Source organism: Diceros bicornis, chromosome 8 (genome assembly GCF_020826845.1).
Source record: "Diceros bicornis minor isolate mBicDic1 chromosome 8, mDicBic1.mat.cur, whole genome shotgun sequence".
Taxonomy (NCBI): Eukaryota; Metazoa; Chordata; class Mammalia; order Perissodactyla; family Rhinocerotidae; genus Diceros; species Diceros bicornis.
In genome coordinates this window covers 77,507,516-77,651,694 of record NC_080747.1, presented here as the reverse complement: position 1 = coordinate 77,651,694, position 144,179 = coordinate 77,507,516, and the positions used below count along the sequence as shown (strand labels likewise).

At 36.5% G+C, this 144,179-nt stretch overlaps 2 protein-coding genes across 5 annotated transcripts; one reads left to right on the top strand and one right to left on the bottom strand.

The window, feature by feature from the left end:
- Positions 1–10,395: 10,395 nt before the first annotated feature.
- On the top strand, positions 10,396–31,314 carry HPGDS (hematopoietic prostaglandin D synthase). The gene is made up of 5 exons (XM_058547519.1): positions 10,396–10,537; positions 16,656–16,748; positions 20,464–20,573; positions 27,304–27,402; positions 30,872–31,314. Exons 1-5 carry the CDS (start codon positions 10,405–10,407, stop codon positions 31,034–31,036), a joined length of 600 nt encoding a protein of 199 aa, XP_058403502.1. The 5' UTR covers positions 10,396–10,404; the 3' UTR covers positions 31,037–31,314.
- A 4,519-nt stretch (positions 31,315–35,833) lies between these two features.
- SMARCAD1 (SWI/SNF-related, matrix-associated actin-dependent regulator of chromatin, subfamily a, containing DEAD/H box 1) lies at positions 35,834–113,259 on the bottom strand. Of its 4 annotated transcripts, none has more exons than XM_058547514.1 (24): positions 113,156–113,259; positions 112,296–112,534; positions 97,755–97,932; positions 90,396–90,567; positions 87,227–87,293; positions 81,290–81,408; positions 73,075–73,176; positions 71,740–71,821; positions 69,846–70,237; positions 60,532–60,731; positions 54,367–54,457; positions 50,770–50,869; positions 50,023–50,082; positions 49,850–49,925; positions 48,640–48,775; positions 47,982–48,119; positions 46,623–46,718; positions 46,408–46,525; positions 46,068–46,189; positions 44,821–45,009; positions 44,103–44,221; positions 43,051–43,233; positions 41,989–42,098; positions 35,834–37,191 (listed from the first exon to the last, which is right to left on the bottom strand). In XM_058547514.1, the coding sequence occupies exons 2-24, from the start codon at positions 112,483–112,485 to the stop codon at positions 37,130–37,132; spliced, it is 3,102 nt and encodes a 1,033-aa protein (XP_058403497.1). In that variant the 5' UTR covers positions 112,486–112,534; positions 113,156–113,259; the 3' UTR covers positions 35,834–37,129. The 4 variants fall into 4 exon arrangements, with proteins under 4 accessions (XP_058403497.1, XP_058403499.1, XP_058403501.1 ...); XM_058547516.1 differs by having other exon boundaries at positions 81,290–81,393; XM_058547518.1 differs by having other exon boundaries at positions 81,290–81,390.
- Positions 113,260–144,179: the final 30,920 nt, after the last annotated feature.

Here is a 144,179-nt window from a genome sequence, read left to right as displayed (position 1 = left end):
TATCTCTTTCTTCTGTCATTTGTGACAGGCACCAACACAGAGTTTTTCTCTCTGGAGGTCATCATGTTCCTGGGGAACTCGGAGAACAAAGTTATCCTTATCATAGCTGGGAGATATACGTAAGCAAGAGTCATAGAACTACCAGATCATGTGTTTTGAAGAGTGAGAGGTGCTTAATCATCTAGGCTACGTGCAGGCCAGAGTGCATTCTCAGAGACTAGTGAGTCAGGATCACAGTTGCAATATTGCCTCCTTTGCCTGAGATGGCTTCCCTCACGCTAACCTAAGATCTAGCTGTTACAAATCCACGAGGGGTTTTCACCTGCTTTTCCTTCTCCACATTCGGATCGTTGGCTCTGTGTTCATTTCCTTAGGAGAGGATGAAGCAGGGTGAAAAATGCAAGTGCCAGGCAACTGCTTCTCTTCCTAACTTTTAGTTGCAAAGCCTAACTGCAGAGAGAGCCCGAATTCATCAGCATGGTCTCTCGGAGGGAATGATCCTCCCTCCAGAATTGCTAACAATGTTAATAGTCGCTAACACTCAGGTCTCTAGCGATGCATTAGGCACATTTTTGTATTCATTTAATGCTCTCAAAACCCTATGAGGGAGTTATTAGTAATATCATTAGAATGCTCCATAAGGGTGAGGATTTTTGTCTGGTTTTGTTTACTGCTTTAGGTAAACAGAGAGGCACAGAGAGGTTAATGATGTGCCCAAAGTCCCACAGCTGGTAGTAGACTAAGGGATTTTGCAGTGTCCCCACTTGGGCTGGGGAGAGAAGAGAGAGGAAGGGGAATCTGTGGTTCTGGGGACCAGAGGGACACTAGGACCCTATTGTGCTGCCAGGGAGGTGGCAAGACCACATCTAAGAAATGGTGGTGTTGGGTGTGGGCAGATGGAACCCCAGGCGGCATTGTCAGTGACTGAACTGCCACGTCTGGGCAGGAGAGTGGAGAACGAGTGCACTGCAGAAGCCGCAGAGAGCTGCCGCCACCAAGCCATGCACACAGGCAGGGGCAGCCTCCAGGACAGCCTGAGGAGATGGATGCCTGAGATCACACGGCCACTCCTCTGCTCATCAGTGATTTGTTGTTCTGTCTTCCTCCAGCCAAGCAGAATGGGCTGTAAAGCAGAAAATTGTTAGAGAAAATAAGGCAAGTGCTCTTTCTTGCATATCTGACTTTTTTTTTTCTGAAGCATTATGTAGGGAAAGAATATTACATGTGTCACCAGAAGGCCTAGGCTTTAATCCTACCTTGTCCCATCCCAAATTCCTTGCTAATTTCCCTGTATCTCAGTTTCTCATCTATAAAATGGGGATTAAAAACGATTGAGCAGAGGAAAAAAGATTTTTTTAAAATGTAAGTTAGAACTCAGTGAAAGATAATAAATACAATGTGTTAATTTTGTATGTCTCCCATTCCATTTGCACTTGATTTTGACTCACATATATCTTTTTGGTGGGTAAGGGGCTGTACGTGTGTCTTCTTAATTAATCTTTTTACAGACTAATATTTATATTTATCTTCCTTTCTTATGTTTACAGTAAGTGGAAGGAAACATATTTTTCAAAGTTTACAGCACTTAGAAATAGGAAATATCACATGATTGATAGGTTGCTGTTGCTGCCTATGAGTGTAATTTTCTGGAAGTTGAAGCCAGCTTGTCATTACCATGTTTCATGGATAGTCTGCAGGCCCACTAATGCACAGGCAGGTATTTTACTGGATCTTTTCACCGAGCCATCCTAATATTATAGCTGGAATTAATTCCTGCTCTAAGGAGTGAAAAAATAAATTTCTAAAACATTTAGGCATTTGTTACTAATCTGTATAAAGATTATCAACAAGATGTATCAGAACCTTCCACTCTGGTATACTTTAAACAATATGGCCCTTCTGAGAAAACAGTGTAGGTGAAGTACACAAGCAGGAATGAGTATTTAGAGAGTCCTTGTAAAAATGTGAATTGTGGAGAAATATAAATTGGGATCATCATTCATCAAATATATATTAGTGCCTATGACGTGCCCAGCACTCCTCTTGATACTGAGGACACAACAGTAAACTCAGCAATGAAGTCCCTGCCCTTATGGAGCGTCCATTTCACCGGGGGAGGCTGAGAACAAACCAGTAACATACACTCTGTTGTAGGACATTGAGGGGGAGAACACACAGCAGGTAAGGGATGAGACTGTTGGAACAGGGTTCCGGCGGGGAGATGGTCAGCCAGGGACTCTCCAAGGAGGCCTAAAGGAGTGAGGAGGCAGGCCATGTGCGCGTCTGTCAGGAGGGTTCCCTTGTGCTCGCGTTTTCTCAGTCTCCAGGAGCCTGTGGTGTAAGACTTTTAAAAGTAAACGAACATGTAGCAGTAGGCTCACGTCAGCGCCTATAACTTTGACTTTACCAACTGTATGCAAATATCTTAGGTTATTAATACACAGAGATCCTATACCATGCCAAGAACAACCAGAAGTCTTTGTAGGCTTCACTGTTTGGCAGAAATATTTCATCTAAGAAATGAAGGAACAGTCTTAGGTGGAAGTAAGTCCACTCTTCTCTCTCATTGGCTTGCGCCTGTCACTTATTCATCATATAAACCCAAGATGCAATCACACATGAGGGCATAGAAGATACCAGAGACTCCACAGAGACACAGCACAAGTAAGTGATGTGACTGAACTCTACAAAGATTAGAAATGAGAGAGTCTTCACTCTTCATTTTAGGGCTTAATTTTATTACCGTCATAGTCTGTGTGTGACTGAATGACTGTCTTGTGACCTATTTTCGCCATTTCACCCATCTGACTTTGTCTCATTTGGAGCCTCTCTATGGAAATAGAGAGAAATCCAATGTAATTTCTAAGAGAAATATAGGTACAGGAGATTTTATAAGATTTTAAGAGAATTTGAAAGATCCTTCAAGTAGATTTTAACATAGAAAACGCAGTCACTACCAGAGGAAAAATTCTGTCCTAATCAAGGCTTGTGACTACTTCCAGAATTTTCACAAGTGATGTTTTCAATGTGTGAAGCAGTAGAGAATTTCATTTCAAGGTTCTTCACTTTCCTTTTTTTTTTTTAAATTCAGAAATGTTATTTGTAATATTTTGTATCACTTTAAGGCTCATTTTGTTGACGTTTTTACATGTTTTGCCAAGAACTGCATTCTATTATAATTTAGTTTCAAAGATAGTTTAAGGGATTTACCCCAGTGAAGGAATTTGAACTCACAGCTCCCAAAGGATATTTCAATTCTTATTCTCTCTTTAGCTTTAATGTGAGGCAAATGATATTTAGTTGGCCTTTGATAGGAAAATGGAGATCCTGGCTTGCCAATTCAAAATTAAACATCCAGTGTTTGATTGAAATCAATAACTTACCGAGTTAACAAACATTCTTATATTTCTCCCTTGTCCTACAATTTAACTCCAGATTTGAACTAGAAATGCTCAGGAACACTGTGAATGAGGGAAATCAGCATTCTTTACCACCAACTGTTAGCAGTTAACACAGTGCTGTTATTTAACGTCAATATGTACAAGAAGTTCCTGTGTAGATAATAGTATCTCACGTGATTGCTATCTGAATCCACTTTTTGCATTTCAAAACACTACAGTCTATACAAGGGGAGTACAAACATGATGCTCTGTGCCACTATGTGAATAGGTTTATTACTGGTCAAGTTAAGATGGAGCAAAGAACTGCTGGCAAATTCACAAGTAATCTTTATTCTTCTACTTCAAACTTATAGGTTATTGCACCATTACTGGGCATATAAAAAACTGTATCTGGAATTCCCAAGTATGTTTGAAGTTCCTTTCATTTCACAGTAAGAGCTCATGTAGACCAACACTTTCATGAATAAAATATATTAAGATAAATAGCATTTAGGTTTGGGATTGAATTGTAAAATGGTTAATACTTAATTCCTTATTTGTAAGTTTTCTATCCATCAAAATTACTCCCAATATTCTATCCCTTTTTTAAGTTATCTGCTGAAATCTTTAAGGTGCATAACATAGTCATTGAATATTAGCCTCCTTTGCCAGAGAGTTGAATTTGGATTGTTGTCACCTTTCTGGTACAGACTAGAATTTTTGAGACTATGTTTTTCTGTGCTCTTACAGCAATATACAGAATAGAATGCTGGCTTAGTTTAAATTAAACGTGTATTTTATGAATGTTTGTACTTTATCAATGACTGCATTAAAATTGCCTCTGGGATTGAATTCTCCTGTATGTTGTTGTTGTTAATCGGCTGAAATGTATCAGTGTTATATATAGTAAAAAGAGCTACAAACTTAGAAGAAAGAAAGGAAGTACCCAAGACAGAAATTTTCAAAAACACTATATTTTCCATGGAAAAGATTTAATTTCTAAACAAGTTTAGCATACATTAAAAGCTAAATCTCCTTTTGCATTTAATGGCTACATTCATATGAGTTCGTATATGGAAGTTTCTATCCAGGGTATTTTTAGTCATCATTCATATATTCTTTGAGAAACTGTGTATCTTATTTTTCAAACAGGATTCTAAGTGAGCTTTTTATTTATCTGCTGAATCAGGGACTTGACATGGAGTGGAAGGAAGCCAGTGGTTAGTTTTAGGTGTGAAGGAGAGCTTTAAGCATAATCAACCTTTTTACTTCTTGTTTCTGTTTCATTTCAGGAAATATATGCAGCTTTCCCTATTTGGAATTCTTAACACAGAGTAGCAGTGGAAAGGCTGAGAAATGAAGCTAACAGAAAATAAGAGATCAGCTTGACATTGGAATTTTCCTAGGCCAGCCAAATCACATTTAGGTCTATAATCCACCTGGGTGTTACTTCTATGCATTATGTGAAGTTGGGGTCTAATTATGTATACTTTTCCCCTTTTGTCTCAGAACCGTTTTTGTCTAGTGCCTTTATGTCCCTGCTGTAAGGTCATGTCTGTCTTACATCTGAGGGTCTGTTTCAAGACTCTATGCACCTCTGTATGTCTAGCCCTGAACAAATATCACATTACCTTAATTACAAGGTTTTTTATACAAGTCTTGCTATCTGGTAGGTCAAGTCCTCTCCTTCTGCCCTCTTAATTTGTCTTGGCGATTTTGGTCATTTCCATTTGAAATTTAGGATCAGATTTATCCATAGACTCTTGGATTTTAAACACAGACAATCATTTTGATTGCAAATAAGGACAGTTTTGTCTCTTCCTTTCCACCCCTCACGTGTGTTATTTACTGTTGTCTTACATTACTGAATTAGCTAGGCCTTCTAGGACTATGTTGAATAGTAGAGGTAATGGTGGGGTTCCTCTTATTCCTGATACGAAAGAAAATGCTTCCATTGGCTCCCGATTATGTATGTTTGCTCTAAATTTTTTGTAGGGATTTATCAGGTTAAGGAAATTTTCTTCTATTCTCAGTTTGGTAAAAGTTTTTTTTAAAAGAGTTTTGATCACATGTAAGTGATTAATTTCATAAATGCTTTTTTAAAGCATTTATTTAGCATCTATTGAGAAGATAGTATGGTTTGTGATTTTTCCCTTTTAAATCTATTATTGTAGCATATTATACAGATGGATGTTTTGATGTTGAAACAGCTTGCATTCCTGGGACAAACACTATCTTGTCATTCCATTTATTTCCTTTTTATACACTATATGAATAGCTAATAAGTTATTTAGGATGTTTATATCTATGTTTATAGTGAGATTAGCCTATAATCTTCATCATTTAACATCTCTGACCTTTTTCCATTTTTCTATTACCTGAAACTATTTGTAAAAGATAAGGATTACCTTTCCCTTGAAGGTTAAGTAAAATTTACCTGTAAATCACCTGCGCTTGGTGTCTTTTTGGGTATAACTAATTACCAATTCAGTTTCTTTACTGGTTATTGTTAAATGCAGGCTCTCAGTTTCTTTTTGATTTGATGGTGTCAGTTTATATATTTCTCAAAATTTTTCCATTTTAGTGTTTAGTGACATAAAGTTTAGTGACATAGATTTAGTGACATAAAGTCATTTGTAGTGTTAGCTTATGATTTTTAAATATCTATTTTATCTGCTATTTGGAGCCCTTTTTATCTGTAATATTAAGGCTTTGTGACATTATAGTTTTTCCTCTTCATCAGTTCTACTAGAGGTTTGTAATTTGACCTCTTCTAAATTTTATAGGAAAACCTGCCGGGCCCTTGCTTCCAACAGTATATCGCTCCAGACTCCCATCCCGCGTGGAGGATTTTCTCCTCTTTCATTCTGAAGGCGCTCAGCTCCTGGCTGGCGGCGGGCTCCCTCAGAACCCGGGGTCCTGCTCCCTGCAGTGTGTGTCTGTTCGTTTTGGTCCAGGCAAAGTTTATCTTGCTTTGAATCCTAACTATATATTTTGTTTTCACATTTAATTTGCCTTATTTATGTGCCTGCAGCAGGAGGGTTTATCAAAGAACATGACCTTGAGGATTTGAGTCCCGGCAAATCACACAAAGCTGGACTCTCCCCCCCACCTCTCTCTGCCTTTTTAGTCTCTCTTTCTTTTCTTTCTGAACATATACTATGTGCCAAGCACGGTGTTGGTTCTTTGCACATAATATTTTCAATATCCTTTTACAGGTGAGGAAACTAAAGCTAGGAACAGGTGACTTGCCCAAGGCCCTTCAGATCATGAGCGGCAGGGACACTCCAAAACTGCACGTGCCCTTCCGCCGTGGGCCTGCTCCAGCCTTGAGCGTGTTCCTCACTGCGACCCTTTGTGGGATGGAGTATGTTTACCTTCATCCTTTGAGTCTATTACCCTGATGAAATAAAGGCTTTAACAAAGTGAGATTATTGTAACAGAGATATACAGCTGAATGCAAAAGAGGAAAAAAAGTTCTAGACAGTATCCTCTTATAATTTATTTATTTATTTTTTTGTTTATTGCAGTAACATTGGTTTATAACGTATAAATTTCAGGTGTACATCATTATACTTCTATTTCTGCATGGATTACATCATGTTCTCATGTTCACCACCCAAATACTGATTACAATCCATCACCACACACATGTGCCTAATCACCCCTTCACCCTCCTGCCTCCCCCCTTCCCCTCTGGTAACCACCAATCTAATCTCTAGACAGTATCCTCTTTACTTATATTTAGCATTTATAGTAAATTTCCTTATGTTGTCGTTGGCCATAGAAACATTTACGTGGAATTCCTTCTGTTAGTTTTTATGCAAAAGCTTTATAAAATATAGAGAGGATTTTCAATCGTTAAATGTTTCCAATTACATTTACCTTTACTTACTTTTCGTGACATAAAAACGTTCATGGATATCCTAAAAATAAAAGTCTTCAAGTTTGGGATTTTGTAGCTGTAGAAATCAAGAAACTAGACGTTTTGTGGGGCCGGCCTGGTGGCACAAGCGGTTAAGTGCGTGCGCTCCGCTGCGGCGCCCCGGGGTCCGCTGGTTCGGATCCCAGCCGCGCACCCACACACTGCTTGGCAAGCCATGCTGTGGTGGCGTCCCATATAAAGTGGAGGAAGATGGGCATGGAGGTTAGCCCAGGGCCAGTCTTCCTCAGCAAAAAAAGAGGAGGATTGGCAGATGTTAGCACAGGGATGATCTTCCTCACACACACAAAAAAGAAACTAGAGTTTTGCTCAGTGGAAAATGTAATATGTAAGTAACTCCAGGAATGTGACGTGCAAGTACAGCTTCGTTAATGAGTTATGAGAGTTGAAAGGATGTTCTAGAAGGAATGATAAGCATTTGTCAGATGTTCATGGAGTGGTGCCAAATCTTAGATTTAAAGATCTATTTGCAGAGAAACATAGATAGCTACCAACCTATGCTAAGAACTTTCAAATATCTTCTTTACTTGAGTGAAATACAATATAAAATAGCATGATTTTGCACATCAACAAGAACAGCAAACAACCCGTTTGTTTTCATGCAGAATTCAGGAGGTGATACACTGATATTTATGTGATATTTGACCAAGTGGGAAAAGATTATATGTTTTATTTTTAAAGTTGATCATTTGGACATATATGAATCTATATACACATATAATGTTTATAAGGAAAAGATATATAATTTCTTTGTTGCCATGGAAGCATTGACCTACAATGGCAAAAATCAATACAAGAAATTGTATAAAATACTTTTTAAATAAAAGAGGCAACTAAGAATGACACTTCCCACTCTGAAGGCTTTTTTGTTCTTTTGAGATTTAAAACGAATAGATTAAGGCATTGTAACAATATGTTTTTTATTTTCTAGGTAACAATGTTCCCTTTATTATGGTTACATAAAACGTTTTCCTTTTTCAGAAGGAAACTTATTACTTTACATTTTTTATTTACTGTTTCTGTGACCTCATGCCTTTCCTACTATTTATTTTTAAGCTCAACATTTCTTTTCCGCCCCCCCCCCCCGAAGTTGCAGTAGATAGTTGTATGTCATAGTTGCACAGCCTTCTAGTTGCTGTATGTGGGACGTGGCCTCAGCATGGCTGGAGAAGCCGTGCATCGGTGCGCGCCCTGGATCCAAACCCGGGCCACCAGCAGCGTAGCGCGCGCGCTTAACCGCTAAGCCACAGGGCCAGCCCTTGCTCAACATTTCTAAGAAACTTGGAAAACAGCCTCATTGTTCTCATGGGCACTGCATTTAGTCACCCAAATTTTAACCCCCTGTATGTATATTTCTCTTCTAAAGGAATTTGGGGCTGTAAATCTTGGAATTTTCATTAGTTTACTCTAGTGAATTTTTTTCTCTACAGAGAACATTCCCTCTCATATTGATATGTGTGGCATGTGCCACATTTCACTTGGGTAGGGACTGGACTGGCTAGTGGGAGTGGGACAGGACGGGAAACGATTAGGGTGACTCTGTTTCTAACAAAGGAGCACCACCGCCGCTCCACAACATCTGGACATGGAAAACCTGGGCCCAGAGAAATGGATTTGCTAGGAATCGCTGTCCCCATCATTTCCCAGATCCTGAGAGGGTCTATAAAGGCATGCAGACGGTTATTTCCTGTCATCCTTTCTGCAGACACTGTGAGCACATAAACTTGAGATATGATCTTGGCAATCTAGATTTTTGTGTTTGACCGTTTATGTGATGTGATTTCAAACGGAACTTTATTTTGAGGTTTGAGCCCAACTTTTCTTTTTATCTCATATTTCGTTAATATCTTTGAAAGACTTCCTCAGTAGAGAATAAGCTATTTAACCTTGCCACTTTAAATAAATAATTATTTATGATTTTTATTTATTTAATTACTCTAATTATTTTGGTGCGCTGTATTCACAGTGTTTATTCTTAACTATAGAACGAGTTCAAAGCTATTATTATTAATAGCTAATAATTATTAAGTGTTTAGCATTGTGCTAAATGGTTTACATGTATTACCTCATTAAATCCCCAAATCCATATTAGTGTCTCTATTTATAAAAAGAGAGATTTTGTTGACTAGCCCAAAGATACACAGCAACTAAGTGGAAGAACTGAATTTCAAGGGAAAATGTTTCTTTCTCAGTTGCCTGATTATTATAAAATTACAATACATTCTAATATTAATGCCTAAAAGCATTAACTGTTTATAAATGATGGAATTGAAATGATACAAATCAAGGAAAACTCACAAAATTAGAATGACCTCCATCTAACCAATATAGCTAGTATTAAACAAACTTTCTGAAACGTAAGAAAAGTTTGCTTTCTTTATTCCTTGCTGCTCTATAGAGGGAATGGAGAAATATGCTCACCATTGTCCCATCCCAACAGAAGTCCTCAAGATGGGGTATGCTTGTATGGTGCAAGCAACCCAATAAAACCCAGCAGCAGTAAGAGAGAAAAGAGAGCAATGTTTCCCTAAGCCTTTGATTCTTAGAGGGAAATGCCACGAGTGAGGGAAGAGAGGGGATGACAGGTTGGCACGGCTGGCTTGCATTCCTCTTGCATGTACCCTGCCCTTGCAATCCTTACTCAGCTGTCCTCACAACCTCAGCTGTGTCACCAAAGCAAACAACAAACCAAATGTCAAACACCACCCACTGCACGTGACTAAGGCAGGACGAAAACATCTTAAAATGGAAAGTTTTTGACCTTATCCTCTGAACACTGGTGTGTAGATAGCCTTCCACTCTGAAGTCTTTTTATAAATAAAATTTGAATTTGGTTGTTGAAATAACCAAATGTTCCAGCTAGTTCTTACAGGCAGAGTCATGATTTTATTTCTATTAAGTCTTTCACATATGTTATTAGGATAGTGATTTATAATTCTGGTTTTGAAACATCCTCTAATATCTCCAGTTATCTCAAAAGATGACATAAAGTTTTCAAAAAGTCCCCAAAGAAAAATGTCGAAACATCTCTAGAAAGCTGTTAAAATAATCCCTCCATTTTTCTCTTTGCAGAATCACACCATGCCAAATTACAAACTCATATATTTTAATATGAGGGGGAGAGCAGAAATTATTCGTTACATATTTGCATATTTAGACATAAAATATGAAGACCACAGAATAGAACAAGCTGATTGGCCTGAAATCAAGTCAAGTAAGTAGCACAAATAATAGTTCATGGAAATGTGGGGAAAATATGTTTCTAGAACCTTTTGTCTTTCCTCAGGGAAATGAAAAAATAAGTTTTTAAATCTCATGTAGCTTTACATTGAGAAGCAGCAGTTCAGGCAGTTAAAGAAATGCTATGTGACCCGGGAAATTTCCTATTCGAGGTGAAAACAAAAACCTCACAGATAGAGAATATAAAGATAAACTAATATGAAGCTTTGTCAGAGGAGCTAAAATGAAGGAATACTGAAGTCAATATTCTTGGCAATTGGAATTGGTGGGCTTGCCAGAGATATCTGAAGCGTTTTCACAATGGATCAGATATGCTGCTGTAACAGAAAACAAAACTCAAAATGACTTAATAAGGAAATGAATCACATCACCTAATTGAAAATTTTGAAGTAGGACAGCTTTCAAAGGATGGCTTTATCTATTTTCCTCCTCTGTGTTTGCTGCATTGTGAGGCCAGTAGCAATATGTTTGCTGCAATTCCAGCCTCACAGCCTTGAACAGCAACATCAAGAGGATAGAAAGAGAAAGAGAGAGTGCACTGCTTTCTTAAGTGTTCCCAGGAGAATGAAGGAAAACGTTCCCAGAAGACCTCAACAAACTTCTTGTGTCTCTTTGGCTCACATTGGGTCACATGGCCATTTCTGAACCAGTCATTGGCAAAGGGGATGAGAAGAGCCTTAGAACTATCTAATCCACCTCTGAAGTTGGGGATGCAATCAGTTTTCATGAGGCACGTGTCTTCATGAGAGAGGAGGGGATATGTGAACAAAACTGGGATCTGTTTGATCAGAGGAAAGAACAAATTGACAAATTGGGCAGATAATGCAATGAAAACGTGCTACTTACCACTCAGGACAATGGGGAAGAATCAGAAATATCATCACATTAAATAAACAACAGTATGTGGTTCTCAGTAAGTTGTAAGTCATCCTCGAGACGCTTGCCATGTTACCTAGAAATACGAACTAAATATTAATTATATGTCTAAAATTTCACATGTTTATGCCTGGATTATTACAAATTCACATGACACTGAAGTTGAAGAAAACAACTATCAAGTACTTGAAGACTATCTGGCCCCTAGTAGATACTCTACAGACTCTATTTCGTTTCATTCCTCTAGCATGCCTACATGGGATATGTTGTGGTTTCTATTCTATAGTTGGGATAACCTTGCACACAGAGTTGAGGTAATTTTTCCGGGTTCACAGCCCTAGCAAGGTAGAGCTGATTTTCAAACATAGGTCAATTTAATGATATGGCCCAAGTTATTTGCAAGTTATTATCTAGATAATGCCAACAACTGTAATACCACGATAATTGGTATATTGACAATAAATATTGCCACACGCCTTTTGGAAGCATGAGTTCCTTAAAAGTCATTGTCCCCATAACCACTCTTTTTCTTATCAGACAATCCTTCTCTGGTGGGATAGAATATCTTATTTCCTGTTCTCATAAAACTTTACTGTTAATATCCAAACGTTTCTTCTAATATCAAAATTTGTACATGGGATTTTTAATTCTGTGGACATAAAACAGGTAAAAATTAATTTTATCCACTAATTAAGTCAAGACGGATAGCAAGTTGTGGCGATGTTACATATTACAAATTCTGCCTTTCAATTTTTAGATACAAGTTCTTTGAGTGCCTCATACCCTATTCTACCTTGACTTTTCATTATGTTTTTGAAAATGGAATTGCTGCATTTTCTTAATATTTTCATGAATTCTTGGAGTTGAAAGGAATCTTAAAGTTCATGTTGGTTAGGATATAGTTTCAAATACTTTAATAGACAGCCAACACAAAAATAACTTCAAGAGGATAGAAATTTATTTCTTTTGCATAAAAGCCCACGCTGCTGTAATGGTTCTGCTCCATGAAGGTGTCAAAAATTAGGCTCCTTTTCTGTTGATCTGTCACCCCTGGTGGGTTGTCTTACTCACCCAGTCTAAGATAATTCATTCTCCTTCCACATTCCAGCTCACAGGAAGTGTGAAAGGGAAAGGGGCACACCCCTTCCTTTCAACAGCATGACCGAAGAGTTTCACACATGGCTTCTGCTTCCAACCCTTTGGTGAGAACTTAGTCACATTACTGCAAGGGAAGTAGGAAAATGCTGACTTTATTGTGGATAATCATTTGCCCAGCTAAAAATCCAGGATTTTATTACTTTGAGAAAAAAGGAAAGAATAGATGTTGAAAAACAGTTTCTATTACAAATTTTATGTGGTCTCATCTCCTATTCAATTTAGGAATGCTCTCTAGTGTTTGAAACCCCCTATGACATCACCTCTGCTGTAGCCTAGAATATCATTGGATATTTCTACTAAAAAGTTCTTCTTGGCCAAACTTGGTAGATTGTGCACGGGTGTTTACATTTTTTTCTCTCCTTTAATAACATTAAAAGACCTTTTTAAAAAAAAGACAAGGCCCCACAAGGACAAAGAAATCAAGCTTGAATATGATAGCACAAAATTATTGAAGCTAGAGAGTGGGTCAAAGAATGGTAAGGTGACTTAGTAGGCTAGTGATGCTCAAATATAAGCCTGGGGGAGGAGGAAACAAGCTGAATGACTCCAGAGATCTCCCCAAAGGCCCAGGAATTGGTAGCAACAGATAACTCGAAAAGCTGAGCTGATATAGGATGGACCAAAAGAATGTGAAGAAGCGATGTGACTACAAGATCCCTTCCCCTCCCTGGAAGAAGCATGGAGATTACTATCAAGAGAGGATGAACCAGAGGATTCTAGAACCCCAGGCATGTCTGAGGACACAGGCTATAGTAAAAATGGGATCCAATGGAAGCCTAGAAACTAAAGAGTGAGACCCACAGCCCCTTTCCCCTGCTCTACAATTGGAATGCTGCAACCAGGCTAATATCCTTCAGGCAGGAAATGGAAAGATCTCTCTCTGGGGAAGCTGACCAGTTCAAGAGAAATGTCTAGCAGATACTGGACAGATGGGGGTCCCTCAATGCAATGGCCCAGCCTAATCAGTTTGCAAGACCCTCCCATGCACACTGAGATTCCAGTTAGCTTTTATTTCTTTGCCCTTTAAAACAGGAATGGCAAGTCAAAAATTAATAAATATTTGCAAAAAGTTTTTAATATGAAAGGAACCTAAACAAAGAAGCCGGGGGGAAAAAACCTTTGAGGAAGTCAAGATGATGTAGCAAGAAAAAAACTTCAAAAATACAAAATCCTCAGAGAGAAAAGAGAAGATGATCTGTACATTCTAAACAAGAACAAGATGCTCTAAAGAGGAATGTTCAGAGACAAAAAATTCTTGAAAATTAAAATTTGATACAAACAAAACAAGTCAATAAAATGAGGAAAACAGGGAAATCCCCCAGAAAGTACAACAACAGGAAAAAGATATGAAAAATAAGAGAAAAAAGATAAGGAAAATTGAGAATCAATCAGTTTAGGTGGTTGAACATCTCAGTGAAATTCTAGGAAGAGAGAACAGACAATAGATGGGAGGAAAACTTTTAAAAGAATCTTCCTTACATAAAATTGGAATCTATCTCCTTATGGCTTTCATACGTTGGTATTGGACTTATCATTTTAATCCATGGAGAACAGATTATTCTTTCTTTCACATCCAATTATTTGAAGAAATTTAGTACCTTTAAGACATCATATAGAAAAAGCCAGTGCTGTGTAGCCAGTTCAATGAAAATGCTCAGAGTGAAGATAAAGGTCTCTACATAACTCATGCGTCTATTTAAATATAAATTTTGGAATTTCCTTGATTGTTTCCCTGATCAACGTTGTGAATTTCAGTCCAACCTTCCCACCCCGACTCTACTTCTTGGTTTAGATGCTGTTTCCCATGAGCTATCTGAGATCTACAATCACATCTAGGTCTGAGAGAAGATTCTCTTCACTTCCTTGAGTGTTCCATTTATATCTCCTGGTTTGGGTTTCCTCACCACCCAAGTAGGACAAGCTTCTGTTAGACTATGTCTGCCATTTAATGTGTGGTGCCTGTAGGGAAACACAATGTTCCAGGCATAAGAACAGCACAGAACAGAATGAGATCATTACTCCTAACACAGGTCTAGATTATTATTCAGAGACATTTTACCAAGATCACAGTAGTTATTTTGGTAGCCATGTCACTCTGAGGTGTTATATCCAAGCATCACTAAATTCCTTATAAACTTTTTGACAGGTGCTCCTGTTAAGTTACACCTTCAACAATGCTGAAATTATTGTTATTTTTGCCTAAAACCAAATGAAGGACTTAGCATTTGTTTTAAATGTCTTCTTTTTAGATGCAGCCCAATATTCCGCTGTTGGCAATTATCCCGAGCTTGGCTCAAATGCTTCCGGTAGCTGAAAGCTTACCATCTCACAAGAAAACACATTCCGTTGTCAATAGTTCCAATGCTAACAAAATTATCTCTCATCTTGAGTTAAAATCTGCCCTTTTGTTCTGTTACTTTTAGTTCTAGTTCTGCATTTTAGAGATAGTCAGAATAAATCAAATTTTTCTTCCACTTGATAGCTGTGCCATATTTGGAGATGGCTATCATGTTCCACTTGGTTTGTTTTGTCTCCTCCTGTGAAGAGTGCCAGGTTCTTCAGCCAACCGTCATGAAATGTGATGTTAGGCCTGTCTCTAACTTGGATACTATCCTCTGGGTTTGCTCTGATTTTTATTGTCTTTCTTAAAACATGGCTCTTAGAACTAGCAAAACAGCTGAGCAAAGATTCCAACTGACCTCAGTTTGAATCTCGCCTCTACCAGTGTGTGACCTGGACTATTTACATAAGCTCTCCTCACCTCATTTCCTCGCTTATAAAATGTGATAATAATTAATGCCTACTTCATAAGGTTGTTGTAAGTACCAGAAGACCTAGTGGGCGTGATAAATATTTAGTACAATGCCTAGCACAAAGGAAGCACCCCCCCCCCCGAATGTTAGGCATGTGAAGTCCCTCTCCATAACATACCTTGTTTCAAATGAGGCATCACAATTTGTGTCAGCTTCTTTGGGACTTGGTTTTGCTCGCTGCGGTCTCTCAGGCACTAGAACAGTACCTGGCACCCTCATCAGGTGAGTGCTCAGAGATGTTTTATTCCTGGTGTGAACTGCGGTCCGTCTTGTGCTTATTCAGTGTGTGCACAAAAGACACATGAAGGTTGATGCTAGAAGTTGTGTTAGCGTCATGGGATTCTGAGTGGAGCTTTATCCTTTTCCTTCTTTCCTAAATAATTCTATGTCCAAAACTAAGGCAGTGGTTGGGAAAATTGTGATCAATTCATATGGCAGAGTGTAGATAAGAGCCATTAAAAAGATGGTGTCTCATTGATTTAGAAAGATTTTAAAACAATATATCCAAATGACAAAGTGGTTTATAAACATTATGTACATTATGATTTTGTTTTTAAATATATATATGAGAAAGTAATTAAAATATTAAGTGGTTATAATTATGTGGTAGAATTATTTTTATTTATCTTCAACTTAAAATTTTTATATAAAAATGTGTATTACTTTCTGACTAAAATATAATAGGTTTAGATAAGAAAACAAAGTACAATTTACAGATAAAATATTAATACATCCGCTATGAGTCTGTCTTATGTTTGTACAAATATGCTTGCTGCCTCACTATATACTTCAAATTGTCACTCATCAAAATAAGAATTTGGCTAAATTCCTTACCATAACTCAATATGTAAATCAGACTCCCCATATTCCTCAGACTATGGTCTTAAACAATAATTAATGTGATCTCTGATTGAGGCCACAAAAATTAATGAAGCTTTAAAAGAAAGATTTTAAAAAGTTAAGTAGGAAGTATCTGAGATAACGCACAGCATCACTGTAAACCTGGGTTCGAGACCCGGTTCTGTTGCTAACTCTATAGCAGATCTTCTAATGACTCTTTTTTTTTTAAAACTTATAAAATGTAAAGTTTCCACTAGAGGGTACCTAATGTCTCTTTTAGAATAAGTATTCAAGAATTCCATTAACTTTAAAATTATGCTTTGTTTCCACAATTATCAGCAAACATGGAAGTATTATAACTTGATTTTGTTGTGGACGTTGATTCTTTGCTCATTTTATCTTAAGCTCTTCCATTCGGCAAAATCCCCATTTTGGAAGTTGATGGACTTAGCCTCCACCAGAGTCTCGCAATAGCAAGATACTTGACCAAAAACACAGGTAGTATGTTTATTGTGTTTAAGATCTTTGACTACTGAAAAAAAAATATATGATATATATCCAACATTCATTAAATAACTTTATTTATTTATTTGTTTTGTGAGCAAGACTAGCCCTGAGCTAACATCTGTTGCCAATCCTCCTCTTTTTGCTGAGGAAGATTGGCCCTGAGCTAACATCCGTGCTCATCTTCCTCCACTTTATACAGGACGCCGCCACAGCATGGCCTGATAAGTGGTGTGTCAGTGCACGCCCGGGATCCGAACCCTGGGCCACCGCAGCGGAGCGCACGCACTTAACCGCTATGCCACCGGGCTAGCCCCTACATAACTATTTTTTCTTTTTTTTTTTAAATTTTTTGTTTATTGCAGTAACATTGGTTTATAACATTGTAATAAATAACTATTTTTGAACACTATAGTGCAAAGAAGGATGAGATTAAATGCTAGAGAAATAAAATGTGCCATCTGTATCAGTTTAATTTTCAATGAGTTCCCTGTACAATTAATTTTATTTTATATTGCCTGCTGTCCCTCCTGCCCCATGTCTCCTTGCCCCAATCCCTAACTGAAAAAATTGGACAGATATGTCTGAACACAAACTTTGGCTAGCATGCATATCATAAGTTATCAGAGATTAACAGGAAATACACGTGGCATATGGAGGTTGAAATGAATCAGACTATTAAAATCATGTACTTGATGTCCTTCCTCCTAATCATGCTGAAAAAATAGAAGGGGAATCTTCTTTGCCTCCACCAAGGGCCATCTGAGGCTTCCTGTGGGTAGTTGGCTTCTGGGTTGCTTTGTTGGCACCTGCACGAACACGGTGAGATGAGGAGAAAGAAACTGTTGGTTCTTGTCTTGGCCTGATGCCCTTTCTCCCATCCTACGCTCCACTGTCTTCTCTCTCCCCTTATACCTCCCTAACACTCTTTTGAGTAAAAAGCTACGATTTGCTTCTTTTAAAGTCTCTTTCTTTCTAATCAATCTGGAGAACCGCTGTGCCCCTCTTCCAATCCCATCATCCTCCCTCTCCCCCGACAACCACTACGATCCAAGCCATAGATACATGGTTAGCTCACAAATAAAAAGGGCCACAATTACTAGACCTTCATTTTGGGACCAAAGTAACATGTGTATGTTAAAAATACAAAAATTTCTGTTGCACTAATACACATTGCAACAAGCAAAATTCTTTGGAAGTTTAGAAGAGACGGCAATTCTGAGGATGGGAATTTAACTTTGAAGTGAAAATAACATTTGAGTTGAGCCTTAAAGGATACCTAGAATTTCAAGAGGAATACCTGGACTTGGGTAGTGTTTCTCAAACTTTATGTGCATCAGGATGGCTTGGAGGCTCATTAAAACACACATTGCTCAGCCTGGACTCCAGAGACTGTGATTCAGTAGGCCCGGCGGGGGGCAATAATTTGCATTCTTAACGACTTCCAGATGATGCTGATGCAGCTGGTCCATGGACCTCACTTTGAGAATCTCTGGGCTAGAACATTCTAGGCAGAGAGAAAATGGCATGAGAAAAAGAAAAGAACTTCAAATTTGCAGGATGGAGAAGTAGAAAGAGAAATGGATAGAAAAATAGATCGAGATCCGATTAAAAAGATCAGAGTATGGATGTCATTCCTTAAGCAATTGTAGGGTGTTTTTTTTTAGCTGAGATATAATCGACATAAAACATTATATTAGTTTAAGGTGTACAATGTAATGACTTGATATATGTATATATTGCTAAATGATGACCATAATCAGTCTAGTTAATATCCATCACCACACATAGTTACAAATTTTTTTTTCTTGTGATAAGAATTTTTAAGATTTACTCTCTTAGCAACTTTCAAATATACACTACAGTGTTATTCACTATAGTCCCCATGCTGGACATTACATACTGAGGACTTATTTATCTTGTAACTGGAAGTTTGTATCTTTTAACTATTTTCACCTATTTTTAGCCATCTCCCACTCCCCACCTCTGGCAACCACCAATCTGTTCTCTGTATCTATGAGTTTCATTTTTTTTAGATTCCACATATAAGTGAGATCATACAGTGTTTGTCTTTGTCTTACTTCAGTTGTAGGTTTTCATCTAGAAAAGCCACATAACTACAGCTGTGAGCTTGGGCAGATTGTTCGGGCCATACTGAGTACTTGATTGGCATGACTGCAGTGATGCACATTTTGATGTCACTGAAATAGTTCAGACAGCAACGGAAAAGAAGGCGTGAGGAAAAAATGGGGGAGTTTGTGATGATAGAATCATCCTGGGGCTAGAAGACAGATATTGGCATGTGGAGAGCAGTCTGTTTGACCAGGAGAGTAAGGGCCAGGCAAGTGACAGCTTGGACATAGTTTGTCCTTTTCCTAGCTCCTACTCATTTTCTTCTCCTTCAAAAAAAAAAAAAAAAATGTTTCTTAACTTGCAATTCCCTTTTCAGTGTCTTCTCCAGTCAGCCATAAGTGCCGTGCAGGTAAGGAATTTCTCTCTTTTGTTCATGGCCGTAGCCCCAGTTGGGGCCGACCCACAGTTGGAGCCCAGTAATTATTTGTTGAATGAATGGAGAGGGAAGAGCTGGTTTGAGGTAGGATGTGATGACTCCATTTTGGGATTTGTTGAAGAAAGTTCAGGGGCCAAAAGGATACACAGAGAAATGTCCAAGAGGAGGCTGAGAATATGCGCCTGGAATTTAGGACTAAAAGTGTTGAATAAGGAGTCATCTGCATCAAACTGATAGCTGAAGCCTTGAGCGTGGAAGTCAAAGTAGGGATGACAATGAGTCAAGAGAACCTATGATACAATTTGGAGGAGTTTTCAAGGTCAGAAAGAAGAATCAACCTTTGAATATCACACACAAAAAACGTAGATAATTTACAGAAGAACTCTAAATCACTAAAACATTTTCTTTCATTTTTAACAGCTTTATTAGAGGTGATTTACATACAATTTACCCATTGTCAGTATACAGTTCCTTGATTTTTAGTAAATTTATACAATTGTACAAAAGCAATCTATTTTAGAATGCTTCCACGTTGAAGCATTTTAAATTGACACTGAAGGGAAAATATTTAGGAAGACCAATGATTTCTTTGCAGAATGATGATCAACGAATGGCAGGAGAGAAAAAAAACCAAACTCTATTATTTTAAACTTACAGTTTCCGGGAAGAAAACAAATGCTCCTGACAAAAATTATCTCCAAAAATAATAATAATCATAATTCTTTTTATAAAATGAGTGATAATGTATGTGGTACAGGTTATTTATTGTAATATTGCTTGTATTAGCAAAAGATCGGAAACAAACCTAATCAGTTGAGGCTAGTTAAGTAAATCATGGCAATTCTACTTAAATGAATCCCTTGTAGCTGAAAAAGAGCTAGGACACCCTTGAGGGCCTTGTAAGGAAAGATCTCTAGGATATATGGGGGAGGAGTGCATTGAGTGGGATATATACTCTTATTTTCATAAAGAAACAATGGAAGAATACAAAAGAACCAATAAAAGTGGTTATCAATATGGTGGGTAGGTAAGGGTGGATGGGGGCAGGGGTGGAAGTTCGTCTTCATTGGATACTGTTTAATTGTTTTGAATTTTTGAACCATATGAATATATTGCCTACTAAAAAAAATAAGCATTTTAACATAGTAAATTAAATCAAGCATATTCTTGGGCATAAAGTGGTCTCTCTCTGTTCCATAGATTTGGCTGGAAAAACAGAATTGGAACAATGTCAAGTTGATGCAATTGTGGACACATTGGATGATTTCATGTCACGTTTTCCTTGGGCAGAGAAAAGACAAGATGTGAAAGTAATGTGATCAGTTTGCTATTACTGCTATTAATCATATCCACTTGCCAGATGTTAGTTAGGTGCTTCAAAAAGTTCCTTTCTATCAAAGTTTTAAAATATCAAATTGTGTTAAAAAGTTTAAAACAAAGTACAGTGATTCCTTGCCCTACCTCTTCACGTTAACCTCTCCTCAGATGCAACCCTCTTTTTAACCCTTTTAGCTGTTTCTTTAGGATTTACACATCTCCATACTTCTATAGGATATGTAAATATGGCTTTCTTTGATTCACTAATTTTAGTTTCTATGGACTTTGTTTATAGGAATAAGAATTTATCTCTTACATAGTCGTCTTCTCTGCTTCCCTTTTCCCAAACTCCCAAAATAATGCTATTAAAGTTTTTTGGTTAAATCAATATTCAGTTGTCTCATTAGCACACCTATGCAAATGTATACGGAATTGTGCATTGTAGTACACTTTGACTATATTTCCTTTCTCACTTTTCCTCCTCAAAATTAATAATTGCCTTTTTTCATTTGCTGAATTCTTTTTACTTTTATTGTGGAACTTTCCCAGACTATCCAATAGCCTGCCGATACGATATTCCACAAAGTCAATGACATCAGATAATTTATTGTTTTCCTGGAGATTTCCACTCTCCTTTGTAGAGTTGTCTGGGTTTTATGCACAGCTGTCATCATCAGACTTCCCTTCACTGCCGTCCCAGGGATGTCTTTCTCTTGATTTAGTGTCTTGCTTCCTGGATGCCATCTTTTGTCTTTATTTACCCCTTTGTTTATTTGGTGCACATCCTCCAGTATTCCAGAAGTTAAGATGAAGGCCTGATGATGAGAGGTATGACATTGACAGACGGTATGGATCTGTCTGTGTGTGTGTCACCGCTTCAATCTGGTTTGGCTGACTTAGATCCCTGGAGCACAGTTGTCACCCTGGAATCTTTATCATCATCTTGGATGTTTCTTTTGATCCATTCTTGGGTTAATTCTCTGCTTTTCTGTCCTTGTTTTTGTGGAGCAATCCTCCAATAGCTTACTGAGCATAGGACAAAGTTTGGGGCCGTATTTGTCTAAAAATATTTTCATTTCATCTTTATAGTTGTTTCATAATTTGGCTGGGTATAGATTTCTATGTTGATAGTAATTATTCTTTAGTATTTGGAAAGCATTTATCTTTGGTCTTCTAGCTGTTGAGAAGTCTGAATCCAATCTAATTTCTGACCTTTCGGACATGACCTATTTCTGTCTCTCTGAAAGCTGGTAATACACTTGGCCCCCGATTTCTAAACTTTTACAGTGATTAGTCTTGGTATGACCCGCTTTTCATCCCTTGTGCTGTCTTCTTTTTGGGCCCTTTCAAATCTGGGACTTGTGTCCTTTAATTATAGGAAATTTCCTTTAATTATTTCACTGATAATTTCCTCCCCCTTTCTTTATTTGATCCATTATATTAGAATTCCTGTTATTCAGATGTTGGATCTTTTCTCTATTTCCCATCTCTTTGTTTCTTTGCATACTTTCAGAAGAATTCTTCAACTTTATCAACCCTTCTCTTGAGTTCTAAATTTCTGATACTATGTTTTTAAATTTATAAGGACTCTTTTCCTATGATTTTCTCTGTTTTTTAAAAAGCATTATTTTATATTTATTTAATGGATACAATATCATCTCCCTGACTGTTTCATGTTTGTTAAAAGTTGCTATTTTCCCTCTTTGTTTTGGTCTCTGTCTTTCTCTAGGATTCAGACCATCCTTTATAATCCATGATAAAGGGTAGGGAAGGTAAAAAGTTCACTCAAAGCTCTCAGCATGTGGATGGAGTTTGTTGATTTTGAGCATCACTAGGCCATTTTGGGGGGTATTTCTCAATATCACTATCATCAGTTATCTCGGTAGAAAAGACAGTCTCCTGCCCAGAGATAAGGGCCTGGCTGCCAGTGTTCTGGGAGGCAAGTAACAAAGAGAAAGCTAAGAGTCCAGAATTTAGCATCACTTAACCCCTTACTTTGGACACATTGTGTATGACAACTCCCGCCTCAGAAACCGTCTGTTTCTCCCTCTCCAGACTTCTGGGAAGGCGGGAAGGGGCAGGTGTCTAGCAGCGTATGAGGAGGAAGGGGATCCTATGATCCTTTCACAGCTTTCCACCAGTCCTTATTTGATCTCCCCTTACCTCCTGACCCCACTCTAGCTCCACCCTGCCATTTCCTGAGGCACATGAGGGTTTAGGGGGTAGATAGTGTTGGTTTTCAGCTTTCCCTTTGCGGGTACCATTCATCCATCTGCTTTACAGCTTCAAATTGTGTCTGCTCTTGTCTCTTCTCATGTTTTCTACCTCCTTGCGGGTTCTACCTTTTCAAAAATACGCACTTACTGTGGTTTGGGGATGAAAAAAATTATGTAGGTATGTCAAATCCATCATCTTTATTCAGAATTCTAAATAGACCTCCTTGGATCTTCTCCATTACAGGCCACTAGTGGTTTCCTTTAGGGCACTCATCACAATCTAAGTACATTTAAAATAAATGTACTTATTGTCTCCTCCAGTAGAATGTGTCATGAGGGCAGGAATCATGTCTGTTTTATTCACTGGTGTACCCCCTAGACCTACCACAGTGCCTTTGCTTAGCAGGCACTAAATACCTGTTGAATGAGTGATAGGGAGAACTAAATTCATCAAACACTCACCTGTGCGGGTGTTGCTCAAACCCCTTTCCATGTTTTATCTCAGTCCCTCCTCCCTATCCTTCCATGAGATAAGTGTTCTTTATTGTCATGCTCACTTTGCAGATGGAGAAACTGAGAAATAGAGTGGTTAGGGAGTTGCCTAAGTCACCCAACCATAGGGCCTGGCTGCAGAGACCAGAGCCCTATCACCCAGGCATACTTTCTCTTAAATGGGCGACTAATTCCCAAAGCAGCCCTTTAGGGAGGAACTGTTGTTACTCTCATTTTCCAGATAAAGAACTTGAGGTTCATGTAGTGTAAGTAACTTGCCTAAGATTAGCTAGGAAGTGGTACACAAAGAATTCAAATCCCAGTCACTCTGACTCAGACTCCATGTTCTGAAGGGCTAGGTGTAACGCCACAGTGCCAGCAGCTGTTCCAAACGGCTGTGCACAAATAGTTATGTACACGTTATAGTGAAGGCCTATATCCAAAAGCTGCAGCACAGAAGAATTGCAGTCTTATCAATTTGCTTAAGCATACTTGTTCTAATACTGTTTAATTAGGACCTTCAGATTTGAACAGAGATATTTGGAACATAAAAACATTCACATTTACTGATTCCTTGACATAAATGTAAAGTGTGTGAGCAGACGCACACACACACACAAGCACACACATATATATGACTAGCGGGGACAAAGTCTTAAATAAAAGCTCAGCTTTGGGGCCGGCCCCGTGGCTTAGCGGTTAAGTGCGCGCGTTCCGCTACTGGCGGCCCGGGTTCGGATCCCGGGCGCGCACCCACGCACCACTTCTCCGGCCATGCTGAGGCTGCGTCCCACGTACAGCAACTAGAAGGATGTGCAACTATGACATACAACTATCTACTGGGGCCTTGGGGAGAAAAAGGCGGAAAAAAGGAGGAGGATTGGCAATAGATGTTAGCTCAGAGCCGGTCTTCCTCAGCAAAAAGAGGAGGATTAGCATGGATGTTAGCTCAGGGCTGATCTTCCTCACACACACAAAAGAAAATCTCAGCTTTGACGATAGAAATACATGTGGGCTCTAGAGTCAGACTGCCAGCCCTGAACCCTGATTCTCTTCTTACTAGTTGTCACTTAACTCTCTGTCAGTAGTTCAAATTCTTTGTAAAGTAGAAATATCATAGAATGTACTTTGAAGTACGTTGGCAGGACTAAATGGTAGCATAAGCACATTTGGCTAGGTAGAAAGTGCTCAATAAATATTAGCCACTGTAATTAATACAATGTTGTTATATAGTTCAGTGCTCATTGTTTTTCCTTTTATTTGTCAGACATGGCATCTACACTTTATATATCCTTATAAATGCAGAGACAAGTAGATATATATCCCCAATTTAGAAACAGGTATCTAAAGCTTTTTGTTCCACATGCCAAAGACCCCACCGATTGGCAGTCTGTCAACTTTGCTCTTTCTCTATTTTGTATCCTTCTGTGGTTGAGGCTCCATAACAGAGGCTGCCTCCCAGAGGAAAATATTCTTAGAACATTCATGATAAAAGTAACACTACCTTTGTATTAGAGTAACAACGCTCTTACATAACACTTACTCAAAAAAAAAAATCCACAGGACATAATCCAAGTTCATAAATAAATCATATGAAGGGAGAACATGTTGCAGAAATACTGCAGATAGCTACAGACTATCTGATTAATAAGCAGGACCTGGCTAGTCTACAGTGAAAAATGCATAATTCCTTTCTATTTCATTACCTAGTCTCCCTGTAGTGGGTTGCATTGCTGCCACCTTGTGGTCACGTAAAATTTTCAAAAGCAGAATATTGATGCAGTAAAGATGGATGGATAGTGAAAATAGTTCTCTTAATATATGTGCTTTAACAATCCATCAAATACACATAAATATAAATTTTTCCATATTGATTGCTAAAAACTTCCATTTCTGATTTTTTAAAAATTCGATTTAAATTTAAAAGACAAAATACATCTCTGAACATTGGTCATCCTGATAATCCCTGAACTTACCATTAGTGTTCCTTTGGTTATTCGGTGTATCTGTTTCCGTTTCCTTCTCTGAAGAACATGGGGCAGGGGTAGAGGATGAGCAGGACGGGAGGAATGCAAGGGGCCCGTTTCCAGTACTAAATGGTTTTATAGTGTGGACTTAAAAATACTGCTTTGGAGAAATATACAATCCTCCCTAAGGCCTCTAGAAGCCAGCTGACAGAATATGACAGCAATGACTTCTCAGGGTGAAAAAACCTCCTGCCTTATAACTCTCTAGGGGACGAGGTAGGAAATTTCTGAGTCCACCAGGTATAAGGGTGGCTGTCCAAGATTTATCAGGAAACGCATTTTGAAAAGTACACATCTGGAAAAAAGGATATATAATAAATTTCATCTTCTTTATGTTATTTTGGTGAGTATTCTTTAAAATGACTCTTAAATACTAATGATTATGCTGGTTAGTACTTTACATTTCATGAGACTGAGATGAATCACCAAACACGTAGAGACCCTGGGCTAAAGGAGAAGTCAGTAGCACAGAGATCAGATTTTTATTTGGCATTGCATATACACAAGCGTTGGTGCAACTTCAGTTGTGGAAATACACGTGAAAAAAGTAACAAAACCACCCAGGTGAGCATATAGGAGTTTTTGGAAAGCTGTCCGGCAGTTACATCCTGTTCTGTTCAATTCCCTCCTGTTTCTAGCTATTCGTGGCCAGTCATGTTGGCCATGACCTTTCCAACCGATGCTGAGCAGAACTGAGCTGTGGGAAGTGCCACATGTCTCTGGGCTTACTGCCTCTCAGCTCACAAATTCTGTGTAAGGGGCAGAGGACTCACACTGTTTTGTTTAAAACTATGAACATATTAACCACAGAGAGAAAACCTGATGTAGAAAGGTGGTTTAGAACAGTGGAAAGAATATAAAGTCAAAATAATGCCAAGCTTTCCAAGCTTCAGTTTGTAAAATCTGGCAAACGTATGTAATTAAGTAATGATGCTTTTGTAAACTATACTCTACAAATGTAAGGCACTATATTACAGTAATCTATATTACCTAGCTAAGTCATAATAATAACAGGAAGTTAATCAGCAAATTGGTTATGTCATTATCCATTATCTGACTTACCTTAGTAAAGGCTGGATTTTATTATAGGTCATTTATGAATATTAATAAATGATATATAGAGATAGTTTACAATATTTTTGAGTTTGGCTTACATATCATATCCAAGATACAAACCAGCCAAAATTTTTATATATAAACAAATACTTCTTACCGAGAAAGAGAACATGAATAAATTATTTGGTCTTCAGAGATTCAAAGAATAACACAAAGACAATTTTTAAAAAATAGATATATCTGCTAATTTTTCTTCTCTAAAGATACTATTTGGTTTGTGATATTACCTTCAAATATATCAAAAGGGGGCACCTAGATGATGGGGTTTGTAGATGATATTCAAGGCAGACAAATCTCATACTAAGGCACAATGTTAAACCAAAGAGAGAAAATTCATAATGGCCTGAGAGCATGATAATTCATTATGGATTACTTCTGTTAAGTGCAAGTGTGAAATGAAAGACTGCCAAACTGGAGGAATCTAGCCTTACAAAATAAAATTAATTTCTTTACTTTCAGTGATATTATTAAACTTTAAAGGGAGTAGGGCTAAGAAAAAAAGGGGAGTTTTAGAAATGTAAAAACATAATGGAATCATTTTTATTAACAAAAATTAAGATAAAAATCACGAAAAGATTTTATGGGTGAAATATTTAGTCATTAAATACAAAAAAAGTATAAGAACTGGCAACAAAAGTATGTACTTTTTAACCCATGAGTAATCAAGGGATGACTAAAATCTATAGAGAATCAGACCTGAATATCTATAATGTCATACACTGAAACAAAAAAACAACCAACAACACCTAGATACTTCTCTTCCTTTCTGAACTCAAGTGGGAGAATAAAGATGGAAAAATCTACTTCCTTTTCAAATCATATTATTTATTTTTCTTCCTATTAACCTTAAAGTGATCTTTTTCTCCTTCTAGGAGAAGATGTTTAATGAGCTACTTACATACGATGCACCTCGTCTTATGCAAGATTTGGACACATATTTAGGGGAAAAAGAGTGGTTTATTGGTAACTCTGTGAGTATGTTTTACATCTTAAAAAATACAAGCAAATATATATATTTGTAAGTATATATAATAATAGTTATAAAATAAATAGTACATATGTTTTATATATATATATATGTATATATATGGATAAACCAAAAACTTATTGAGAAAAAAATGTTACCATAGGGAGGCAGTAGGTTAGGGAACAGAGATAAAAGCTAAACTTCTTTGAATAAACTTTCTTTGATGGACTTAACTTTGGAACCATGAACTAAAATATTTTATATAATTATATAACAAGAACAACAAACAGGTTTTAAAAGCTATCACTGCAAGGCAAAAGCAAAGTGAAACAAATGAGGCTGTGTTAAATGGACGCACAGAGTACCTAGAGAAAGGACCCATGTTCTCTATTAGCGAAGGACTGTTGTAAGAAATATCATTCGTGGGCCGGCCCCGTGGCTTAGCGGTTAAGTGCACATGCTCCGCTACCGGCGGCTCGGGTTGGGATCCCGGGCACGCACTGATGCACCGCTTCTCTGGCCATGCTGAGGCCACGTCCCACATACAGCAACTAGAAGGATGTGCAACTATGACATACAACTATCTACTGGGGCTTTGGGGCAGGGGGGAAGGGAGGAGGATTGGCAATAGATGTTAGCTCAGGGCCGGTCTTCCTCAGCAAAAAGAGGAGGATTAGCACGGATGTTAGCTCAGGGCTGATCTTCCTCACACACACACACAAAAAAGAACTATCATTCGTAAAACACAGTAACTTGACCGTATGTCTCATTATAGATATTCTCTTGGGACAAAAAATAAAAATCATACACCATCTTGAGTAACTATATTGTTGGTGGTACTGGGTACAGTGGTATTGTTTCTTCTGATACTATTGTCTATATTGTGGGGTCAAACAGTAAGAAATTATGTGGATGTCATTGAGAACCAGAATCTTCAGCGTGGGAGAAAGAAGATGGAGACGTAAGATCAATGAGATTAAGTAAACATCCTGTTCCTTAATGTGAACCAGAAGTAACAGTCGAAACTCAGGATGTTCTTTATCTTAGGATAAAGAAGAAAGCATTTTCTATTTCTTTTTCTTGAAACAATGACCAACCCAGTTGTCCTGGACACTCCTAGGACCCAGATTCTGGTCTCTGAATACCAAGATGAACCAGGGCTTCTTGGAGAAATGGCTCATTCTCCATTTGGAATGGGAAATGTAAATGAGCTGGGAATATGGTGTTGTAGCAGATGCAAATAAATTATCAAAGACAACTGGGGTTGTGCCAAAAGCACTCCCAAGTCAATGTGAAGAAGCTGCCACTGGCCAAAAATGGGACAACTCAAGCTTCAATAAGAATATTAACTGCAAGGGGTTGAAACAAATCAAAACGAATGAATCCACGAATTTACGACAATCACCACCACCACAACCAAACACACACACATACACAAACCCCAAAACCAAACAAAACTTCATTGGTTAGTTTTAGAAGATGCTGTGGAGCCAAACTATTATTCAGAAAACTGTTAAAAACAAACAAAATCGTTACGGGATTTGAATAAAGCATTTATCTTGCCTTTCCTATGCCAACTGTACCTCAAGATAAAAATTGATGGACAAAGTTTGTCTTCATGAGTATTCCAGTTAATAAGTAAGAGAGAGATTAAAATAAACTATCATCATTTTCCAACCCTTGATGAATTAACGGACCTAGGGATTGACTATTAGTAATTGTTAACATCACAAAAAGTGAGACGACCGGATTTTACAGACCTACTGATAGAGGAGCACACCACCATCTACCTATGAAGTAGTCTTGCCAAAAAAAATCACATGTAAATCTGATTTAGATGCTGTGGTAGGTTGGAGTCCCTGCCTTCTAGGAAACAAGACACAGATTGTTTTTTGTGAGGCTCTTGTGACTGATTCTATCGCTGTCTGACGAGTCCTCCTGGGGTGATACAGAAACAAACTTGCCACATCTTTATTCTCATCTTTCAACTTCACCACTCACCCCTTCATTTCTTCCCTTTGACTCCTCAATACCTTTCCCAAAACGTTCCTCTCCCTGCCCTATTGATTGAATAGTTTCTAACGACTTAAAATGTTTTTGTTTCTTCTGTTTTCTATTAAAATTCCTGTGTAAACTATCTCCTGACCCCATGTCTTAGCTCTTTCTCCTTCCTCACAGTGTCCCACACATCCTGGTGTTTGGTTTGTTCCTCAGACACAAGTCACACTCCCACCAAGAGCCTTTACACTTGCTGTTTCCTCTGCCTGGAATGCTTAATCCCCAGATCAATGCACAGCTGGATCCTTTTCATCACTCAAGCCGTGGCCTAAATGTCACCTCTTAAAGGTCTTCCCTCCCTGACCTCCTGAGAGTCTCTCTCATCACTTCACTCTTTCTTCATCATCACTCCTATCAGTTTACATGTTTGTCTTCCTGCTTCTAAAATCAAAGCTGCATCAGAGAAGGGGCTTGCGTCACAGCTTGCTCTCCAGTCAACCCCAGCACCCAGACCCGTACGCAGACACAATAGGGAGGAACCGTTGACTGAAATCTGAGCCCTCTGACAAATAGACTCTCCTGGTTGACAGGTGTGTAGTAAGCAAGTTCATAAAACACTAGCAATCAGCATCATTAAATTCCATACAAAAAGAAAACTAAGAATAGTCCACATTTAAACTTCACTCTGATATTCATATGGAGCCAAAGTAACATCATCCAGATTAGTTTCTAGTCACGAAGGAAAAAAAAAGCGTACAACAAAGAAACAAACAAGTGTACAAGGGTAGAACCAAGCTGTCATTACCTTAATATGGTGGTCAGTCTTAGGGCCCCACAATGGCCAGGCACCCATGTCTTCTGATGTGATGCAATATAGTGTGCCAGCCAAAAATAGTAACTCGAAACTATGAACTCTCTAGAGATAACTTGCACTCTATTCTTTTATATTCTATAGTATAAACGAACAAGTAAACAATGAAATAATTGCATAAATCCTGAAGACAGGACATTCTGCAGGACTAGTGTGGAATCTTCAATAATTCAGTGACATGAAAAAAAAGGGTACTGCTCTGAATTAAGAGAGTTAAATGACATAACCAGATGCAATGTATGGTCCTGGAATGGATTCTGCTTTGTCCTGTAGAGAACGTTTTTGGAACAGATGGAAAAATATTGATTATTAGATAAGATAATGTATTGTCACGGCGAGGTAGAGGTTGAATCAAGTTACAAGAGTATCTACTGTCAGATCTCATTTTAGCAAAAATACACACACACGCATAGAAAAATACCTTATCCACAGAGGTGTTATTATAATCTCTGGGTGTTGGGAGTACGGTTATGTATAATTTTCTTTCATATACACATTCTGCTTTTGTAGTAACAGATTATTTTGAATTAAAAAGAAACTAATTTTAGATTAAGAAGTTATACCTTTTATGCTCAAGTGGAAACTTTTGTTTCTTTTAAACTAGGTGAGTTGGGCAGATTTCTACTGGGAAATTTGCAGTACCACACTTTTGGTCTTTAAACCTGACTTGTTGGACACCCATCCCAGTCTGGTGATGTTACGGAAGAAAGTCCAAGCCATTCCTGCCATTGCTGACTGGATACAACGAAGACCCCAAACCAGACTCTAGGTGAGGCCTGCTGCCTCCAAACTTGGTTGTTCTTCACAGCATCGCTCCCATCAGATAAGAAGCTACATTGGCCTGCCACATAATCCACACACTCCCCTCCCCAGCTCCAAGACTTTCACTTTTGCCATATTCTGTTAAAAAGAATAAAAAAGGAAACAAAAAGAGCCGTATCCTTTTTTTCCAGAATAGCTTCAAAACATTTACAAGTGAGGAAAAAGCTTACAATGCAGGCAGGCCTTGCTTTGCACCGGTTCCAACATGCATGAATTTCAGTTACAATGGTTTAAATAATACATTTCTCCCCCAAAATGGTTGGGACTTCAGTTACCAGGCTATGTTAACTGTGAGTAATTGCGTAAAGTATAAACTTTGTTGCTAGCTCTTCAGTCCACAAATCACTATGTAAATAACAGATGCACATCATGACTGATGACCAATGACATCACTTCTTTCAAAGTCTGCAATGGGTCACCGCACGTCTGTTACTCATGCACAGACAGCAAAGTGTGTAGTTGCATTGCCTGCTTGTTTCTCGTGATAAACCCACTTGACATTTTACAAAAATGGATTATTGAAAAAGGGAACTCTGTAAACAAAGATGAAAATGCAAAAAAGAAATGAAAGATGATGCTGGAGTAACACAAATGGAAAGAGCTGACTGTGAGGATGCTGACTGCTGCAGTTCAAGAAGCTCTAGGTGTGCTGCCAGAGGAACTTGGTGAAAGCAAACATCTACATAAATGAGGAAAGTAGTTGGATGAAGAAGATGAGGATTCCCAGAGGAAGTGAGACTGGCAAAAAAACTTCACATTAAAAGAACAGAGATCAAAAGAATGCGAAGACAAGCCACAGACGGGAGGGAAATATTTGCAAAAGACCTATCTGATAAAAGACTATTATCTAAAATATACAAAGAACTCTTAAAACTCAATAATAAAATGAATAACCTGATTACAAAATGGACAAAAGACCTGACCAGACACTTCATCAAAGACATACAGATGGCCAATAAGCCTATGAAAAGATGCTCAACATCATGTCACTAGGGAATTGCAAATAAAAACAATGAGATACCATTACACACCTATTAGAATGGCAAACATTCAAAGCACTGACAAGACCAAGTGCTTTAAGGACGTGGAGCAAGAGAAACTTGTATTCATTGCTAGTAGGAATGCAAAACGGTACAGACACCTCGGAAGAGAGTTTGGCAGTTTCTTCCAAAACTAAACACACTCTTACCATAATATCTGGCAATCACACTCTTTGGTATTTACCCCAAAGGAGTTGAAAACTTATGTCCACACTGTGGCAGCTTCATTGATAATTGCCAAAACTTGGAAGCAACTAAGATGCCCTTCAGTAGGTGAGTGGGTAAGTAAACAGCAGTACATCCATACAAGGGAATATTATTCAGCACTAAAAAGAAATGAGCTGTCAAGCCATGAAAAGACACGGAGGAACCTTAAATGCATATTACTAAGTGAAAGAAGCCCATCTGAAAAGGCTACATACTGTGTGATTCCAGCTACATAACATTCTGGAAAAGGCAAAACTATAGACAGTAAAAAGATCAGTGGTTGCCAGGGGCTTAGGGGAAGGGAGGGATGAATAGGTGGAGTACAGATGAGTTTTAGGGCAGTAAAACTATTCTGTATACTGTAATTCATTTGTCAAACCCATAGAATATATAACACCAAGAGTGAACCCTAATGTGAACTATGAACTTTGGGTAATTATGATGTGTCAATGTACGTTTACTGATTGTAACAGATGTATCATTCTATGCCAGATGTTGATAGTGAGGGAGGTTGTACGTGTGGGGGCAGGGGTATATGGGAACACTTTGTACTTTCTGCTCAAATTTGCCGTGAATCTAAAACTCTAAAAAATAAAATCTGTTAAAAAAGAAAAAAAAGATGGGGCCGGCCCTGTGGCTTAAAGGTTAAGTGCGCGTGCTCCGCTACTGGTGGCCCGGCTTCGGATCCCGGGCGCGCACCGACGCACCGCTTCTCCGGCCATGCTGAGGCCCCGTCCCACATACAGCAACTAGAAGGATGTTAAACTATGACAAACAACTATCTACTGGGGCTTTGGGAAAAAAAAAAAGGAGGAGGATTGGCAATAGATGTTCGCTCAGAGCTGGTCTTCCTCAGCAAAAAGAGGAGGATTAGCATGGATGTTAGCTCAGGGCTGATCTTCCTCACACACAAAAAATAAATAAATAAAATAAAACTCTAAAAAATAAAATCTGTTAAAAAAGAAAAAAAGATGGAGCTGGCCCCGTGGCTTAGCAGTTAGGTGCACACGCTCTGCTGCTGGCGGCCTGGGTTCGGATCTGGGCGCACACCAATGCACTGCTTGTCCAGCCATGCTGAGGTGGCGTCCCCATACAGCAACTATAAGGATGTGCAACTATGACATACAACTATCTACTGGGGCTTCGGGGAGAAAAAGGGAAAAAAAAAAAAAAAAAGGAGGAGGATTGGCAATAGATGTTAGCTTAGGGCCAGTCTTCCTCAGCAAAGAGAGGAGGATTAGCATGGATGTTAGCTCAGGGCTGATCTTCCTCACACACACAAAAAAAGAACATGACATTGAAAAAGCAATAAAACGTTGGAAGCTTAGTCAAACTTAGGATTATGACGATTTGCCATGGTATTAAAAAATGCTCACCTGCAAGTTATACAACAAGAAGGTACTGTTCAAACTACTTTTGATAAATTTTTTACAAAAATAAAACTTTCTTAATACTTTTTTTCATTTACTTATACATTTATAACCAACGTTAATGTGTTGACAAAATTTTTAAAGGTCATGTAACAATCATTTTCCACAATGATTGTGATTATTTTGCACAACTTCAACTTGCAGTCAATTTTACGGTCCCACACTACCGTGAAAGCAAGCACTGTCTGTATAAACAAGCTATTTAAATAGAAATCTCCTGACTAACTATATACTTTGGTTACCCCCCAACCCATTTAAAATCATAATTACATTGGGGCCAGCCTGGTGGCTCAAGTGGTTAAGTGTGCACGCTCTGCTGCAGCGTCCCTGGGCACGGATGTTAGCCCAGGGCCAGTCTTCCTCAGCAAAAAAAAAAAAAAAAAAAACAAAAACAAAAAAACAAAAAAAGGGGGATTGGCAGATGTTAGCACAGGGCTGATCTCCTCTCACACACACACACAAAATCATATTATTGAAGCATCAAATTTTAGTTCAATTTACATGTTAATATTATTAATATTGGATCATCTAGTCTTAGTATGTCGTGTTATAAATGGAAAGAGACTAATGAAATAGATGGCCTTAAACTTGAAATTCCGGGCAGAGGAAGGACACAAAATGGGCAGCAAGTATGAGAGAGGAAGAAAGAAAAGGAAAAAGCAAAGCCCAGCTAAGGATGATCTTGTTTAAGAGGCTTTTTTCCTCCCAACAATGTTCTATTAAACGGGGAAAAAACGTTAAATACGTCACACATTATTAAGGATTGCACAGAAAAACAAAGTGATTTCCCGAGCACCTTGCTTCTTTGGATTCCACTTGATCGTTAGTGACTGTCAATACATGATAACAGGTTATACGTGAAATCACACTGCAAAGTGCTCTGCCACATCATCAAGGCAGTCTAAAGAAAAAAATCATCTTTCACAAAAGAAATTCAAATAATACTCTAGATATTGAAGGTAGTAACTTTTCTTCCCTCTTATGCATGTTCATTTTCCTCCATATAATTACATTTTGACAAGCTTTCCTGAAAATAGAATTTAGTAAAAGTGATAAATGCAATGCTTATCTAAAATTATGAATTGGTTCCATTTGTTTACAAATCATAATTCAAATATAAACTGCAACCACAGCAGGTTTCACAAGAAAATATTTTGCTTCAATCATATCATCATAATCTTTAGGTCACCTTTTTTCACTGAAGGACGACACATTTTATTATCCCATCATGTACCCAAGTTAAATGTCTCCTTGCTGAGCAAGTGAGCAAATGCATGAGAGAAGAGTGAATATGGATGAATCAGAGCAGAAATGGAATTGCATATTATATTCATAATCAGGAAAAAAAACCCCATACATTTTGGGAAGAGTTAAAAGATGTTACTCCAGTAACTGTGGCTTCATATGTTCTCTTTACTGATAATGGATTATGATGTTTATTGACAACAGTCCAATGAAGGGACTAATGAGAATACATCCTAAGTAATAAATTCCAGTTTATTGAGAAACAGACAAGCACATAATATGAACTCATTTGTGCTCAATATTATATTATAAGGGTAAAGGGAGAGAGGATTAGAAACTATTAAAAAGGGTGTGAAAATACAACTTAAAGATCACGAATATTTTTATTAAGCCCAAGACATAACAGAGGATTACAGGGAGAACCCAACTACAGTTCATTAAAGATAAAACTATGGATTTAACAACAAAAGAAATAACCTATCACTGAAGATACATTAATACAGAAAAGTTACGAGAAACCCATTATGAGATCTTAAAGGTAATATTCCCAACAATTTGACTGATTTGGGTACTGTGAAGCAGGAGGAGGCAGTAATAATATTTGAAGATTCCTTTTAGCCTCATTATCCTAAAATATACTGAATATGTTCCGTATACCTTCAAGATTGGGTAAATCCACCGAGTCATGAGTTTTCAGAGTCTAAAATATCTGAAGAATCACTTTAAGAGCTTCATTAGCCTTCTAACTCCAAAGGATTATATTACTTCAGCATCTCAGTGAGTCAGGATGCCCTGAAAATATAATCTCCAATAATTAACAAATCCTTGGTTTATAAATAAGTTTATTTATAATGATATTTACATAAAAAAACAAAACACATGAAACTCACAAGTTATACAAAGAAACCGATGTATAATAAAAACAGCAATATAGACTGACAGGCAAAAATTTAAAGAAAGATTTAATAAAGAGTTAAATATCAAGTAGACAACGTTACTTCTTCTAAGTTTCACTTTGTCACCCACACTGAATTGGAGTTGAACAATGGCTCTCTCTTCAGGAGGTCCTGTACTGGAAATTCTGGAAACTGGTAAACTATATTTTGGTAAGAGTTAAAGTTAATGACCTATTTCCATGCAGTACCTAATGCTGCCTTAATATGAAGTCACTTTCAGTCTGCTCTGAAGTGAAACAGCCTGTTACTATGTTCTGCCAGGCTAGAAAAATGTCACCAACATTTTGCTGACCTGTGGAGATGTGGCAGGAATCAACTACTATTCAGAGAGTTCAGAGAACTGCAGCAGAAGTGACTGGGCAACGGTTTCAAGAGAAGCAAAAGCCAGGAGAGGGAAATCAATGAAAACATGCACAAGAATAGGCAGAGTAATAATAAGCACAATTAGTGCAGTTGGGAAATGAACAGAAGGAATTAATCCATGGAGCAAGGTAAGGGCTTCTTTAGTTACTATTCACTGGAAAACAACTTAGTGCGTAGCCAAACAAATTTGTTTTAACAGAAGTACTTCAGAGGACCTGGGGGTGTTAGTATATGGAATGCCACCTTTAAATTCAGGTTGAGTTCTTGTTGACAGTGGTGAACATCTGCTTCAAATAGCAATAAAATGAACGCTATATCATCTATACAGCTGCATTGTTTAAACTAACATAATAAAAAAGAACTTCAAATAAGACCAGCAAAAACAAGACATAAGCATTGTCAAATAAGGCACATGTAAAAACCTACACACATTATCCAGTGAAAGACAATATATATATATATATTTGGAGGTAGAAATAATTACAAAAATACTGACATTTCTAAAGCATTAGCATATTTGTTACAAACAATCACCAACTAATTCCCATTCAGAAAACTGTTTTGTAAAATGATTATTCAACATCTTCAGGACTACACATTTGTGGCTTTTTTTGAAATTTTACATGTGAGCATCTGGAGAATTCAGTTAGTGGCAAAAAAGTTGTCCATACTATGAGAAATGTAATATGGAAATTATAAAAAGATATAAATGTTCATAAACCCCATGGTCATCATAATGTAAATGTCCTTGAGTGCACCAAGTTGACACTTTGTCAATCAGGAATTCACAATTCTTGCTTCACAGGCCCATGGACGTCTTTAGTAACGTGGCTATATCTGCCGGCACACTCCCTTCATCGCCTGCAGGTCAGAAAGTGGAGTCAAAAGTTTAATAAAATCATCTTATGAAATATATTCTTTCTGTCCAATTTTCTCTACCTTTGGTGACTTCCTAATTATCTTGCAAGGCTCAGTTTTCTTCAGTGCCACTCCCTGTTAAAATCCTTCCCAAACCCCTCCATACATCAGGGGTACTGCCTCTGTGTTCGTGGTCATATTACCAGCACCGCAATTGACAGGTTATGTTTCTGATTTGATACAGATAGTTTGGATCATATCCTATTCATACAGCACATAGTATTTACTCCTCAGGTTTGCTAAATACAAACATTTACGTAACAAACTGAACAGTGAAAACAAGGACAATAAAGCTCTCAAATCCCAACCAAACAGAAACCATTTCATCTACACCCTTATCTCCAGTCCAAAGACAAACTCACTGACTCAGACTTAACCACACATCTGAACAAAATTCTGAGTACAGGCTACCAGTTGAGGACTAAATGCCCACTGTAAATTACCCGTTCCTAATGTCTGCTCCATATTTCAATTAAAAGGGGCCCCAGTATCCAGACATTTATCCAGAAATTGTTCAGGAATTTCTAAGATGTGAAAACACCCTGTGTCAAGGTGGCATAGAACCTAGTCATCCTTGATTGATTCAGTTAATCACTCAGATTGTTTTTAGATGAACTGATTTATTAGTTTATAGTAACAATGGTATAGCTGGCAATTCATAAATATTTGTACATTCATAGCCATGAATAATTTTATAAATTAGATGTGGCTAAAAAGCAGCAAAACTAATTACTTTTCTCTCTCTCTCTGTCACACACACACACCCCCAGTTATAATCTAAAATTATGAGAGTACTTTTATCTACTCTTCTCCTATCAGTAAGAAAATATGTGTACAGGAACACAAACTGCTGCATGAACTCTCAGGGTACTCACTGACGCCCATGCCTCCAAGCTCGTCCACAGACTTGAATATAGCCCATGAAATCTAAAGTGACACTTGCCCTAAATTAACTGACACCACAAGTAAATAATCAGACAAATCCAGAACACAATAAGACAACAAGAATACACATCTACAAGACAACAAGACTCTCTAAAATCCAATATTACTAGGAATGCAGGGAGAGGAGAAAAGAAGGGAAAGGGTAAGAAGACTCTTCTAAATTTAAAGATACTAAAGATAAAATACAGTAAAATGCAATGTGTGAACTTAGATTGCATCCTGTTTTTTTTTAAAAAGAGCTATAAAAAATATTAAGGGGATAATTGGGAAAAATCCTAATATGGACAATATATGATAATATTTGGAAATTAGTGTTAATTTTCTTGGATGTAATAATGGTATTGTGGCAACTGAGAGGAATACGCTGAAATATTCAGAATGAAGTGTCATGTCTACAACTGACTTCGAAATGTTTCCTTGGGGAAAAAAAGGTGATGAAGCAAACCGTGAAATGTTCCAACTGTTAAATCATTATACTTTCATCCATAATATGCTTTCAACATTTCTGCATAAAAATTTCCACAATAAAAAAGTTTTAAAAGGTAGAACATTTATTAATATAATCACATTAAGGGAAATTAAAGAAAAACACACACACGCCCCCCCCCCCCAAACCCACACTCTTTATTCCAAAGCAGTGGTTTTCTGACTTAAGCATGTATCAGAAACACCGACCAGATGACTGAGTTTCTGACTGAGTAGGGATGGAGTTGGGCTTGGGAATTTGCATACCAAACTGGCAACATCCCAGGTGATGCTATTGCTGCTGGTCCAGGGACTGCACTTTGAGAACCACTAAGGCAAGTTCTAGAAACAAAAATCTGACAAGCATATCTGGGAGGAACTGTGGTCTTTAATCTTTCATAGGTCCATGGAAAGGGGGTCATACAGATTGTTAACATAAGGCGTATACAAGCTCAAGGGCAAATATATCTTTTGTTTACAGGGGAGAGGCACCTCACTGTGAGAGATGAAAGGAAGGGTATACATGACTCGCATCAGGTCAGTGTCAAATTATCTGAATGAAACCAGGGGCAAAGTTGAAGACAAAATCACTCTAGTTAAGAGATTAAATAAAAGACATTATTGTATCCTTAGTCTACCAAATAAAACACTTATTGGGAAAAACTGATATATAAATAGCCTTAACAAGACAAAGGAGGAAAACTTCCTGCAGAAGGAAGAGTAGTAACTGAGGGAAAACTCTTGATAACTACACGTTTTAAAGCAATAGCTGAAATAAGTTGCTATTTTAACAGATACTTGATGTGAAAATAACAGGTGAACTTTTTGAGACTAAACAAATTTATACAAATACTAATAATTTACATAAATTATGATCGGAAATGATTGAACATACACACCACCTCTGCTCTCCTCTGAAATAATAAAATACCATGGGAAAAAAAGTGGGGGGCATTAAAAAAAGAGAAAGAATAGAAGAAAAAGACAACAGTGGAGAGAGAGAGTTGTCAAGAAATTTTGGAAGATGAAAAGCAGATGGAACAATGGAAACTGACTTTAATAGAATAGACAAAGCAAAAACTTAAGTGCCTGCAGCTGAGAAATGCAAGAAGGCTACTTTACACTCAGAATCCCCTGCCCACTAAAGCTCAGGACATGGAGGTCATGGGTGCTGCTGAAAGGTGGGGGACACATGGAGCTAAAGACAGATTAAAGAGGTAGCACTCCTGAAGCCTGCCCAACAGAGCCAGCCACTGACCCCAGATGTACAAAGCTTTACTTTTTGGAAAATCTGAATCAGAGGAATGCTGGACATGGGGATAGCAGAGGACAGTGAAGCTGTTACGGAACAGGAAAATCACCTATTTGAATATGACAACTACCTCCTCTCCCTCGCTTCCCCTCAGCTCTGAAGGTGCCGCCAGTAGGCTTATACCACCTCTCCCACGAAACTCACTTCACAAGAGATGGCAGAATATCTTTCTGGGGAAAAACTAGCCCATGAGAAACGACCTACAGTTAAAGATAAAGACAGTTTGGAGTCTGATGATCAAACAGCTGAGTTGCCAAATTAACTAACTATGATGGTTCTATTTAAAGACACTGTTAGGATAAAATCTATGTATCTGGATATTTGCTAGCATTGCTAAAAGAGAATTTTAACCTATGTATTTAATTGCTTTACTAAATTCGAAAAGGTGCCCTAAACAAAGTAATCAGGAAAAAATGTTGCCTATTGGAATCTGCCCTGTGAGTTCACTCTATTGCTTTTGCAGAATAACCTGAAATTAGCAAGTTGCCATCTCCACACAAAGCCTAGTAATTACTGCTGTTTAAGTTATGATCAACCTACTCGTCCTCACCCTTAAAGCTCTAACTCAGTTGCTTCTTAGTTAAATTTTCTGTAATGCCCACTTCCCCAACCTGGGACAGCACCCCAAAATAAACACCATACGGAAGGACATGTACTAATTTTATCATCTCTCTCTCTCTCTCTGAAGAGAGATTAAAATGTATTGACCTCTTTATAGTACAGAGTGCCTAACACTGGCACACAGTAAATATTCAATGGAAGTTTACTGAATTGAAATGAACCATTAACAATATTAGGAATATCTTCATTTATCAGAATAATGATATAATTGCTTGTTTCCAATTAAATTTAACATTAAATAAGAAAAGCAAGATGCAGAAGATTGCATGCTGACTTGTATAAAAGGGAGAAGGAATATATATACTTATTTACTTCTATCTGCATAAAATAACTGGTCATGCACTAAAAAAAACCCTAATATATCACCTTTACGGGGAAGCTGGGTGACAGGATGGGAAGGAGGCTTTTGTCTGCCCTTTCGTATCATTTGAATTTTGAACTATGTAAATGAATTACTTTTTCAAATATATATATATAAATAAAAATTTTAAATATTAAACTTCAAAAATTATTCTTTTCAAAAGGTGGAGTGGAGAGTTTTCTTATTTGAGGGTTCTTTCTAGTACCCAACCACTTTAATCTGAGATTATTAAATTTTTGAAAAAATGCATTTTATTGTACTCTATTGTAATAAACATTTGCTAGTCAAAATGAAATTAATATAAATATTACATAAGTTAATATTATGCCATGTATTTTAAATCTTTGGATTCATAAATATTACGTATGTAGTAAGTAAATCATAAAATTGTGGATAAAATTACAAATCCAATTTTAATTTATTTCTAGGATGTTTTGGTGTCAGAGATAAGAAATGGAAGAGAGAGAATTTTCCAAAATCAATGCACTTATATCAATTCTGGCAAAATGATCTTGGTTACTGTAGGACTTCTGAAATGAGCAAGCTTATCTTCTGCCATGCCATTCCTAAACTGTACGCCAGTTAAGGATGCAGACCATCTTTGTTATCCCCTTGCTACTGCTCATTTGACAGCTTTTTAAAATTTTATTTTATTTTATTTATTTATTTGTTTGTTTGTTTGTTTATTTATTTATTTATTTTTTTGTGAGGGAGATCAGCCCTGAGCTAACATCCGTGCTAATCCTCCTCTTTTTGCTGAGGAAGGCCGGCTCTGAGCTAACTTCTATTGCCAATCCTCCTCCTTTTTTTTTTCTTCCCCAAAGCTCCAGTAGATAGTTCTATGTCATAGTTGCACATCCTTCTAGTTGCTGTATGTGGGTCGCGGCCTCAGCATGGCCAGAGAAGCGATGCCTCGGTGCGCGCCCTGGATCCGAACCCGGGCCGCCAGTAGCGGTGCGCGCGCACTTAACCACTAAGCCACCAGCCCGACAGCTTTTCATATAAATAAATACTGACGTTTCTGCTTACAACTTACCTTCATCTACTGTGGTCATATCTTGTTCTAGTTTCAATTTCTGCTGGTTAATTTTTAGCATGGATTCTTCGATCGTCCCTTGGCTTATTAATTTTATAACTAGTACCTCTCTAAAGAAAATACAAGATATGTCCATTGGTTACTTAATATAAAATTATTTGGATACATATAAACTATATAAATTTAATAAGAATAATTTGAAAATTGTTAACAAATACATCCATAAATTCTCCTTTTACTCAAACTACTTGGGATGGACATTTTCTGAGCACCCCACTTTTAAACATCCTTTCCTACTGATCTAAGAGAAGAGAGATATCTGTACTTTAAAAATTACTGGTAAAACTATATTACAACAAACAATTCTGGGTTCAGATAGGTATCCCATTTTAGAAAGGAACATGCTTTGCTTATCAGGTTCCAAGAAATGATCAGTACAAAAAGTAAGGAAGTACAGAAAAGTACAAAGATTACATGGGAGGTTTTAGTCCCACAATAGGTGCTGACAAATATTTGGTTCATAAATGAATAAATCAATGTCTTTTGGAAATACAGTAAAACACTCCACAAAGAAAACAATGATTGTCTGCAGTTTACATGTGAAAGTAGAGTTGAATTATAATAATTTTTACCTCTTTATGGTCCTGTTACCAATGTCAAAATTAACCTTTACCTAAAATATCTACAGTTCAAATAATCTGTTTTCTAAAGGGTAACAGGGTAGCAACAGCGTGTATATTACCAAGTCTATCTGGCTCTTAAATGGTCTAATAAGCAAGTCTTTTCAATTACTAATCTTTTTGAAAGGGGTGGACCATTGATAATACTTCATTTTCATTAGCTGCAGAACTATTTCAGGTGGGGGTAGGAGGTTATTTTGTTTTAATTCCTAGAAAATGAATAGGTTCATGGTGGAGCTCACATTCAACACTGCTGGTATAAAATACATCAGCAGCTATGTTTTGCTGAAAATATAAAAGGGCATCCAACAGACTATATTCTAATATTGTATACAAATTAAACTGGCATTTAATTAAAAATAAAGTAAGTGAAAACACTTACTTAGTCTGGCCTACTCTATGGCATCTATCTTCTGCTTGCTTGTCATTGTAAGGATTGCAGTCAATATCGTGAAGTATAACAACATTTGCTGAAGTCAAGTTTATTCCTAGGCCACCAGCTTTCGTTGACAGCAGAAACACAAAGATATCCATATCGGTATTAAACTCATCAATTAGATGGATCCTATAAAATAAATATATTAGGTTAAATCTCACTAAAAGGTATATGATTAAAACTGAAAACAATGACATCACATAAAAAACAAACTTGAAGATATATATACATGCTCTTGGCATTATAATGACTTTTCCTGAGGCTATTTTATTGAAAGATTTTCCCAATTCACTAACTTCTTTTCTATACCATTTATCTCCCTACTAATTCTTACTTTAATTCAACTATTCAAATTTGATTAATTCCTAAAGGACTATTTTGAGCTTTGTTTAATGACTTCTGGCTTATCTAAATTCTTCATATGGCTTTTCAATCTTTAACTTTCTCAGAGGTCTGTCAGCTGCTACTCGTAGACATTATACTGATGAGCTACGGATCTCGAGATCAAACCACATCAGTTAGCATGACTTTTATCCTTACTCTAATGCAGGAAAAAAGATAATAACCCAAAAGATATAATGCAGTTTAAACACATTAGAAAAAGCATTCCTTTTTCTTTTTTTAAGATAACCTTCTTAAACCTTTGGGAATTAAAAAAACAAATAACCAAACTTAGTCAATTATCCTTAAAACATGAAAAGCCCAAGATTTTAAAACAATGTTGGTTTAAAGATAAGGTGCTTTAGACTTTGAATGATTTTTAAATTGGAAAACACTAATAAGTACACAATTCTAATAGCTGTTTCAAAATATATTTGTATGCAACTCAGACCAACAAAATTAAAAGAAAATTTTCCTCATCTTAAGGTAATGATTTGAAGTAATCCAGCATAAGACTCAAAGCAATAGAATTCTATCAAACGCTCTAGACATTTAAAATTCTAACATTTATTCTTATTTGAGGGTAAGGTAGACAGATTTAAGTGAAGTATACCAACCTTTCAGAAATCTGAGTCTTTCCATCTAATCTGAGGTACCTATGCTGATGATGTTTTAAGAGGACCTCTAAAATATCCAGCATCATGGTAAATTGGCTAAATAATACAACTCTATCACCCTGTGAAAATACACACATGGATTAGACACATGTAAAAATAAAATTAGATATAAATATCTAATGACTAATTCTTTAATAAAAATCAAGTAATCATAGCTATGGTAAATTTCTTGTTTTAGATTATGTATAAATAAATTACCTTAACTTCTAAACTTCAGACCTAAAGTGTAACTCTCAGTTTTGACTTTTAAGGATAGTAAAGAGAATAGCTACAAAAGTACTATTTGGATTGTGATCTTACAGATTTAAGCTATTTCATATATAAACTGTAGGACTACTTAAATAACTATTTAACATAGTATCTTCAAAATACTAATTTTGAAGCAATCATAGGGATTATCACCTATGAAATAATGACAAGATTTCTTTTAAAAAGATGTATTCTACTAAATTTTTCTTTCTGAGGTTCAATGGACAAAAAAGTAATTAGGAAAACATATGCCCAAATACATCCAAAAAATGCTCAAAACACTAGTTTCTAGAAGAATGTAGAAAAGACACAGGCTAAAGCTTCAGGAAAGTCAAATCATGCCAGAATTGTTTTAAAGCAGTTTAACTAGGTGGGAAAATACAAAAGGAGTAGCATTCTTCTTTAATACCTTCTGCTTCAACTCAGACAAGATGCGTCCTAAAACTCGGAATTTTCCAGAATCTAAAATCAAGTCCATGTCTAACTGGAAGTTATTAATGTGTCGATACTGTTTACAAAGTACATGTAATTCAAAGTCTGTCATAACTTCCATATCTTCAAAGATCAGGTCAGGGTTAGCCTCACAATGTGTAGGTTCCTCAAAACAAAACAATATACATTTCAAAATAAAGATAATTTATAATATGATCAGAACAATCTAATAAAATTGTTCACATTTGATAAAATACATAATCCTAGAACATTTCAGAGCAACAGATTTAGCAAAGAAAATTAACATTCATTTTTTAGGTATAATAAAGGGGGGAAAGTTCTTATTGTTTTAGAGATAACATACTGAAATATTTACAGATGAAATAATGACTAGAATTTGGTTCAAAATCATCCCCGGGAGGGTTGTAGATGAATCAAGAGCAGTGTCACTGCAGATGAGAACCGTAGAAAATGAGTGAAGGTTATATGGCAGATGATTTCATTATACAACTCTCTCCACTTTTACATGTTTGAAATTTTCCATAAATTTAAAATAATATAAAAAAAATTTAAAAAGCAAATGGTTGCTTTCAACACAATGTATCTATAAGAAGAAATGAGGGTAGGTGCCACAGGAGAATGAGGCAAAAATAAAGAGTAATGGCTAAAACTGTAGACAAAATACAATAGAGAAGAAACCAAATGAAGAAAATAAGTAGAGAAAAATGACTCACTACCCAGGACATAAAATCTGAGAGATCTTTCTGGTAAAAAATAAATAAAATAAAGAAGTATGTTATAGAAGTCTAGATGAAGAGCTGGCAAACTTATCCTGAAAAGGGCCAGACAGTAAATATTTTAGGCTCTGTAGGCAAAACGATCTGTTTCAAAACTATTCAACTGTGTCCTTGTATTGAGAAAGCAGTCAGACAACACAGAAACAAAAGGGTGTGGCTGGGTTAGAATAAAACTTTATAAAAACGGCCAGTGCTGTATTTGGCTCTAAGGGCAGTCTGCTGACTCTTGATGTAGACTGTTAGGCTGTCTTGGCTCTTACGTCCCCCAAAGTATCTTGAACTTTGTGTTAAATTATTTTCCTTAAATATCTGGTTCAAGGGTTAATATGCTCACTAGGTTTGACGATCTGATTTTTAGTTCAACCATTTAACCTCATGTATAATAGTGTTAATAAAGCTCAACGTTAGCATAATATGAAATCCTTACCTTTAGCATAAGCTGAGACATTTCCTTGAGTTTTTCAGCTGTGTAATATTGGCGATGTAATAAAGGATGATTGGCCATTTTTCTCAATTGCATCATGACATTGCACATTTCTGTGTTTTTTTCTGTGATCCAAAGAGTACACATTAAAAAAATAAAACAAAAACCAAGCTGATAGCTGTTTGTTGAAATATATCTCAATGCAAACAAAAGTTTTAAAATCATTTCTTCAAATTCCAACTAATTTAAAAACATGAGCAAATCCTACTATCACATGACTAAACAAAATGCAGCCCCAGTACAGGACTATTTTTCACATAAAATTGTGAAAATCAGATTATACCCATGTTATTGATAGATTTTTTCAATCTGTTGAAGAGACCCAAATAGAGTTGCTCCTGCTTCTCTGACATTGCACACAACTCAATTTGATCTTTCTTGGGAGGTAGCTGCTTGAGAACCTGAGAAAGAAAAACAGTTTAAGCAGATCACGCAAATAAAGAGGACAACAGATTTTTAAAAAACAATCATAATAAAATATATGTAGATAAGAGTTACCTCTTCTTTTACTCTTCTGAGAATAAATGGTTTTATAATTTGTTTTGCATGTGCTATTCTCTCCTTTTCATATATACTTTGCTCATCTGCTGATTTCTAAGTAAAATAAGAACATATCCTTTTAAAAATTATTCATTTCAATGATCACAAGAACAAAGTTACACAACACGAAAATCTCCCTCACTACAATCTGAGTTATTTTCCCCAGAAACTCAATTCATCCTAGATGGAACTTCCTATTTGAATTCTGGACTATAATCTACTTCTTAAAGCTCCATGCATATTGTGAGGTTTTGTGGTATGTAATCGTGAACCCTGCTGAGGTAATGCAATTGAACTGTACTAGGCTGGTGTTCAGAAATCATTAACTGAGGTGTCATTACTGATTACCTAGATAACTTGCATGAAAACAAGCGTGTGTGTGTGTGGAAGGTGGAAGGAGGTGGGGGGAAAAAGTGGGGGTGGGGAGAGAGAGAGGTAGAAAACTTGTATTTATTTGTGGAAAATGGCCCCAAAAGAAAGCTAGAGCAGGTGATGCAAATCATGTGGTCTCAAAAATGAGGATAATTTCCTAGTCAAAACCTGTTAATTTTGGAGAATTAAAGAAATGGACTTCTAAGACGTGAAGGAGTTCTTCAATATCCTATGATCTGCTAGGCCATCCAGTGGGAGGAAATATGTTAGTGAAAGCTAAAAAGGCAGTTAATTTGCAGTGAAAGAGTATCACAGAAAATTCTTGCACAATATATGTGCCTTGGGAGAGAGTCTAGAATCTACATAAACATTGCTGTATTGGAAAATTTGGGAGTTCTTGAAGACTATACTATACTTTTTTAATCAATAGGGAGAAAATTAACCAGATTTTTATTCTAAATAGGATTTCTTTACTAGAACTTTTAAAAATTGTTACTTTCCTATTTATGGACTTCTATTTCAAAACATATTTCCCATTATAGAAATTTTCTGGATATTCTACCTTTGCTCAGTTCTACAGTTTACCTATTAAAAAAACGCTACTAATTTACTCGACTAATTTTAATAAAAAAGAAGACACAATGCTCAAACCTTCCCCACATATTATATATCTGAGCTCTCTACTAATTTAAAATTGTCACTCTTTAGAAAATTAGGATATTAAAAACCCAAGCTTTTAGACGTTAATTATTGAAGTCACCAATTTATTTTCCATTTTATTTTGGCTGACTTTCCAACTCACCCAAATAAAGGGATATCAACTACTTAAACTTATTTCACAGTGCACATGCATTATGAAAACAAGAAAACAGAGACAAAATAGAAAAATGGCCCAGGTGAAACACAAAATGTCCTATTTTGGAGAAAACATGAATTTATGCTTACTGTCTTAGAAGAAAACATTCTTCGTATTTCACTGGTGCTGCTACTAAACATGTGTGGCATAACAAAATTCAACAGTGACATAAGTTCTAAGAGATTATTCTGTACAGGTGTGCCTGTGAGCAGCAAACGATTATTTGCCTGTGAATGAAGGTAAAATTTAGATTAGTTTTTTTTTTAATAGCCACATTCTTTTGTCTACCCTCTTCAGTGGGGAAGAAAAAATTAAAACCATTATTAACAATGTAACATTCTGTGATGAAAGATTAGTAATTTAGAAAAATTATCTATTGTAGTTTAAGGTAGAATGTAAAACTAATGGTTTCATTTTATAAGGAGGTAACTTGTGTCCTCATATCTCTTTTATGAGTTAATGAAAGAAGAGAGATTACAGTTGATATTCATAAAGTTTATCATATAGAACAGGGGTTGGTAAATTGAGGCTCATGAGCCAAGAATGGTTTTTACATTTTTAAAGTGTTTAAAGAAAAAAGCAAAGAACAAGTAACAGAGGTTGAATGGCCCACAAAGCATGAAATATTTACTATCTGGTCCTTTGCAAAAAAACTTTGCTGACCCCTGATATAAAATACAATATACATTAAAATACATAATCTAAAATTTTATCATAATTGGAAAAATTCACAGAACACTCTCTTACATTAATTGTCATAAGGTGCTGGTAGCGGATGGAGCCCATATTCTTCAGCATATGGCCCTCATCAAAAATTGCATAATTAAGTTTCAGCCGTCGAAACAGACTACGGTCATCAGAACTGCTGATTGCACAATTATACCTGTCACCAAAGAAAAAGAAATCTCTCAAGTTATACTGCTAAGAGCCTGGACTCCAGTGAGATTTAATGTTTTGTAAAATTATTTTTATTTATACATTTCTAATAGCTAGTATCTAAAAGATACCACCAGACACAGTTGTTGCTCAAATAAATACTGATGTACTTGTATCCAATTATCATTGCTGTACACTGTAACCAAGGTATACAAGTTGCAATATGTAGTTGAAAGAAAATGTAAATGTTATACACACCTAAGAGGAGGTCAATTTGGGGACAATTTATATGTAATCTGCCATTGTTATACACTTTGCTCGTGAACTGTTTTATTTTACACAAAGCCTAAACATTTCTGTTAAGAACATAACACTATTGTGTTAAAGTAGTAGAGTACATCCAAGAAGTAACAGTTAATAGCAGCTAGCAGTACAAGACTATATTTGAACATAGAGTCCATTTTATTAAGACAAATTTGGGACAAATTCTTTTAATCATGGCCTCGTAAAGAAGTCAGTAGAGAGAAATAATAACCAAATACTGACAGTTAATATGAAGCCTGAAATAACTTATATAATAGGTGTAACATGAAAGCATTAAGTTTTCTGCTAGATATTTATGACCAATAGTTACTACCAAGTAATGATTAACTTATTCAAAGTTATATTTTCCATCCTTACTTCTATTCTAACTCAAATTTTTCATTCAGAGAGATTTCATTGTAAATTATTTAGTAGTAACATTTGTTTACAAGTTAGTAATATTATCAATCATTTTGGTAGGATATCTTAAATTTTACTTCAAGTTTAACTGAGAGTCTTATTATAAGACTAGGCTTTTCAACCAAGCTACAAGAACCCTTTTATAACCACTGTCAGTCATCTAATGTATTAGCAAAATCTGCTATCTCGGTGTTACACACCACACTGAAAAATGCCTGAATCCTCAACATAAGTCATTCCATTACATTTCTTGCATTGTTCTTAGCATAAATTTTCTTTCGTATTGCTACTAATGGTTTTAAAAGATTTTTTTTAAAATTGGGGAGGGCTGCACAAAATTTTTTTTCTCAATACTTACGTGGTCACAATTACATTGTATTCTTCATATTTACTATGAATGTTATACCTAATCTGTTTACGCTCTTCTTGAGAACCTAGAATTTAAAAACAATAGACACATACTGATTGTATTTTACTGTATATGGATTTAAAGAAATTTCCAAAGTTAAAAGCAAAATGACATATTCTTACCATAGTAACAGAGCACCTTTAAAGTGGGGCACCATAAATTAACTTCCCTTAACCAGTTATCTGTGAAACAAAAGAGATATTACTTGCATCTGCCACAATAGGGTATGTGTGTGTAGTGAAATGAACACTGAAGTTTGACAAGTTATACCCAGAAATTATTCTTTTATAAAATAATACAAGATGACTTTTTAAAATCACAGACCCTTCACAATTTTACTCCTGATGATTAAAATGATTATGAGGTGGCATCAAAATGAATGGGAGAGGACCAACCATTATATTTACAGATGATTATTAATTTCCAATTTAAAGAGTTTTTTTGTTACGTCATGCATATAAACATTCTCTTATTCTAGTCTACATCCAATCAATTGAGAAAGAATAGAACAGTAATTTGAGTGACAATGAACTGCATACTTTCTGACTCAATAAATGTTTAATTACATATTTAAAAGCACTTAGAAAAACTCTCTTAGTTACTCATTAAAGCAATTTAAAAGTATTACGAAAACAAAATAAAGATCTTATCAAATGGTCCTTGATCTACATTTGATTTATTTTCTTTTAAAAGACTTTCAGTACAATACAATCAAACACACATACATACATGAAGGGGAAAGTGTATGGAGACCATAGAAGTTAATATTCACCTCCACAAACTAAGAAATCACACATACATGCATGGTTTTTCTTCTCCCTATATAAAACACTGTACAGTCAAATATGGTTGTCTACAGTATTACAAACCTATGGTTGATGCTGGAACAACAATCAAATGAGGACCTTTGTTACCCTCCTGATAGAGGTATGCCAGGAATGCAATGGCTTGAATAGTTTTTCCTAGGCCCTAAAATTAAAAGTTTAAAAGACAATATATGAAATTTAAACATAAACAAAAAACCAAATAAATACTGGAAAATACAAAAGAAAAGACAGAATTTCTGGTTTTATTTGATTCCCCATAATGCAACTCTATGAGAATTTCTACTGTTCTTAGTTCTCAATGACAGATAAAACAGATTGTAATCTCCAAGTGACATCACAACTTAGTTAATAAGCACGATGTATCTTAACTGCTAGTTAATACATGACATACACTGGGGCTGGCCCCACGGCCTAGTGGTTAAGTTCAGCACGCTCCGCTTTGGTGGCCCGGGTTTGGTTCCCAGGTGTGGACCTACACCACTTGTCAGCAGCCATGCTGTGGCGGCAACTCACATACAAAATAGAGGAAGAGTGGCACAGATGTTAGCTCAGGGACAATCTTCCTCAGCCAAAAAAAAAAAGTGACACATTACTATGGAAGACCTTTGCATTGTATATAAAGGATATGATCTTGGTAACTGTTTATATAAAGCAAACGTTTAATAAACACTGGACAGACTGAGCACAATGTTCCAATGACTAACTAGAATTGAATATATGCCTATCCTATTACCCAGCAACTCCACTCCTAATATATTTCAAGAGATATGAGATCATATGTCCACAAAAAGAGGTGGGTAAGAATGTTCATAATAGTTTTATTATAATAGCTAAACACTGGAAATAACCTATATTTTCATCAACAGGAGAATGAATAAATAAGTTGTAGCAGATTTATACTATAGACTACCACACGCGAATGAAAAACACCAACTACTGACACATGTAAGAACACAGATGAATCTCAGTAACTTTATGATGCACCAAATGAACTAGAAACAGAGTATATATGGTATGGTTCTACTTATATAAAGTTCAAAATCAGAAAACATTAATCTGTGGTGACAGGCATTAGTGGCGGTATAACTACTGAACAGGAGGTTGTGGGAACTTTTTGGGATGATGGAAATGTTGATCTGGCAGGTAGTCAGTCACATGGGTGTACATATATGGAAAAAGTCACTAAGCTGAACATCTGTGCATTTTACTGCAAGTAAATTATATATTATAAGTATTGCTTTTTTTTTTTATTTAAAAAAAGGCTATTGGGGTTAACTCCTCAGGGGAGCTATGTATTACCAACTGTTATGAACTAAATTGCCCCCACCACCCCTAAATTCATGAGTTGAAGCCCTAACCCACAAAGTGACTATATTTGGAGACAGGGCCTTTAAGAAGGTAATTAAGGTTAAATGAGGTCACAAGCATGGGGACCCAATTCTCCATCTTAAAAGAAGAGAAAGAGACACCAGGGATGTGTATGCACAGAGAAAAAGCCATGTGAGGACACAGCAAGAAGGCAGCCATCTGCAAACCAAGGAGCTCTCTCAGCCTCAGGAGAAACAAAACCTGCCAACACCTGGATTTCAGACTTCCAGACTCTAGAACTGTGAGAAAGAAATTTCTGTTGTCTACACCACCTAGTCTTTAGTATTTTGGTTTAGCAGCCCTAACAGACCAAGATAATAACTTATCATAAATATTGCGCTTTACAGGCTACAAATATAGTTTCACATAATGTACCTCATTTGATACTAAATATAACCTTTGATGTAGAAATTAGCTATTTTTAATTAATATTAGCTGGAGATTAGGTCATTTGGTAAGGATCAGACAGCCCATGAAAGGCAAAGTTGGGACCCAAAACTCAGATTTAATTCCCAAGTCAAGTTTTTCACAACTGTAATGTTCTATATTCTACATCTAATTTCAGTAACTATTTTGAAATCCTACATATATTATTCACTTTTCTATCAGATAAACAGCATCTTGTTTTTTGTTTTTTTTTTTAAGATTTTATTTATTTATTTTCCCCCCAAAGCCCCAGTACATAGTTGTATGTCATAGCTGCACATCCTCCTAGTTGCTGTATGTGGGACGTGGCCTCAGCATGGCTGGAGAAGCAGTGCATCGGTGCGCGCGCGGGATCCGAGCCCGGGCCACCAGCAGCGGAGTGCGTGCACCTAACCGCCAAGCCACGGGGCCGGCCCAACAGCATCTTGTTTTAATGATAGTATGATGTATGTGTGGGAATAGTGTTAAAGTACTAAAGATTACTAGAAGCTAACCAGGGAACACAGGTCATTTTTTTTTTGTTAATTTTTATTTTAGAAATCTAATACACAATGCAATACATATATAGTCAATAAACATTTTCTCCACTGAACATGACTCATTTTTAATAAACACTTTAAAAATAAAAGTATAGCTGGAAGAAGGAAGTTAAGGTTAGATTGAAGATCAAGTTTCTAAGTGACAATATCTGGACTACCGGCTGTAATCAGCTTCCTAAGATTAGCTTCAAGCAAATGTGATTTGGGAAAGAAAAGAAACTCCCAGACGTTCAATAAAAGTAAAATGGCAGACATGATGATGATGATGTTGCTGATAAATGTGTGGGTTTATTTACTGTCAAGGACAGGTATCTATGATAAATTTTAAAGGCAGCTATAGAAAAGCCCATATAATACAATCATTTAGTTTTACATATATATGTATATGTATGTATGTATGCACACACACACCTGCAGAAGAAAATAACTAGAAAGATATACACCAAAATAGTACTTATCTTAAGGTGGTAGGATTACAGGTGATTCTGACTTTTTAATGTATTTTTACATAATGTCTAATGTTTTAAACACGTATATTTATTAATTTGATAATCTGAAAGACAACAAACCCATTTTCATTTTGGGGAGAGGAGTGAGGGGGCTAGAGCTAAAGCAAGCAATATAAAACTGGGAGGGGTGAGAGGCATTATAAGAGACGGAGGTGAGAGCAGTAAACTACAGGGTCAAAGCAAATTTTAATTTTTTTTTTATGTCTGTTTGGTTTTTTTTTTGTAAGGAAGATCAGCCCTGAGGTAACATCTGATGCCAATCCTCCTCTTTTTTCCTGAGGAAGATTGGCCCTGGGCTAACATCTGTGCCCATCTTCCTCTACTTTACATGGGACACCTCCACAGCATGGCTTGACAAGCAGTGCGTCAGTGCACACCCGGGATCTGAACCTGGAACCCCGGGCTGCTGAAGCGGAGCGCGCACACTTAACTGTTGCACCACTGGGCTGGCCCTGAAAATTTTAACATTTTAATGACAGCAAGGATGTCTCTCTCTTTTTTTTTTTTTTTTGGTGAGGAAGATTAGCCCTGACCTAACATCCGTTGCCAATCTTTGTCTTTTCTTTTGCTGAGAAAGATTGGCCCTGGCCTAACATCTGTGCCTATCTTCTTCTACTTTATATGTGGGACGCCTGACACAGCATGGCTTGATAAGCGGTGCATAGGTCCACACCTGGGATCTGAACCTGTGAACCCTGGGCTGCCAAAGCGGAGCGCATGAACTTAACCACTACGCCACCGGACCAGTCCCAAGGTTGTCTTTTAATGACAAATCCTAGAAATAGAGTACTACTTACCATTTCATCTGCCAAAATGCCATTAAGTCCATGTTTATGTACCAACGCCAGCCAATTCAAACCAACCTTCTGATAGGGCTTGAGTGACAAGCTGGTAAAGAGAGAGTTACCAAGTATTACAGATTTATACTTCAGTAGTTTTATCCACTAGTTTTCTTACATAAGGTTTAGGCTTACAATGCACACAAAAACTGAAATACCTAGGTCTAGTCTTACCTTTTAACTTACTGTTATAAGCTGTTTACACTTACTTTAAAAAATGAGCCCAAAACATAATACATATATCTTATCTTCTCAAATTTTATTCTTTGTTGATTTATTTCTTCTGGCAATAAGAATTACAAAAAATATTTCCATATTCAGTCATAATGTAATATCCAAATTAACTAATTCTGTAAATGATCAGAATACTAACTATGATAACATATTACTAATATTACTAAATTGTACTGTACTAATTTGAATTTTAGCACATTAAGAAACAAAGTATTAGGATACAAACACAAGTATAATTCGCTACTTTGTCAGGCTGACTTAAACACTTTCTGAATGAATGCCAATCACCTCTAACGTCAGTGGTATGTACGTTTCTGGAACGTATGTATTTTTCTGGTATGTGTGTGTGTATTTATGTTTGAACTATGTATAAATGTAAATTTGCCAGACATCAATGAACATCAGCGAGCAGAAAATACCGGGCAAGTGTCAAAAATGTTATTTAATTTGGAAACACATACACACACTAATCCCTGGGAATAACTTGTTTGCAAAGTATTATGGAAGGGTGATAATGGACACAAGCAATAGTTTTTTCCAAATGCTCAAGTGGTTAAAAACAGTTATTTACTAAACATCTATTAATTACAGATACACAAAGTTATCATTTTCAAGCATCACCTCATTTAATCTTTTAACATCTGATAAAGGTAGCTATTGTCAGTTTAACAGATGAAAAAACCTGAGGCTCAGTAACTTGCCTGAGGCTGCATGGCTACAAAGTGTTCCAGCTAAGATTTTAACTCAGGAAGTCTATCTCACTAGGAAGCCTTTTCTCATATTCACTAGGACAGCACACACCCTATATTAACATGAAAACCCAGGACAAGGTCACACCTCTCATTCTCCAGCTTTTATCCTGTCTCCTTAATTTCCTGTTACACATACTATGTGCACATAGGGAAGGGGTCTGGACATAGCTATGGCATAATAAATGGTTAGGGAGTCAAATTCTGAAATCAAGTCACCTTAATTAGAACAGGGGTAAAAGAGAGGGGACAGAAAGATATCCATCTTAAATTAGAATCTATGTTCCAACTATGGGGTGTGCAATCTATAAAACATTTATCATTTGAAAAAATTACAAGTATAGGTAGGGAAAAATCAGTATTGCTGAATCAGTAGTACTATCTGTAGTACTACTGAATACATTTCACTTCTTAAAATGGCTTTGCCTTCTTGGACTACAAAAGTAATAATAAATAGAACATATTATCATAGATATTTTAATTTTCAGATCCAAATGAATTCTCTCTACTACAGTAGTGAGGAGAGTAAATGCTAATATTGGAAGGTTTACCATATTTCAGACACTGTACTATTGGCTTTACATGCATTATTGCTTCATTTAATCTACATTATAAAGTAGATACTATTATTATCCCCATTTTACAGATGAGAAGTTCTCTGGCCTTCAGAGAAGTTAAGTAACTTGCCCAAGGTCACACATCTATCCAAATCCATGCCTGTAGTGGCAGACAGTGGTATCTAATCCAGGTCTGATCCAGAGCTCAGCCCTTAACCACTAAACAGCAAACATGAAAAAGTTCTCTTTCTCTGACCCACCCACTCTATGATCAAAACTGAGTTCTCTGACTTTTCTGAGTCCTTTGCAATGTCTTAGTCATCCCACATACATAAGGTTCACATTTCATGAAAATGATGAAACTGGATAAGGTAGAAATATTAACATCACTTATTTATAAATGCATTGAATGGCCAACATGCTACTCCAATGTAAATCTATCACAAATAGCCAAGAAATATTCTTAACAAAAATTACTCAATTTCTTCATCACCAACACATGTTGAGAAACGAGCCTGTTAAAATAGTCTTCACTATACGTAAAACTTTAAAAAGTGATGAGAAAGGGGCCGGCCCGGTGGCGCAAGCGGTTAAGTGCGCGTGCTCCTCTGCCGCGGCCCGGGTTCGCCGGTTCGGATCCTGGGTGCGCACCAACGCACTGCTTGGCAAGCCATGCTGTGGCGGTGTCCCATATAAAGTGGAGGAAGATGGGCACAGATGTTAGCCCAGGGCCAGTCTTCCTCAGCAGAAAAAAAAAAGAGGAGGATTGGCAGATGTTAGCACAGGGCTGGTCTCCTCACCAAAAAAAAAAAAAAAAAAAAAAGTGATGAGAAAATTTTGAGAAGCAACTACTACATAGAATTCATTCAAATAAAATTGTTTCATCCATGATCACAAAGCAGCTCTGTAGCTGTTTTGGTTAGGACATTAAACAGCTTTGTTATACTGAAATATTTGTTTTAAAAATATATTTGTGTGTGCATATATATGCTCCTCTGCTAAACTCACCTAAATTACAAGTAACTTTCTGTTGCTTAGTATCACCACAGTACTGCTCATCACAGATCCTTTCTTCAAAATGTACAAAGATCAATGAAAATGCAGTTTTGACAAAGACCTTTTAAATCCAATTCACTTGTTATGACCATTTTTTTTAAAAAAAAAGAACTATATTCTTTCTCTAGCAGGCTCTAAATTTAGATGTAATCATACTTTCCATGTACTTTGATATTCTACAGTTTCCTAAGCATTTTCATGACTGCATATGAACCCCAACCACCAGTTTACAGATTAGCACGTGGGTTATCAAAATGGTAAGAACTACACCCTAGGCCTTCTGCAGCAGTTAAAAGTGCTCTCTTCTCAACAGGTGACTATAAATATCTTTAAACTGAAGGTTTTCTTACCTCCCACCAAGGAAAAAAAACATTTTAAGATTTTCTGAGATCAGGAAAGAAAATGAGGCAGCATGTTATTTTGAAGTTACTTCTTTTGTTAGGGAAAAAAAAAATCCTTACAGACAGTTACTATTTCTTTTCAGAGTGAAAATTAATTGGGTTTAAATTTCCTGTCAGAGAAACGCATATCAAAATTATTTTGAAAGGTGAGAAAGGCCTGAAATAGAAACAATAAGAGTACATACGATGTGCTAAATTTGAGTTTAAAATGCAGAAATACAGGGCTAGACTGGCTTGAAGTAGTTCATATGAAACAGATTAGAGATGCTAGTTGACCAAAAGTTTGTGTCCCTTAAGTGTGACATGGCTGCTGAAAATACTACCACAACATTAGTTTGTACTAACAGTAGTAGTCAGAGTACTAAAGTATTTCCATCCTAGCACTCTGAGTCAGTCAAACCACACCTGCAGTACTGATCTGCATTCACATCAATGCCAATGGTTTCACAGTGACTGTTTAGGAACACAATAGGGACTATCTTGTCGGGTTGAGGACGGACAAGATCAGAAGAATCTTGGCAGATTTAGCCCAGAAAAGACAGGACACACATGATTAAATACAGTTTATACTGAACATGTGAGAAATCTTTTCAGTTAAAACAGTTTAAAGCTGGTAAATTTTAGACAAATTGCTTAAGTGTGAGGGATGGCTATACCTATGGTGGGAATAAAATGAGAAATACTGAGGTTTTCTTTTTCTTTTCTCTCACTGTATTATATTTTAACTTTAGGCAATTTTAGTTTTGACATTTTAAAATAAAGATTATGAATGTAATGGTTTTGAGATACATATGAGAATTTTTATTCTTCTCTGCAAAGACTTTATTTTTAACAAGGATTTATGGTATGTCTGCATTTCCTTTATCTCTAAAAGGTAATTTTCTTCTGTTATAATTCATATAAATTTGTAACAGGAAAATAAACAGTCAACATAATTTTACTTCAAATTAAACTTTGCTACAAATAATTTATTCTGTTAAGAAAAAGCATGACCAGGCTGGCCCGGTGGCACAGTAGTTAAGTTCGCGCCTTCCACTTTGGTGGCCCAGGGTCTCCAGTTTGGATCTTAGGCGCGGACCTACTCACCGCTCATCAAACTGTGCTGAGGCGGCATCCCACATAGAAGAGCTACAACTCTACAACTATAATACACAACTATGCACTGGGGCTTTGGGGAGTAAAAAGAAAAAGAGGAAGATTGGCAACAGATGTTAGTGCAGGGCCAATCTTCCTTAAAAGAAAGAAAGAAAGAAAGAAAAAGCATGATAGCTTATTCATCAGGATGGTCTAACGTTTTCCTCTGTGCTAATGAAGACTTTCCCAAGGCAAGTAAACTATCTTAAATGTCTCCATACTAGGCAGCCATGGTGCCTGGCCAGTGTACCAAGTAAAACTGCCTATGCAACGCTTACCTCGGCTAAAAACGAAAACCAAGACAACAAATTTCACCCCCTAAAAGTGAATTTATATAAGCTCTAAAGAGATCATACAGGTTTTTAGAAATTGTACTTTGGACTAGATCCAAGAAGCACTTAAAAAAAAAACTTCTTCTCATCTAAATATTTCATTTAAAAAAATCCTCAGTCTAATGGAAAGGATAGCTTATTACCTGATCATACTATTTACAAATAACAGGACTTTGTGGATGTAGGTTTAAGAGAGAAATTTTTTAAGTGATGCAATAAAGCACTTGATTTTTTAAAATCCAAATTATGATAAAGTAGACTCAACTGGGTAAGTCTTGTAGAGTGAAGAACTCCCCATATCCAATGCTGTAGAACAAGAAGGAGCAGCTCCAACTACACTTTTAGGAGATGAATTTGCTGACATGGCCATAGTTCTTTCTATGCAACAGAGAAAGAGCTTCTTTGTGGGAACTGCATCACGTTTCCCTACACCATCCCATAGCACCCTAGAAGGGCACAGAAAAGATTGTAGCTTACTATTAAAGGCCAGTAACCATACCTTGATTTTTTTTCATTATCTTGATTTTCAATTAACCAATGATCAGCAAATATGCTTTGATCATTAACTTAGAAAAATACCAGAAGTAGTAAATAAAATCACCAACTAAGGTAATTGATTTTCATGAGACCCTAGTGCTAATCTTACTAAATACCTATTAGAAATATTTTTAATAGATGTAACCCATTTTTAAAGTTCTATAACACTGCATAGTACGGATACAACACAATTCATTCTAACTATTCTCTGATTTTAGGAACTTGGATTATTTCCATGTTTTTGCCACTATAAATATTATCACAGTAAACAATTTTATACATTTTTTAAAAAGGAAGTATTCTGAATAGTTTTGAGTCCCCAAACCACTTAAAAATGAACTCTTAAAGAAAGTTCAAAACAATCTCCCCAATCCCAACATCCCAAAACCATGCAAAATGTAGGTGTTCTAAAGTACAAAATGCCATTTTAATATGTACTGGCTGCTGGATAAATTTCTTAGTGAAAATAATTTAGTGTTTATCTTTTGCAAGAATTCTGACATTTTACTGAAAGCAGCAGTTTTGAAGAATATACTTTTTATAAACATACTTTTTATAATCTTTCCTTACATAATGTATTTGATAAAGTCTCCTCTTTGTTTCTGATGTATTTCTACCCCTAAAAGAGATTTAAAAATCCGGGCTTTTGAAAGCATTTAAAACGTTTAATCACAGATATAGGATATTTCGTTTTATTTATGATTTAAAAAAATTGAGCTAAAACAGAAATTTTTACATTGATGTAATTAAGTAGCCGACTTTGTGAAGCACCAAATTATGTAAAGGGGTAGCTAAAACCACCTTTTCAGTTGTCGTGATTATATATGAAACTATCTGTCAACAGAAAAGGAAAACATAGGTTATATAAGACCATAAAATTTCCTCCCTCTGATTTGTAATGATATAATGGAGTAAAATACCCTGATTGGGAAGGGGGAGAAGGAATCAATGAAAAATAATTCATATACCACTTATGTGCCATTTTAGGAAACCTTGGGTTTCCCTTTTAACATTAGTTTTCACATCACTTCCACATTTAAGTCCCCTAGGCACAATACAGAAATAAATTCAGAATTTTTATACAACTGGGATAAAATAAATACATGTGTACAACAAGTATTACCTTTGGTTTAGAATGGAGGGTTGTTCTATGTTCCATCCACCTCCATTTCCAGTGAGCATGGTAACTTGTTTTGTCAATTTATTTGAAATGTCTTCACATTTGTTCATAAGCCTTATAACTACATCCCTTTCTTGGATCAGTGTTTTACAGTGCCATATCAAATCTTCTGATAAGCCATTGGTTTTGGACATCTTTGTGAACTACGATATGAAAAGAAAAATAATTTAACTGTTCAGATCTAGTAAACAGAAGACCAATCTCAATCTCTTTCTTTATGAGGGAAAGAAGTTTGTTAATTTAAACTTTTACTGATGACCTTAATCGAGGACTAAGGGAACCTGATTCTTCACGTCTACATTTGAAATTCACATGTTGCACTTTAACAAATTCTACTGTCACCTGAAACACATCGTGTTGAAATAAAATATATCTTTCTTCCCAAAATGCACAATCCCAAGCTTGTTACTTTGACCCTGGTAGCTGTTCTCTTACAGGAGAAACTCTAAAGTAATTGTTAATGTCTCCCATCAAGTTTTGTCTTCAAAATCTCAGGTTCACCTTTATTGCCAAAAGTAACAGTATCAAATGTAATAACTGCACCCCTGACCTCTTGCCTCCATTCTTCCCACTTCCTATGACATGTGACTGTGAGATTCATCCTCCTAAAACAGTTTTCCGTACCTATCATCAAAGTGTAACCCCTCAAGCTTTCAAAACTCCAATTAATATTTGTCACTTGATATTTTACTCCTAAACTGAGACCTAAACTGAGACTATTATTTGGAAAGATATTGCGTGAATCAAAAGTTAACTACGACCAATTCAATAATTGCATAAAACTTAAGAAAAAAATCAATACAACACTTGTATAAACAGTTTTATGTGAAAACTCAAAGAATTTCTTTCAAAATGTATTTGTATTTATTTTTCTAAAGGAGACACTGAATACTTCATAATATAAAAGCTGTAACAGATTTTTTCCATATGGATAGCTGAAGAACATTACAAAAAATATTTTTGGTGAAAAGGATTAGAAAGCCCAATAGCTGTTGGAAGCTAACCATCCTGTTGGGCAAAAAGAAAAATCCCATAATCCAGAACTGAATAAAAGAAACTAAAGTAAAATCATCTGTTAGGATAAAACCACACATGATTTTGATTCATGTCATCTTATTTAGCATATTCTTTCAAGTTACAACAAGAATCACATTAACTCGAAATAATCTCTGTGATCACAGTATTTCTAAGATCACAGAGAAGCTCAAGCAATAGAAATTCAACACAGGATATACTAAGATAATTTCATAAAAAATGCAGTTTATAATAATATACATTGTTAATATCTAACCTAGAATAAGTTGGTAAGAAATAAAATTTTCAATCTATTCCAAAGCCATGTTATTAATGTACCACAGGATTAAAATACAAAACAAAAACTAAGTACTTCATAAAATGACACTGTGAAATATGAATTTATTTGCACATTACTTGCCATTTACACAAGGATAACACTCATAATCACAATGTGGCCTCCCATTTTGTGCTTTCCAGGGAAAAGATTTATACAGAAACAGCAGGATATATAAGAATCAGTGACTTGAAGATTTTAAGGAGGTTCTATTAGAACTTTTAATTAAAATATTTTAGTTTTCAAATGAAATCCCAAAATTATAGGCCAAAAACCCCAATCTCATGCCTATTACAGCGTGTGTGTGTGTGTATGTGACAGTGATATGTATGTGTGTGAGAGAACCAATGAGGAATAACCAGGAAATAAAGAAGCAATATATATTGTGTGCCTTGTATGTGCTAGAAACTACTAGATGTCTTTTATTCACTAACTCATTAAATCCTCACAACAATTTCAAGATTGGTCCGCTAATTCTGGATGAATAAACTAATGTTCAATTTCCAATGACATAAACCGGAAAAAGAGATTCCAAAGTATATGCTCTTTTCTTCTCATTATAATTAGTACCTCCCTAAATAAAAAAAATTTAAGACCTTAAAATTTAAAAACACAAAAAACTGTTTTTTCTGTAACCAATCACCACTTATTATGTTCTTATATTTTTTTTAGCAAGTATTACCCTGCTGGTGAAGGTACATGGTATACAGACACAGTCCCTGTACTCATGTGGTTTATAGTCATTGGGAAAGACATGCAACGAACAATTTTAAGTGTAGCAACTGTATCACAAGGGAAAGAACAAAATTCCAAGGGCACATTTCTCAAGGAGACTAATAATCTAGGATCTAAGAAATCCTTTCAGAGTAATAAGGTCAGAGAGACCTTATTAATAAGAAAGAACTGTTTTGATCCAAAGAAGATCAATTCAATACGTCAGAACCTAGAGAAGTAAGAGATAAGCTAACCCTACAAAAAAGAAACAACCAGACGTTACTGTCTCCTGATGAAAGAACACATCCCCAACCACAACAGTAAAGGTGGGAGCAGTCAACCTTCTAGTTATAATTTTACAGAAGATAGTGGACCAGTGGAATGTGTTCAACTATACTAGAGACGTCCAGACTGGGAAGCCACAGAACAAATGACCCAGTTTCTTCAACAAAGGTATTACAAGAAAAGAAAGTGAGAGAGAGAGAGGGATGAAGAACCCATGAGTTAAAAAGACCTATCAAGCAATCTCAGTATGTGGACCTTATGTGGATCCTAATTCAAACTAACTATAAAAAACCAAACAAAACGGGTGGCACAGTGGTTAAGTTTGTGCGCTCTGCTTCCAAGGCCCAGGGTTTGTGGGTTCAGAGCGGCATGGACCTAGATACCACTCACAAAGCCTTGCTCTGGAGGCATCCCACATACAAAACAGAGGAAGATGGGCACAGATGTTAGTTCAGGGACAATCGTCCTCAAGCAAAAAGAGGAAGACTGGCAACAGATGTTAGCTCAGTGCCAATCTTCCTCACCAAAAAACAAACAAAAAACCCAAACAAACAAATATTTATGGCATTTAAAAGAAACTGGAAATTTGAACACTGAATGGATATTTTCTAATATTAAGGAATTATTGATGATTTTTATTAGGTATGACAATTTTATTGTGGTTTTGTTTAGGGGGGAAAAAGTCTTTTTTGAGATATATACTTAAATTTTTATAGATAAAATGAGGTCTGAGATTTGTCTCAAAATAATATAAAATGGAAGGAAGTGGATGAGGGTATAGATGAAACAAGATCAGACATAAGCTGGAAATTGAAGCTAGTGATGAGTACATGGGGTTCATTATAGTATTCTAATTTTTATGTTTGAAACTCTTGTAGGGACAATGAAGGGGAGTGCAAAAGGCAACTCATTTCACATGTTGCAACAGTCTGAGATGGCTACTGAGACTTTCAATGGAACTTAACATTTTGGATATTTTTGAAGTCAAAATTGCAAAACTTAATTCCCTGGAGCTTCCCATTCTCTCTACCTCTCCCCCCACACAAGCCAACCAACATTGGAGATGATCTAAATTATTGTTTCGAGTTGAGAATTTAGATCTATCTAGTAGTGATACACTGTCCACAAATGTAAAACATCAGTAGACAGATTTCTGAGAAAGAGGTTTCATTGAATGATGAATCTGTTAGGATTAGATTCAGTTATGAGTGACAGTAAATCCAGAACATCAGGGATTTAAATGAAACATAAGTTTATTTCTCTCTCACATAAATGAAGACAGGAAGAAGCATTTCAGATCTGGTATGGTGGTATCCACACCATAGTATGGCATCCAGAAATCAAGGATTCTTCTACTTTACTGCTTCATAATCCTCAGTAGGTGGTTCCTAAGATCACACTGACATCTCAACCAACAGGAAGAAAGGATCCTTTGAAGACGCTTTCCACAAGTCATAATATACTCTTCCCGCTTACATCTCACTGGACAGAACTTTGTCAAATTACCACAAGGGAGGCCGAAAAATGCAGTCTTAATATATTGCAGGTAATGTAATCTGCCATATATCTGTTTAAAAGCCCAGAGGGGGTTAAAAAAAGAGAGAGAAAAATGGTTTGATCTAAAACAGTTCAATTCAATACGGCTAAAACTAATATTGCAGGATAAGCACAAAACAACAAATGGTTTTTTAGCATTTCACTAATAATATATACAACACTTCCAATGCAAAATATTGTGAATATCTGCAGCTAACGTTTTCTAGGAGCCAGGCAGTTGAATGGGCATTTATTTTATTCAATCCTTAGACTTCCCCATAGGTCAGTACTATAATGACATCCCACTTAACAGATGAAGAAATAGAGAAACAAGAGAGAATTTGCTTAAGGTCATGTAAATTGCTAGAAAATGTCAGAATTGGGATTCAAAACCAGGCCATCTAGTTCTACTACATTACTATTCACCTATCTCCTAGTATGTACTTACAAAACCAACAAATAAATAAAGAGGCATACATGGAATTCAGAAACAACCAATCCAACACAAGAGAGAAAACCAGATTCCTCAGGATGTCAAAGAAATGAGATCCTAAGGCTCAGGTGGCCTACAACACAACCAGTCCACACCAGAGCAAGTCATAAGATTCCAGAAGAGACTTCTTCAAGAAGATGAAACTGAAAGAATACCTGAAGTGTCTAAAAACTGGGGAAATTTAGACAACTGGGGAAGAGTTCAGAGTAGAAGTAATAAGTATATAGAAAACTAACCAAACAGAAAAACCAAGACAATTAATAACCAGAGGAAAAAAATGCTGAGCAAGGAAAAAAGTAATCGTGTAGCATACTACATGGCTCAGCTATGAAAGGCATTTACATAGTCATAACAATGTAGATACTAAAAAATGGTCTTCAAAATTACCATATTATTAACTTACACTGCCTGACTGGGCAATAGGAAATGGGCATTGAGGTGAGAAAGACAGTGAGAAGACAGCTTATCCTACTGTAACGTTATTATGTCCATAATGTTATGTCAATAGATAAGGACTGCAACTGAAAAATAAAAAATAGCATTATGTTTATATTACCTAGTGATATGCAAGTGATAAGAATCAAACAAAAGAAACGAAAGCAGTTATCTGCAGTATGGGAAATAGGCTGGGGAATGGGATAGATATGGACTTTTGGGGAGAACAAGCCTGTAGAATTATTTAAATTGTTAATTTAAATACATGTATAAATAATAAAAACCAAACAATTTTAAAAAAATCCAATCTTTAACTCCACAATATCTTCACCAGGGGTGTGGGTGGGTGGGTGGGGAACTGGGGTTGGCTCTTAGGGAAAGGTGTAGGAACACTCTACTGTTATGTTACTGTTTCCTGAAGACAAAAAGCATTTAATAATTCTCTAAGTTATTTAGCTTTACCAAAAAAGGATTTAAAAAATATGAAGTACTCTGTAAATGCAGGATCTACTAGTAAATCTAAAGTTACTGATGAGTATAGTAAATATGATCCTGTTTACATAATATGAAATATACAAATGCATGCATAAATATATAGATGCTCAATAATGTCTAAGTGGCGGGTATCTTTGGTAGAATTTTTACATTCTTCTTTTTCTTGCATGTACTGCTTCAATTTTAGACAAAAAAAAAAAAAGATCATTTACCCAAAAAATGATAAGGCTGTTTTTTTCAGAGGGAAAAGAAAAAAAAGGAATTGCTACTTGCTGGATAATTATATGAAAAAAAGAACATCAATATGGCCCTGATTACTACCTCTTCGATTAAAAATTCAAGTATCACTCTAAGGACTTCCTTCTTTAAAAAACAGTCACACACTGAAGTACTTCTCTCTTGCCACAGTGTGTCACTCTTACAGTACAAATATCTTTGAATTTCTATAGAAAGGGGAAAATTGTTTAAAAGCAGATTTAATTCTCCACATAACAAGTAACATTCTTGAAGACAGAGTCCTAACCTCACTCACTGGTATAAATACCTGGAGGCAGCCTACAAAGTACTCAGAGTGCATTTATAATCTTCTTATATTTATCAAACCAAAAAATCAAAACAAAGCCTGAATATGTAATCTTATACACAAATTCACTGGAGCCATCCTATTAGGAAGGAAGTAGGAGGCATTATAATGCTTTAAGTGACAAACTTCAGACATTTTACAACAACCACTGGGAAAACAAAGCACAAAAGAAACCCTGTGGTCTAAGCCACTATTAGATGGGAGTAGCACAACGAGGAGCACAAAGCGTTTGACACGAACTAAACCTGGGTTGCTTGGTTAACAATCAAGGAAAACTCCATTTGCACTGATCTAAATGCTAAGGAAGTAGATGCATATGTGAAAAGTTTTTAGGATGAGCTATTCATGAATCTTGATTTGGTCAGTATACATCATTATTCTGGTTTAAAGCATACAGATGCGACGCAATGAGATTATCATGGACATAACAGCATCCGCGTCCTACTTTGCACGAGACTAGACAAAAATTCAGTAAGTAGCTGATGAACTGATGCCATCAAATGTGTGAAATTTGGCAATAAAAATCCTAATTTTACCACATTAACAGCACGTTTTTAAACTAATGACATTTTTGGCTTGCTGTATTTCCAAAGTCTACACGATTTAGTGATGTGGTTTCTTACAATAAGCATATACTTTACTGCTGTTAAGCAGATAATAAGTGAAACAGAAAAATTATGAAGAAAACTTGACAAACAATATTTAAATTTTGATTCAATGAAAAAAACCAATGAGTATAAAGCTGCAAGCGTAAACACCCTCTTACATAACGCACTTATTTTGTTAAATAACCAAATTTTCCTCATGTTAAATGAGAGCGACTAGAATATCTCAGAGCATTTTAATTTTTAAAAAGTATAATTCTCTGACAAGAAAGTCATAACAATGATGTACAACTTTTCAAATTTTGCTTTAAAAGGCACTGCTAACATCGTTTTCACATTCAAATTACTTTTATAATAAAATAAGACAATGAAACACCAATGATTACACTTAACCTACCAATGTTATATAGACTTCAGTTTTAACAAAAATCATAATTAAAATGTATGGGTGTACTTGATTTGTTGGCTCAGTATGCATTTTTTAATAAAATATCAATGAATTTTCAAGTTCTACCAAATTCCCCAATCCTTAAGACTAAACAAGCCTCAATAATAACGTTAAGAGTTAGTAAACATTTGCACACTGTTTTGTTCTTAATTAATATATAATGTCTTGTAATTTTCATTAAATTATGACTGAGTGACATAATTAAAACTTCAACTAATGCTCACGGGAATTTCTAAAAACAGTAGCTATGAAAACAAAAGTAAATGTTTTTTCATTTGTTTCTTTTTGAAGTTGTTTACAGGTACATTATCAAAACTTTCTGATTAATAAGGAAGGAGTCAATTATATAGCTTTTTACCAAAATGTACATATACTGACTTTTGATGATTTTAAGTTATTAAACTGCTCTATAAATCAGTCATATTCAAAATTCTATAGTGAGTGAAAGCAGAAGCTTAAAGTTCTAAGCAAATTAAAACTCAAAGCTTCCATACATCAACTTGCTAATTTTAACTGTTCATTTTGAAACTCTTCATTTACCTACTTTTTTCAGGACAGCAAAGCCCTGTATTCACTGGACTCAAGCAGCAAGTTTACTTTTTAACTGTTACATAAAATAATCAACATTTAGATGAATGGCTAGCAAAAAACGTAGTCTTTGTGTTCAACTTTTAGAAAGAGGGCAAGATGCAATAGGAGGTTTAAGCAGGTAACACATAATCTACAAATTCATGTCAAGACTAATTTAAACCATGCCAATTAATTAGTAGAGGAAAAATGCTTTCTACATGTTAAGTTACTAAATATTTTTAAAAGCATCTGGCACATGTAACTCTGCTATAATTTACTTTTACTGTAAGATATTTGGGCAAGTAGTTACAGTGACCAAACACACTGTGCAGATAATTGCATTCCTTATTAAATAAATTAGAATCCCAACAAGCCTGAGCAACCTAACTCTGCAATAACACAGGAGACCATTAAAGATTAAAAGAAAGAAGAAAAGAAAGAAAAGAAGAACAAGAAAGCCCTTCAGCAAATACTTTAACAAATAAATCACTCAGGCAAAGCCGAACAAGTTTTGAAAGGGCCTGCTTTGACAGATGTTCTCTGGAAAAGCAAAGGCTTCAGGCGAAACGAATGGCTTTATTTATTTATTTTTAGCTACGAAATACTAGTAATGTTGTTTCTATATTTTTCAAACATTTTAATTTTTTAAAAAATGTTTTTTACAACCATTGTTCAGGGATCTTCCCATACTGCCACTTGAAGACATTTATCAAGGGAACTTCTGCTCATATGGATTTTTCGTAAGTATAAAATTAATCACAAAAGCAACTTTATTCCCATAAGTTAGAGAATAAAACTTCCTAAAAATTTATGAAGCATCAAGAGTCACTTCATCTTCTAAAGTTGTAAAAAATCATCATACTGCTTTCACAGTGGGGCCTATATACAATTCATGCTATAAACACCCACATTCTCACAAAAGTCGAAGCAAAACTTAAAAGACAGAGTTTTTCTACTTCTCTGTATGAATAAGATCTGCTGACTGTTGACACTTACAAAACTCAAAATACAGGCATTTTTTGATAAAACTTGTTTATAGGAAATCAAATTGCAGAAAACGATCATGCAAAGTGTACTTACCAGTGCTTATGCCTTCCCTTCACTAACGCTTGAATTCTAGGCTTCCACACACTTTTCTATCTTTCCAATTAAAAACGCTGCAGCCTGCTACACTCCATAAAATGGCCGTGTTGTTTACCCAAGAAAAACATGTTAGAGATTGAGCTGTCACTTTTAAAAGAAAAAGAAAATAAACAATTGCTTCTTCTGTGGTGAAGCATGAAACACTCAAGCTGGCATTTTGAATCATGGAGCTCCCCTGGACGTTGCTATTGCTCTTCAAGCAGTTGTAGTAAAATTTCTGCCACATTCTTGCTTTCTGCATGGTGTCTCAGCAAATAACAGATCAGAACAGGCTAGCAAACAACTCCTTCCTAAATGTAAGCTCTAATTTCTTCTTCTGCAGTGAAATGAACCAAGTTTCTATGCAAAAGAATGAGTGACAGTATGCCCAGCCAATCAGCTTGGTTTTTTTCAGGAAAATCACCCCTTAATTCATTCAAAATAAGGTCATATGACACTATTTGAAATACTATTGGCTTACAATGAAAGTAATGTTTGACTCTACACAGGATAAGGCCACCCATCTATGCTTCCCTGGGCTAAAGACACCTTGACTATAAGCGGTACTGTGAATTACACACACACACAGACATAGGGAAAAAAAAAGCATGTAGCCTTACCAGAGCTTCCCAACTATTAAAGGGCCGGAGCTCTGTTATCTTCTGAGCCTTTTTCTGAGAACACTGAGGAATCAAAGTAAGTTCACCAATCGAAGCATCTTGAAGGAAGTGAAGTATTTTACCTTTATAGCCATCCTCCATCACTTCTTCACCACTACTATAGTCCTCATCTAATGAACTACCGACATCAGAACCTGAATCATATTCAGAGTCTTCAATAACTCTCTTAGGATTAAATACATTTTTTTTACGTTTCTTGTTGAAACCATTTTGTGGTTTCATGGAACATTTCGGTTTCAGTTTTGTTTTAGCTGCATTTTTAGGATAATTTTGACTTCTTGAAGAAACTTCTTTTCCATTTGGAAACTCACTTTGTGAAGCATATTGCATATCTGTGTACAAAGAAAGACAAAAATAACTAAATTACAAAGATATAAACTAAATATAAAGATATAAGACTTCAAATAAGAAAAATATTTAAACGTTTATATTTTCCTTTTGAATATAGAATTCAACTTTAATTTATTGTTAAATCTTGATATACTTTAAAGAGAAATACTGAAGTAGAATTTGAAGTTATACAAAGAATTCAAAGAATTAGTTTCAAAAACAGGTGATAATTTCTTTTTAAAAATGAATTAAATATAAATCCCTATTTTCCGATAAAGGTCCTGAGAGTATAAATGACAGCTGTATATACATAAGAGGTCACAGACGTTACTGAGCAGTCCCATCCTTGTGCCAACACTGATGGGTACAGCAAAAACAAACATCATCCATTTTATAACTAATTTCCCCACCACCATCTCTGCTATTCTAAGTTCATCATTACTTAAAAAATTAAATATATTATTACTAAAAGGCAGCCCTACTTTATCATTGATTAATCTATCATATTCCATAGATTTCTAGGATGCCTGTGATTAAAGGTACACTGTTATTTTATGTACCAGTAAGAAAATACGTACCAATTAAGCCATAACACAGTACTGTATTATTTAGAATGTTTATCTTTTACTTACTCAAAGAGCTTTTAGACTTATACATTATCATACATTCATTCCTGTGCATATATAAAAAATATAAGCAAAACAAATTGGGTAAGGTATTCCTCAAAGTTCTTCAATTCACAATCTATCTCTTCTGAATCATTTTTCAGACTCAAAATTGGTGATATTGCTGGCTTTCTTTTCTACACACAATATCGTTCTCTGTGCCCTCAAGAGCATTTATAGCATAGCATGTCTTAAAAGAATTCATTAAAACAACAACAAAAAACCTAAAGCCATTGTGCTGGGCTTTTAAGCTGGCTTTGCAATTATGAAGAGCTAGTCTACTTGATTCTTGCTTAAGGATGTAACTAAACATGTGATAGTCAACCCTTCCCCACTATTTCTCCTCTACTATTTGGTTCCTAAAGTTAAAAAAGTGTTCCACTGTGGAATCGGGGACTTTCTTCCAAGTCAGTGATATGCATCTTGTAAGTTTCTGATACTGGAACTTTCGATATTGATGCAAGTGCTGGCTAGGACGTCTACATTACAGCGATTATAAAACACCAGCAATCGTACGATCCACCCTGAGAGCTGTTAAAAATGTAAAAAATGTGTCTTTTGCATTTAATAAAACATGGTGATTTAAAAGCGGCCTTAAATATAAAAAAAAAGTTAGCCAAAGAAAAAAAAAATACTTGTTGTTTCATTTTACACTGCCATAAAGGGGCTAAAACATTTGGGAACTGGTTATTTAAAAATTTTTACATCATTATTTCCAACATCCCCTGCAATCCCATTCTCTGATTATTAGCTAACAGGTTTACTATTTTCTTATATACTAAAATATAGAATATAATGGACGTATGTATTTTCTATAATAACATAGAATAGGTAATTACCTTGGTCTTCTGCAAACACTTTTAAAGATTCTAAAGCTTCTGTGTACATCCATTCATGTTCCTTGAGTACTTCCCTTAGTTCCTAGAAATAAGTCATTGATCCTTTGTTAAGAATCTAAAATTAGCGACTTGTAGAAAACTTTTATGCTCTTTTATTTATTTATTTTTTTGTGAGGAAGATTAGCCTTGAGCTAACATCTTATTGCCAATACTCCTCTTTTTGCTGAGGAACACTGGACTGACCTGGGCTAACATCTGTGCCCATCTTCCTCTACTTTATATGTGGGATGCCTGCCACAGCGGGGCTTGATAAGTGGTGCATGGGTCCGAGCCAGGGATCTGAACCCGCAAACCCCGGGCCAACGAAGTAGAGCATGGGAACTTAACCACTACGCCACCAGACTGGCCCATATGCTGTTTTAAAAATAAGCAAATCACCTGAACACTTAACAGAATTCGTAACTGATTATTTCACACTTGTTTTTATGTTGCTTTACAAATGCTTTCTCTATATATAATTTCATCTCCACAAATATACAACAGTCTTCAAAGGGAAGGAAGCTTGACTTTTTTTGCATTTCTACCCTTCCTATGAAGTGCTCTGAACACTTAGAGGATCAAAAATGTTTGCTCGGTTAAACTTCAATATGCAGCTAGGCTTTTACAAACTGCCAACTTCAAGATGTGTAGTTTCCACACATGTAAAGAACCAGTGTAGCAACAAGACATTCAGCTCATCAGAATTCAGCAGATGTACTACCTCTGCATATACCTGAATAAATCAACACAAGTATAAATGTACTCCAAATGTTAAACAAATAATGTGCTCTATATAGGATCATGTGATTAAACAGAGGCCCTTTTAACACTGGCATGCTTGGCATAGGTCTTTACTGACTCTGAAAGTATTCTTACTATCTGGCAAATAGAACAAAGTTTATGGAATATTAAGACACTGAAGTGCAGTATTACATTTTAAAATTCTTTATGAGAAATTTAAAAGATGAGAATATGAAAAAAGCTAAAACAGTTGACTTGGGGTTATAGCTGGCTTCTAGATGATTTACGTCTTATACATGAGTTCATAATTGTTACTACAGTTATGTTTGTTATGATTATGGTTATAATGCTGATATTACAGCTTACAAATAAAGAAATAAACAATGTAAAGAATTAACAAGCAGTATAAAAATATTTTATAATATTGATAAAGGAGAATATTTAATTACAAAAATGCAAAACTCATCCTACGTTTTTACACAGTTGATCTCAAAACTATTTGGTAATACAAACATTTAGTACTTGCTGATTAAATTTCTGTGCATGACCACTCACCTGCTTATCAAAATTGGGAAATTCCTTTTGCAATTTTAATACAATACTTTCCTGCTTTTCCCAATTACTGCTAGATTCTGCAGACTCATTTGATTCCTCTCCCTAATGGGGAGAAAAAAAAAAAGAGAACCAATTTCAAAAGAGATGATCAATAACAATAGTCTTAAGACAACTACATTTGTATTTAGACTTGATTTGGAAGTTATCACATTCGATTAGAAGAATGTTTTTTTTTTGTTTATGTGAAAATTGACATATTTATATCTTTAAGGATAAAAAAATATTGCTGGTTTGCAATCACTAAAAGACCTTGATTACATATCTAATAACTCACACTTCATTTATACGGTGCTCAAAATGAGATAAATCTGTTAAAAAACTAAAATGTTCCTCAAATTAACTCAAAATACTTCACATAGATTGAAGTCTCTCCAAGCTAATGGTAAATTAAAAAAAAAAGATTCAATTATTATCCCCATGCTCACAATTTCATACCCTGCTACAAATTTCGAATACTGAGAAGTTTGCTTTTACTTTAGTCTAGATTCACAGAATGGCTTAATTATTAATTGCTTAATCACAAACATAAAAGTGACACAGTGATAAAGAAAGTTACATGAAACTAAGTGATATATAAATTAAACATGAATCTGGGAATAATTATGGCTATTCATACACACAATATCTTTCCTCTCTGCCACTGAACTTCACTTGAAGAAACTGGTTCAAATTCTACATTTAAGCAAAAACAGATTCCTTGGGTTCATGCATAAGAAAAATTTTGTATTTTAGTCAATCAAAAAGCATTTACCTACTCTGCTTAGAACTGTACCATATGCTATACAAACAAGATAGAGAAAAATACAGTCTCATACTTCCTCTTCTACCTCCTTTCTTATCCAGCAACTGAATGTTGTTTTTTTCTTTCACTACCTGAGATAGAAATAACTAAACTGTGAGTCACATACTTCTCAAGCACACAGAAGATGTGAAGTTCCTTCCACAAGACAGAGAAATAAAATGCTATGGAAGTTGGGAGCAGGAAGAACACTGCATGTATTTTTGTAATAGTAAGTGGCCCATTTGTGGAGCAGAGAGACCATGGACAGGCTACAAGGCTGAAAAATTAAACCAGGGCTAATATTGCATTAGGCCTGAAGTGCCAAACTGAGGTCAGCCTTTATTCAGAAAGCAACAGGATTTTGAGCAGGGGAATAATAAAACACTAATATTTAGACAGCATTTCAAAGCCCTCAAAAATTCACACTGCCGTCCTCCCTCACTTTATAGCTGAGGACACTGAAACTCCCAGAACAAGCCTTTTAAAAGGTCACACACGGACAATAACCAACTGACATACGAATAGAAACTTAGGTGTCTAAACTCTAGCTCAGTGCTTTTCTGCTACATAAGCGTTTCCTAAACTTTTAGTCATTCACATAGCACATTCTCGATTTTAAATATATCAAATGTCGGATGAATGGACAAACTGTAGTGTGCACTAAAATGATTATTATTCAGCCTTAAAAAAAATGAAGTACTGACACATGCTACAGTGTGGATGAACCTCAAAAACAATACGCTAGTTAAAGAAGCTAGACACAAAATGTCACATATTGTATGATTCCATTTATATGAAATATCCAGAATAGGTAAATCCATGGAGACAGAAAACCAATTGGTGGCTACCACGGGTTGGGAAGAGAGAATGGGGAGAAACTGCTTAAAAGGTACAGCATGCTATTATGAGTGATAAAAATGTTTTGGAACTAGATAGGAGTGGTAGTTGCAGAACAGTGTGACTGTACTAAATGCCACTGAATTGTTCATTCTAAAATGGTTAATTTTATGCTATGTGAATTTCACCTCAATAAAAAAAAAAGCTAAAATACTTGGAAAACAGTAAATTCCCTTTGGGAATGAAATATATGATAGCAGAAAGTAAACATTCAGTAGGTGATGTGCCCATCATTTACTCTTGGCTCTCAGTTCCCATGCTTCTGCCAGCTTTGCTAATCCCCGGTGACTGAAAATACGTATGTGGCCCAGTGGTTACATCAGAGCTTTACAGCACCTGGGTGACACATGGAGTTTGGGCCCAAATCTATCTCAGCAGGCCCAGGGGTTTGAATCTTTCCTGTGGTTATTTTTCTGGTTCTAGAATGCAGAGTTGAAAGAGACATATTTGGCACTGGCAGAAATCCCATAATAGCTTCCTGAGCCATGGAGTCAGGGTCATTGTTTTAGGAAATACCAAATCCAAGACCCTAGAATTGCCCAGCAAGCAGCAGCAGCAGCAGCAATACCACATTCCCAAAGGGACTGCAGAGACTGACACCACTATCCCATCCCAATGTAATGTGCCTCCTTGGCTTAAACAGAAGCTGGATGGGTCTTGGAGAATTATTTTAGGTCATAATCAACAGGTGATGACCCCATTGGAGTTGCTATACCAGATGTGGTATTTTTACTGCAGCAAATGAATACAACAATGCAGTTGTCAATCTGGCAGATGCTTTTTCTTCCCTATCCCAATTAGAAAGGACAAGCAGAAGCAATTTGTTTCCATCTGGGCAGGATCAGTGATAGATGCACCTTTACTGTCTTCAGGGCTCTGGTGACTCTCCTACTCTCTGTCATGATACAGTACTCAAGGACTTCGATAGTTCTGTACAGTCCACAGAACATCACTTCCATCCTCTACACTGAAGACCTTGCACTGACTGGACTTAATGAGCAGGAAGTAGTGGCTATTTTAGATAGACACATGCACGCCAAAGTGTGGGAAATAACCACCCTCAAATTCTGGGGCCCAGCACTTTGAGGAATTTCACGGGGGTCCCATCTGGAGCATGTTGCAAATTCCACTCTGAAAAAAAAAAAAAGCCAAATGGCTGCAGATTGCCTGCCTCTAAGAAAGAGGCATAACACTTGGTCATTTGGTGGGCCTCTCTGAATACTGGAGGCAAGGTATACCTCATTACAGTATGTGCTGCTCTAATGTGTTTATAAAGTAGTCCTTTAAACCGTCAGTTATGAATGGGGCCCAGATTAAGAGAAGGCTCTGCAGCAGGTCCACGGCACAGGACAAGGTGTTCTGCCACCTGGGTTTCGTGACCAGCAAGCAGATGCAATGATTCTCAAAGAATCTGTGGCTAACAAAGATGCTGTATGAAGTCTCTGGCAAGCCCCAGCAGGAAAAATCAGAGAGAGACTCATGTGGTTTCGAAGAAAGGTCATGTCCTCTTCTGCTCACAACTACAGTCTGTTCTGCTATTACATGACAAACGCATGTCCAAAATTTACTGTGCTGTGCAAAATCATAAAAATGAAAACTACGGTGTTTGGGAAAAATCATGTTACAGGCACAATATTCAAAAACTTCATCAGTGACACATTAAAAAAGGAGAAAGGAACCTGAAAAAAGGGTAGAATAATTTTACACACATTAAATGCTTAAGAAAATACATAAATACTACAATAAATATGAACTAAAGTTTGCTTGGGGATGTTAGCACAGGAAGGGCTGCAACCTGTGAGTTATTGTGAAGTGGCAGGAGGGTATCTGAAAATGAACAGAAAGTTGTAACACCAGCTATGGAAGGTCATGGCTCATCGTCCTTGTGTTATCTCTGCTATACTGGCTGAAAATATAAATAATAATAAATTAAAAAATAAACAATTAAAAAATAAACAAACAAATAAATAAATTTCTGTAGCTTTGCTGGCCTCCTCCCTTCATACTAAAGCTGCCTGGATGGTTCCAAACTCATCTGGACGCCACACACGACTCTCCTACTGCGTTCACCATTAAAGCCATTATTTTCAAACCAGTACAACTGTTTTCAATGACACTTAAAAACCTGATAACTTGATGTGTTAATCTACCACAGCGTAGCCTTTTGATTATCATCACTGTCACCATCATCATCATGTGCATCCTGACGGCCATGAGCAGCAAATTGTTCCAAGTCTTCTGTGGTTAGATCATCAGGGTGGAACCCTAGAGGCTCGCCAACATCTTCCTTTTCTACTACCTCAAATCCAACCTGTTTTCCTAAATCAAAACCTCTTGTTTTGAATTTCAAAAATTTCTCTGAAGGACCACATCCTTCAAAATCACACATCAAGAAGAATTTTCCATGATACATAATGCAAACACTCTTTTGTCATATCACTCCAGGCTTCTACAGTGGTAGCAAAGGTATCCTAATGTGAAATCTCTTCCAAAATTCTATAACCATATCTGCATTCTCACTTTCAATAACAGCAATTAGCATCTTAAATGTTCACTTTAAATAGTAAGGCATAAATGCTACTATCACACTTTTATCAAGGAGCTGTATCAGAAAGGTGGTTTCTGGAGGCAAAAAAAAAGGAAAAAGAAAAAGAAAAAAAAAGAATTTGGGTTGAGTTCAGCTTTCGCAGTTGCAAAACTCTTATGAGAGGATTGCAATAATCCTCTCTAACAGAGAATAATTAAGTAAGAATATCAATTCAGATGTGGGCAGTCCATCCATTTTTGCTATACCTGTAGTGAACTCCAAGGCTGACTTGAACAATTTTTCTTTTAAAAGGCTCAGTTTGGTAAGTGATGAACTACTATTGGCTTCAGCTCCAAGTCTCTACCTGGCATTAGCGCTGAACATAACAATATTGCTGCCTTATATCCTTGAGTATGTTTTCTGTCTTTCAGATTTGAGTTCTTTGATGCATGCATTCATAACAGATACCTGTTTCATCAAAACTGAGAATTTAATTCAGTGTATAGTCGCCTTCTTCAGTTTACTTCTGTACCACTGCTGGGAAATTCTTTTGCAGCTTTCCCATCTGCACTCATAGCTTTGTGACAGTTGATGGCTTAGGAATTTGTAGCATTGTTTGAAACCACTAAAACAACCACTACTGGCACTAAAAGAAGCTAAGTTTTCTAGGATACAGTGATTTCTGTTTAAGGTCTTTGTATATAGATACAAAGATCCACACGAAAAAGGTTTCTGATTTTTTTCACTCTTTGGTTTTTAATTCAAATGCTCAACAGTCTTTCCTTGTCTTCTGCTCAACAGTCTTTCCTTTTCTTCTATTTCTTTATGACTGTTCTTGTTGACTTCACAGCATTTGAAGATGGTCCAGCCACACACTTTTATTTTTGCTGCATTGTCTCTGATGGCCCACAATCTGGATTCCTTTATGCCTGTTGCTTAGGATATATCTATCACATCTTCTCATTTATTTCCAAACGTTTGTTCCAAGCTTCTCCTCAATACCTAAAACTTTCCTTTTGTACAGACTGTGATATTTTTGAATGAGAATGCTTAGATGTCTTTGGGATGTTGAATGAGTGCTTTTTTCAAATAGAAAAGTTCAAAAATGTGAAAGAACAATCTTGTGGGATAACACGGGGAATCAACACGGCCAGGAGATGTTTCAGCTGTGCGCGTTTTACTCCCATGTGTCCCAGTTCAGCTGGGTGCAGTTTTCTGTGTTCACCTAGTACTTCTCATGGACAAACTTGCACCTAGACAATGCAAAACGCAGGATATACTCTGTTTTCTAACAATGTTTACTGCACTGGAACAAATTCACATGTCTAAAACAGAACAGACTGATCTCTTTTTGTGAAACAATTGTTAGCCTGGTAGGGGGTGCCGACAGGATGAGAACGATTGGCTAAGGGACGTTAAGTGACCATGAGACGTGAGCTATTATGTGCTCTGGGTATCTGATCCACCAAGGCTGTAACAGCATGAGCAGCAGCAACCCACCAACAGGTGGAAATGGTACATCTGAGACTGGACTTGAGCAGGTTCAGGAAGCACAAATAAGTTGCACGTGCAGGTATCTCAGACTCCCATGGGACTGACTTCTGCTTTACTGATGCCCCTCCTTCAACCAATACTAAGGCACTATGAGGACTTTATGATCAGATAAAGTGAGAGAAAAATCTTGAACTTGTTTACAAAGGGTTTACATAATTGTTAGAACCAGCTGAAAACGAACAACTGCTATAATATAATCCCATTTAAGAGAGCAGCCCTGTGTACAACTTTGGGCAGAACACCTTGCCTAATTTGTATAAAAGAGACGGCCAGAGGTACAGATCAATGATATACCAGGGACAGTTGCTAAGGAGAACAAGAGTAGAAGATCAGTGACCACAAGTCTGGGGAGGAGATGCACTGTTGAACTTCTCATAAGTTTTTCTGAGAACAGAATGCAAGGATAACAGTGTTCCATGTGACTGTTCAGCAAAGGGCAGCTATTGCAGAGGGAGTTTTTAAGAATCACATGGACAAGATGATCCATTCTGTGAACACCAATAAGATCGTAGCCACTTGGATGCTTGCTCAAAGGCTCTACAGACAAATGGCCCTGGCAACAGAGACTGAGGTTGTGCATGCAGATCAACAAGCTATCACTGTCCCATACCAAGATTTATCTGGCTATTGCTACTGGTGAGTACCTGACCTGTCAAGAGCAGGGCCCAACAATGAGTTCCCACGGCAGCACCATTCCTTGGGAGATCCAGTCAACTGTCTGGCGGCAAGTTGATTACATTAGACCCCTTTCATCATGGAAGAGACAATAATAGAAACCTACTCTGAGTACGAATTAGCCTTCTCTATCCACCTGCTTTTGGCAACACCAGTTATGGGCTGAATTGTGTCCTTCCAAAATTCATATGATGAGTAATGCCTAGTACCTCAGAATGTGACCTTATTTGGACACAGGGTCTTTACTGAGGTAATCAAGTTAAAGTGAGGTCACTAGGGTGGGCCCTAATCTAATGACTAGCATCCTTATAAAAAGAAGAAATTTAGAGACAGACAAGCACACAGGAAGTACACAAGGTGAAAATGAAGGCAGAGATCTACAAGCCAAGGAACACCAAAGATTGCCAGCAAACCACCGGAAGCTAGGACAGCAGGATGGAACAGCCCTCAGAAAGAACTAACCATCTGACTAGCACCTTGATCTTGGACTTCAATCCTCCAGAACTGTGAGACAATATATTTCTGTTGTTTAAGCCATCCAGTTTGTGGTACTTTGTTATGGTAGCCTTAGGAAACTAATGCATCATATGCAGATATATGGAAAGCCTAATTCACAGTCACAGTACAGTGTGACAAACAATGTTTCTGACCAGGTAGCTAACTTCACTGGAAGAAAAGTTATGGATCCATGTTCATGGAATTCACTGATCTCACCATGTGCCTCAACACCTAGAAGCAGATGGCTTACAGAACAGTGGTATTACTTTGTAAAAATTCAGAATATGAACTTGTTCATAGCATCCTACAAGGCTAATGTCTGTTCAACAGGATATACAAGCAAAGTAAATGCTTTCAATCGGCAATCAATATGATGCTATTTCTCCCACGGCCATTATACATACGTCTGTAAACTAACAAATGGGCTTAGTCTCTTACATTACAGCTATTCCTCATAACTAAAAACCCACTCATAGAATTTTTACTTCCCATCAGTATTAGCTTCCAAGCCAACAGTACTTTCACGCAGGGACACAATAAGTGTCCCATTAAATTAGGGTAGAGATTGCTGCCTGGCTATTTAGGGCTTCCTATAGCACTAAATCACAGGCAAAGAAAGAGGTCACTGTGCTGGTTGGGGTGACTGATGTTGATTTTGATCACCAAGAAGAAACTGTGTTGTCATGAATGCAGACAGGGAGGACTATGTCTAGATTCACTGGGAGGCCTCTTAGTAGTTCTATTCCTAAAGTAAAAGTTAATGGAAAACTAGAGTAACCCAATAAAAGCAAAACCACTATTATTTGTAGATAAGCAGTTAAATATCAAACGAGTCATTTAGAAGAGGTATAAGTAGTCACCACCTGGGAAGAGGAAATGGCGCTGGTGGTGGTAACAGTTGTTTTTCATAAGTATTGTACAATCATATGTAGGTATAACTTTTATGAAATAAAATTTAAAAGTATATTTTCCCAAGTTATTTTACCACACCACTAGAATACTTTTTAAAATTAATTTTATAACTCAGAGATAAGCAATTAATACTGGATAAGTTAAAAAGAACGCAAAAACAATCACAAATGAAATGCAAACAAATTTTCTGGCTTAGTTGTGAGAGAGAAGTATGATTCATTCAAGTGTATTTTCAGGTCTGATATCCACAGACTCAACATGTTCTGTGCTTAAGCAGCTACTTTCCATACTGCAATTCAACTGTAACTTACATGATCCAGTCTTTTCTTTTTAATAGATTGATCATCATTAAATTCATCTTCTTCATATGGCTCTGAAGAAGAAGATAATTTTCTTTTCCTGGGTCCACCACCTTCTAAAACAGAGGACACTAAAAGTTTGCAAGGATATAAGAAGAATCATTAATGCAAAACAAAGGCAAAATGTTACATTGAATACATCTGTAGACAGTTCTCTTGACATCAGGCTCAATGTCACTTCCTCTACATATCATGTATACTTGATAAATGTCAAGTGAATTGAAGAAAAAGTGAACAGAGACTCTTTTCAGTCTTTCAAAAGTAGAAATCACTGTAAAAACGTATTCGTAAACCATCACACTATTTAATGCTAAAAATATACATCTCTTAAGTTGATGAGTAATTCTACAGAGCAATATTGGGAGGAAGGGGTTCTTTCCAGCAACCGAGTGTTCCACAGTGGAAAAAAAGTTGAGCCCCATCAGTGGGGCTTATCTGAATAGCAACACTGACACCAATAATTGTGTCTACTATGTACTCGCAGAGGGCTTTTATAACTGTCATTTCATTTACTTTCCACAACAAACCTACAAAGTAATATTCTCATTTTATAAATGAGGAAGAACTGAGATATAGAGAGCTCAAGCAATTCATGCTTTTAACCTAAAAATAAGAGAGTATAACGGTAACAGGAAATTTGCGTATTCTGTCATGGCTGAAAGAAAAACTCAATTTACATGATCTTAAGCAGTTATGTTACATATTTATACTTTGTACACATTTATCTATTTCTTAAATACTTTCACTTTCAGAGAGCAAATTCCAGAGACATATTGCTGTGCTAATATGAAAGCATCTGCTAAAGCTTATAAAGGTTTAAGATTTCAGTATTAATTATACCAGTCCTCTATGCAGTTAGAAATAAAACTGACAGAAATACAATACTCAAAATAAATAGAAACATGACACGTTTTACATTGTAAGCCTGAAAATTTCATAATACAGCTATAACAAAATTGAATGCCATTAACATTTTAAAGTATAGTAATTACATATCAGTATGAATGCTTAAATTCTTTTTCTCCCAATTTTTTTCATAAAGTAAATGTGCATTCTACATATGCCAACTAATTTCCAGCATCTGCTGTGAAAGGGGGAAATGTGAGCACCATCCCATCATCGCCTATACTTGCTGTGGTTAAATGAGTGCTGTTAGTGATATGCTAAGTCTGAAAAAAACTCCAAACTAGACGGTTTCTGTCATGTCACCAAGCCATGTTTAATTCTTTCCTAAAAAGAACAAGAGCTTTCTTTTGTCAATAAAGAATTCTTCAGCCTTAATTATCTGCTTATACTTGTTGCTTTTGTTAATATTATGTCACCAAATCTTGACATGTATATAAAATGGCTACAAGGCAAAAATCTGCAAATACATGTGGGAGAACATGTACAACTAAAATTTTAGTACAAAAGGTTACATAACAGCACACAATACTTAGTTACCTACATCTAAATCTATTCTATTTATAATTATTAATTAAAAATTTCACATATATCTAAAGAAAACAAGTTAATATTCTACACTAAATATCATTTCTAAATTATGTGTTTCATAATTCTCATCTTTTATTGGGAACACCCATCATCAATTTCAGGAAAAAAAAAGCAAGTTAGAGATGTACCTCACACACAAAAATAAATTTCATCTAAATGCAATATTTAAAACAAAAAATAAAACATGAAACTAAAGAAAATATGGACAAAGAACACAAACAGGCAGTTCAACAGAAAAAAAATTGACAAGATGCTCATGCTCAGCCTTATTAATCATTAAAGACAGGTAAAATAAACACCATTTGTTTTCATCCTAAGATTAAAGTGCAGTAAATGGACAGTCCTAGCAGACTGTGAGCAAACAGGCATTATTATTTTTTTTTTTTGTGAGGAAGACCAGCCCTGAACTAACATCCATGCCAACCCTCCTCTTTTTTGCTGAGGAAGACTGGCCCTGGGCTAACATCCGTGCCCATCTTCCTCCACTTTATATGGGACGCTGCCACAGCATGGCTTGCCAAGCGGTGTGTCGGTGCGTGCCCGGGATCCAAACCGGTAAAGCCTGGGCTGCCGCAGCGGAGCACACGCACTTAACCACTTGTGCCACCGGGCCGGCCCCTAAACAGGCAGTTTTAACCATTACAAATTGTTATAGCCTTTCTGGAAGGCAATCTAAATAACGCATCTCAGAATTTTAGATGCGTATATTTTTTAGTCCAACAATTCCTTTTCTAGAAATTTATTCCACAAAACTGACAGAAAAACATACAAAAATTTTACCGAAGTGTCTAAATGCCCATCAATAAGATATTAGATAAATTAGGATACGCACATAAATGTCACTGTTATAAAGAATTAGGTAGACTTTTAAAAATAAAATAACATGGAAAGATATTTCTAATAAATGAAAAGGTTACAAAACAGTAGATATAATAAGATCACAGTCACATAAAAATGTTTTGACTACTCTTATACATATATAGAGAAGCAGAAGAAATTGCTAGAGAAACTCCTGACAACATCAATAAATTGATATTTTTGCCTTCTAAACTAGGGTAAAAACTTGGGATATATATATTTTTTGTTTTTGTAACTTAGTATTCATAAATGAAAACTTTCAGAAGATACTGCATAAAAGATACCCTTATTGTTTAATATGCAGGATGATATTGTCTATAAAAGATTATAATTTCTGGTAAAACCAATGTCCAACATCATGATTTGTGGAACTAAGATGTCTTACAGGTATTTAAAAGGCCTTTTGTTGAAAATTGTCCTAATATACCAAAAATACCTTCCTGTCTTAATAATACAGTATATTGAAGGTTATCTTATTCTGGTGAGACAAAGCTGTCATCCTATGTATTACCTCACAAGTGTACTGTAGGAAAGATGAAAATGACTGATAGGACTGTCCTGTCCATTCCAAGAGGAAGCGTGGAAGTTGACTTGAAAAACAAGGAAACACTGATTTCTTCTTTCCTTGTAATTTGCCACTTAACATTTTTTTAAAAAGAAATAACATCAAAGTACAGTATAAGAATGAGAAGAAAAAAACCCAGCTGAAGTTCAAATTTAATGAGGATTGTAAACTCGAGGAGGGCGGGGTTTTGTCCATTTTGTTTCCTTATGCATCCTCAGTGCCTAAAATAGCATCTGGCACCAACCATGGGTGCACAATAATTAGCCGTTAAATTAATGAATAAGTTGAATGATATAAATTGCTCAAGAGAAAAAAGATTAGACACTACTGTGGAATGAAGTTATTCTTCAAATTTTTCAATGGAAAGATTATAGAATACTGAGATATGAGGACAAGAAAGAATACGTAAAATTTCCCTAACCATTTTGTAACTCGACAAATGTTAACTGAGCCTACCATTTTTAGGAACTTTTACGGTAAATGCTAGGGATACAGTAATGAGGAAGATACAGTCAACGTTCTCCTGTACCATTTTCTATCATCAGATGGCCCTTAAGAACAAATACCTGCCAACACATACTATGTACTTACTATATGCCATGCACTACAATAAGAAATTTACATAAACCTTATCACTTTGTCACAACAACCTATGAGTTTGGTACTGTTATCATACTATTTTACTTCTAAGGAAACATAGACATAGAAGAGTTAGGCAACACTGCCTAAGGTCACACAGCTAGTACATGAAAAGAAAAGGAAGAATCTTAACATTCTGTGTAGAAGGTGCCCACACACCACGATACTGTTCCCTTACTCAGACTGGAAAAAATTAAAGATTTAAAACACTTCATGTGTATGAAATAATATCCTTGGAACCACTCTAATATAATCCACTTAGTGGGGGTAAAAATGAGGTAGATAATTGTTAAAGGGGGATGATGGGCTGATGGGAACAAATTATACTATTTTTTATATATTTTTAAGTTTCCAAAAAATTTTTAAAAACTGAAAAAAAATCTACTTAGGGAAGCGGGTATTTATTCACACACTGTTGATGTAAGCATAATTTGGCACAACCTTTAAAAAGTAACATGGAGGCCGGCCCGGTGGCTTAGCGGTTGGGTGCGCGCGCTCTGCTGCTGGCTGCCCGGGTTCGGATCCTGGGCGCGCACCGACGCACCGCTTCTCTGGCCACGCTGAGGCCGTGTCCCACATACAGCAACTGGAAGGATGGGCAACTACAACATACAACTATCTACTGGGGCTTTGGGGAAGAAAAAAAAAAGGAGGAGGATTGGCAATAGATGTTAGCTCAGAGCCGGTCTTCCTCAGCAAAAAGAGGAGGATTAGCATGGATGTTAGCTCAGGGATGATCTCCCTCACAAAAAAAAAAAAAAAGTAACATGGAAGTACATAATAAAATTTTAAATGTGCATACTCTTTGATTTAGCATTCTAGTTTGAAATTTAGCCTACAGAAATAATAACATAAAGATTTATTCATAAGGCTATTTACTTTAATACTATAATAATGAACTAATGTAAACATAAATGTTAATTAATACAGAAACAGAGTAATGTTAATCTAATCCTATGGGTAGTCACAGAGGAATGTTACGGAGCCATATTTTTTAATTAGATAAATCTGATTGTACTGATGAGGTATCCATGATAAATCATCAAATGATGGTTTTTTTTAATGCAAATTAACATTATAATTGCATTAAGTTGTATAATGGTGTGTATAAGCATAGGAAAAGTTGGAGAATGATGCAAAGCAAACTTAAAAGTAGTTAATGGATGTGGCTTTGCTTTCATTCCTTAATTTAAATACTTTTCTCTCTTGTTTTTGGTGAGGAAGACTGGCCCTGAGCTAACATCAGATCAGCCTTCCTCTATTTTGTATGTGGGATGTCGCCACAGCATGGCTTGATGAGCAGTGTGTAGGTCTGTGCCCAGGATCTGAACCCTCAAACCCCAGGCCGCCGAAGCAGAGTGTATGAACTTAACCACTATGCCACCAGGCCAGCCTCAATTTAAATACTTTTTTTATAGTGGGATTACAGGTTACCTTTTACTTGTTTGGTATGTACAAGTTAGAAAAAAGAAAATCTAGGGCCGGCCCCGTGGCTTAGCGGTTAAGCGCGCGCGCTCCGCTGTTGGCAGCCCCGGGTTCGGATCCCAGGCGCGCACCCAAGTACCACTTCTCCGGCCACGATGAGGCCGCGTCCCACGTATAGCAACTAGAAGGCTGTGCAACTATGACATACAACTATCTACTGGGGCTTTGGGGGGAAAAAAATAAAATAAATTAAAAAAAATTTAAAAAGAAAAGAAAAAAAAACAAAGAAAAAAAAGAAAATCTAGATGGCATTTACTAAAAAAATTGAAAGTGCTTTTATATTGCAAGCTCCTTCAAATGCATTTATTTTTGTATCCTCAACCTGGAACATAGCATAAATATTTACTAAATGAAGGAATGCTGATTACCAGCTATGACTTTCCACAAGACATTATGTTTCTACTGACTCAGATTTGTAGACCTGTAAATAAAACCACAATGCAATTAGAAAGGACACTTTAAGAAAGAAAATATACCTTCCAAAACTTCTGATATGAGATTTGATTTGTAGAAAACAAGCAAAATTACAATGAAAAACCACCTCTCCCCTTTTGTAGGGGGGGAAATCAACCTAGAAAATGCAGTTTCCAAAGAGCTGTATGACCTTTGGTAAATCACTTAATCTTCTTAAAGTTAACCTTAAGAACCTTATGATCTCAGGTAAGTCACTTAACCTTCTTAACGTTAACCTTAACCTTCTTAAAAAACTGAAGCTATTAATACCTCATAAGGTTCCTGTAAGAATTCACGAGAGAGCTTGGTAAATTGTAGAGCAATATCAAAAATAAGAAGATATTTATTATTATATAATAATGAATCAACTTGGCTTGAAACTAAGTCAGACATACCTGCGTCACCAAACATCAGCAAGGCAGCAGCAATTGCTCCATCCATAGTGCTTGTTGATTCAATCAACTAACAGAATGAGAAAAGATTAATGTTTTAAAAATAACACTTTAATAACAATTATTTCATAAAGTTATCAAAAAACAGTTATGTGTCACTTAACAACAGGGATACGTGCTGAGAAATGTGTCGTTAGGCAATCTCGTCGTTGTGTGAACATCACAGAGTACACTTACACAAACCTAGACAGTAGAGCCTTCTACACACCTAGGCTACCTGGTACTAATCTTATGGGACCACCACTGTGTATGCGTTGTATCAGTCATTGACCAAAAAAGTCGTTATGCCGCACATGACTGTATTTAAGAACAAATATATTAAATATACACAAGGTGGGGAAACAGGTATGTCACAGTTTAAGTCCATTAAGTCCTATGATAAATCTTCAGAAAACCTGGCTTATCTAAAAAGTCTGAACTTACCTAAGCATCTTAAAATGTATCAGATTTACTTATCACTATAAAGGAAAAATTAAAATATAGTCAAATATGTACAGTATATTCAAGGTTTTGGTAATTACAAGGTTGTGCACCGAAGTCTTAAAAACTTCCTACTTACGTGTCTAATCACTGGGTGTGTGTGCATATGTGAGAGAGACTGACAGACATTTATAGTATTTCTTATTTCTGAAAAAATAAGCCACAACTCTGCATTTTTTAAAAGCTAATGCTTCTTAAGATGAGTGGGATAAAGGGTTTTGATTTTCACTCTATTTTTGAATTGCTTGAATTTGTTCAAGAACATATTCGTATATTACTTACATAATTAAGTTTCAATATGCTATTTTTTACACTGTTCTATAACATTTTGGATTTCAGAAGAAACTGAACATCCCATATTTTGCTCTTGCTATAGTTTCCCATATTTTCAATGAGTTACTTGTTTTAAAAAGATCTTACTTTTATCAATAAGCTATTTTTGTATTAAATGAAAGGGGCTTAAATCAAATGAAAGTACTCTCTTCTATACTAGCTTTCCTAATCTTGGATCATCAGACACCCTGTCAACCCCTCCTCATTTTCAAAATAGCCAAAGCACATTCTTATCAAGCTCATGACTAAATTTATATTTTATAACTTATGAATTTTTTATATGGGTCTAAAAGCCTTCGTAGAGTAATTTATACATGTCATCTTTAAATCTCTTGAAATGATGGGGATCACCTGAAATCCAGATTACTTCAAGAGAGTGCTCTGCTTTGGAGCAAGTGATATGTTCAATTCCCAAAATTTCAGATACTAATTAATGAAACATACATACAAAGTCTGTATATCAATTCTATTTTCCCATTGTAATTATAAAATTAGAGATAAATATTTCTACAGGAAATAATTCCCCTTGAACTACACAAAAAAATCGGCAATCAAGCTAAAGTATTTTTCAACTGAGACTTGTTCCTTTATGTTGAATATTTTAATACTCCATCATGTTTATTCTGTTGAAAGCTCTTTCCAACACTGTAAGGGTTGCTACTAGTGGCTACTAATGGCTACATTTCCTTCCTTCTTTTTCTAGAAAAAAAATCACATCAGGAGGCAGGTAACACTGCTAGCAGAGAAAAATGGAGACCTAAGATACCACTAAAGTTTCATTTAGCTAACACTAAAAAGGTATCAAAATGATTTGGGAAAAAAAGATTCATGTTAAAAATATCAGAGAACAATATGAATAATGCAATCTACACTAGAGTTCAAACTAGCAGGTCCAAGACCACCTTTGGTTCCAACATGTTTTTTTGGGCTAAACAGTATTTTTGCTTTTTTCTTTCTTTAAATTAGTTTCCATAAAAAGTAACGAAGTACTGATACAACATGGATGAACCTCAAAACCACATGTTAAGTGAAAGAAGCCAGTCACAAAAGATCACATGTTATATGATCCAATTTATACAAAATGTCCAGAACAGGCCAATCTCTAAAGACAGAGATTAACAGTTGCCTAGGGCTGGGGGAGGGAAATGTGGAGTGACTTCTCACGGGTTACAGGACTTCTTTTCGGAATGATTAAAATGTTCTAAATTAAGATTATGGTGATGGTTGCACAACTTTGTAAATATACTAAAAACCACTAAATTATACACTTTAAATAGTTGATCTTTATGGCATTTAAATTATATCTAATAAAGCTATTAAATGGATGATCAACACTAAATAAAAACCCAGCCTTTCCACTTTACTTGAAAAATCTGAATATCTGATTAAAATGGGCTAACATCAATACTGTATGGCCATATCCTGCTGAAGCTAAGGAGCAGCTACCCCTTTTAGAAAAAGCATGTACTATATGGTATGCCAGTGTCCACCACTGCAGCCACCTGCCTAGCCCATAAAGATATGGTACCTCCTCAGCTGCAGATTAGGGGAGGGGAATTGGGGAGGTGGTGGTGACAATTAATACAAAGTGACAAAACTATCAACCTGCAATTAAATGATTCCCCTAAGATCATTCAAATCATTCAACTAATAAGTGATAGAGCTAGGGATAAACTATTACTAACCTTCAGAGATTTAGTCTCTATCTAAAACTTAATTGAATGGTCAATTTTTATTTCTCTTATAAGAGATACCTATTACAGTCAAACCACAGCCACCTAATTTTGTTTCTACAGTTCAATCAATGTTTCTCAGCAAGGGTGCTACTGGCAGGAAAATTCTATCGTTATGCAGGACTATCCTCAGTATTGTAGGGTGTTTACGTCCCTGGCCCCATGGCACTAAATGTCAATAGCAACCCCTGGTCATTATGAAAAAAAACAAAAACAAAAACCTCCTGACACTTCTGAGAGTTTCTAGTGGGAGACAGGGGAAGGGTCATCCCCATTTTAGAACCATTCAAACACAAAAAAATTCACAATCTATGTGAGCTATTGAGGGAAGCTCAAATTATTATATTATTTATAGGTGAATGAACCTCATGTATTAATAAGTTGACTCTCAACAAGTAAATCTCTGGCATTCACCTTTATAATTACATAAAATAAAAGTTACTAATTGTCTTCAAACATAAGGTATCTTTTGAAAAATGACTATGCACTAAATACAGTACTGCATATAGGAGAGATTTTAATCTTCGTTACAGCTATAACAACCAATTGCCATAAAAGGGTATAACCTTAAGCAAATCACTGTCACTTCTTTGTGGAAAAAGTTCCTTCAAGGTCTGAAGTTTAGCATCTTTAAGGTCTTCCAGTTCCGAAAGGTCTTCCAATTCTGAAATATCATTATTATTTCTACCTGCCATGGTAGGAAGGCCTTGGGACTCTTCATCTTCAGATGGTTCGGAACTAAAAATATTTTTAGAAAAAAACACAATATTTTAATGTATTACTAATGCAATCTATATCTATTAAAGATTAAAACAACTTTTTCATTTCAGTATTGTTAGGTATATAAATGTACAGTCCCAAGGTCAGCATACTTTGAAAATATCTCAAATTATCTGGGCTGGGATGGAAAAGAACAACAAATACCTGGCATTTTTTCTGTTACAATCCACACATATTTACTGCAAGCCCACCTTCTCTTTCCTACTCTTTTTTTTACCTGTACTCTGCATAAAAGATGAGTATTGTCATGTTGCTCCTGAGAAACTACGAAGCCTACACTAATACAAAGATAAAAGAATTTCCATGGGCTACCTACATGATCAGAATCTAAGTGTCAAAATTGGAATGGTCTCATTCAATATCAGAACCTCTGCCAGGAACAAAACATTTCTGCAGTAGGAAAGGAGCATTTACTCCACATAAGGCTTTATTCTATAACAACTAACTTCAATCTCATTCCATTTCAAGTTATGTGTTTACCCTATACAAAAGACATTTTGAGCCAAATTTTACTCCTCTATCTCCCAAACAGAAAAATCTCATTTTAAAATTTTGGTTTTCTATCATGGTAGACATTATGGAGATGAGAAAGTAGAAGTATAACAAATGGGTAGAAGTTATAAAGATCAGAGAAAGAAAGCAAGATGAGAATATAGTTAAGTATATTCCTAGTATCGTATCAGATAATGCAGACTTTGCTATGCAGCTAATTCTATTTTTAGACAGCTCTCTTAGACACATATCCAATACCTGTATTTTAGTAACTTCTCTATATCCATTCATGTTAGTTCAGTCGTGCCTGTTAGGGGACTGGTTATGCCTAAGAATCCCCTGAAAACATTTAAAAGCAGATTCTCAAGGACCAGGAATACATATTTGAACAAGCTTGAACTTGGAACTTTCTTCCTTTATCAATATGCCTGTCCTTCAGTATTTGAAGACAATTACATGTGCTCCCTTTCTATTACACCCAGACTTCTCATTCCTGATGTACTACTCAACTCTGAATTTTAACTCTGCCTCACCACGTTCATGCTCCCTACCTGATTTTGCCTCTTAGTTCACCGAGAAAATGAAAAGCATTCAGTTTGGAATCCTTTTACAATTCCTGCCCCGGATAACCACTTTAAAGATCCTTACTTTTCTGGCCATGGCAACCTTAACCTAGTGATCAGACTCATGATCAAACTCACATGCCTCTTGACGTAGTATTAATGTTGACCATGAATCTTATCATGCCTTGGGATTTAATGTCCAATTCACAGGAAATATAAGCGATAGAGGAATAAATTCAATACTACTATGAGGAAACAATCAGAAAAATCTATTTTCTCTAAGACTTAATCTCTTCAATAAGTTAAAATCCTTAAAAAAGAGGAGGAGGGGAGTGGAGCCCTTAAGATCAAAAGCGAGTTAAGAGTCATAACATCCAAATGCAGAGGATGTTCCTTGTTTTGGATCCTGGTTTGAAAAACCAGCTACAAAACACATGAAATCTGAATATAAACTGGGAATTAGATGACCTAGAGAATTGTTCACTGACAACAATATTTTTTGGGGGGAGGAAGGGGGATGTATAACCTAGTATTAAAGGGAGAAATGTTGGGATGTCTATAATTGACTTTAAAATACTTCAGCTAATAATAATAATTGTTTCAATGAAACAATGAAACAAACAAGGAAAAATATTAACCATTGTTAAATCTAGGTGATAGGTATATAGGTGTTCACTGTATATTCTTCCATTTTCTTGTATGTCTGAAGCTTTAAAAATAAAAGAAAAAATCTAGAAGAACAAGAGTTGCCCACTTCATGTTCTTTTCTCAGCTCTCAGATAAAGTCGTTCCCTTATGTTGAAGGTGAAGTCCCCTCTCAGTGCTCAGGGATTCTAGCCCTTTCTGCTTCCTACGGATTCTGCTTTAACTGTCTACTATCTTCTCTCCCAAATTGTTTCTCTCTGTTCAAGCTTCTCCTCCAAGCCTCCAATGTGTGCACGAGTGCATCAATTCAATGTGCCAGGGGATCTAGGCGTTGTGGACACAGCAGTGAGATGAGCAAACTCTCCTCTCCTTCACAAAGTTTCTGAGACTGATTTTCTACTTCCTCATTTCCTATATAGTTCTCAACTCACTGTTTTAAGATATAAAACAATCTTCTGCCCTACCATTTTGGTGAAACTGTTCTCTCCAAAGGCAATAATATCCTCTAAAATGTTGACTGTGATAAAAATCTTTCATTGGTTATCTATTCCTTTGTGGTCGCATACACTGCTGCTCTTCAAAAATCTGGTCCTATCCCCACCCTCACCCCATGGTTCTGCAGCATTATTACTTCTGATTTTCCCTTTAACTCTCAGCCTAACCCTAATCTCTGTAGAAGGCTGCTCTTCTTTTGCTCACCTTCTAGAATTGCCAGTGTTACCCAGGATTCTATCTTCAGCTCCTTCCTGTCTGTTAATGCTTCCTGGGAGATTGCATTACCTGCCAGAGTTTCCGACTATTACCTCTACCAGTGGTTCTCAAAAGGGGGGTGGTTTTGCCTCCAGAGGATATTTGGCAATGTCTGGAGACATTCTTGATTGTCTTGAATAGGGAAGTGCTGCTGGCATCTAGCTGGCAGAGGTCAGGGCTTCTGCTAAACATCCTATAATGTACAGGACAGCTCCTCAAACAAAGAATTATCTTGCCTAAAATGTTAATAGTGTCAAGGTTAAGAAACCCTGATAACCAAAATGGCCCATGCATGGGAACTGATTATAACTATGGAGCATTCTGACAATGCAGTACTACGGAGTCGTGGAAAAGAATAAGGATTTCTATGAGCTGATATGATTTCCAGGATATATATACCACTAAGTGAATAAAACAAAGAACAAAAGTATGTACACATATATGAATGTAGTGTGCTATCTTTTGTATAAGAAACAAGAAGAAAAAAGACATAGGAAAGGGAAACAAAGTATGACTAGAAACTACACAAACTGGTTAGTTCTGAGGTGGGAGGAGGGTGGGGGTTGGAAGGAGAAGGGACAGGAAGTAATACTTCTCTGAGCACATGTGTGAGTTCACCCTCTATGCAGAGTTATGATTTTTGGCATCTTTTTTACTCAAAAATAAAATTTTAAAAAAAGGGATAATGGAAAACCCCTAAAAGGAATACAAACAGAAATTAATGAACCAAACTATACTTCAAGTGAATAACATAGAGTAAAACTTAAATAAATAATCCAAGTACTTTGACCCTTTACGTTCAATATAAAGACAAAATAAAACTTATAAACAAATCTTGAACTCTTAGTGGGCTTAATGGTCAAGTGGTATGATTATAGCAATTCTGAAACTATTTTATATATACTCGATAACTGAGCAAATTAGTAAATGTACTGATATTGGTAGAAGCAGTTCTCACTGTCAGAGAAGGAAACACAGGAGGGGCAAGGAAGAGCCTTGTAGTGGTAGATCAGAATTAATGGTATCGTTATAAACTCAGGACTTAAAAAAACAAAAACACAACACTCACACATTTTCCCTCCCTCTCTCTTACTTCCTAGCCCATTCTGTTTAAAGGGCAATGACATAACCGCCACCTCACCCAATAGCAAAGAAAAGAACACCTCCTTTTCCCCAGATTTTCAAATATCATTCCCTACTAAAAGGAACCATTGCTACTTGGAGAAATGGCTAATTCTAATTTCAGGCTGGGATAGGCAAAGTACTAGTCTGGAACATCTTGTGCCGTAAGGGAGAGGCTGAAAAAGTGATAAGACCTTCTCAAAACCAGAGACCGCTTGAAGGGGCCCTTGCCTGCCAAAGCTGAGCAATTTGAACATCACAATGAATAATGATAGTAATGGATTATAATCCACTGAACAAATAAGCATCTATGACTCCATTTTTATATTTACTGTACTATATAAATATATGAATAAATAGGAAAGAAAGGGAAAATTCTATAGAATACCAAATAAAGTATAAGTTCTAGAATGCTAGTCAGAATACCACCATTTTGCAACTATCATTATAATAACTGATTCAGGCAAGAATCATCAATAGATACTAAAATTACTGAGTGCAAGTCCACTAGGGAAAAGGATCATTATCCAGTCTCAAAGTATCTCCCTACAGAGTAATCATTACAAAGGGGAAAATGGTAACCTTATAGGAGAAACCTAGCAGGTTTCTGAGTGGTTAAAGTTCACTTCACCAATAACGGGACAAAGTGATAACAGTGTGTCTCCTAACATGATACACTGAGAAGGACACAAAATCATTACGTAGTATTCCTGCCACTCATCTAAATTTAATTATGAAAAAACATCAGGTATACATAAATTGAGACATGGTAAAAAAACTGGCCTGTGACCTTCAAAGGTCAATATCATGACAAAAAAACACTGAGAAACTGTTTCAGATTAAATGAGTCTAAAGAGACATGACAAACTAAATCCAACATTATGATGCTAGGGAAAAAAATTACTATGAAATACTACTCAAAGTATGGTCCATGGACTGACTGCTAGTCCTCGAACTCAAACTGTTTGTTATCTGTCCGTGACAAGATAAGGAACTTACACCAGAATGTAAAACAACTACATTACTAAGCACATTGCTTAGTTCAGCAGATTTTTTTTTTTTTTCATTACAAGACTTTCTTGGTGAAAGAATCAGTGTGTTGATTTACATTCTAGGGCACATATCTTATTTATAAACCAGAAGTTTGAGTAGTACCATTATAAAGAACATTATTGGGATAACTGGTAAAATTTAAATATGGACTGTATTTTAGATAATAGTATTGTACCCATGTTAATTTTGTATTTCTGAATCTGAAATGCTACTTTTGTTATGTAAGAGAATGACCTTGTTCTTAGGAGATAAATGTGAAATTATTAGAGGCAAAAGATTCAGTAGCAATGTTAATTATTATTTATGAAGAAGGTGACAAGCAAATGTGGGGAAATGTTAACTATGACTGAATCTTTTTGAAAGGATTGTGGGAGGTGATTATATTATTTTTGCAACTTTCTTATAAGTTTAAAATTTTTTCAAAATAAAAAGTAAAAAGTGGGGTCCTAATATATCAATTTTCCTTAGGATTACCCACACAGATCTTTACTTTTTTTTATTTCAGAGTGAAGTTCAGGATAAAGGCATGTTTGTCATGGCTAATGATAAAAAGAAGTTCCTTTGAAGAGCAAGTCCTCCCCTTAGCAGCGGACAGTCTCGATCTCTCACTACTTCTTGCAGCACTTGCTTCACCTAGCTTCTGATCACACAACCTTTTAACTTTTCTCTTACTTCAATGACTACTCCTTCTCAGAACCTTCTACAGGTTTCTTCTCATCTCCCTTTTCCTAAAATCCAGAGTTTCCATGGTCTAAGTCCTTCAACAAAGAGATCTTCCCTTTTCCAGCTACACTAGGGTCACTTAGTGATTTCATCTAATCATATGACTTCACTTTTTTTTTGACTTTAAATGTCAAATCTATATTCTCACAACTCTGAAATTTAGATATGTAAGCTAGACCTCTCCCCAGAACTCAAATGTCCTAAATCCAACTGCCTACCTGATATCTCTGCTTAGATGTCTAAGAGTCTTCTCAATCACAGCATGCTCAAGACTGAACTTCAGATCTTTCCTTCAAAAGGTGCTTCCCAACCACACTCAAAACAGTATTCCTTATCTCAGTTAATGGTGACTCCATCCTTCCAGTTCCTCAAACCAAAAATCTCAGGGTCATCCTTGACTCCTTTCTCTCCCACCCCATATGAAACGCGTCAAAAAATCCTCTCTGTTCTACTTTCAAAGTGTATCCAGAATCTAACCACTTCTGGGTCTGGCCCAGTGGCATAGCAGTTAAGTTCGGGTGCTCCGCTTCAGTGGCCCAGGGTTCACCAGTTCGGATCCTGGGCGTGGACCTACTCAATGCTCATCAAGCCATGCTGAGGCAGCATCCCACATACAGCAGCTAGAAGGATGTGCAACTATGACATACAACTATCTACTGGGGCTTTGGGGAGAACAAGGGAGAAAAGGAGGAAGATTGCCAACAGATGGTAGCTCAGGGCCAATCTTCCTCAAAAAAAAAAAAAAAGTTTAAAAGAAAAAAAAAAAAAGAATCTAACCATTTCTTATCATTTCCATAAGCATTAGCCTGGTCTAAGCAGCCATAATTTCTTGCCTGGGTTATTACAACAGTATTCATGCTTCCACTACTGCTCCCCTACAGCCTCAAAGACCTTTTAAACATATAAGTCAGATTATGTTACTCCTCTGCTCAATATGCTCTATTAGCTTCCCCATCTCATCAGGAATAAAATATCCTCCACTAGGTTCCCATCTCATTTAGAATAAAAGCCAAACAGCCTATGGACTTAACATGATTAAGCCCCTCCTCTACCCTACTCCTTACCTGTAACCTCAGGTCCTTCACTCTGCATCTTTTGTCCCCTACTTTCCTCAAAAACACCAGGTGTAATACTACTTCAGGGTCATTGCACAGGCTATTCCCAATGCACAGGATACCATGCCCTGCCCCCACCATATCCATATGGGTCACCTTCTTACCCTCTTCAGGTCTTTGCTCAAGCATCATCTTCTCAATGAAGCCTTTTCCAACAGCGCTCTTTAGAAACCATGCCCCTACCACAGCCTTGAACTCCAAATTTCCCTTCCCTTTTGCCCATAATATTTATTATTTGACATATTGCATTTTTTACTTATTTATTGTCTTTCTACCTGACTATAATACAAACTCCATGCTAGCTCATAGAATGTGCCCAAAAAATGTTAAAAGGATTTGACACTGGGACTCAAGACCAAATCACAAAGCAGTTATAGATGAGCAAATGTACTTGTTAAAATAACTCCCCTATCTATGGAGGGCTAAAAAAATTAAATATCTGCTCTCACTAAACCTTTTATTGAAAGTCCCTGTTAGCCAGAAACACACACACACACACACACACACACACACACACACACAGTACCTCTCTACACCTCTAAGTTAGGGGAAAATAACCAAGATGCAGTCGGGAAAAGGCCAAAAAACAGGGAGCGGGGGCGTCACTAAAATATTTCATATTAAGTAACTTTTTCTGAAAAAATGTCACATGCAAATATAATGAATCTATTAGGTTGCTTACACTATAATCACTGTGTCTTTGTTGAATTTTTTCTCTTCAACTGTACTAGAGCAATTTGGGGAAATAATGTCTTCACTATCAGAAGACAAATCAATATACTGGATTCCTCTTTGATTCTTTAAATATGATATACTTGCTTTTCTTTCATTTTCTGGAGTTTCTGGAACACTAGAATCTTCTGCAAAAGAAGAAAAGTAGAAAGGTATTTTGAGCAATTTGAAAATAAAACAATTTGTTTTTGATAATTACAATCATGCACTAAAAATCTTTAACTTTATTCACTGTTTCCACTCTAAAACCAAAAATTCCTACTACTTTTTAAAGAAAAAATTAATAGTCAACAACGGCTGGTGTTAAACGATTTTCCATTTCACAGATTACTTACTAGCAAGAGGTGAGTGGAAATGGCAAAACAGAGGTTTGCGTTTTATATTCTAATCCTTTTCTCTCTGTGCTTGTATTTCCTAGTACCCAGTTCTTGCCTAAGAACATGAACACTAGAGCCCAAAAGAGCTGAATTTCAGTTGTGTCTCTTAGCCAAGTTATTTACTCTCTGTAAGTCTCAGTGTCCTCACCCGTAAAACAGAGATGCTAATAATCACAGGGCTAATGTGCACATAAAATCAGATGATATATCTTAAGCATTTAGTTCAGTAATTAGCACATGGCCAGTATCCGATAAACATTAGCTCTCAAGCAAACGCTGAATTACATCCCCTCTAAAATTCGTATGTTGAAGTTCCAACCCCCAGTACCTCAAAATGTAATGTATGTGGAGACAGAGCCTTCAAAAGGTGATTAAGTTAAAATGAGGCTATTAGGGTGGGGCCCTAATCCAATATGACTGATCTCCTTATAAGAAGAGAGAGACACTAAGGATGTGCATACACAGAGGAAAGGCCATGTGAGGACACAGTGAGGTGGCCATCTGCAAGCTAAGGAGAGGAATCGACACGAAACCAAACCTGTCAACACCTTGATCTTGGAATGCTAGCCTCCAGACCTATGAGAAAAAAAAATGCCTGTTGTTTAAGCCACCCATGCTGTAGTATTTAGTTATGGCAGCCCTCACAAACTAATAAAGTTGGCATCATCTGTCTGTCTAAAACGGGTGAGGTAAAGTATTCGACCAACATCTCCTATCTCCAAGGCCTGAGTTCAAAAATTACTCTCCCTTGTATATTCGAGGAAGAAGAGATCAGATTTAAGGAATTCATACTAAAGTGAAAGTAGTCAGTGCCTTGGTCTAGTGAGTGTATGTTAAAAAACAATGACCACATGAATCTTCAGTTCAAAGGTGTCAATTTAAAAAACAATAGCTACCATTAACTACTTTTTAGGTCACTATCAAGTCCTCAAGGGAAACACAAACATTTTTAATCCTCACAATAACCCCAAGGGCACACATTATATTACCATTTTACAGATAAACTAAGGTTTAGAGAAAGCAACTTACTCAAAGTTATACAGGAGAAAGTAGCAGATCTGAAATCCAAGCTCCAAAGTCTAAATCGTTACACTCTAAAACTCTTGGCCTCCCCCCATTAACTGTCACAAAACAGTAGCAAAAATTACTATGAGGCTCACGAGCTATATTTGTAAATAACATTAACCAAGACCTACATAACTACTATTTGCCTCAAGGATACAACAACACTTCTTTACTTCCTACAATGAAGTCCTAGCAACACCACCAAAAAGCAAATGATGTTTTTTCCAAAAGAACGATTTTATAAATGTAGACTGTGCCCTGGGTGAAAAACTTGGCATTGGAACAAATCACAGCTATGTTAACTGACATAAATATGAAGACAATTACAAACTCTGATAATTATGGAAAGTAATAAAATTATAGTCCAACTCCTGTAAAATAAGTACAAAGGTACTACAAACTATGCTTTTACGAAATGTTCCTGATATATCACAAATCACACATAAAACTAAAAATTTAGATCTTTACTATATCAAAAATATTTTTTTTTTTGGTGAGGAAGATTGGCCCTGAGCTAACATCCCTTGCCAATCTTCCTCTTTTTGCTGAGGAAGATGGGCCCTGAGCTAACAGCCGGGCCCATCTTCCTCTATTTTGTATATGGGATGCCGCCATAGCATTGGTTGACGAGTGGTGCCTAAGTCCGTACCTGGGATTCACACCTGTGAACCCCAGGCCACTGAAGCAGAGTACACGAACTTAACCACTATGTCACTGGGCTGGCCCCTCAAAAATCTGACCTAAAACTAATGCACATCATTTGAACAGTTCAACAATGGTGTCCTGCTTTCTTATGTTTTAAAAGGGCTATGGCAAAATGATTTGGATTGGCCACTTTTCTTATAAAATCTCTTTATTCAAAATGAAGAATAACCTTTTCAAAACTAGCCATTTAAATACCTAACTGCTTGGGGGTCTAAAAATTCTATTAGAGTATTAGGAAAACTAGCATTTCTTGAACTTGATTACATATTCATCTTTTCTTTAACTTTCTCACCTTATTTTATACAGATTATAGTACAAAAATATATGGTGAAGACATACCAATTTTTAAAACTAACGTTTAATATACTTAGTTAACGAGACAGGAAAAAAAAAGGTAGTGTGGCTTACTCTCCATGTACTCAATTACTTAGAGCTTTTACTGGATATATAATATATACCACCAAAATACATACATTAAACATGAAAACTGCACTGAAACCAAGTGGCATCCCCATAGCCTGACTGGCTGGTGACTAACAGAGGAAGTGGTAGGGTAATACAAGGGATGAGGGAAGGTTATAAAACAACAGCATTTCTCAAAATCAGGACCCCTTTGCACTCTTAAACATTGAGGGCCCCACAGAGCTTTTGTATATGTTGGCTATATCTATGAAATTTACCATATTAGAAAATAGAAACTTAGAAAATGTTTAAATATTTATTTATTAAACACATAAATAATATATTTTTATGAAAACTATACCTCCTCTCCTCACTCCACAAATTTAGTGAGAAGAGTGGCAATGTTTTACATTTGTATTTGAAAATCTCTGGTTTAACAGAAGATAGCCAGATTCTCATATTTGCTTCTGCAATTAATCTGTTGTAGTATTGCTTTTGTTAGGTTTATGAAGATAATCATGCCTCCCACAGTTATATAGTTAGGGAAGGGAGGAATATTTTCATAGCCTTTTTACATTACTCTTCATTGACACTAAACCCAAATTTTTAAAGGTTAGCTGCAATGTGGAATCTGAAACCATATGAATAAACTTTTGCATTGTTTTATTAAAATCCACTGTCTGTCTTGCACTTTAATGGACCTTTATTAACCCATGCATTATTTTGTAACACCATGTGTGGGGAGCCAGCCCGGTGGTGCAGGGTTAAGTTCACGAGATCTGCTTGGGCGGACCGGGGTTCACAGGTTCGAATCCAGGGGCCGCACCAATGCACTGCTCACCAAGCCATGCTGTGGTGGCGTCCCACATACAAAACAGAGGAAGATGGGCATGGATGTTAGCTCAGGGTCAATCTTCCTTAGCAAAAAAAAGAGAAGACTGGCAGTAGATGTTAGCTCAGGGTCAAGCTTCCTCGCCCAAAAAATTAAAAAAAATTATATTCATCAATATCACCACTGATTTCTAAATATCTGGAGACTGTCAAACCCACAGTAGTAAATAATAGTTTTCCACAATCCAAACTTTCCTTTGAAAATTGGAATTTTAGCTATTGCAATAAATACTATCATTTGTTTTCCTTGATATCACTGTTTATTTTTGAGAAAATGTCTGCTAAATACCTAAGTCTGCATAACTATAGTTTGTCATTCTTTCAAGTAAAAATGGTGTTCTGTGAAAAAAACGACAAGCTCAGCTCACAACTCAAAGCAATTATTCAAATGCTTTCCCTTGAGATAACCATTGTACTCTGGTGTGCAGCAAAGGGCAGTTCACATTTTGTTTCACAAAATATTAAAAAGATGTCTACTGATAAGTTGAGATTTAACAAAAGTAACAGTTTTTACCGTCTTATCAAAAACATTCTTAAGCGAAAGTGGCATTTAAAAAATTTTAAGAACACAATGATTAGTAGGACAGATTGGAGTCTTAGCCTTGATCGGTGATAGGGCATCAGCAATTTTACCTACCATTGCTTTTGCACCATTAGTGCAAATATCGTCATAGCAAAAAAGGCAAGTAACGTCTTAATATTATTATAAAAATAGTTTTGATCTTGTCAACCCCCTTTCGGGTTTTAGGTTCACAGACTACACTTTGAGAACTGATGAGATACAGTAAAAGCTTGTTTGTATAAAATATCAACTTTCCAACACAGTCAATAATCTAGAATTAGAATAGTGCTGAATGCTCAGATTTGTTTGTTTGGACTATTTTTGAAAGTAAGCAACAACAAAAACAGCTAAGAGCCAATGGTCAAAAAGATATTCCTGATGCAATGATGCTTTCTGACCCAAAGCAAACAAGCACTTTTAAGCAGCAGCACAAAGGAGACAGGAAACAAAAAAGAAAAATACAAAAATCAAGGAAGGAATGGCGAAAAGCAGAACAATTATGAAGACAATTGGCTACTATTCAATTCTGACATTTGCTGAATGCCTTCTGTGTTTAAGACACTGTACCAGGAGGTAGGGGATAGTAAAGAAAAAAAAGTTACAGTTCAACTTCCCCTAAAGAAACTAATAATAGGAGCTAAGTAGCGATGTACACAAATAACTATGTTATGAGACATAATTTGTGCCATGAGAGAAGAATAAACAAAATGCTAAAGTAACATGAGGAAAAACAGCCTGTCCGTTCATATAAAAACAAAAAAGCCTATCATGTTTTAGAGACAGAAAATGATGATATTTTCTCATTACCAAAGGTAATGGGAACCTGCATCATTAGCATATGGAAGAAGATTCCAAGGTTCCAGGGAGTAGTTCCAAATGAAATTCCTCACGAGTGGAATGCACAAGAGAAGACAATCGTCTATCTCAAGTTTTTCCAGTATGCTTGCACCCATTCTCATATCTCAGTCCACTTTCCATGAAACAAAAGAAGCATTTAAGCCTGCCACTGATTTCACCTTTCCAAGTGTTGTCTAAGACTAAGGACCACTCAAAAACAAAAACAAAAAAATCACTACTGGGAGACTATGAGTTCACACGGAAATAGTCTAAATCAATTTGATAATCCACAAATAAAGGTGATCTCCCAAAGTAAAATGAAAACACATAAATCTTTACACCTGTCCTGCAGATTTACGCTAGTGTGCCACTTTTGATATTCTAATCGTGTATTGCTCTACATGGTTCACTTCTCTAACACGGCAACTGATTTTCAAAGCACTTGCTTTGAATACCAAGTAAAGCACATCACATATTTGCTCTTTTAAAAGAGTTATTACCAAAACAATAGATTATAAAATCTGGACAGTCTTAATTTGAATGTCATAGTAGATAGGGAAATACCTGTAGCATCTTATACAAATTAAACTATCTCTCTGAGGAAAGCTCTAGAAAAAAACAAAGAATACACTGAATACAAGACTGATGAGTAGTTTCTAATACACCACTCTTAAGCTGAAATGAGAACTGAGAATGAAGAAACATTTCAGGTTTAAGCCAAAAGAAAAGATAGAGATAAATAGAAAAAATGTAAAGGAAAAAAGAAAGTCATGCTTTTAACAGTGGACAAGGCAAAAATGTTAAACCTGAGAGAGGTACTTTTTAATAACAGAATTTATACCCACAATAAAAATATAAGTGACATACGTCACAACTGCATACGAGTAATGAAATGCATAAAGACTGCAGGATATATAAGACAAAAAGTCAACAGAGACAAACATGAGGCTTTGACTCTCCTCCCTAAGCTCTTAAGAGAGAAGAAAGCACAAAAATAATTAAGATATAGAACAGTGTTTTTCAAACATGTTTGATTGGGACTCAATGTAAGAGACACATCATAGATTATCACCCTAAACACACACAGACTGTTAGATAGACAGACATATATAACCAAAACAAAAGTTTCAGAAGCTTTACTATAAATGATACTTTGTTAATTTTCTACTTATTCTACTCCATTAAAAAATAGTTAGGGCCGGCCCCGTGGCTTAGCGGTTAAGTGCGCACTCCGCTGCTGGCAGCCCGGGTTCGGATCACGGGTGCGCACCTACGCACCGCTTCTCTGGCCATGCTGAGGCTGCGTCCCACATACAGCAACTAGAAAGATGTGCAGCTATGACATACAACTATCTACTGAGGCTTTGGGGGGGACAAACATAAATAAAATAAAATCTTTAAAAAAAAATAGTTAAATGTATTTAGTCAGGATCCAAGAAATTGACTTTATGACACAATGTTTGTGATTTACAGTTTGAAAAAAATGATATGAATAATAAAACTCATCTATTATTTGGCATATAATTAAATCTATACTTAGATTATGTCTTTTTTTTTCAAGTACTCTGAGAATGGTCACAGAAATTGTGTATTAGGCCACAAAGAAAATCTCAGTAAATGTGCCAAGAAAGAAACACCACAGACCATATTCTCTGGTCACAAAACAGTGCAAGTAGAAGTAAATGTTGATAAAAACACTGAAGCAAAATTTCAGCTACCTAGTAATTTAAAAAAGAAAGAAAAACTTAGAAACCACTTGGAACTTTCAGGTCAAAGAGCAAGAAAAAACATAAAAAACCTACAATACATCATATATGTCGTAACACTACAAGATTTAAAATAATGTGGTAAACTAATGTAAGATTAGAGAAACAGATTAATGGCCCATAGATGAAAATATACATGGAAATTTAGACTATAATGATGATGTTTCAAATATAAGAAAAAGGATTTGTCAATAAATGGTTCTGGGACAACTGACTAGTAAATTTCAATGAGCAAAGGAGAAAACTATCATCCTTTCTTTAGTCCTTATAACAAAATAAATTCCAGATGAGATATAAAGTTAAAAAAAATCAACACAAAAACCAACTCATGAGCCAGCCCTGATGGCCTAGGAGTGGTTCAAGTTCCAGTGCTTACTGCGTCCACGGCCCGGGGTTCACGTCCCGGCCACGGAACCACACCACCTGTCTGCCAGTCGCCAAGCTATGGTGGCAGCTCACATAGAAGAACTAGAACGACCTACAACTAGGAATATACAACTATGTAGTGAGGCTTTAGAGAGGGGGGAAAAAAAGAGGAAGATTGGTGACAGATGTTAGCTCAGGGAGAATCTTTCCCTGGAAAAAAAAAAAAAACAAGCCAAAAACCAACCCAACTCGTATCCATTCGTTTGGCTATCAAAAAAAAAAAAAAAAAACAAACCCAACAGAAAATAAGTGTTGGCACGGATGCAGAGAAACTGGAACCCTTGTGAACTGTTGGTAGTAATGCAAAATGGCGCAGCTGCTATGAAAAACATATGGTGATTTCTTAACGATCCAACAATTCCACTTCTGGGTATATACCTGAAAGAACTGAAATAAGGGTCTCGAAGAAATATTTGTAAACTCATGTTCACAGCAGCATTATTCACAATAGCCAAAAGGTGGAAGCAACCCAGTGCCCATCCATAGATGAATGGATCAACAAAATGTAGATATATATACAACGGAATATTTTTCAGCCTGAAAAGTAAGGAAATTCTGATACATCTTACAACATGGATGAACCTTGAAGACATTACGTCAAGTGAAATAAGCCAGTCACAAAAGACAAATCCTGCATGATTCCACTTTTATGACATAACTAAAGTAGTCAAATTCATAGAGAAAGAAAGTATAAGGGTAGCTGCCAGGGGCTAGGGGTAGGAAGGAATTGCTTAATGGGTAGGGTTTCAGTTTTTGCAAGATGAAAAGAGTTCTGAAGACTGGTTGTACAACAATGTGAATGTACTTAACACTCCCTGACGTGTACACATAAAGTTAAGATGGTAAATTTTATGTTATGTATATTTCACTACAATGAAAAATATAATTAACACAGATGTGCTAGAAGAAAATATGGATGAATTTATTTATAATGTGGTAGTAGGGAACACCTGCCTGATCAGGACCTAAAACCCAGAAGCCTTAAAGAAAAGGATGAACAAACTGACCACATAGAAGTGTAAAATTCTCCATCGCAAACAGGGAATTAAAAGAATAAAAATACAAATCACTTAACAGAAAAAGAAAAAAAGAAAGGAACACAGAAAAAATCCAAACGGCTAATACATTTATGAAGACATACTTAAACTTAAAAATAAAAAAGTAAAGCAATTATATTGCCTAATAGCCTGACAAGATTTAAAAAGTTCTCAATATTTTGGCCTGTTATGAAAAAGCAGACATCTGAAAACCAAGCTGTAGTCTGGTGCAAACTGGTAAAACTTTTGTGTAGGGTGATTTGGCAATTACTGAAATATTACTTATATTCCCTCTAATCTGATAATTCCATTTCCAGGAATTTTTCCACAGATTGCACATATGCAAAAATATCTGTGTACAAGGATGGTCACCATGGCATTCTTTTGAAAGCAAAAACATGAAGAAAAAAACCAAAACAACCAATGTCCGTCAATAGGAAACTATATAAATTATAATACATCTATATAATAAGACACTCTGTAGTCATTTAAAAAAATTGAGGTATAGCATATTTTATATGGACTGACATGGAACGTATAAAAAATTCTATTCTTTAATTAACAGCAAGTTGCATTACAATACCTATATTAATATAATGCTATTTTAGTTTAAAAATCTGAAATATAAACAGGTAGAAAAAAAAGTGAAAGAATAGACACCAAAACTAAACAAGGATTACAGAAGATTCTCTCTTCATTATACAATATTGTATCATTTAGTTTTTTATATAACATTTTATTTTGAAGAAAACAATAGCTAAGCATGGAAAGTAAAAAGGTAGAGAAGGAAAACACATACAAAAGAGGTACATTTAAAATGTACTTAAGATTTTTACTTAAGTATGAGTACTCATTGTACTTTCTATTAAAACAACTCAACAGCAACCCTTTTACCAGGTACTGCTTTTCAATTAACACTAACAGGTATTGAGAAACTAGAATGACTATCTAAAGATACAGTGATGATTCACATTTTGGGCACACATCTAAAAAGGACTAAGTATCACCCGATGGTTACAGAATCATGACACCAAAATGATACCCTAAGCTTTATCATTCAAAGGATCATATCCATTTTACTGTTTGTAGGGACTTCAGAGGAACATCTAGACAAAGGCAGTGATGTCCAAAAACGCTGATGTCTTATTCAAGATCACACAATCTGTACGTGGCAGAGCAGTGCTCTCTGGAAATCTTTTTGATAACTGGTATAACTTTAAACTCTTTTTCTCACTAACAATGGTTACTTTCAACATGACAACCACATTAAAATGGCAATCACTTTAGAAGACAATCTATTTCACCAAGAAAAGAAATTCATCAAGCATAAACTAAAACTTTCCTCCATTTCAACCTCAAAATAACCTATGAACCCATCGATTTTTATCTTTCACTGTTTCTCCCCCGGTAAACTGTGTCTCTATTCCTTTGCAAAGTTAAACAGTCCAGCTGTGCTCCCATTCCCATTCTCTTGATGCCTCTCTTCAGATACCTCCCCTCCCTTCATCCTTTTCCTCTTCACTAGCTTCTTGTCCTTGGTCAACAAATATGCTCAATTTTCAACTGTCCTGAAACATCTTTTCTTGACATTGCTTCCCTGTCAAGCTGCTTCTCTCTTCCCTTCTTGAACGAATAGTCTTCACCTCCTTACCTTTCTACTGAAACTGTCTGTTAAAGATCAACAGTAACTTTTAATTTCCAAGGAAAGTGGGGTCTCATCAGTCCCCATCCAACTTGACTTCTCTATAGCATCTGATATTGTTCATAATACACCAAACTGGAAACTCTCTTTCTTTAGCTCCCAGGGCCTTATCATTTTCTATGACTATTCTAATCATCCTTTATATCATATCTTTCATTGGTTTCCCTTCCTTTGTCCACCACTAAATGTTGATGCTTCTTAATATACACCTTGCTTAAGACATTTTTTGGTTTAGACCACTCTCTGAGCTCCAACTCTAATGTTCAACTCTTTCCTAGACCTTGCTACTGAAATATGAGAGGTGATTCAAACTCAATATGTTTTAGTATCTTCCTCCTAATCCTACTTGCCTAATTCAGTTGATAGTGCCACTCAGCCATCCAACCAAGTTGGATTCAAGTTATCTTTAAATCCTCCACATTTAACTGATCATCAAATACCATCTAACACACGTCACTTAAAACTTTCCTAAACTGCCTCCTCTGTCATCTCTACCGTCATTTCCCTACATTTAGGCTTCAATGAATACAACAGCTTCATTAATGGCTTTCCCATACTGAAATGCTCTAAAGCGTGTACCAAATAAAGTCCATCCTCCCTGACCCCTCACAACCCAACAGTTTACATTTCTATCTTTTCAGCTTCATCTATATTGCCCTAAACCTCCTCTTCCATAGATAACCTCTCCGTTCCCATACACATACCACAGACTCTTCAAGGCAACATATATTTTCACCCCTTGTTCACTGAATAAGCAATGTTCATTGTTTAGGGTCCACTCAAAATCATCTATGACTTTTCTTGATCCTCCCCAGGAAGAATGGATAATTTAATCATTTGTGAATTGGATTATGGTCCTACACTGCTTAATATCCTCCCCTATTACATGAGTTATGTACCATTTTAACTATATAAATTTACATGTCCTTTCCTCTCAGTGCTCCTTGAGGATCATGCTTTGTTCATATTTTTATCGTTTGTGCATAAAACACTGTAGGCTCACTCATCTGCCATTGCTTTATTCCCTCCAAACCCACTATGCTCCCAAAAAAGTCAAAGAAAAAGGAGAAATAAAGTATAAGCAATAACCATTGATAACTTTGGCCACTGTGAGAGTAAAATAAACCTGGGGAGGGGAGGAGGGAAGGTACCCACAGGTTAAGTGTATGCCCTCACATCCAAAGACTGGATTAAAGGAGACTGTCCTCGGGCCATGCTGTGGCGGCGTCCCACATAAAGCAGAGGAAGATGGGCACGAATGTTAGCCCAGGGCTGATCTTCCTCAAGGAAAAAAGGGGAGGATTGGCATCGGATGTTAGCTCAGGGCTAGTCCTCTTCACAAAAAAAAAAAAAAAGAAAGGAGCCTGTCCTGTACCAAAAGTAAAGTATCCATGGCTGAAGAATGCCTGATGGCTAAGGGACTGTTTCAAGATCATAGGGAGCAGGAGAGATATTTTAAAAATATGTACAAAGTACTAATATCACCCACTTACCAACCAATACTCCTTCCTTCAACACGCCAGTCACTGTTCTGAGCAATGGGGATGAATAGGTGAACAAGACAGACAAGATCTCTGCTCTCATGGATCTTATACAGTCATGTGTCACATAACGTTTTAGTCAATGACAGATTGCATATACGACGGTGGTCCCATAAGATTAGTACTATATAGCCTAGCTGTGTACTAGGCTATACCATCTAGGTTTGTGTAAGAACACTTTATGATGTTCACACAATGATGAGGTCGCCTAAAACACATTTCTCAGAATGTATCCCGTCATAAGCAATGCGTGACTGTATTCTAATAAGGGGGAGACAAATACATAATGTAATGTTAGGTAGTAATAAATATTATACAGAAAAATACAGTGAGTAAAACTGGGGGGGAGGGGAGTTGCTACTTCAGAGAAAGTGATCAAGTGAAGGCCTTCTAAAAAAGGTAACATTTCACTAAGCCCTAAGGAAAGAAGGAGCTGACTCATATGCAAATATCGGCACAAAGGGTCTTGGAGGCAAAGAGCAAATGTGAAGAAGGAAAGACTGGACTGTGCTTGGCATATTCAAGGAAGAGTGTATCTGCTGCATAGTAACTGAAGGAGAATGGTAATGAATAAAATCTTAACTCATATTAGATAAAAGAGGAATAGCTGAAAAAGAGTGATTACAGGTCATCTCAACTATACACAATTTCCATCCTATAAGCTGACTTAGATCCTAACCTACTGTAAATAAATACAGCACTATCCTGCAATGGCAGAGTAAGTTACCATATGATGATAAAGAAAGTAAGGTCAGTATTTGTACCCCAGTGATGATTCCCCAATCTCCATATCCAGTCCTGATCTTAAATCTAACTTCAGTATCTTGTCCTCGCCATAGGCCCAAGCCATAACACTCAATTCAGCAAGCCCCCCAACCCCACACTGTTAAGTTGACTTTGGTCTACTCCAACACACTAAATTGCAGACAGCACCTTTGATTCTTAGCTCAATTTTCAAATGCATGCCCAATAGCTTATGATGGGTACTTCATACCTATTCTGATGTACAGAACTATCCTTTTATTTATTCAATTTATCCAAGCGAAAACTCTTAACATTCATTTTATCTCATTCCTACCATGGATCTTGTTGTAAAACCTTGCCCTTCTCTTACTTGGAAATCTCTCACATCTTGTTCTCCATTTCTACTGCCATCAAGTTTACATTATAAGAGCTTCTTAAACGATTTCTCTCCCTTCAAACCGTACTCTCTATAATGTACAGTACTCTCAATTGCTAGACTGATTTTTCCACAAAATAACTAAATAACTTTCTTTCATCATCTTACTCTTCTATCTGCAGTCTTTAATGGATCCCTAGTACCTATAAGGTAAAGCCTAAACTTAGCTTTAGTTTTCAAGATTCTCTAAAACTCAGTATCATTTACAATAATCTTTTCTTAAAGCAAAGCTCTCTATTTCTAATAGGATGAATTCTCAACAATCCCAGAACAAACTTTCCCAGTGTCATCAAGACTCACTATGTGATTGATTCCTAAAGGCAATCTTAGTTTCTAAGAGGAATTTATGTGTGAAAAGAAAAAGTCCCAATAAAGAGAAAATGAGTGAAGTCTCTTCAAACAGAAAGAAAAAGGCAGAAAAACATCTTTTGATTAGAAAAGGCAAATAAGAATTTCACATTACTCATGTTGATAAATAACTAAAACATTCCACTCAATTCCAGTTTACAAAATGCTTTTATTTTAGAGACGAAAAAATTGTGGATCTCAGATTTTAAGTGACTTGTCCAATATCCCCTTTAACTAACATGAAACAGAGACTTCTAAGGACTCAAAATCCCATGCCTACACTCTGACTTTCCCTGCCCTAACTACATAAGAAATAGATTAATATATTTACTGTTAAAATACTAAAGTACCTGGATGTTTAGACATTAAATACAGCATGTTACGCAAATCAAATATCTGTTGAAAGAACAAATGGATGTCACTCCTGTGCTTAAAATCCTTCAGAGGTTCCCCACAGAATTCAGACAAGTTCAAAACTCTTTAGACAAACAAAGCCTTTCAAAATTGGACTGCTAACTTTCACTTAATACAACCTACCAAATCATTCCACCATGTTCCAATTACACCAGAGAAGTTTGAAATGTTATTCTCATGTTAACTTGTAGGGACTCTACCATCACCGTTGCATTTAGGTAGAAGATAGCAAACAAAATAGGGATACCAAGGGTGAAGACATACATATTACCAATCTTGTCAGGGCCACATTAACTTAGAGCTGCTTGTGAAATATTTAGTTTTGCATTAAAAAAAAGGTATTATTGAAATAAACATTAAAGCTTTTAATATCCCTCTCACCCCTCATAAGAAACTGTATAATGTAAACAATTAAAAGTTTATGCTCAGGAATTAGATTGCTTGGATTTGAATTCCATTTCTACCAGCTTCCTAACAACTTAACCTCCCTGGGTCTCATTTCTGCAAAATATGGATAACAATATCTTGCGTGATTGTTGCGCAAATTAGAGAATGTGAAACACTCAGCACTATGCCTAAAACATAGTAAGAGTTCAAGTATAATCTAATTGTTAACTGTCCAGACAACACGGATTAAAACAGAGATGCTAATTTTTGGCTTCTCAAATCCTACTGTCCATGACAATCTGCTGAAGAGGTTAAAAATGGTTCATTTACCATGAAGAACACTAATTATTCATTTGTACTTTGGAATCTCCAGGAAGTCAAGTGGTGGCAAAATATGAATGTGATCTGATTTTCATTTATTCACAGTGGTTGTCTTCAAGCACCTTGAATAAAGTCTAGCTCACAGCAGGTGATCAATATTTTTTGGAGGAATACTGGAATGAATGTAAACATCTGGCAATAACAGCCTCAAAGTCTATCGTAGGGCTGAATCACCTAGTTTCTCTTCCAGTAGCAACCATTCTGACCTAATGATGACCTAAATTCTGATTTCAACTTCCATCATTGGGCCATATTCTAAGAACGCATGTAAAAGTGAAGCAACTACGGACGGATACTCAGTTGGAGGCACAGGGTGCCTATGGCAGTGAAAAGCTGTATCTAAAAGGGCATGGTGAAGGACAACACATCAGTATGTATGATCTCAAGAATAAAAATTAGAATGTCTTGCAGCTTTCATCTTTTAAAAAAAATCTCTTGACGCTACATCAATTTGCAACGTTGTAACTCACCTGTTTTTTCAGTTAAATCTGAATCAGGGGTGCCTGCCCTGCTAACTTCCCCTTCAGCATTCTCCTCTTCAGCACTAAGAGAAATTGGTGAAGAAGGGCCGGGCTGGGAGAGCTGAGGGGTTGCTTCAGGCGCTTCCTCAATCTTACTCCTTTTCTCAAAGCGAAAACGGTCCAGGTTGAAAAGATTCATACTGGTAGAAACCACCACCCTGAGGGATTGGGAGCTTTAAATGAACTATCTGCCGGGAAAAAATAAAGAGAAAAATAGGCCATGAAAACAATATAAAATACAAAGCCATAGCAGTTCATTCCCAAGGCAGCTAAGAGATCGCAAACATGCTAGTGGCTCAGGATGATTATTATGGCTGCGCCTCATTGTTAGGCCACAACAATCAGAAGGTGCTCAGGGATACCTTTTAAAAATTTCCCATTGCTCTCTTCACTCGCCTTCGTCCCCCCCCTCCCCCCTCCCGCCCCTCCTTCCTGGGACCACGAGCTGACCCTCGTGCAACCTCCTCTTACCCCAGCACGCGCAGGCACGTTCCCACTCCAACCCCCCTGCGGGCCGCGCGCCCGCCCACAGTGAGAGGCTCCCTGCACTACGGTGCTCCCTGCCTCGAGAAAGGACGTGCGAGGGCCCGAGCCTCGACACGGCGGGACACAAAGAGGCCAAAGAAGGGGAGCGGCGGAGGCCGTGCTGGCGGGCACCCGCCCGGAAGTTGACGCGGCGCGATCCCAGCTGAGAGGAAGCCGATAGGATCAAGAAATCACAAGGAAGGTTCAGAGGTGGAGAGTGTGCTGCGGCATCTCTTTTCATGCTCACTCCCTTGCTCTCTTTCATTTCTCCCCGAGATACTTACACTCTTGCAGCCTCGATGCGATGTAACAAAGGTTGAAAAGAAAAAAAATAATTCTCGGCGTGGGGGGGACGGTAGCCGGGCCGGGACCTTCCTAAAAAGCACGGAGAGTCCCAACGAGCGCGTAGTGATGACGCAACACGCAGCCTAGGCTTTTTTCTTCCCCAGCGACGCGAGAGCGGAAAGTGTCCAGGCGCGCGCTGTTGTCATGGTAACTGGTACCCGCCTCTTTGCCTGGGAAGCGCGCTTCTGCCTGTTTCTCCAGGTTGGCTAGGGGGTTGTTAAATAGAATAATAACAAATAGCACAATAACTATAAATAGCATAATAAGACTATATAGTGTAATATTTGATATATTATAATCTATAATATTTTATATAATATATAGACAGTATGATAATATTGTGCTAGGTTGTTTTATGTGTATAATCTCAACCCTTACAAGAAGGCTGTCTTTACAAAGTAAGGAAACAGGCCTGCAGATGTTAAGTAATTATTAGTAAGGGGTAAAACCCGGTATGTTGAGCTTCAAAGCATAGGAACTGCCTCCCCACTAGTTAGCTGCGTTGTTCTTAGGTGGAATATGACAATTCCCCTATCTTGATGGAAATATTATCTTAAGAATATTTACTCTCTTTGTTCTAACGTTAGACTAAACAAGCAATTTTCTGAATTGTAATTTGATCCTCTGGTTGACATTTCCCTGAAAGAGGAAATGCTACAAATCATTATTCTGCCAAATACATCAGTCATTGTAAACTTAAATTGGCATTCTGTTTTATAAATCAGTGTTTTGAATTGTATAATTATAACATGAACCCACAATTTTATCAAATATGGCGTGCTTGTAAAATCAAGTGTCTGGACCCATAAAATTCAGAATCAAAGGCTGAACAATTGGGATTTCCGTTATACCTATCTTTGATATCCCATGAAATGCACCAGCTTTATGCACGCATGTTAAATGATATGATTAAAGGATATATCAACTGATAAATAGTAAATTGTTTTTGATGAAGAATATTTGCTTTAAGATTTGCTCTCTTAGCAACTTTCAAATATGCAATATGGTATTATTAAGTATAGTCACCATGCTATACACATAATACAAAAAAGAATATTTGCTTTATATTTAAACAGATCTAACATTGAAAATGGATTCCACTAGCTGAATGCTTTGGGCAAATAACGTATAATTTCTCTAAACCTTAGTTTCCTCATCTTTTAAATGTGGTTGATGATACTATTGACCATTTAGGGGAATTTTCTGCAACAGTCCTAACCCCTTGACATTTGTACAGCTGGGGCAAGAGTGAAAATGGAGACCTACATATCATATGTCTAAATATTTAAACATTATAAGTACAGCTAACAAAATGTAAAAATAAAATATGTTGTATTGCCCTGTTTTAAAAATGACCTGGAAAGCTAGGTTGAATTTAGACTTCTTATGTGTCAGAAAGAATGTGGGTGATTCAAGGAGAACTGATTGGCCGATGTATCTTGCCTTCCCTGTGTCACTCAATGTGGTACTACTTCTGTTGTGACACATGTTCACTCAGTGTGGTGCCTTCCCTGTTCACTCAGTGTGATACCATTAGGAACCTTGTGTTCATGCATATGGACACCCAGCTCAAATCTCAAATATCCAACTCTGACCCCACCTAGGGTTTCCATATTTGTGGGGAAAAAAAAAAAAAAGGATGCTCTGTTAAATTTGAATTTTAGATAAACAACGAATACTATTTTAGTGTAAGTATGTCCCATGCACTATTTGGAACTTACTCATACTAAAAAATTATTTGTTATCTATCTGAAATTCAAATTTAACAAGATATCCTGTATTTTATTTGGCAAACCTACCTCCACCTGACTGCTTCATCACCTCTTGGGCCTAGGGGTCTTTTTGCTACACGTTGGGTCTAAGGGTATAGATACTGGAAAGACTTGTTGGCCCTCAGCAGAAAGGCCACTGTTAGCCTTCTTGGACCTGTGTGAACATAGAATTTCAGGGATCAAGTACTCAAAAGCATTGTCTAAAAGTCAAGGCACAGGTTCTGAGTGAGCATATCTTCTTGGCCCCACGGATTCCTTGCCCTTTGTGGTTGGGCATAGCTGGAAAAGAGCCAGATTAAGCCCCATAAAGCACTAGTTCCAGTATAGGAACCACTCTTGCCTAGTTCTAAGGGTAGGGTGGTTCTGCAGCATTCATTGACCTGGGAGGATTGGCATGATCCATGGTTGAGATTTTACTTGATGGTGGATCAAAAGGTTAAGGGAGTATATAACAAAGTAACACGGAACCCCAGGCCTGTGTGCTCTCTCTCTCTACCTGTGACCTCACTGTGTGGCCCTAGGTGTGCTGTGTAATTTCCAGATCCTGTGAATAGTAAACCTTTATTTTTTCAAAGTTTCCTGATGGTTATTGCTGAAGGGCTTTTTGCGGTCATAATAAGAATCACAAAGACTGGTTCAACCACAACATTTTTATTCATAGGCTGAGACCTGGACAAAACAATATGGAAGAAAAATTTGAAAACCACCTCTCCCCCTAGAATGCATAGGAAAAAGACAAAGAGGTGAAATCAATGTGATTTAAAGGGATGATAAACATAGGAGTCAGAAGACTGAGAGGCAACTTTTGATTAATTGATATAATCAAAGAAAAGCATATGCACACACAAAATGAACAGAATAATGAAAAATATAATAGAAAATGTTCATGAGCTCACTTTAGTTTGCAAGTGAAAGAGCTTACTGGATTCAAGGCAGAAGCAATGAAAAGAGACTGTACACTAAAAATGTCCTAAAGAATTTTTTTTTAATTTCAAGAATTTAAAAAATGTCTTGCAGTCATTTTTTCAGAAAAACCCTGCAGCCTACTAGGGACAAAAAAAGTCAGTCAAAAACTTGTTCCTGAAACTATAAGCCAGAAGGTAATGATGCAACATCTACAAAGCTCTGGAGGGAAAGGATTGTCACTCACTAATTTTCTAGATCACGTGTATGTCATTCATTTGTGGAAGGAAAAAAACAATTTCAAACTTTTAATTCCTTGAAAATATATCTTCCTTAAAATGTTTCTAAAGACAAATGCAGCTGACAGGGTCAAAAATTCAAAAATGAGGATTTCAAGAATGGAGAATTCATGGTGTAAAAGTATTCTGTTGAGACTAAATATAGTTAGGAATTAATAATTATAAATATGGTGTGTTAGTCAACTTTTTGTTGCATAACAAACAACTGCAAAGTTTTAGTTGCATAAAGCAATAAGCTTGATTGGCTAATGTGGCTCAACTTCAGGCTACAATGCCTGTCTGCACATAGTACATGGTCAATAAATATTTGTTGAGTGAATGAATGCTATTAATAACTAAAGTGCCTAAGCATACAGATAACCACAAATAAATTTTAAAATAAACTTAGTGTCTTCAAAATAGTACGTGCTATGGAAGAACAACATAGAGTTAAAAAATCTCAGGGAAGAGATGACATAACTTGAGAAAGGAAGAGAAGTAAAAGAAAAAGTACTTTAGAAAAGATTAAATTAGATGTAACACATAGATGAATAAATGTAACATAAAATTACTTAAGAGAAATAGAGGGTGAAAAGGGAAGAAAACCTAAAAGTGAAAATCAAAAGGTAAATAGATTTCAAGAGGAAATAATAAATATTGAAGATAAGCAAAGAAGATCCAACAAAATTATAATAGGAGTCACTACAGAAGGAAACCAAAGCAAAGGTATGGAAGAAGTGACTAAAAACTCAAATTCAAAAAACATTTCCTGAAAATTATAAAGATTTGAAACTATATATCTTGAAAGAGCACATCATTTACCTGAGAATATCAACCCATATGGCCAACACCAAGACATATTCTAATAAAATTTAGACTTTAAGGAAAAATTTTAAAATTTCCTCGAACATTTAGATAAAAGCAAGCAAGTGACCTAAAAGAGAAAGAAAATTATATTATCATCACAGTTTTAACAGCAAGTCTTTATGTCAGAAGAAAATGGAGTATTGTTTTTAGGATGCTCAAGGAAATAAAATGTGATTTTATATTGAACAAAGTGCCTTTCAAATAAAAAGGCACAGATAAACTTTAACATTATGCAAGAACTCTGTGGATATTGTTCTCATGAGCATTTCTGAAGAAGCTATTAGAAAATGACCTACATAAACCAAAATGTCTATAGAGACAATGATGTAAGGATAGATATTGAGCACTAACTATACAGTTATTTGTAGAACAAAGACAATATGAGGTTTAAAAGCAAAAGAGTATAGTATATAATGGCTATATGATCTGTCAATGCATACGTCTTAAAACTGGGGGAAAAAATGGTAGAAACATGAAAAAATTATTTTTTGAGTGAGTATACTAGTATTATTATTCTGAGACTGTTGTATATATATTGTTGGATAAAGCAAATGAATAACTCTATTATTTCCTTTTTCTTTGAGAACCAGGATTCTCAAGTAGAAGAAAGGAGATACAGATGTGGTAGAGAGTTGTTAGAGTGTAAAGCCTAGAGTGCAGAGTGGTTCTTTATTTGAATTGGAAATATCAGTAGGAATTTATGAGGTTTGATACACCCTATATGTATATATATACACATGTAACGTGTGTGTATTTCCTATCTGTGTCCACTGAAATGGCCTAGGAACTGACTAGCCCAATACACATCCCTACCTCCAAGATTGTGGTCTTGAAATATCATTTACCACTAAAGGAAACCAAAACTTCTTAAAAAAAGGACAGATTCTAGTCTGGGACAGGAAATGTACAGCGTGAACCTGGAATATCTTCATATACCCAAAAGCAAGGAAGTTATCAAAGACCACTAACATCATGTCAAAAAGATTCCGGAGTCAACTTGAAGAGGCTGCTACTACTGGACAAAGATGGGGCAATTTGAACTTCAATACAATTAAAAATTGCAATTATGTAAAAACCATCAAATATGTTTAAATCCATAAGTTCTTTATGGTATTTTTGTAAAAAACTGGTTGTCTTTGGAGAATAAAAGGAAGACAATTCATTATCATGAAAACTGACAAGTTTAGGAAAAGAATCAAGCTTTTATCCTGCCTTTTCTCTATGAAGGGCACTATTAGGTAATCAAATAACAGATGAAGGAAAGTATCTCTTTATAAAAGCATTCCAACTAGTAAAGAAGAAAGAAATGATAAAATTTGAATCACCCTGCTTGGTCCAAATTCCTGACCTACAAAATCATAAGATATAATAAAACTGCTATTGTTTTAAACCAATAAATTTTGGGGTTAGTTTGTTATGCAGTAATAGATAATTAGAACATATCCAAACATTTTTGTGTCAAGTATACTGATTCTTCCAGTTAAAATTAAAATGTTCCTTATTTTCCCATCTTAAAATACCTAGACTCAGAAACTGTCTGGGAATCTTAGGCTCATTTCCTCTTCACCTCACGTTTGGAGTAGCTGAGTACAAAAAGTAACGTTTAATAGACTTTGTTTATGTGTCCTCCCACTTCATTTCTGCCTGCTTTGCCGGAAGAATTATTTCCCACAATGATATCTAATTCCTCTTTCTCAGTAGTATAAATAAGATCAAAGGCACCTCTTCTTTAGAAATATATACTTAGTCACAGAAAATTTGCTTTATCATTTCTAATTTGTATTAAGGCATTTTTTGTGATTCAACATGGTAGTTAAGATAAAGTTCCTGGAATATAGACCATAAAACAGAATTTTATCAGCAGGACTAGTCAAATGTGGTGACTAAGATTTCAGAAATAAATTATTGCTTCAAGGGTCCCTATTGGGATAGAATTCACCTTTTAAATTAGAATAAATATTTATGTAGGCCTGCTGTGATGGTTCATTTTGTGTGTTAATTTGACTGGGCTAAGGGATACCCAGATAGCTGATAAAACATTATTTCTGGGTGTGTCTGTGAGGGTGTTTCTATAAGAGATTACCATTTGAATTGGTAGACTGAGTAAAGCGGATCCCCCTCCCTAATGAGGGTGGGCATCATCCAATCCACTGAGGGCCTGAATAGAACAAAAATGTGGAAAAACAGTGAATTCACTCTCTCTGCTTGAACTGGGACATCTATCCTCTCCAGCCTTCAGACACGTTCTCAGGCCTTCAGATTTAGGTCTTGAACTGGAGCTACACCACTGGCTTTCCTGGGCCTCCAGCTTTTAGAGGTACTTCTCAGCTTCCAAAATCTGTGAGCCAGTCCTTTGTAATAAATCTCTTTCTATATACTTTTATATATCCTATTGGTTCTGTTTTTCCGTAGAATCCTGACTAATACAGCTGCCAAAATCCTGTTAATTACCTGTTAGTTTTGAAATGAGCTCAGTGAAAATGTTTGCTAGAATCCTCAAATTTCTTCATTAAATAGGAGGAAAGCCTGTGGGGATTTTTTTTTATTTCTTTTTGCTTTATATTTACCAAAATAAAACCATGAAGCAATTTGTGGAAGGAGCAACCCTTCCAAATCTGAATTAAATAAGAAACCAAACAATAAACAGCAAAAGAGATTAAAAATGAGATTTGCAAATCTGGATCCCTTCTTAACTTGGTATCTTAAAAATGTAAACCACACCTGGTTGGTAATGGAAAGTTGTATAAACTAATCTTACCTCACACACATAAATATGAAATGGAAAAGAGAAGATACCAAATCATAAAACTAAGCAGATCTTTCTTCTTTGGTAACAAGAAACTAAGACAAATATTACCAGTTTGTAAGCAAATATTTCTTTTCCCAGAGTAATTATTCTTAATTTGGAAAGGTGGAAGGGATGGTCATGAACCTCTTTTGAGAATTTGATTTTTAAAAAACTATGTAATAATGCCTTCTAGAAAACTGCATATGCACACAATGGAGTGTACATAATTTCAGGAGCTTCCTGGAACCCCTAGTGCTCTATGGACTTGATATTAAGAAATTCTGCCAAAGAGGTCGTCAATCCTCATAACTCTGGTGGAATCCATGGTGATTCCATTCCTGTATGTGCCTTTTAAAACTTAAAACCTCTAGTAACTGCCATTACCAATTTAGGGGATTAAAAAATATTATTTTTCACCCTTTTGCTAATTAGTTGCTATATTTTGCTAACTACCATAATTGCTTTTCTGCAATTATGAAAAATTGAAAAAGGTAGAATTTAAATTCTAAATAAAGCACATAACAGTTTATTTTCAGTAACTTCCCATTAAAGAGCAAATCTCAGGTTGTATCTTTTACTTAATTTTGTTATCCTAATTTTTTTCACTTCTTTTTTCTACTGATGCGTGTTTTACAATTGTCAGGATACTCTAGAATCTTGAGTTCACACACTAAAAACTTGGGTTCACACACACATACACACAAGACCCTACATTTTTCTCCCAGTGTTCTTGCAAGTGAGTTTCCTCATGGCATTGTGTGGTCACCATTTTGTTGCTCTCTACACCCGCTGTGTCAGGATGGCACATCTAGGTTCAAATTTTACCACATCTGTACCTGTGGCATCTCATTTTTGTTGTAGTAATTCTTACCTTGAAATTATCCTTTTATATCTGCCATTCTCCAAATGTCATGTTTCACAATATATTTGACTCAAACTGGATCATTGTAATCAATCCTGTACACATATTTTTTTCTTCTTGAGTTGGTCTTTACAAAGAGATTCCAAAAGAAAATACGTTATGGTATTCTTTCAGCCATTTCAAATCCCACAAACATTAAACATAATTCAAAATTCTTATTACTGCCAGATCTACTTAGACTTAGTCAAAACACAGTTCTGGGGATAAATTACATGTTAACATTTTATATTTTCGTGCAATGTAGGTTGTCTGTGGACTGTTCCTACTTAGGTATTTGATAATATTATAAATGCCTTATGTTATACATGTCTGTACTCTTGAAAGTAGAAGTATTACTGAACCAAATCACGGGCTTCAATAAATAGTCATGGATGATATATTTATAGTCAGCTATACTGAGGAAAATGAACTCTTCATAAGAAAGTAATTTCAAAATTACAAAGTCATTATGAAATTGAAGACACAGGTTCAAATCCCATCTCTTCTGTTTACTAGCAATGTGATATTCTCTCAATTTCCTCATCTGTAATATAGAGAAAATAATACCCACACTAAAAGGTTTCTGTGAATTAAATCTGAAATAATTCATGCTTAGGGCAGGGGCCGGCATATAGTTAATATCAAGTAAATATTTATTATTTTTAGAATGGAATTCATCTTACCAAGAAGTTAGGCTTCCAGGAAGCAAGTTATGTGAAAAATCACTTTATGGGGGCTCCCCGTGGTGTAGCGGTTAAGTGTGCGCACTCTGCTGCTGGTGACCCGGGGTTCAGATCCTGGGTGCGCACCAACGCACGGCTTGTCAGGCCATGCTGTGGCGGTGTGCCACATAAAGTGGGGGAAGATAGACACAATGTTAGCTCAGGGCCAGTCTTCCTCAGCAAAAAGAGGAGGCTTGGCATGGATGTTAGCTCAGGAGTGATCTTCCTCACCAAAAAAAAAAATAAAAATAAAAATAAAATTACCCTTGTAAATTCTATAAATCAATCATAAATTACAGTGTACATAGATTTGTATATAGTACACAACTCCCATTAATTTATTTAATTAATCATTATTATAAGCCTACTCTGTGCCAAGGACGATGAGAGGTGCTGGGAAATATAAGAATGAACAAGACTGATCTGATTTCTCTCCGCAGATAGCTTAAAGTCTGTCAGTGAGACAATTAACCATAAATTACAGAATAGTATAACAGATGCTATGATAGTGAAAGTGTAGATTGCTAGAGGGGCTCTTATGATTTTTGTGGAGGAAGCCAGGGAGAAAGGGACAGCCAAGTCCTGAGGAGGAAGTAGAAGTAAACCAGTAGAGGAGGTGAAGTGGTGGCAAGGATGGAAGAGGCTGTAATCCCTTAGAGGTCATGAAGGGAGTTTGTACTCAATCCTCAGGGCAGAGGAAAGGTCAAAGGTTTTTAAGCAGTTAGAGTTAAGAAAGTTCACTCTAGTATTGTATAAACACTGAATTGGAGTGCAGCAGGACTCAAGGCTTATCTTTATAGAAGAATGACAGCTAATAAATGTAAAGAATGATAAAATTGGAAAACCACTACTTGCAGCCTTTTTTTTTTTTTAATTAAAAAAAATTTTTTTTTTTTATTTTTCCCCCAAAGCCCCAGTAGATAGTTGTATGTCATAGTTGCACATCCTTCTAGTTGCTGTATGTGGGACGCGGCCTCAGCATGGCCGGACAAGCGGTGCGTCGGTGCGCTCCCGGGATCCGAACCTGGGCTGCCAGTAGCGGAGCACGTGCACTTAACCGCTAAGCCACGGGGCCGGCCCTTTGCAGCCTTAAGATAATAATTTAGGTGAGAATCGTTAATGGATGATCGTAAAATGAATGAGTGAAAGGATGGTGAGAAACAGGATAGTCACAAGGTATTCAAGTTCTCATCCCACAGATGATTTACTAATTACAAAGGGAAACGTATACTTAAAATGGAGAGAGATCTGGTGAACTTGACATTATGTGCCTCTTAATGTACTACAATAAGAAGTTGTTATAGGCTGAATTGTGTCTCCCCAAAATTACCCTTATATCTCAGAATATGACAATATTTGGAGATAGGGTCTTTAAAGAAGTAATTAAGATAAAATGAGGTCATGTGGGTGGACCCTAGTCCAATGCGACTGGTGACCTTTTAAGAAGTGAAGATTAGCACATGGATACAGTCAGAGGAAAGACCATGTGAAGACAGAAAAGATATGGCCATATACGAGCCCAGGAGAGAGGCCCTCAGAAGAAACCAATGTTGATGACACCTTGATCTTAGACTTCCAGACTCCAGAACTCTGAGAAAATAAATTTCTGTTGTTTAAACCACCCAGGCTGTGGTACTTTGTTATGGCAGTGCTAGGAAAATAATACACAATAACAAACTTTTGTAAATATTCTTGCCAAAAAATGTTTAAAAAATCCAGTTAGGTCTCTATCTTACTTTCAATCTACAGGAAATACAGGAGATATAGGAACAAGGTAAACAACACTATAAGGAAACAATCAGACAAAATCAGAATGTGGAACATTCTATAGCAACTGAACTGGACTTGTCAAAGAGGTCAGAGTTATAAAACAATAGCAAAAAAATGTCGAGGGTGGTATTCTAAATGAAAAGAGATTAAGGAAAACTAGTAACTAAATGCAATATGTAAACATTGATTGGATCCCACATGAGAGAAGTTTTATAATGTAAACACATTTTGGGGACAATTGAGGAAACTTAAATATGGACTATACATTAGATAATATTATGAAATTATTGCTAATTTTGTTAAGTGTAATGATGGTACTGTATTTATGTAGGAGAATATCCTTATCAGGAAATTCATGCTGAAACATTTAGGGGTAAAGATATCTGTAAGTTACTTTCAAAGAGTTTAGGGGGTAAAATTTACCGATGTACAGAGAGAAAGAGAGAGACATAAAGCAAATGTAGCAAAATGTTAACTGGTGAATCTAGGTGAGAGATATGTAGGAACTAATTGTATTATTTTTTTACACTTTTTTTATTGTGAGGAAGATTAGCCCTGAGCTAACGTCCATTGCCAATCCTCCTCTTTTTTGCTGAGGAAGATTGGCCTTGGGCTGACATCCATGCCCATCTTCCTCTACTGTACATGGGATGCTGCCACAGCATGGCTTGACAAGCAGTGCGTCAGTCCACACCCAGGATCCAAACCTGCGAACCCCAGGCTGCCAAAGTGGAGCGTGGCCACTTAACCACTATGCCACCAGGCTGGCCCCTATACTTTTTAAAACAAGATTTTTTTTTGGAAGGGGGGGAAATAAAGAGACCGAAGGCCTACTGAAGTTCAGATCGGATATTGTAATACTCCAAGTGAGAAGCAACAGTGGTCTAGACCAGGGTAGTGATAGTGAAGATGGAGAAATGACAAAATCAGCTTTGAATAATGACAACCCCCAATCAGGATTTCTGGACCAACAAAGCTCTCATGATAACCGCATCATGATATAGACCTGCTTGAAAGGCCACTCACTTTTCCCTAAATAACATTTTAATGTAGTTCATAATTGATTTTAATGTAGTTCATAATTAATAAGAACTATGCTAGGCACTTACAAATACATTACACATATAATCCTCACACAGTCTAATAAAATAATTATTTGGCATATTTTTTCTGAGCCTTAGTTCCTCACTATAAAACAAAGGTAATACTTACTCACGTTACAATAAATGAGGAAAGCAGGAATTGTGTTGTATCTCAGGTGCCTACTATAACACCTATATACATGATAAGTGCTCAATAAGTACATGTTGAATTGAATACATCTCTGAAGTTGCCCCATGTTCCCTTCTCATTCTACCAATAGAGAAGCTTGTGCTATGACCAGTTACAACAAAGTTATTGATTTGCCTGTGTCCTAAGAGAAGAATTCAGGATTAAAATAACAGAACGTGTTATGTTTATAAAAGACATATATCATTTCATTTAATCTTGACTATAATTATGAAGATGTTATTTTTACATGTTATAAATGAAGAAATTGACTCCAGGAAAGACTCAATGGCAATGACTTAGCCCATGTTTTTATCTGCTAAGAGGCAGAACTAAGACTGGAAAACAGACAAGGGCTGTTTTTTATTCCCCACAGGTGCTGTAGAAAATGCTGAATTTAAAAATCAAGCGAGAAGAAATGAAACAATGGTGAATTTTATGTGATCTTAGACACTGCTGCAGGTAATGCACAGTGACACTCTATACAGGTTTCAAGTTTCACTTTTAACGTTAGGCTTGTCCCTTTTCTGAGCAGAGATTGAAATTCATGTAGGGTGAGACGGGTGCTGTGTGTACATGCCTGCATAGACGTATACCATCTTTCATTGGTGATTAGAAGTAGTAAACATTTAAATTTATGTCCTACGACAAATTTAAACCTAAGTCTTTATAAAGGAAAGAGGTTAGTAATTCATCACAACTCTTAACTCAACATCAGTTTAATTTGTTGTCAGATTACCACCATGCTAAAGGTATTCAAGGATAATTCTCTAGATAAATAGATAATCTTAAAACATATGTAAAAAGATCAGAATACTAAGGTGATAAAATATGGCATAGACAAAATATTTTATAAATTTTACATGTTCAGAGTTTGGCTCCCTTTGAAATTTCTATAACACATCTGCTTTCTCCTTTTAATATCAATATAAGATACTTCTGAGACTGACTGAAAAGCACTTTTGAGTTAGTGTACTAGGAAGGATTACTTTATTTTTGTGATTTGTGGATGACTTGTATTATATTAGAATCAATATCAAAGTTGTCTCTGAATGATAGATATCAACCAGTCACTTTTCTACTTAGGCAAATTGTGTAAAATAATTTAAGGAATTCATAGAAGTACCTCTGTTTAGTATTCTCAGTGGCTTCCCTAAAATGCCCACCACTTATTTGTGCTAAGTGTTGCCCTGGTTTCAAATGGTGCTTAAAAAAGAGTCAGCTCTCCTAGAAAGACAATTAAGTCTCAGATAAATGTGTCATTTTGTATTTGATTCGTTCATGTTCATTCCCTTATTCCTGTATAGTTTTTTATAATATATGTGTATTGAGGTATAATTTACATACAGTGAAATTTTCCCCTTTTAAGTGTACAGTTCCATGAGTTTTGCCAAATATATGTGGTCATTTAACCATTACCATTTAACCATTTTCATGCTCTATATCTTAAAGTTCCCTTCTGTCCTTCTGTTATCAGTCTTCTTCCCCCTTCCCCAGTCCCGGCCAGCCACTGATTTGATTTCTGTCCCAATAGTTTTATGTTTTATAGGTTAGTTACAATTCTTGGTGCTAGGGATACAGAGACGATAAAATCTAGCCCCTGCGGGAAAGAACCTTATTATCGAGTGGTGGAGACAAACTTGTCAACAGAATATTACAGAGAGAAGGGTACATGCTATTATAAAGATACAAATGACATACTTTGGTAGCACAGAAAACATACAGTTAACTTTGTGGATCTTGGGAAATGCTACATTAAGGAGATGGTAAGCGAACTGGGTCCTGAAAGGATGAGTTGGAATGGGTCAAACAAAAAAGATAGGATAAGACTTTCTGGCTGGAGACAATATCTACACATAGACGCTAAGTTATGAATGGTTCCGTGTCTTCTGAAAAGGGAATGGAGATAAGTGTGGATGAAATCTATCTGTTCAAGGTATGTGTAATAAAGGGTCAACATTCCAGTCCTCATGCACTTGCACCCCAACTTTAGACTTCTAGGATTCATTTCTGGAATGCCTGAGCTAATGAAATAATCTATCGTTACCACTTTGTCAGTGGTTATTTCTGCCATCTATCTTTGCAGTTTAAATTTGATTTTTAATTACCTAATGAAAGGCTTGAGTTTGAATCATCAGCAAACAGTAAGGAGGCTGATTGAATTTGATGCATCAACAAATAGATAAGCAGACAGGATTTTTTGTGTGTGTCGGGAAGACTAGCCCTGAGCTGACATCCATTGCCAATCCTCCTCGTTTTGCTGAGGAAGATTGGCCTTGGCCTAACATCCATGCCCATCTTCCTCTAACATCCATACCCATCTTCCTCTACTTTACGTGGGTTGCCGCCACAGCATGGCTTGATGAGCAGTGCGTTGGTCCATGCCCGGGATCCAAACCTGTGAACCCCGGGTGTCCCCAGGGGAGCACGTGCACTTAACCACTAAACTACTGGGCTGGCCCCACCAAATAGATAAGGAGACAGTTTTTGTGTTGGAGAACATTTCTTGGTTCTCCAGAAATCATACCTAAAGACCACTTCTGTGTAACACAAGAAGTCTTAACTTGGTGTCAGTTTATTCCTTCCTGTCTTCCTTTTCCCCACTTATTTCCTGTTTCAGTTAGGAATGCTTTCACTGCAAGAAACAGAAACACTAACAGTGGCTTAAACCATAAGGCCATTTATTGTTTTCTTTACAAGAAGTCTACTGGTGGTTGGTCTCAGAATTGGCCAACATATCATCAAGGACCCAGACTTTTCTAACTCTTTCTCCAACATCCTTAGCATCTCATCCACATAATATCGTCTTATGGTTGTTTGCCAGAGGGCTGCACAATTCTAAACATCTCATCCACATTCAAGGCAAGAGGAGAGAAGGGGCAGTGTGGTGAGCTCTCTTTTTCACTACCTATCCCCTTATTAGAAAGCAGCTCAGAAGATTGCCCCTGTTAGTTCATTGAACAGAACTGGGCCACATGTCTACCCTACATCAGAGGGAGGCCAGGAAAATGAGAACCTGGTTTTCTTAGCTCTATGGTAGAAAGTGACAAAGAGAAAGGGGGATTAGTAATGCTTTTATGTTGCCAATTGACAGTGTTGGCCACACATACCAGGAATCTATTGATTTCTATTTGGTAAAGGAACTTACTACTCTTAAATTCAAGAATTCTTGGTGCTTTCTGTCTGGAACATCTCTTCTGCTCCCATCTCTTCCCACCAAAATCATTAGATTCTTCAACACCATTTCAGATGCCACATTTATTCTCATTTGGATAGTACTCTCACATCTTCCATTCCTCTTCCTGCTGTGACCTCCACAGCCTGGTCTGCCAGTTTCCAGTCCATTCTCCAAAAATATCATGTCACTTTTACACACTTATGTGGCTCTCCGTCGCCCTAGGATAAGGTACAAAATCTTTAAACTGGCTCATAAGATTCTAGGTGTTCTGGCCCTACATTTGGGTTCCTCTCCAGTCTCATCTTTGGCCATGACCCTCCTACTCCAACTCCAGTCATATGGAACTTTCAGCCCCTCCCATGTGCTGTTCTCCCTGTCCCTTCGTAGCCTTTACACAAACTGTTCTCTTGCCCTGAAAAACTGTTCCTTGCATTCTGGTGATGTCTCGATCCACTTCATTTAGCTGACTTTCATGCCCTACCTCAACCATTCTCAGTGTTCGTAGAGCATACAGTGTTTCCTTATCAGATGTCATTATCACATGGTATTGTAATTGCTTATATAATTCTCTGTCACCACTGTTAGGATCTAAGCTGCATGACAGAGCCTATTGAAGTGTACTTTGAAATAGATGTTCTAGGGCATAGTGGCTAAGTTCAGATGCTCTGCTTCGGTGGCCTGGGGTTCACAGGTTCAGATCCCGGGAGCAGACCCATGCACCGCTCATCAAGCCATGCTGTGGCGGCATCCCACATACGAAATAAAGGAAGATTGGCACAGACGTTAGCTCAGGGCTAATCTTCCTCAGCAAAACAAGGAGGATTGGCAATGGATGTTAGCTCAGAGCCAGTCTTCCTCACACACACAAAAAATGAATTGTGACTTGTATTTCCTTGGGCCCTGTTGGTGACCAAACTAGGGACAGAACTTCATCTAACTCCCTACGTTACAATCCCACAGTCTGGTGTTCTTATCTCCTAAAGAAAAACAAAACATGGTCACAAATGAAATAGATACTCTATAAATATGTTAGGAATGAAGAAATGAATGACTTGAGTTTAGACTGAAACTCACCAAGTTTAACTGGATTAAATGAGAAATAATTAGGAAATATATAAATGTACTTTTAATGATTTAGTATACAAACACCTTTAATATTTAGGGTTGCATTTTAGGATCAATTATAGGGGGAAAATAGAGATCAAATTGTAACTGGTTAAATGTGAGCTCTTAGTAAAAATTCTGGAAAAGATGTGTTAATGGCATAATCCCAAATCTATGTTTGCCATATTCAGCCAACATAAGTTAAATTAGTTAAGTGTACTTATTCATTTGATGAAGGATTTCAAAAGTGAGGGGAAAAATCATTATTCCAGCAATGATTTGTTGTTACAGGTCTGAACTGCCAGAGGCACCAAGCCACCCAGAATCTATATAGCATGAGTCACAAACCAAACAGGTCTCTACTGTGCCTGAATTCCAGTTCCTAATTGCAAAGTTAACGATGAACGTGACAACATTTTAAGATAAAGAACTGATTCTGCAAGGGACATTTTGTTTTGTAAGTTTCTGTATACTTAGGAAAGAGAGTCATAGAACAAAAGATGTATTCAAATAACAAAATAATTCATAATTAACATGTATTCATATTCTAAATAAGCTCTAAGGCAATAAAAATTTTAGAATCATTTTTAAAGCACTTTTCTCCTCAAAAATTTTTATATTTCCTGTAAGATAAGGAGAGATTGGGCCTATGGATGGATTCTGCTGTGGTGCCTCATAGGTGCACAAATATTTGTTGGCTGGATTGATTGGCTCAAATGGATATAAAGAAAAATAGATTCGAATCCCAGCTCGAGCTGAATGAGAGTAGGTAAATCACTTAACCTAACAGTAGACTAATAAATATGTAAATTATGTGCTATATTAGAAAGTGATCATTGCTTTTGGAAAGAAAAGGGTAAAGCAAGATTGAGAAGGTGACGAGTAGGGATGGGCGCTTAGGTGGGTGCATATGCTTGACATGTGTGAGCTTTCAGTAAATACTACCTACCATTATTATTACTTTGGTTCTCATTTGTAAATGAACACATTAGGTTGAATGATTTCTAGTGCTTGAAAAATTTTGTGTTCCATTTTTGGATTTTGTGGCTAATGGGCTCTATTGCAAACTCCTTGGAGTTCCTCTAAGTTTCATAAACTTGTTATACTTCTCTTTGTTGCTTAAGAATTTTTTGTTTTTATATTCCTTGTGATTTCTATAAAACTCTCTGACTTTAATGATGTAGGGATTATCGAATTAATTTTTAAAATACACTGATTTGTTTCAAACAACATAAACTCAAAATAAAAATTTTAGTGTATTTAAGAAAAAATACGTAGAAGTATGAGATGGTAGTTTTCTATCAGGCCAGTTTCCTTTAATTATTATCTTTTTGGTTATTGATTCATGATTGTTTTAGATTTTTCAACCAATGCTGGCACACAGCCCCATTCTAACACATTCCTGTTTGAAATTGACATAGTTATCATTATTGTCTTGGAAACAAACATTTGCAGCACATGTGTTAGGACCTGTCCCCAAAGATTGTTGAACATCATTAAAAGTAGGTGTTCTGCATTGCTGTAAATTTTAAACTAGAATCCAGTCTGTCAGTCCCAGATGAGTTTCTACATGAATATTAATTTTCTAAAAAATGAAAGAAGGAAGAAAAAAAGAGATGTCCTCAAATTTTTAAACCAGCTAAACCATCTGCAGTAGAGAACACAAGAAAGGGTGTATATAATACATGTTGTTTCTATAGCAATCTTGCTATTTCTTTGCCTGCACAAGTATCTAGATTCCAAAAAGTGAAATGTACGATACTCTAAATGTTCTAATAATCTTCCACTCTTCATCCTCTTCTATTTATTTTAGCTGAAATTATACTTTCATGAGTTCCAGAAGCTTCAGTAGAAAAATTTCCATAATTTAAAATATAGATATATGTTATCTATTGCCACATCACAAATTATCCTCCAAACGTAGCAGGTTAAAACAGTGTTTATTATTTCACACCATTTCTGAGGATCAGGAATCTGGGAGTGACCTAGCTGGGTGATTCTGGCTCAGGGTCTCTCATGAGATAGCAATCAAGTTTTTAGCTGAGGCTGCAGTTATCTCAAGACTCAAGTAGGACTAGAGGATCCACGTCCAAACTCACTCATGTGGTTATTTGCGCGCTTCAGGTCCTCACTAGTGAGCCTGGCCATAGCAGCTAGCATCCCCCAGAGCAAGTGATCCAAAAAGAGAGTGATGGAAGTGTCTTTTATAACCTCACATCATCACTGATGTGCCATCACTTCTGCTGTATTCCATCGGTCACACAGACTAATCCTAGTATGGTGTAGGAGGGAAGTATACATGGGAATGAGAAGCAGGAGGCAGGGATCATTGGCGGCCATCTCGAATCATTGGTTACCACAATAAACATTTAATTACTAGTCACCAATCCGTCTAGCTGACTGCCAGATTAGAGTCTAGTGACTTTATGTCCAACTTTTTTTTTGGTGGAATATTTAGGGAAACAATTATTTCTAACCATTTTTACCAAGAGATCATCTTTTTTTTTTTTTTTTATAATTTTATTTATTTATTTTTTTCCCCCCAAAGCCCCAGTAGATAGTTGTATGTCATAGCTGCACATCCCTCTAGTTGCTGTATGTGGGACGCGGCCTCAGCATGGGCGGAGAAGCGGTCCGTCGGTGCGCGCCCGGGATCCGAACCCCGGGCCGCCAGCAGCAGCGGAGCGCGCGCACTTAACCGCTAAGCCACGGGACCGGCCCACCAAGAGATCATCTTTGAATTGGCTTTTCCCTTGCAGAAAGATCGTGATGTGACTTTGACACACTCATAATTAAATTATCCGAAAAAACTTTTAAAAATAATCCTAAAGATGAGAAATAAAGGAATTTTATAATTTTCTGAAGAAATTATGAAAACAAACAAAGAAAAAGCTGAAATTAAAGAAATAGTGACAAAACACATTTGATAGGAGAAAAAAAATCCAAAAGCTTTTATTTTGATAAGACCATTAAAATAGAACCTGACTATGGAAAAATGAAAGAAGGCAAAGGTATACAAGGTTAGACGTAATAAAGGAGCTATTACCACAAATCAGGAGGTAAAAAAGGAATTATGAGACCATTATGTGAGACTTCATGGTTAGATATTTGAAAGCTTAGAAAAAATGGGTTATTTATGGAGACCAATGATTCTCAAAGTGTGGTGCCTTAATCAGCAGCATTAGCATCACCAGGGAATTTGTTAGAAGTAAAATCCTCAGACCCAATGACTCAGAAACTCTGGGAGTGGAACTTATTAATCTGTGTTTTAACAAGCATGCTAACGTGTACGAACCTCTGAAATAGAACAATGGTTGTAAAAGTGATTGGAAAGGTGGTTTAAACTCTAGCATTAAAAAAAGGCACCTGGATCAAGTGAGTTCACAGCTGTGTTTTTTCTAACCTTTAAAGAATACATCAATGTTTTTTATTTAAAAATTTCTAGGCATTAAAAATATATTGGAAAAAAAATAATGAGGACAGAGGAGAATGTGATTGGGATGGCCACACAAGGAATTTTTGGGAGTGCTGGTAATGTTCTATTTCTTGACCTGAGTGGTTGGTGATTGCTTTTTAATTACTTTTAAACTAGATATATGTATATATATAGACAGACAGATAGATAGGTAATCTATGCTCTCTTCTGTATGTTTATTTATTCAACCCATATTTATTTAGTGCCTCATGTGGCAGACATCATGCTCATGATGACATGAGCATGAAGGCTATGTTAATTGCGATGGGGGGATTAGAATAGTGGCTACAGTGTGGACTATAGAGCCAGTCTGCCTGGGTTCAAATGTGTCCCTGCCACTCACCACCTATGTGACCTCGGGCAAGTTACTTTATCTTTCAGTGCCTCAGTTTCCTCATTTATTACATGTGGACAACAGTGTCTACCATATGGGATTGTTGTGAGGGTTAAATAAGTTAATATGTATAAAGCACTCTGAATAGTTCTTGGTAATGGTGAATGTGTAAGGTGATAACTTTGGAATTATTATTCTATAACTTCCATTGTTGCTGCAAGATGAGGGAAGGATGTGAGTAAGGCAGCAAAAACAAAAAGAAAACATTCAGCATTAGGGAAAAAAACCCCAGTGAGTTTATGATTCAATTAATGCATTTCTGTAAAATTATATGTGTGTGTATGTATATATACATAAAAAATAGTTGACATTTTCTCTAATAAACATGATTTATAAGAGAAAAATAAAAGTAGTTTTTATACATTAAAGTGATTAATATGTATTAATATGTGTTATATAGCAGTTGTAGAAGGAAAGGAGTGTGCCACAAAAATCAAAATTCTGGAGTGTATGGGCAAACTGGAAACACCTTAGATCCCCACTTTCAGTAATGACTGGAATTGTGAAGAAAGCGATAGGTTAGTAAGGTAGTAGAGTCATTTGATAATTTAAGAGGGGGATATATATATTCACATTAATTAAAAAATCAGGACTGGGGCCAGCCCAGTGGCCTAGCAGTTAAGTTCTCACACTCCGCTGCGGCGGCCCGGGGTTCGCAGGTTCGGATCCCTGGTGTGGACCGACGCACTGCTTGTCAAGCCATGCTGTGCTGGCATCCCATATAAAGTAGGAGGAAGATGGGCACGGATGTTAGCCCAGGGCCAATCTTCCTCAGCAATAAAAGAGGAGGATTGGTGACAGATGTTAGCTCGGGTCTAGTCTTCCTCAAAAAAAAAAAAAAAATGAAAAAGAAAATCAGGACTGATCTGAGATTCCTAGTGGGAGTTGGTTGGTGGGGTTCTTGTTTGTTTTGTTTTGTACAGTCAAATGTGTATTTATATAAGAATATAGCAAAAGGAAATGGAAGCTCAATGAGTAAGAGTGAATTTACTCAGCTCAGATCTTGTGATAAATGCTCATGTTATCATATTCAAACATACGTAAATATCTACATAAATATATTAATATACACATACATATATGGTGGGATGTCATGGTTTTGCAAAAATGGGATTAGGAGACATTAACCTACATTTTGCATTTCTTGTCAAAATTACTCCTGGAATCTTTTCCATGTCAATAGCTCTAATTCATTATTTTTAATGATTGCATAATAGTCCATGGCACAAATGCACCATTATTTCTTTAAAGGGGAACATTCCGCAAAGTGAGAGTTTTAAAAGTGGTCGCTCTTACTCACAGTCCTTGACCAAGTGCACCTAGAAGCTCCTGGCCAAGAGAGCTCCCCACGCAAACTGATTACTCGATAACAGATGGGACTAATTACTGCACTGGGGTAGCTCTTGTTCAAGTGGGAAAAATGTCAAATATTTGGAAATAATAGCTGAAGTCCATACCAATCTTGATTATAAGGATTTTGGACGTTGCCTGGTTTTGAGAGGAGCTCAAAGAAAAAAAAAAAACTTAATCTTTCTAAAACACAGGTCTTATCTTGTTGTTTTAAAGCTTAAAACTCTTCAAAGATGTCCATTGCCCTTAGAAGATCTAAATTCCTTAAAAGGGCTTATTAGGCATTTCGATACCCTTTTAGTTGTCTCCAGCGTATCTCCTTCTTTGCACTCAATTTTTAAACCACTCTGAACTGTGGGAAAGTTACCTTGGAAGCTTGACGGTGTCACTCATTTCTGAACTTTTTCATATTCTTTTTTTTCTTCAAACTGCCCTACTTATTGCTTCCCTAATTTCTGTTCAATTTTTCAAGTCTCCACTTGGACTTCACCTTCTTTGAAATGCCTTAGCCTGACTCCTATATTTGTTGAGGTCTCCCTGCCATGTGATCCCACAATGCCTACACTATTGTAATTATTTATTCAATTATACGTTTTTCCTTGACTCTTATCTCTCAGAGATAGCGTCTGTTTGTTGCGTATTCCCAGCACCTGGAATATAAGACGTGCTCAATAAAAATTTGTTAAATGAATGAATGCATAAAAACAAAGGCCGCTAAGAAGAATGTAAGTAAGGCTGATTTGGAAACCTGATGTGGTCCTAGAGTGTAGCAGTAAAAAGCCCCAAGGAGATGAGGAGATGATATGTCCAGATGGCTAAGGAACATCTTGAAGTTAATGCTTAGCAATCCATGCTGAAGAAATTTGTTCATCTTTGATGAAATGAGTTAGCAGTATTTTGTAATTAAAATAACCAATAACTGCAAAATTTTATAAGTATGGTCCAAACAGAAGCCAAAGCATTAATGTCACATTAAAATATTAGTATAGAACAAAATTCAATACAATTTGTTTTAAATCACTTAAATCGTGGAAGTACAAGTACCATGAAGTAAATTATAAGGCAGTCTCCATGATAACACGCTTTTAAAAAAAAAGACGAGACTGTATTATATCAAAATATCATGCTATTTTTTAAATAAATGATCTTCCTAAATCAATTAGGTAAATAATTGATTTACTGTCTTCTCATGATTTTTAAAAAAATTTTTTTTAATTTTATTTATTTTTTCCCCCAAAGCCCCAGTAGATAGCTGTATGTCATAGCTGGACATCCTTCTAGTTGCTGCATGTGGGATGCGGCCTCAGCATGGCCCGAGAAGCAGTGCGTCAGTGCGTGCCTGGGATCTGAACCCCGGGCTGCCAGCAGCGGAGCTTGCGCACCTAACCACTAAGCCACGGGGCCGGCCCTCTTCTCATGATTAATAACAATTATTTTTAATAGAGGATATAGGTTCTGAAATGTTTCATTACAATGTTATCAAATTGTTAATAACTATCATGTTTTTGAATTGTTGGTACATTTTAGTTCTCTTAAACATCGAATGAATAAAATTTTTTAAAAACAGCTTTATTGATATATAATTCACATAGCATATAATTTACACAAAGTGCCAATTCAATATTTTTATTTTTATTTTATTTATTTATTTTTTGGTGACAAAGATCAGCCCTGAGCTAACATCCGATGCCAATCCTCCTCCTTTTTGCTGAGGAAGATCAGCCCTGGGCTAACATCCGTGCCCATCTTCCTCCACTTTATATGGGATGCCGCCACAGCATGGCTTGACAAGCAGTGCGTTGGTGTGCACCTGGGATCCAAACCCGAGAACCCCTGGCCACCGAAGCAGAGCGCACACACTTAACTGCTGCGCCACCTGGCTGGCCCCCCAATTCAATATTTTTAGTATATTCACAGGGCTGTGCAACCATCACCACAATCTAACTTTAGAATATTTTTTTCTCCCCTGAAAGAAACCCTGTACCCTTACTTGTCACTTCCCATTCACTTCTCTCTTTCCTTCAGCCCTAGGCTACCACTAACCTACTTTTTGTCTCTATAGATTTACCTATTCTGGACATTTCATATAAATGGAATATATAAATGTTGCTTTTTGTGTCTGGCAAAGTATGTCTTTCACTTAGCAAACTGTTTTATTCAAGTTTATTCATACTTCATTCTTTTTTATAGCCAAATAATACTCCATGGTTTTTATTTATCCATTATTCAGTTGTTGGACTGAATAAACTTTTATTTATTTATTTTACTTTTTCTTTTTTTGTGAGGAAGATCAGCCCTGAGCTAACATCTGATGCCAATCCTCCTCTTTTTGCTGAGAAAGACTGGCCCTGAGCTAATATCCATGCCCATCTTCTTCTACTTTATATGGGACGCCGCCACAGCATGGCTCTACAAGCAGTGCTTCGGTGCGCGCCCAGAATCTGAACCGGTGAACCCCAGGCCGCTGCAGCAGAGTGCGCGCACTTAACCACTTGCGCCTCCAGGCTGGCCCCTGATTAAACTTTTAAAAGCATGTTTGAGTAAATTACCCTAATCCTTAGCTACAAAAGAGTTTACTGTGGGAGCAGACCTAGCTATAATATAAAATTAAAATAAAATCAATTGATTACCAAAACACCCTCTGGTCTGGGTTGGTTCAAAGGAGTTTTTGTAATAAAAATTTCTAGGAAGAATATTTTCTCTACGAGATTGGCATTCTGTGGTTCTAAAATGTGTCACTTTACCTCACAGGGTTGATGTGAGGAGTAAGAGATTTAATGTTTGTAATGATTTAGGTTCAGATTAGGGGCTGGGTGGTCCTATCCTTCCAGCTATTTCAGGCTGTCCCGCCACTCCTATTGTAACTGCACTGAATCCTGCCCTCCCTCGATTCCTCCTTAGTTTTGTGTTCCTCGAGTGCACTCCAGATATCACATCTTTCTATACTCAGCCACAATCTGCCTTCTCCACCCAACACCATGGCTGATTGACCCTGCTAGACAGGTTCCATATTGTGCTGATTGGTGCCTCTAGAAATATTTTGTCTTCAATATTACTAGGGGGATCACTGCCAATGGAAAGTCCTTTTGCAGTCTTTGAACAGTTTTCTTTTTCTTTCCTGTTTTCTTTGGCAACCCTTTCAAACATATTTAGCCATCTTCAAACGCTCTAATTCCCATATGAATTGCAATGAATCACACTCAGCAGAAGACCTCACTGTTGAGAAAATTTTACCGATTAAGGAAGAATTTACCTACCACTTTATCTACATCTGAATCTACTCTTGTATTTCAGTGTTCTTGATCTGTGCTCTTGATTTCTATCTCTTTAAGGATCTTGTTCCTTCTCTTGTCTATACCTTCATCACCTTCCTATCTATTCACTCCATTAAGAAGTATACATGGATTCTCTTTCTTTTTCTCCTGTTCACTCTTCAAATCACTGAGTTTAGGGATCATTTCTCCAAAAGCCGTGCATAACCCACTTTCATTTCCCTCTCTTTTCTCACTCTCCTCACTCCTCTCCAAGTTGGGCACAGAACAGCTAGTCTCTGCTTCCATAACTCTTATCTGTGTATTTTCCCCACTAAACTCTAAGACAAGGATCTCGAGAGACAGGGATTATGTCTTGTTCATCTTTGAATCCCCGGAGACTTCATTTGCTCTTGGTACATAGTCGCTGAATGGAACTTGGGGCTGAGGAGAGGAAGTTGCCAAATCAGAAGAGATACTTAGCCTTCCTTAGATTAAATTTGTATGGTAAAATGTTATTAATACAAATATTTAGAAATTATATGCCATATGGGAAATTCCTAGAGAATTGTCAGTGCCCTTGCTGTCCATGATATGTTTCTATTTATCAGAGTTCTGGTGCTGCTTTGCCTGATAGTAGACAACAACAGCATAGTATTATCAGTCATAATTTCAGTTATTTGAAAAAATATTGGCTACCCAGAGGCACATGAAAATATGTTCAACATCGCTGATTATTAGGGAAATGCAAATAAAAAGTACAATGAGATATCACCTCACACCCATCAGAATGGCTATAATTAATGAGACAAGAAATAACAAGTGTTGGAGAGAATGTGGAGTAAACGGAACTCTCATATACTGCTAGTGGGAATGTAAACTGGTGCAGCCACTATGGAAAACAGTATCCAGATTCCTCAAAAAGTTAAAAAATAGAACTACCACATGACCCAGCTGTTCCACTTCTGGGTATTTATCCAATGAACACGAAAACACAAATGCGTAAAGATATATGCACCCCTATGTTCATTGAGGCATTATTCACGATAGCCAGGACTTGGAAACAACCCAATGCCCATCAATGGATGAATGGATAAAGAAGATGTGGTATATATACACAATGGAATACTACTCAACTATTAAAAAAACATGAAATCTTGCCATTTGCAACAACATGGATGGACCTTGAGGGTAATATGCTAAGTGAAATAAGTCAGAGGGAGAAAGTCAAATACCGTATGAGTTCACTCGTAAGTAGAAGATAAAAAACCAACAATGACAAACACACACATAGATATAGAGATTAGATTGATAGTTACCAGAGGGGAAGGGGGGAGGGAGGAGGGCAAAAGGGGTGTATGGGCACATGTGTACGGTGATGGATGTAATTAGTCTTTGGATGGTGAATGTGATGTAGTCTACGCAGAAATCGAAATATAATGATGTACAACCTGAAATTTATATAAATTTATAAAATTTATATAATATAAAATTTATATAATGTCTAGAAATTTATATAATTAAATAAACCAATGTTACCTCAATAAAAAAAAGAAAAGAAAAAAAATCGATCAATAAAACAAAAACAAAACAAAACAAAAAAACCCCCAACAAACAAACAAACAAACAAAAATATTGGCCACAACTTTACTTTAATTTGAGTCTAGCATCTTCCAGGTGAGTGGTTTTCACATCACTTGTCTATGGAGTTTTATGAATATATAGATGATTAGGACCTACTTCAGACTTATAGAATCCCTTCACATGATATTCTTGATATATTCTTGTTATATTCTAACTGTATGCTTGGGGTATTCATAGTGTATTATGTCTAAGAATTGTTATATATTATATCCAAAGTTTTTTCTTTGTACAGATTATGTTCAGGCATTTTAATAAATTAGATGTAATATCCACTCTTCTCTGAAAATAGGTTATTATGTTTATAGATATTTTGTCTAAAACTTGTTTTTTTGGGTTAACTTTATATCTTGTTGTGCATACCGCAGAAACAACCAAATTTCCTTGTTAGTGGCACTATTCTTGTTAAGAACTCTCATTAGATCTTTCACTTTGAAAAATTATTGGTAATAATTTAACCACCGTTATTTTACATCTACAGAGAGTTTTTTGTTTTTCTCTAACGCTTCCCTGAAAGCTCTTACAATCTGAATACTTCATCAACAAAGGACTGTCTCACTGGAAAAAGACAATGCCAGGTATTTTTGGATACAGGCTTCTGATGGCATCGCTTAAAAAACCTTGAGACCATACCAATGGACTGAGTCAGGATTTCCAGAACTTTAGTCAAAAAACAGATGGGCCCAAGAGACTGCTAACTCATGAGTGAGCGGTACAAGAATTAATTACATGCGACTGAATGAACTAATGAGAGATGATTGTGGGTTTCATTTGGAATATTATTGATATTTTAATGTTCTATTTTTTGGATATATAAGGAACTGCTTTCTCTTTTCCCCTAAGCTATCTATAACTCATAACAATTTAGTAGACTCTGCTTTTTAAAACAGAAATAAAATATTTGTAAATGATCTCCCTCCTTGTCTGGCTCCTCTAGAATTTGGAAACTATTATTGCAACATAGTTATTTGCATTCTTATTTTAATAGTGACATAGTTATTTGCATAGGTTCAAAAAAAATCTGTCTTCCTTGCTACCAGGACGTAATTGGGAGCATTGGTTATGCAACTAAGAAGTTGCCTAGAATATCATATTTGAGAATGATGTTCATTTAATCTATATGACCAGGCACTTTTAAGGAACTAATATTGACTTTATGAAGCAATGCTTACAAAGCCCTCTCGAGAAAACTAGCTCTGTACCTGGCTTATAGAGTCCCCTGATTTACAGGTGAGTAAGAAAGGTTACTTCCTGGCAAACCCAGGAACCTTAGGATCTTTTGGAGATCTTGAGAAGAGAAGAATCACTCCAAGTTTGTAGCTACTGCAGGTGAAATCTAATATCAGTTTCTTGACTTGGCTTCCTAGCCTCAAGAAGCCTTTAAAAGTCTAATCTGAGATTTTTTATCAAAACTTCCAGCAAAGTGAATTTAAGAAAAGCTACACTCACTTTATGTAAATTATCAGGGTAAATCTAATTATACCAGTTTTATTTTGTGATCAAGAGTAATCTTTCTTTGTGATTATTTTTGATCAAAAGGTGACTGACTGCAGGGAGAAATTTCGTGTTTCATGGAAAAACCACATCATTTATGGCACACCCCAGTTATCAGATTCAAGCCTGGTTCATACTCTTGGAGCTCCTTTGCATACCTCTTTGTAAATTACAGATAACTTATGGATATGTAAACTCTGTCTTGTCTGACAGAGATTTAAATGACTTCCACCCCACCCTGTGGAAAAATCAGCTTTGGTATCTACTTATAAATGGAACTAGTTTCAGTTATGTTCCTGAAATTGTCAATCTTTACCAAATTTTAAATTCTACAAGTTTCTTTCAGTATCTGGCTATAGCCATCCAAACCGTTTCCACTTTTTCTCTCTTCTGCCTGACTCGGCACTGTGAACTAAAACCTGACTGCCCAAATCCCCTGGACTCTAGGCTGCTTGTAGCCAATCCTTTTCACAGGATCCGAAGCTGCAAACTGAAGCCCCACTACCTGATATAAACCTTGAAGAACTCACCATAGCAACAGCCGATGTGTGGGCTGGATTTCTACTAGACAAGTCAGCGTCTGGACCACTGAGGCAGTCCAGAGAGAAGCTTGGGTCAAGCATGCCCTTATATAAGACATATCTAATACTATGGACAATATCACCAAGAGCATTGATGTCCTAGCTTGAGAGTGTGAAATTCAACAAACAGCGCTGCATAACCAAAAGATTCTCCTTAGCAACCTATCGGAACCCACTGGTCTGGTTACCCTCAGAGTTCAACACTTGGCTCTTTATTTCAACACAAACTATATTTCTCTTTTTTCCTTTTAAGCATCCCTCTGTTAAAATGCCTAAGTCTTTGGGGCCTCCAGGACCCCAAACGGTTGACATTTGCCACCTCTCAACGGATGGTTTATCTGATTTTACAGGAACAATGCCAGTAAGAATCCTTGAAAGATGCTTTCTTAGACCTTTCTTTATCCCATTCAGGAGGTTTATGATTGGCTCTGAGTTGTTCAGGATGAATGATATTCATTTGTCTTGAATAATTCTCACTGTCTTGACAATGTTGAACTTGTTCTGAGCCCTGGGTTCCTGGAAAGCAGCAACAGTTGGGACTCTTACTCCCCACTCCTTTGTGTTCCAAGAAATGGCCAACCATGAAAGACTACCCTGCTGTCACATATCCTGCTTCTGGGTAAGACCCATCTCCATCCTTCCTCAATGACTCCCTAGTTTATCTGCCTCTATAAAACCCTAGCCCCACTTCCTTTTCCTTGAGATGTTCTTTATTAATGAATGTTCTCCCTATTACAATAGCCTGAATAAAACCATCTCCTTAATTGTCAGGTACATTTTGTCTTTCACACAAAGGTTGATTGTATGGGTTTGAGATCAAAATTGTGGTTGAGCTGAAATGTAGCTTTAAAAAGAAGGACAATTATAGCTCTGCTTAACCAGAAAGGCAGCCTGCTGGCTTAAAAAACTTTAATTCACGGGGCCGGCCCCATGGTGCAAGCGGTTAAGAGCGTGCGCTCCGCTATGGCGGCCCGGGGTTCGTCCGTTCGGATCCCCGGTGCGCACCGATGCACCACTTGGCAAGCCAGGCTGTGGAGGCCTCCCATATAAAGTGGAGGAAGATGGGCATGGATGTTAGCCCAGGGCCAGTCTTCCTCAGCAAAAAAAGAGGAAGATTGGCAGATGTTAGCACAGGGCTGATCTCCTCCCCCCCCAATTTTTTTTTAATTCACCTTTATTCAATTCACATTTATTAAACGCTTTTTTTTTTTTTGAGGAGGAGGATTGGCCCTGAGCTAACATCTATTGCCAAGCCTCGTCTTTTTGTTTTTTTTTCTTTTTTCTCCCCAAAGCCCCCAGTACATAGTTGTAGGTCCTTCTAAGTCTTCTATGTGCTATGTGGGACTCCGCCTCAGCATGGCTTGATGAGTGGTGAATAGGTCCGTGCCTAGGACCCCAACCAGTGAACCCTGGGCTGCCGGAGTGGAACGCACGAACTTAACTGCTGCGCCACTAGGCCGGCCCAAGTAAACACTTTTTGAGTTATAGGATCTGTACCAAATTAGGAGAGGTAGCAGTAAAAATGCAATATTGTTATTCCTAAAATAAAATAGACCCTGAGCATCCCAAATGCTGCATATCTGCCCTGAGATTTAAAAAAAAATAAAGAAATTATATGTATTAAAGAACAAATATAAACTGGATGTCTGTATGTCCTAACCAATTCTTGCTATCTTGGTAATTGCCTGCTATAAGGTATTATACTAGAAATTGTAATTGAAGCTGATTAATTGATTTTGAGACATCTAAATTAAATTCCACTAAAAACCTCCTTTGAATTGGAGCATATGGATAACCACCAATAGATGGAAAACAAGTGCATCTAAAACCTCCAGATGTATTTGACCACACCTGAGAGTTGCCACACAGACCTTCTAGCCTCATCATTGTTATCAATAAAATAATTCATGCTGCCTGCTTTTATTTGGATCATGCGGCCGCGAGTAGAAAAAACTGGTATGTTTTTGAACTAGATAGTAGCCAACAGATGTGAATCAGAGCCAGATGCAGGTGCTGAGTCTGAGGTTCTGTGGACTGGCACTGCTTAAGGTCTGATTCCTGCAAGATAGATAACCTTATCCAAGCTCATTTAGACATCCTCCAAGGACAAAGTAAGAAATTGAAGAGCAGTGATAGCTTACCAGGCAGTCATAGAGTGAGCTTGGTGTTACTCATGTATGTGTCCCAGAGGTGGGACATGAAATACTGGGATCTCGAAGGTACCAAACATTTGCTGATAGTCACTGCTGCCATTGTCTTCTCAAATGAGATTATGGAATGATATGAAAAGTAGGAGGCAGCCTGAGAATTGTAGAGCCAGTGAGGAGGCGGCCAGTAAGCATTTCAGCTCCACAGAAAGCAAACTAGATTTCTGAATTTGAGTGAAAGCTGTAAGATTATTTGGGAGACATCTAAAAGGTAAGCAAAAATTTTTATTGTACCCATTCTTGAACAAGCACTGGGGTCAGAGTTTATGGGAAATCATTTCTATCGCTTCAACAGAGTGAAAAGAAATGTATAGTACAGCATGAGAAAAAACAAACCAAGATGTCAGAAGACATAAAGGAATCAGGACAACTTGAGTGTGCTAAGCGGTGTTTAGAAAGAGGAACAGGTGCAGTGTGGGTGCGGGGTTGAGGAGGAAGAAGGAATCAGACAGGAATGAAGAAATGAGAGAGGACTCCAACACTCTCGGGGAGTGCAAGGTTAGCCTAATTCTTTTCCAGTAATAATTTTTCTTTATACTTAAGATAGTGGAATTAGCTCTTTACGCTCACCCTTCAAATTTTGTGTATTTGAAATGCTTCTGACCAGCTCTTACGGAGAAGACTTAAATCTAAATTATACTTTTTACTAAATTACACTTTTCAGTTTGTGGAAATGGGTGAAGCAATTAGAAAAGAACGAGTATACTAAATTGTTTTTAAATTGAAATGTGTTCTCAAGAGTCAGGATAATTCATATTGAGATGGTTTTCTTAACTGTACTTAATTATTTCGCTTACAACCTTATAGACTATAGGATAATTTTTTTATTATATAAGAAATTTTCTTAAGTATCTTGGATTTCAAATATTTCTCTCTATATCTGTTATGTGTGATAATTTCAGACTTAATTTCCATAGATGAGAAGTAAGAATTTTTTGTCCTTTGGATTTGTCTAAATTTATAAAGCAATTCTTAAACTATAGTAATTGTGGCCATTTAAAAAACCATTTCCCCACAC

Excerpts from the sequence above, each read along its gene's own strand:
- HPGDS (XM_058547519.1), top strand. The coding sequence starts at position 10,405 with ATGCCAAATTACAAACTCATATATTTTAATATGAGGGGGAGAGCAGAA. Across the intron at positions 10,538-16,655 it reads TTGGCCTGAAATCAAGTCAA|CTCTTCCATTCGGCAAAATC; the intron begins GTAAGTAGCACA and ends TTTTATCTTAAG. Across the intron at positions 16,749-20,463 it reads ATACTTGACCAAAAACACAG|ATTTGGCTGGAAAAACAGAA; the intron begins GTAGTATGTTTA and ends TCTGTTCCATAG.
- SMARCAD1 (XM_058547514.1), bottom strand. The coding sequence starts at position 112,485 with ATGAATCTTTTCAACCTGGACCGTTTTCGCTTTGAGAAAAGGAGTAAG. Across the intron at positions 81,409-87,226 it reads GCTGATGTTTGGTGACGCAG|TGTCCTCTGTTTTAGAAGGT; the intron begins GTATGTCTGACT and ends GCAAACTTTTAG. Across the intron at positions 54,458-60,531 it reads CCCTCCATTCTAAACCAAAG|CTTGTCACTCAAGCCCTATC; the intron begins GTAATACTTGTT and ends TCTCTTTACCAG.